Genomic DNA, 144,179 nt, shown 5'->3' on the forward strand with positions numbered 1-144,179 from the left:
TCAAATTATTTTAATGTGAAATATTTTAAGCTCTCATTGACACTAAACTTAAGTTTTTTTTTTTTTTTTTTATAAAACGAGTTAATAAAAATAAGTTTTACCATTTTTTTAATAATTAGATAAATAACAGTAAATTGTATATTTTTGTAAACTATGAGTGATGTCACAATTTTACTGTAAAAAATAAAAAAAAAAATCAGATGGACCCCTACATATATCCGTCCCTGAATAAGTCACCTACACAATAATCTATATTTTGATAAATATTACATCTCTTAGGAGATAAATCACATACCTCCACATTCGATAAATTCAAGTATTCTTAGAGAATAAGAGCATAGAATTTCAGACACTCAATGTGGGCTAGCCTACCACTATTCATTAGCAACTTAAGACATTCAACAAAGTCGAGCAATTTATAAACTTTTCGGTAGTAACTGCTTTTGTCAACATATCAGATAATTCTCACTAGCGTGAACCGTGTTATATATCACCAGATGCTGTCAATTTTTATTTTTATTTTGTGCAATCTCACATCTATATATTTCTCTAGCATGATACCTCTAATTCTTTGTCAAATAAATGATGCTTTAATTGTATTAAAGTAATTGAACTCCACTTTTGTTCAATATCCAATTTCTTTATTAGCCTATTAAGCTTTATGTTTTTTAGTAGTTTCAACTATTGTCATAATTTTTTAGTTGCGAATAGTGTCACAGTAAATTGAAGTGTTAATTTTCAACATATAGGTTCCCACAAAGAGTAACACAAACTCAGTTGTAGAAATTCGATCATCTATATCACCAACATAGTCTGAATCCACATATCTAATAACTACATAATTAACTCGTTGAACACAAAAAAACAATATCATAACTTGAAGTGTCCTTCAAATACATGAATATCCATTTGATTGATTCTCAATGTTGCTTACATGGTTTTGCCATTAATTTACTAATTTGACTCACAACTTAAACCAAAGCCGGTCGTGTACAAACTATCGCATACAATAAACAACCAACCGCACTTGCATATTGAACATTTGTAATGTCTTCAATATATTTGTTTGTTTTTGGACATTGTTTAGAAAAAAACTTTAAAATGATTTGCTAAAAGAGTGGACATTGACTTCGAATTGTTCATCTCAAACTTGTCTAGTACTTTGTCAACATAGTCCAGTTGAGATAATCACAATTTTTTTGTGCTTCTATCATTGTGAATTTTCATTACGAAATAAAACTTCTGATCAAACTTTCAAACTATCTATATCATGCATATGTTATGCAACAATCAACATATATTCCTCATAAAATAACAGAAAAATAAAAGACTCGTTATCAACGATTTTAACATAAACACAACAATCATACTCACATAGTCTATAGTCAAATTTTAATCATGTAGGAGTCAAACAACTTGTAACACTGTCTTGGAGATTGTTTTAATCCGTACAACAATTTAATTAAATTGCACACTAGATGTTTTATGTCTAGGTTGAATGAACCCTTCTAGTTATTTTATGTAAATTTGCTCCTCCAAATCACAATGTAAGAAGACAATTTTATCATTCATCTGTTCTACATGCAAAACACACTACTAACGTAAGCACTGCCTTGATTGAAGTATGTTTAACCACGGAGAAAATATTTCATCATAATATATCCACTTTTACTACGAAAACTTTTTTACAACAAGTCGAGCCTTAACTTTTCCCTATTTTTTTGATATTATTAAATTTTTTTAATACACCCATTTGTACCCAATTGCTTTCTGACCCCTCAAAAAGCTCAGCTAGCTCTCACGTCTGATTCTTCTGTAAAGACTCCATCTCCTCAACCATCATACTCATCCATTTATATTTTACCTAACTCATAATAGTTTTCTGAAAAATTATCGGATCATTAACATAAATAAGTAGTGCGAACGAAACCGGGTCTTCATAACCAAATATATTAGGACGCTTCACATTAGTGCGTCTTTGTTTATCAATAACTAGAATAACTAGATTGTAGTCTTGTAAACCAATTTATACGTCATTTTTTTTCACTATGTCCCATCAATTTAGAAACATTTTTATCTCATCTTTAAGGGTGATTCGTGCGATCCAAAATTAGTCGGCCCCAAGCCTTACCTTCCTCTCGAACCGAAATGGTAGGCTCGATCCATGCATTTTTTATAAAAATGTTTTTTTAGTCGATTTCTTTACTAAGTTTTGTGGTTTAACTTCTTCTCGAATCTCGAAAACAAGGTGAGGCAACAATTCACTTAAGAGCTGCCTCACCAAAATTGAGATGATGAACCGAAATAGAACTTATCAATAGTTAGACATACTCGTGGGTCTTTTTTTAAGAGTCGACACTTAGTTTGCTTTTAGAGAAACTATGAAAAAAAATTAAAAAATTCTTTTAGGTTCAGTGTTTGGTTATGTGTTAGAAATAATCAGTGGCACTATAGCGCACACGCCCGTCTAAATGGACAATCTTTACTACGAAATAATTGGACTTTTGAAATGTGAAGAATTATTACACTTTTGTTTTAATTTCAAACCTCTGAGTTATTCATTTAAGGATATAGCCTACGTCTAAAGGGGTTACACTAATTTAGTTCCTTAAGGATGTCTATGATATTTGTAGTTTTAGACAAGACTACTAATATAGAATATTTGGCAAAAGATTAATACCGAGAGGACTGAAAGGAAGCACAAATCTGAACATGTCCAAAATTGAAATTTTAAATTATGATAATTTTTATTAATTTTATAAGTTTAGCACAAAAATTAGAAGAAGAAGAATGAATTTGAGTTCTAATATGAAAATTAGATTCCAAGGATTTTGGAATTATTTTGAAAATCTGAAATGAATTTACCAAGGTCAAAGATCAATTTGTTTGAAAAATGCATGAGAATAAGCCTTGGAGGAGTTGGCTAGCATGTGATCATACCCTAGCCTTTACTTTTAAGAAAATCCCTTTCTTGCATTTTGGGCCTTCTTCTTTCTTTATTTCAATTTTTTTTCAAAAAAACAGGTACATGATCCATTAATCCTACTCAAATACATGGCTAAACAACTTTACAAACATAACCAAATCAAAACTCAATATCACAACATCACACACTAGCTAAAACTCAAATTGAAATTTCAAAATTTTCAGCCCAACATTCTAACAAATTCATTTTTTTTACTAGGCCCATCTTCTTAAATATAACATTAGTCAAGTCTTAGATTCAAACTAAATCAAGAACACATAGACGGAGCATAAATTGGAGACTAAAATTCAAACTGAAATAGGTAAAGTTTCTGAAAATAATCAATTCACGATTTAGGCGATTAGGATAATATGATATTATCAAGCTGTAATGAAGAAGAATACAACTGATTTATTTAGGATTTCCTTTTGCCATCAGTTTATAATTAAATTTATTCTATCAAAATTCTCTATAATTTTTAGGGCTACAAGCCTATAATAGAAGGTTGTAAAAGTTCTAAATTAAACTTCATTTCCTCGAATTCTGATTGTTCTAGATTAAAATTCATTCTCTCATATTCGATTTTAGATTAAAATTCATTATCTCACTTAACAAGTTTGTATAAACTTTTAGGATGTCCTGCATTTAATCTCAAATATCTTGCCTTCTCGGTTGATATATTCATCATTTTCGTCACACTATTTTGTTGTGGTATTATGTACTATAAAATGTATAGTCACAAAATTTCTTAAACTGCATATTTGGTACTTTATACCATTATCATATCTTAGATAATTTATTTTTTACATGTCTTCTCTATTTTCTATAACTTGAATTTGGCTATCACGTCAAAAATAAATTGAGACCTTTTTAGATTAATTGTTAATAAAAATCACATAGTACAAAGATCACCAATGACAATTTTCTTGTAGGACCTCAAACGTCGGAATATATAATAAAAAATTATTTATGTATTGATTACCATCTACAAATCTAAATTTATTCTGTTTTCTGAAATTTGCAAAAGTCTAACTTACACGACATCTTTCAATAAATTTATTTTAATTAAATCATTTAACGCTATCATCACTTGACTCAACAGAGTGAACTTCACCTACAATTGTACTCCTCGACAATGTGTATATATTCTATTTAATTTGTACTCCTTTAATCACAATCAATGCATCTTTACTAATTTTAATGGTTTCCAATCTTCATCTGTTTTTTAATAATAATCATTTTCATATAAGTATCCAATGAGATCAAATTTGTTAGATAAATTCAGACCGGTTCAAATAAACCTAACTTAAACAAACTTCCCACGCAGGAACAAGGAACCGGACCGGATGAACAAAAGAAAACCAACTGAAGAAACCGAACCGGTCAAGCTACCAAACCGATCAAGTGTATTCGGAACGTCACCGCACAAAGGAAGGATCGGCCAAAGCTTAAAACCAGATCCATCAAACAGCCGATTATCCACAAGACAAGAATAACCGGAAGAAGTCCGGTTACTTCACTACCAAAAGATATTCGGCCAAGTCAAGTGGCCGACTAGTACAAGAAGACACTTTGGGTATATGTTGAGAATGATACCAAAAGAACAGACTGAATACTTCCATATCCATGCAAGACTGAGGAAAGACTGTAGGCTGCAGAAAACAGTACTACCGGATCCTTCTACTTCGGGATAAGCCAGAAAGAAAATCTTCAAAGTACAGACAACTGTCCAAACAGACAGTGCCTACATTGAGTAAAAGACAAACCCAGCAGGTTTGCTTTACAGACCGGCAGGTCTGAAACAGGATACCAGGTCTGAGATTGACCGTCAGGTCTGAGGAGACGACCGGCAGGTCTGAGACACTGAATCACTGCACCTCTGATCAGCCAATCGGATTCAAGGCAGTGAAATATGACCGTTGGCATATTTCACCTATAAAAGGAGGCAGTTGCAGAAGAGTAAATGCGAGACATACATTGGGATAACAAGAGTTAAGAGCATTTACTACAAGTGATAATAGTGTGGTATTCTAAGAAAGCCTAAGTGTTGAAAGTTAAAGTGTGTTCTACAATTTCGGTGTAAATTGTAAAAGTGTTATCGAGCAGAGAATAAGTCTCGATCGGCTTGTATTTGTATTTCTTAGTGAATATCCTTCTCGCGGTTTCGAGAGGAAGGGGTGACGTAGGAGTTTTATCTCCGAACATCCATAAAATCTGTTGTGTTATTTACTTTCTGTTGGCTTCATTACATAACCGACTAACTTAACCATACCGCTCCAAACCGAATCTATACTAACCATACCAAACATCCAGATTGCCAAAACCGACCCACCATCTCCAAATCTTCATCATCCGAAACCGACCGTGCCTATCATACAAGTGTACCGCTTCAACCTGAAAGCAAACCTCTTCCGCGCTTGAAGCTAGTTCAAGGGTTTGTGACAGGTTGTGTAGTATTGAAACCCCGGTGTTAATCTCTAACCGGATTAACCACCACCCTACGAGCGAGAATCGCTAACCGGTCCAACCCCCGGTCCACCAGCGGCGACCTAGATCCTAACAATTGGTATCAGAGCAGTTAGTTTCAATACTCAAGCAAACATGTATCAGGATAGGCCTCCAATGCTAGAAGGTGATGACTTTGCCAACTGGAAGGCACGCATGCACCTGCATCTAGTCACCTTGGATGATGAAATGGAATCCGTTCTAACCGAAGGACCGATAGTCATTGATAAAGATAGAAAAGAATGGACGGCTGAAGATAGGAGAAGGAACAATCTGGACAACCATGCAAGAAACCGGATCTCCAACAGCGTAGACAGAAACACATACTGCAAGATCAGAGACTGCAAAACTGCGAAGGAGACATGGAACACGGTCATCCAGATCTTTGAAGGAAATGAAAGAACAAGGGAGAACAAAATAATGATGGCTACACAGAAGTTCGAAAGCATCAAAATGAAACCAGGAGAAACCATGAAGGAATACAGTGACCGGTTCACTGGTGTGTTAGATGAACTAGCAACTCTGGGCAAGAAGTATGAGAACAAAGAGGTAGTTATGAAGGCTTTGAGATCTCTTCCAAGTGCCTGGGATATAAAGACAATGGTAATGAGGGAATCAAAGAGCCTACGTAAGATGAAATTATACGATGTATTCGAAGATCTAAAGGCATACGAGTTCGAAATGAAATCTAGAACCGAAGAGGAAGTCTCAGCCTCAACATCAACCAGAGCACTAATCACATCTACAGAACCGACTGTACCTGCTCCTGTACCTACACCTGCCCCGATACCGGCTCCTGCACCTGCACCTATCAGAACAGCCGAACAGTTTACAGAGGACGCCATGGCAATGCTTGCACAGAAGTTTGGGAGGTTCATGAAAAGGAGCCAACCGACAAACAACTACTATGGTGACAAATCCAATGTAAGATGCTACAACTGTAACTGTATGGGACATTTTAAGTGGGAATGCAGGAAACCAAGGAGGGATACCCAGAAACCGGACTATCAGAATGACAGAAACAATTATCAACAAGCCGGTGAGGGAAGTGAGGTACCGAAAGCACTGATAGCCGACGATGGAGGAAGTTTGTGGGCTCGCAGTGACAGCGACGATGAACTCACGTGCCTCATGGCCAATGAGGAACAGGTATTTGACTCTCCCTATGATGAATTTACTAAAGATGAGTTATATGAAGCATTGAATGACATGGTAGAAGAATATAAGAACCTATTGACCATGTTACCCAAACACCTCAACATCAAGCCCGATCCCATAGTACCTATCCCAATAGAACCAGAGGTACCTATCATCACCGAATCGGAAGTCATACAACCTGATGATACCCACACTCTAGAAACCGAGTTAGATCTTAAAACCGAACAACCTAGTGAACCGACTAGAGACCTAACCGAGGAAGAGAATGCCCGATTCCAATATACGATGGCCGCCTATAAGAAATCTAGCGATATAGTAAAGGATATGAATAAACACTATAGGCATCCTCGTTGTAAGCGTGGTCTAGGATACACAGGGAATAGCTCCAAAGACCGAAAACCCATAGAGAAAGCAAGGCTTACAAAAGGAAATCTTCCCTTTATAAAATTTCTTAAGAGCACCTGGACAGCCGAAGAAGAGGAAACCGCATATTATAGGGAAGAGAAGCTAAAATACGATTATGTTGGCCCAACCGATTCATGGTTTGACCTTGAGAAAAGTAAAGCAGAAATCCTCAAATATAAGAAAGATTTTCCTGAGCCACGTAGGTCAAACTATAGATCACCGAATCAAAGACCATCTCCATTTAGGTCATCTGAAGGAAAACCGAAATACACCAGACTAGGTGTAAAAAGGACAGTTAAAACCCTAGCAAAGAAAACTGTCCGGTTCATCAAGGTTTGGATACCTAAGGGACTAATCGCATGTGGACCCAAGTAAATGTGGGTACCAAACAATTGTAAATATGTACATTTTGCAGGATCCAAAGAAACGGCTAGGAAATTCCGAATGGTTCTTGGACAGCGGTTGCTCCAGGCACATGACCGGAAACAGCAATTTGCTAATCGACATCAGATCAGTAACCAGTGCTCCAATTACCTTCGATGACAACTCAAAGGGTAAAACTGTGGGCAAGGGTAAGATTGTCCATGGTAACCTAACCATTGATAATGTACTTTTAGTTGAAAACCTACGTTTTAACCTACTTAGCATTAGTCAGATGTGTGATGCTGGATACACGGTAGAATTCCTTAAACATGCTTGCTTAGTTAAGGACTCTCAAGGTATTGTACTACTAACCGGAAATAGGATAGGTAACATTTATAAGGTAGACTGGAAAACAAGAATAGAACATCCTATATGCATGATAGCTAAGACTGACCAAACCTGGCTATGGCATAAGAGACTAAACCATCTAAACATGAAAACTTTAAACTACATTCGCGGTAAAAAGCTAGTTGAAGGTATTCCTGATATAGTATTTAACCAGGATAAGGTTTGTTCAGCATGCCAGATGGGTAAACAAACTAGGTCATCTTTTAAGAGTAAAGGAAATATTCAATCTAGCCGGTGTCTAGATCTTCTTCACATGGATTTATTTGGACCAATTCAGGTCATTAGCCTAGGAGGCATGCTCTACACCATGGTAGTTATTGATGATTATTCTAGATATACATGGGTGATATTTCTACCATCTAAACGTGAAACTGTATCAAACCTGATCACACTTCTTAAGCGGTTGCAAAATGAAAAATCAACTCGTATCAATAGCATTCGAAGTGATCGAGGTACCGAATTTACTAATAGTACATTAACTGCATATCTTGATGAATCCGGCATTCGACACGAGTTGTCTAGTGCTAGGACTCCTCAACAAAATGGCCTGGCCGAGAGAAGAAACCAGACTCTCAAGGAAGCCGCACGGTCTATGATAGCCGACTCCGGCATTGCTCAGAAATTCTGAGCTGAGGTTATCAACACTGCATGCCATACACAAAACCGGTCTTTAATAAACAGATTTCACAACAAAACACCGTATGAGGTTTATTTTAACAGAGTTCCTAAACTCAAGTACCTCAGGATTTTCGGTTGTAAATGTTACATTCACATAAATGGTAAAACCCAACTCACCGCTTTTGATGCAAAGACCGATACCGGCATCATGCTTGGATACTCGGCAGTAAGTAAAGCATATAGAGTATATAATAATAGAACTGCAACCATGGAGGAAACAATTCACGTTGTTTTCGATGAATCGGTTGAAAGCAACACTGCTTCATGCTTTGATCTACACAACATATTTGAAAATAATGATATTCATTCTGACAGTGAAGATGAGACTCCGGTCTTCAGGCGGTTTGTCCATGACCTAATGGGTAATATTGATACCCAGCCGGATCAAGCTGTCTCACAACAGGAAGCTGACACTTCGGTCCAATCCGAGGAAGTCGGTCGGTCTGACAATCTCGTTCAGCCTACCGACAAGTCTAGCCTTGATCAAACAAACGGCAACCTGGTAGACACTCCTGAACTGAATCTCAAAAGAAATAGTAAACATCCTCCTGAGCAAATTATAGGTGACCCTTCAGAACCTGTTCGAACTAGGAGTCAACTTCTGGAAGGATATTTTAACTCTGCTTTTATATCCCAGATTGAACCGAAAAGAATAGATGAAGCATTGTCAAATCCGGATTGGATCTTGGGAATGCAAGAAGAGCTAAACCAGTTCGAGAGTAGTAAAGTCTGGTACTTAGTTCCCAGACCGAAAGATCAATCGGTCATAGGAACAAGATGGGTATTCAGAAACAAACTCAATGAGGACGGTTTGGTCACGAGGAACAAAGCCAGATTAGTGGCTCAAGGTTACAAACAGGAAGAAGGCATTGACTTTGAAGAGTCATTTGCTCCTGTAGCCAGGATTGAAGCCATTAGGATTTTTCTTGCATTTGCTGCTTTCAAAAATTTCAAAGTTTTTCAAATGGATGTTAAAAGTGCATTTCTGAACGGTGATATACGTGAAGAAGTGTACGTTGAACAGCCACCCGGTTTCAAAAATGCTGCATTTCCAAACCATGTATACCGGCTGAACAAAGCTTTATATGGTCTAAAGCAAGCACCTAGGGCCTGGTATGATACGCTAACCGCATTTTTATTAGAGCATGATTTCACTATCGGTTCGGTGGATAAAACCTTGTTTAAGTTTGAAAAGAATGAACATATCCTACTTGTTCAAATTTATGTAGATGATATTATTTTCGGTTCCACCGATCCAAAGCTCTGTGACAAGTTCTCAAAAATGATGACTGACAAATTTGAAATGAGTATGATGGGAGAATTAAGTTTCTTCCTAGGTCTTCAGGTTAAACAACTCAAGGAAGGAACATTCATCAGTCAACCTAAATATACCAAGGAGCTTCTGAAGAAATTCGGTATGGACACATGCTCCTCGGCGGCCACCCCAATGAGTTCATCCATTAAACTGGACAGAGATGATGAAGGCCAATCAGTAGATCAGATTGCATACCGAGGCATGATCGGTTCCCTGCTGTATCTGACAGCAAGTAGACCGGACATCCTGTTTGCAGTTGGTGTGTGTGGGAGATTCCAAGCAAATCCAAAGCAATCCCACTACACAACCGCAAAGAGGATACTGAAGTATCTAAAAGGCACTCCCGATGTCGGTCTGTGGTATCCAAAAGACTCATCATTTAATCTGACAAGCTATTCAGACGCAGATTATGCAGGATGCAAGATCGACAGGAAAAACACCAGTGGAACATGTCAGTTCCTAGGTGACCGACTGGTGTCATGGCACAGCAAGAAACAGACATCGGTGGCTACATCAACTGCGGAGGCTGAATACTTGGCGGCCGGAAGTTGCTGTTCTCAACTCCTCTGGATCCAACAGCAGTTGAAGGACTTCGGTATTATAGCCGAAGAGTCACCGATCTTCTGTGACAACACAAGTGCCATTGCGATCACCTACAACCCGGTTCTCCACTCCAGAACCAAGCACATCGACATCAGACATCACTTCATCCGAGAGCATGTCACGTTGAAGCATATCCGGCTGGAATACGTACCGACCGATCAACAAGTGGCCGATATCTTCACGAAGCCGCTGCAGGAAGCTAAGTTTTCTCAATTTAGACTTACTCTCGGCTTAACCGACATTAGCCAAATCCTTCCAAAGGATAATTAAAGGGAAATCGGTTCAGACAGACAAACCGATAATTCTTCCTAAGAAGTTGAACTTTGAATCTTCGGGGTGTTTGCGGAAGAACCGCCCAGTCTATCAGAGAAAGTAAACCGACCGGCTACTTGGTGCATGCACCAAATAACCGCATCGGGATGAACAACTGATGTCTGACCGGCTCGGAAGCACGCTACCCCAGATTATTTGAATTTCAAACAGAAGAGGAATAGTTATCAGAGGTTAAAGGTATCTGTTCTGCATCATTGCCTTTTCAGAGTAAACCTGGTCGCGCCTAAAAAGACGTGAAGATCTTTTGATATCTTTCACAGTCCAGGCCTATGACCGACACCTAGACCTGCAAAACTGCCCATTTTATGCAAAGACTCTTATCCTGCGGTTAATACATATCATCTCATTTAATGCCCGGATAATAGATTAGCCCCAAAACCAGTATTTAAAGGAAGCACTCACTCACCAAAATACTCACAAAAACAAAACACTCTCTATCACTAAGGCAAAAATGTCTCTCTTCACAAACATTCTCCAAGTCGACTTCGAATCTTGCTCCGATACCGATCATTATGATGTGTATCGGATGATCAAACAACTGGAAGATACCGGCCTCCAGCATTTTCTGGATGCCAGGCAAACAATCTACCCTGAATTAGTGTTGGAATTCTACTACAATGCCAGGGTATACCGGGGAACACCCCACTTCGATGCCCACATCCAATCAAAGGTTGGGGGTATTCTCTTTGACTTCACCGAGCAGGACTTCGCTCGGTGCTTCGATCTGCCCAAACAAGGGCTAACAGACCTAAACCCTCCGGCCGATATTAAGGCCGAGGTCTCTCTCTCTCTTGCCCGGTCAGATGAGCCTGTTGATGACCATGGCTCTAAATCTCTTCTGAGGGCTGAGTATCAGCTTCTCAATGACATAATAGGAAGAGGCATCTTTGGAAAAGATGTCACCAACACATACTGCGCGGCAACGTTCAACATGATGGCGGCCATCATCACCAGAACGCCAGTCAACTGGTCTAGGGTACTGTTTGACGTCCTTATTTGGATAATCGGCACCCGGTCAGTGGCCTTTGTTCCCCAGATAAGTCGACTTTTTGAGGAACTTGGAGTTCCAACCTGTCCCGGCGAAGGTTTGAACCATGGTCAGGTGTTCACCAGAGAAGTCATCGACCCATTCTATAATCGGTCTGAAAGAGAGTGGAGGAGGAGAAACTTCAATCCCCCTCGTGATGCTAATTCCCGCGCTCGCTAAGTCACGCCTTCCTGCATCCGGTCGTTTTGCAGCATGTACCGGATGCATTCTTAACCAACTCCAATTTGATCATATCGGTTTCACCCACGTCTCCTTCGGCTTTATTTGTGCCTTTTCTTGACTTCATCATTTATGTATGTCATTTTCGGTATTGTCTCTACCATTTTCGGTATCTATCTAATCAATATCGGTTATGTGTTAAATGCATTTAATGAGATAATCCCATTTAATAAGATAACTCCCAACCACCCGCATATTTAATTTCCAACTAATCTGGTCACTTCCCAACTAACACTTACCTCGAGCCTTGCAATCTGACGCTTCCCCATGCATCATTAAAAGGGAAAGATTCTCTTCCTTAATAAAACAAAACAGACCATCAATGCACAGATTTTCCCTCCAAAACCGATCCTATATAAGGAGCCAATCTCCCTTCATTTTATCACATCCAAAAGTGCAAAACACTTGTATTCATCTTGAACATCTCTTGAATCTCTCTCTCAATATCATAATCATGTCGAGCCGATCTTTGGGAAATTTCCTAAGCGTCGATTTCAACTCATGTATGGCAGAATGGGACTATGACCATCCAAAGAAACACATGTTTGAAAGCCTTATTGTCACCGGTCTTCAAACCTTCCTCGAAGAATCCGGTCCTATTCTGATTGAAGATGTCAAGGAATTCTTCAGAAATGCCTGCAACTGGGGCGATCGTATTGTCACCACTGTAAGGAATCATACCTTCCGGCTTGATGAAGCCGAATTTGCCACCCTCTTCAATCTGCCCAAAGAAGGGTTCTCTGATTTCCCAACCATGGAGGGACTTGATGAATACTACTATGGGTTACGCTGTTCTGCCACCCTTGATCCGGTGGAAACCCATGGGTTAAAAACCCGCCTCGGTCGTAGTACTCAGCTACTTCTTGAGATTGTCACTCGATCCATTCTGTGCCAATCTCCAAATCAGCGGTATTCAAAGAATACCTACAACATCATGACCCACATCTACCACCAAACGCCCATCAATTGGTCAGCGGTCCTCTTTCAAAACTTGAGGAATATGGTGCTGACCAAGAAAGGTCTCGGCTTTGCACCTCACATCAGCAAGTTGATTCTCAAGTACCGGCCAGATTTTGGACCGGGCACGCCGGCATCCCCCTCAAACATTCTTGATGCAGATGCGGTGGTGGAAAAGTATTCCAGAATGGTGCTTACTGCTTAAATGTTTATCTTTCGTATCATTCTATCGGTTTTCTCTATGTACTCTTTCGTATCGGTCTCTTGAATAAAATATCGTTTCAGTTTCAATGACCGTGTCTCTCTACTCTTTGCGCATTTATCTAAGTAACCGAATATTAACTCGTTCTTATCCGGTTTCATAAAATCTGATCAAAACTGTTAATCGAAATGTCTGATTAGACTTAGAAACCGATTATTCATTCGGTCTCAAAGAAAAGAAAGCGTCATCCATGACATAGGCTAAGTGTTTTGGAGGGAAAATTCCCGCTCAAAATTGCCGCCCACAGTTTTCGGTTTCCCGCCCATAGTTTGGCGTACTTTTACCTTGGAGGGAAAATTCCCGCCCATTCATGATGGGACGGTTGGGCTTCCAAACCGTGACTATAAAAGGGGGCCTTCGATCATTTCTTTCATTCTCACGCGAATTCACTTTATCTCTCTAACTTTTCTAAACTCTTTGAAGCCGTTTTCCCTCATTCTCAAACTCTTCAACATGGGTCGTGATTCGGCGCTGTTCAAACTATACTCTCAAGTGGATTTCGAGGAAATCCGGCAGAATGGGACGACCGAAGCGAAGGACGTTATTGATAAGCTGATTAAGACCGGTCTGGGATATTTCCTAGGCGGTCCTCACGTAATTTATAAGGAAGCGGTCGAAGAATTCTTCAACACCGCAAGCGTCTCCTACGACAGGATCATCGCAACGGTTTGCGGTTCCCAAATCGAGATCACCGAAGCTTTGGTGGCCGAAAGCTTGCGTCTCCCAACAACTGGCCAGGATGCAAAGGCAGAAATAGACAATGACACCTTTGAGACAGCGTGCCGATTCTTATCGGCAACCACTGAGCCGATCACGACATCCGGAAGTAAAAATATGCTGAAGCCGGAATATATCCCGGCATGTGACGTTTTCGCCAGGGCGATACTGGCAAGGGGAGGAAACTTCAGCAACCTCACCAAAGACAAAATCAAGATGATAATCGGTCTGCTGGAAGGAAAAGAGGTTAACTGGGCAAGAGCAGTGTTCGGCAATCTCATGGACATGGTGAAACCGGATTCAACCCGGTCATGGGGATATGCCGTACCCCTCGGTAAGATCTTCATTCACTTGAACCTCAACGTCGGTCCCGGTGTTGAGCTAATAAAACGTTGCATCATTCGATCGAGGCAATTTCTTCCAAGAACGCAGTCGGCCTCCAGTTCCACAGGTGGCCGAAAGAAGAAAGCCGCAAAGAAAGATGCCCCGGCAAAAGCAAAGACCGGAGGAAAGAGGAAAGAAAAGATAACTTTCGAAGACCCACCGCAACAAACAGAGGATGAGGAGTGGGCCCCTGAGGAAACCGACCCGGAGAGGACCGAAGATGAAACGGTCCATGACGACGATCATTCGGCTCGGAGTCCGAACGATGCCGAACAAAGCGCTAATCCTGAAACCACCGAGGGTGAAGAAGGGGGCGATACAGGAGCCAATGATGAAGGCCACGACAGGGAAGAGGCCGACGAAGCCGAGGCCGAAAGACTAGCCCAGAATATCTTTCACGGCATCAACAAGCGAGACGAGGACGTCATAGACTTATATTTGGAGTGGCATGAGTACCGGTTCAATACAAAGTATAGAGATATCCTACCGAACTCCCCGCAACAGGATTGCATCGCCAGATTGGAGGAAGTAGAGGACATGATCTTCCGCCTCACAAAATCCAACACAATTCAGGAGGTACAATGCCGAACTTGCCTCCTGATACCGAGAAGCCACCTTCGGAAATTAAAAAGGCGCATCAGAAAGATTAAGGAAGAATATGCCGAAGGGGGATCGGTGTCTACCATAGCGCCGCGAGTATTATCAAAGCTTGAAAAGGGCAAACTGGAAATACGTCAAGAAATAGAGCGGCTGGAAGCAATATGCAACCAAAAGCAAGTACCGGTCTACACCGCTCCGGTAATCGAAGAATTTCCAGTTGACTGCCCAACACCTTCAAGAGAGGAAGTTGAGACACCAAGGGATATTGAGGCACCGATGCAAGAAGACGTTGAGGTACCGACTTCAAAAATTGTTGAGGTACAAATTTTAGAAGATGTCGAGGTACCAATCTCAGAAATTGCGGCAACGAACTTGGAGGATGCGGTCACATTAGAACCTCCTAATGAGAATGCTGCACTGATAGACTCCAGTGAGAGAGCCGATCCTGATCCCACCGAGCAATCAATTCCCTCTCCACCACCGGAAGCCACCGCATCGGCTCCTCCTAAAGAACAGATTGAAGACCGGCTCCAAAAGTTTGAAGCATCTGTTTCGGGGAGGATTGATGACCAACTTAAGAAGTTTGAAATGTCCATATCAGGGCAGATTGAAGACCGGCTTCAGCAGCTTGACGCATCCATTTCAGAGCGGATCGATGACCGCGTTCAAGTACACGAAGTATCCAAGTTTCAACCGCTCAAGGATAGTTGCAATAAAATATTTGATTCGGCCCTGCAGTTCGCCGATGTGACAAAAAAGCTTATGGATCAACATCAAGCACGCCTAGCAGAACTCAGCACCGGACTATGGGAAGAGGCCGGTGAACGCGAAAATTGTGTTCAGCGAACCGCAGCTCTGGAGGCTATGACCTCAGCCTTAAAGAAGGATTTCGAACGGGTCGACGCGACAATCGACCGGGTCTCGGTATTGGAAAAGAAAAACGAAGATCTCGTGGCCGAAGTAAAGGCACTTACTGCACAGATGGCCGAAATCCTAAAAGCTAAGGAAAACGCAGATGCCGCGGCTATAGAGGCTGATGCTCTAGTGGCTAAAAAGGTCCAGGATGCGCTGGACGTCGAAGCTAGCAAAGATAAAGGGGCGCCGCGTTCGTCTCAACTGACCGAAGCAGATTTGGAAGCCGAAAGAATAAGAAGAGCCGAGATCTTATATCCAGGGTATGCTGAAAAAGTGGCAAGTCAGGCTGCGGAGGATGCCGCACGGTTGGAAAGGGAGGCACGAAGGCTGGCGGGCTATGAAACGGAAAACGAGAAAAAGAAGAAGGCGGCCGCCTCCGCTTCAGCACCGACAAAAAGAAAGAGGCCGGCTCCTAAGAAAGTTCGGATAGTCGAGATGCTAAATGAAATATCTGACCCAGTTGCTACGGGTACTTCGCAGCAAGCCGACCTAGTTGAAGACGAAGTCGAAGAACAGCTGCGGTCCCGGTCTAAAAGACCACGACCCTCCCAACAGACCAGGCAACCGCAACCGCAACCGAAGAAAAAGAAAAGCGCCTACGAATTCACGGACTCGGAATAGGGACTATCCTTCCTTTTCTTATTTGCCTTAGTATTTATGCTTTGTCTTTTCCGGTTATCTATAAATATATATAAAGTTATTTTTGAATACCGGCCTTATTTTGCATTTCTACATGATTTTGATAATTTTAAATAAAATAATCAAAAAGGGAGAAATTGTTAGATAAAAGATAAAGACTCTTCCAAAACTCCTCCCTCAAAATTTTTCGAAAAATTCTCTAAGTCCTTTTCAAAAACCGGCCAAACAAAACAACCGGCCTACGGTTGCAAACTTACATGATTTTGATAATTTTAAATAAAATAATCAAAAAGGGAGAAATTGTTAGATAAATTCAGACCGGTTCAAATAAACCTAACTTAAACAAACTTCCCACGCAGGAACAAGGAACCGGACCGGATGAACAAAAGAAAACCAACTGAAGAAACCGAACCGGTCAAGCTACCGAACCGGTCAAGCTACCAAACCGATCAAGTGTATTCGGAACGTCACCGCACAAAGGAAGGATCGGCCAAAGCTTAAAACTAGATCCATCAAACAGCCGATTATCCACAAGACAAGAATAACCGGAAGAAGTCCGGTTACTTCACTACCAAAAGATATTCGGCCAAGTCAAGTGGCCGACTAGTACAAGAAGACACTTTGGGTATATGTTGAGAATGATACCAAAGGAACAGACTGAATACTTCCATATCCATGCAAGACTGAGGAAAGACTGTAGGCTGCAGAAAACAGTACTACCGGATCCTTCTACTTCGGGATAAGCCAGAAAGAAAATCTTCAAAGTACAGACAACTGTCCAAACAGACAGTGCCTACATTGAGTAAAAGACAAACCCAGCAGGTTTGCTTTACAGACCGGCAGGTCTGAAACAGGATACCAGGTCTGAGATTGACCGTCAGGTCTGAGACACTGAATCACTGCACCTCTGATCAGCCAATCGGATTCAAGGCAGTGAAATGCATATTTCACCTATAAAAGGAGGCAGTTGCAGAAGAGTAAATGCGGGACATACATTGGGATAACAAGAGTTAAGAGCATTTACTACAAGTGATAACAGTGTGGTATTCTAAGAAAGCCTAAGTGTTGAAAGTTAAAGTGTGTTCTACAATTTCGGTGTAAATTGTAAAAGTGTTATCGAGCAGAGAATAAGTCTCGATCGGCTTGTATTTGTATTCCTTAGTGAATATCCTTCTCGCGGTTTCGAGAGGAAGGGGTGACGTAGGAGTTTTATCTCCGAACATCCATAAAATCTGTTGTGTTATTTACTTTCTGTTGGCTTCATTACATAACCGACTAACTTAACCATACCGCTCCAAACCGAATCTATACTAACCATACCAAACATCCAGATTGCCAAAACCGACCCACCATCTCCAAATCTTCATCATCCGAAACCGACCGTGCCTATCATACAAGTGTACCGCTTCAACCTGAAAGCAAACCTCTTCCGCGCTTGAACCTAGTTCAAGGGTTTGTGACAAGTTGTGTAGTATTGAAACCCCGGTGTTAATCTCTAACCGGATTAACCACCACCCTACGAGCGAGAATCGCTAACCGGTCCAACCCCCGGTCCACCAGCGGCGACCTAGATCCTAACAAAATTTATTTTCACTTTTAAGTATATGCCTAATATTACAAAAGTTCTAACAATATCATCAAACATCTTAACTTTGACTCAGAATGTCAATAATAATACAACATTCATTGTCACTTAAATTAACAAAGTCAAGGGTCTTCTTTGTTAGACGTTATGTGATGAGAACATCCTGAATCATGAATCAATCCATTCTTGAATTGACTGTATGTATCGAAGTCACTCTCGAGAACTTTAGCCGATCGAATCTCGTTATATTTTGTGTTATTTTTTTGTTTTCTCTCTTTTTTTTAGTTTAAATGGTTACTCTAATCAATATTTGAAATCAGAGTTTCGTTGAGATTTAACCTAAACTAATTAAAGAGGAAGTAATTATGTATGCATTCGGGTTTTGATTTAAAAAATTGATTGACAGCAATAGTGGAGAAAAATGATAAAACTTGCTTGACTAGTCGAAACTTCTGGACAAACACATATTTTCAGCAGCGGTAACAAAAAAATAGACCTCTTTAATTTATAATTTATTTATCAATGAATGATTTAAACTTATTTCTCTCTAATGTCGTCACTTACTACTATTATCTTCTCTCTCCCACTTTTTTCAACAAACAAATAGTAAAGTTACAACTTTTATTCTTTTATCAATTTAAGAATGAAATCTGAAATTTTTTTTCTCTCCGTCTATCAATTTATTTTTAGTAAAAAAGAGAAAATCAAAAATATTAATTTTAGCTTTTCACCTCTTAACAAAAGAAGAGACATACTTCTTATTGCCACGGCTGAAAATTCGTTATCGTCCGAAATCTTCGACTAGATAAGCAAACTTCACCATTTTTCTCTATCACCATTTTTCTCTATTTCATTCAGGTTTTAAATCAAAACCTGAACGTAAAACACAATATCTTTCACTCGAATTAGTTTATGTTAAAATTTTAATGATGCTCAAATATCAATGGTTAGTTCTAATAACTACGCAAACTAATAAAATAGAGAAAATAAAAAGAAGAACACGAAATATAATGAGGTTCGATTAAAGTGTTTATGTCATTGGTAATGCCGTCAATTTTATTAATCTTACTCTTATTACGTATATGCTATATATATAAATTAAGAGGTCATAAATTAATACAAAGATTAAACTACTCTGGACTTACTCAATCTAACTTTAAATTGACTTTAAATTGGGTATATAAACAAAGTATATATATATATATAAATTAATAAATTTATTAACATTTTTTAATTCAAATTCTCACTCACCTAACATTTTAAAAATATTTCCAATTAAGTTATAATGATGTTTTTCTATTATCAATAATACAAGTATTTAATCAATTTAACATGATTTAAGATTCCTTGGTTGAGTACCTATTTAATGAACAATATTGTAAGTTCAAACTAGATGTTCAAGATTTGATAGACATTTTAATTTATTTATAAGTGAGTAACTTTTTCTAGTAAGTGAATAGAACAATTACAAAATAAGTCATACAATAATATTAATTGACATAAACTTAGTAAAAACAAAAGATTTACAATAACACATCAATATGAAACAAAATGGATTGCTTTGCAATGGGGATTGGATTTAGATAGAAGATAATCTAATGGTGGATAAAAACTCCATAATCCATTAAAAAAAGTTAAATTATTCAAAATAAAGCATAAAATGAGAACCAACAACAAAACTTAAGTTCAAATATCATCAAGTGTCTTCCCTAATAGATAAATATTTCAAATTCAACTTTGACAAAAAATAATTGAATAAAATTTGAAGTGATTTAATATTCAAACTTCTAAAGGGGTTATTTCCATTTAAATTTAACATCCTCTCATATTTTGTTGTGGGACAACAATTTTGTAAGTAAGTTGTAAACATATTTTTTAATGGATCCCTTCATGTTATTAATTCTATCTTTATCTTGAACCATTATGTACAAGTATTAATAATGTTTACCCAAAAAAAAATCACAATCTTGGTAATCAAGTTTTGATGCAAATTCAAACCTTAAGTTTAAATATCACTTCCTGAATCATAAAAATATTTTTTTTTATCTACGAGTTTGAAAAATCTGACTCTTTTTTTTTAAAAATTCGAAAACGTGAGAGGAACTAATTTCAAGTTTATAAAAAGTGGTTTGGTAGACAACTCCATAATTTACCATATCGTCGAATCTGTAAGAGATTGATAGTTTTTTAATGTAAATTATGTCATAGGCCTATTTTTAACTTTTTCAATATTAATTGACCTCAGGAAGTCGCCACCTAATTTTAAAAATTAAGAAATTAAGAGAGTGAGTTCTGCGTTTGGTTACATGTGGGAATAAACAAATGTAGAATTAATTTTATTCGTTTTTTAAATTCCTTACGCTTTTACGATTTAGAATTTTCCATTTTAACATTCAAAGGGTTTGCATTAGATAAAAGACAAAGAAGGAATAAACAAAGACAAAACTTAAAGAAAAACAAGAAAAACCTAAACAAATAATGCACAAATAAAGTTATTCTAAAAATCAAAACTAAGCAAATTATTGATCAAAATTTAATTGGCTTAAGTCTAGGTTGATTTTTAAGAACTTTATTGAAGTGAATTATATAAAGGCCCTAAAATTTTATTTTTTGGGTTTTATAAAAATTTGTAGTTCAAGAGAACTCATAAAAGAGAAAAAAAAATCATAAGTCTAAGTTATGACTAGGTTCAATTTTAGTTAAGGGTTTAATTTTAAAATTTATTCTAACATATGATCAAACAAGCCACAAACTCTTACCTAAGCAAATAAAAAAAAGTCAACCAAAAAACCATAAGTCTAAAAATAAAAAATAAATAAATAAAAATGGGCTATGGTTAAGCCTCCACGGTCAAAGACTTAGCCCTCGGTCAAGAATTGGACTTGACTCGGTCGGAGGCGGCCAACGTTAGTGTTCGGTCAGTAGCAGCAAGCATCAGTAGTCTTTGGTCGCCAGGTGCAACAATCGTCGGACTTCGGTCAACAACAACAATCATCGGTCGCCAAGTGCAGTAGGCGTCGGTTTTTGGTCAGTAGAAGCAAACAACAAGAGTCCCAAGTCACTAGATGCAGCAAGCGTCGATCTTTAGTCAGCAACAACAATCCTCGGTCGCCAACTATAGCAGACATTGATCTTCGGTTAGTAGCAATAAGCAACAACAGTCCTTGGTCGCCAGGTGCAACAAACATGGGTCTTCGGTCAGCAACAGCAAACAGCGGCAGTCCTCGGTCGACAGATGCAACAAGCATTAGTCTTCGGTCGACAACATCATCAACAACAGTTTTCGGTCGCCATATGCAATCAACATCGGTCCTTGGCCAGCAGTAGCTTACACTTTCGGTCCTAAACATGCAATATGTCCTTTTTTGGTGCAATTATAGTCCAAAGAGGCTAATAAAAGAAATAAATTAAATCCTAAGGGATGTCTAAAGGAGTCGGGTGTGACAAAAGGTTAACTCGGGGTTAAGTTTTCTCGGTCAGGTAAAGGGTCTTGGGTCTAGTTTGAAGGTCCTGAGCGTGAGGAAAACCAGCACAGGCGCATAGTCAAGCTAGTTTTCTCGGTCTTGTGTGCACAACAGTGTCCAGAAGCGCTGGAAGCGTCGGGAAGGCGTCGACCTCTATGTGTAGAGAAGCTCCTCAGTCGGCTGGCACCCGCGTACGCTCCAGGGTGCATATTTCTCGGTCGGAGGCTCTTCCAGTACATCCAAGGGCTAGTTTCTCCGGTCCTAAACGTCGTTGATCGACATAAACCCACTGGTTTTCTTTTGTTAGACTTACTCTCAGTTATTTAACTAATTGGTGATCCAAATGGATCCCAAACTAAATGAAAGTTTCTAATTATGTAATTAACACATTTATAAATAAGTATATAAAGTAAAATCATAAATCTAACATCATAAAATATATATATATATATAAAAGTTAAGCAAATCAAAACAGAATGTTCATTTTTTAGCTTTTAAGATTTATTTTTTGAAATGGCCAATTCAAGGCCGGTTTTGTTTTTCTTTTATATCCTAAGTTGGAATACTTTAATTTTACATTTTATTTATGTTTTTCTTTGTATTTTACTCAATTTTTTAATATTACATATGAAAGTGAAAAGAAATTAAAGCAAAACAGAAGGTAATTATAAAATCATGCCAACACTAATTCTATGTTATAGACAAATAAAAATAAAAATAAACAAAAGGGATCAAGAGAGCTTACAAAGGGGCTACTCCTTAGATCTTATAAGAGAGCTGTAAACTCTTAGCAAGAGACTTAAGACACAACCACACTAGTTGGTGCTCTTGCTTAGGTTTTGAAAGTGAGAAGTTTTGTGGAGAAATAGAAAGGATAGGGGCACTTGAGAGTGAAAAAAGAGTAGGATTTTATAAAGTGTTAAGGGATGATATTTATATGGAATTCATAAAGGAAACTCTAAGACTCAAGACCCATCTAACAAACTTGACGGTTAGAATGAAGTTCCATTTTAAAATATGTCAAAATATTTTAAATGAAGCATTCTCTACTTGACATGTCACTAAATGTTAAGTTTTATCTAATTTGATTAATTATCTAAAACAACTAATCTAATTTAATTAACAAAATAATGAAAATATACTTGGAATATTAAAAAAAAAACTTATAAAATATGTTAAATATATATTTTGTAATTTTATTTTATAAATACCCAAATTAATTAATTAAATAAAACCTTGAATATTTTAAGTGTAATAATTTTTCTTAATATTATAACACAAATTATTACCTTAACTTATTAAAGTCCAAAATCAAATTTTCTTGAAAATTTAATTATTTCAAAAATAATTGTTTATAAACTATAAAAAATGAGGGTAAAAAATGAGTGTCTACAAATCATACTTTTAATATTTTAGAAAACAAATTTTAAACTAATAATATTTTTATATTAAATTTATGATTATATATATATATATAATTTTTTTAATAAAATAAATTTGAATGATATGTCATTTCTGTTTAAGAGATTCTAATTGAAAATAGAACAATTGTCTCCCACAATTTTAATCTAAATTAGAGTAAATTATAATTTTAGACATCTATTTTCAAATCACACAATAATAATAATAATAATAAATTAATATCACTTATTTAAGTATTGAATTACTATTAAATTTTTAGAGAATTCAATTTTTTGATTCGCAAAATTGAATAGTTAAATTAATAATATTGATGTTTTATTTATTTGTAATAAATAGCCATAATCTAATATTTTTTATTTTAGTTTAGTTTAAGACTAGATTTAAAAAATTTTAAAAATTTTGTAGAATTCAATTTTAATATTATTTTAAAAAATTCATTTATTAAAATATTAAATATCTTACCTTATTTTTATAAAAAATTAATTTTAGTTACTAAAAGAAACATTATAGATTTATAACTTATCTTATTTTTATAAAATTTAATTTTAGTTACTAAAAAAAACATTATAGATTTATAATAATACAACCATTTATAACCCATCATCAATCAAGTTCTTAAATAAATAAAAAATATATAAAAAAAAAAAAAAATTGCATTTCTCATAAATTCGATAAGAATTATGGAATACGCTGATCTGCCGGCATTGATGTTAGTCGTAAGCTCCAGACATCTTCTTCTTCTTCTACGTAGACTTGACTTCTGAGAAATCTTACATCCATCCGATCTATTACATAAGAAGAAGAAGAAGATGGAGATTAAGAAGATTTCCTATTAGCTGCTTTTCTCATTATATTCTTTTCTAGGGTTCTAGCGTTGTCTATACGCCAAATTCATCACACAAGCAGCAGCTATGGCGAGGAGTAGATCCTCAACCACCATCTGGAGATACGTCAATCCGGCGTATTATCTCAAACGACCCAAGCGTTTGGCGTTGTTATTCATAGCCTTTGTCTGTGTCACATTGTTCATTTGGGATCGCCAAACGCTTGTTAAAGAGCACGAGGTATTCTTTCTTCATCTTCTCCTCTTTTTTCCATTAAATCTACTATATTCTCTTTGTTTTTCTGCAATTCTTGGTCTTCTTCGGGTTGTTTGGAAATCGAACCTGTTAGAGATGATAGATACCTAGTACATTGTTTGGGGATAAATTTGATATCAGAATCATTCATTGTTGTATCCGAAATATGAGGGAATTCTGGGGTGTTGATGTGCCACAATTTGTCTCTCTCTGGACGTAATCATGTAGGAGGTGCTATGGAGATTTCAAGATTGTTGATTTCACTTAAATACTCTTCTTTAACAATTTGTTAAGTTGGTGGATGCAAGTAACTCTAATTCAAAATATGTGAAGGCATTTTTTTGTCTAATTCAAAATATGTGAAGGAGCTACCTAATGTTCACATTATGCAATTTGGATGTTTTATTGCTGGCTTTCTTGTTTACAATTCTTTTCCTTTTGCAGGAAGAGATTGCTAAGTTGACTGGAGAAGTACTCAAGTTACAAATTATGGTAAAATGTATTCTGTTTTTTTTCTTGCCTCTTTTGCAAATGATAAATCTGTTAAGTTTTTGTGTATATTTAATGGGTTCTGGTATGCTTGAGCACCAGATCAGTGCTTATCAAGATGGTCTTAGGGATCTTGTGGTATTCTTCTGGAATTAGTAAAGCACTCAATTTTGGGGTGTCGTCAAAATTGAAGTTTTATTTGATTATAGCTCCATTTTCCCGTTATGGAGAAGGTTAAGTGGATATCAAGAAGAGAAATTATACATCTTTCAATTAAAGAGCTAGAGTTATAGCTGTTGAGCCACTAAATGGTTGGCATAAACATACTTTTAGAACTCCACAGTGGTCATTATTTGATTTCCAACTATTCTTAGTTTCAAATAATAAGATTTCGTTGAAGATGATTGGGTTGACTTAGTTTGGATTTAATTCTGTGCTATTTACTAGAAGAAAAAATGGCCTGATTCTCTGGTTCCTTTATTTTTCTTCTTCACCGTTTTTTGAGGTAAGTGCTAACTTTGGAACAATGATTTCTGTTCTCTACTTGGATAAGACGTTCTCTCATTTTTTGGGATACCGCACTGTTTGTTGGAAGTTGTAGATAGATAGCTTACTGTATTACAACTTGGACCTTTGTACAAAAATTAAGTAGCAGTCTTTACAATCTCTTGCTAACTGGTTATCAAACTTGAATGAGCATTATTAGCACAGTTGTGGGGACAATTTGATGCTTCGGTTTCTCAAATTTGGCTCACTGTTGCAGATGGATGATTTAAATAATGTAAGAAATTCTGATGCAAAGGAAGTTAATAGCGAAAACGGACATCCTAAGACAAAAGAGGTTCCAGAAGATCCAATATCTATTGAACGGAAAGAAAAAGTAAAAGATGCCATGCGTCATGCTTGGAGTTCGTACGAAAAATATGCATGGGCCCAAGATGAGCTTCAGGTTTGCATTGTGATTCTAGTTATATGTATTCATTTATTACTTTTTCTAGTGAGCACTTGTTGAGTTCTCCAAAACTGCATGTGTAAGCATAAAGTTATTTTTAGTGAATTAGCCACTCACTTGATCTTCATGAGGTTATCAATGCTTTTCATTTATGCTCACTTGACTATTTCTTATCAATCTTATCTTCATGAGTTTTCAAATTGATGTGAGATTAGTTGTTTGTGCTTAGTAAGAAAAGTTGTAGATTTGTTTTGACTATGATGTGTAAAACCACCAAGACTTGATTTATTGGAGTTGAGTAATAGCCATTGACTGAGGATATTTATTTGGAACACTTGCCTTCTTTGGTTTTGATATCCACATATACAATTGTGAATTTGAAAGAATTTTCCGTGAACTGTTTTGAGCGGTTTAAAATCTTCTGCTTGGTTTCAAATCAGTGAACAGTTGTATCGCCAACCAATGGTTGCAACTGAAAGTCAAACTTGACAACTTCTCTTTGTGCTGACTTTATTCTGTCTTGGATCTTCTTCCTAGACAGATTGCATTTAAATGTACAATTTGATAATATTTCTCAATCTAAGGTCCTCTTGGTAGCATTTCTTCTGTATATTTGCATTTATCTCTCACCCTATATGAGCTAAGATTTATTTTTTCACTGCAGCCTCAGACAAAGAACGGTGTTAACAGCTTTGGTGGTCTTGGAGCAACTCTAATAGACTCTCTTGATACATTATATATAATGGGCCTAGATGAGGAGTTCCAAAGAGCGAGAGAGTAAGTTTTGTTTCCTTTGAAAGAACTCACGAGCTTATGCCCTTTCCCCCTCAATTACTCATTCTCATTTTAATAAGAGAGCAATACCATCTACATTTTAGCGTTTATCCTCTAAAGGGAATCCCTACCAGTGTAGATAGGTATTTACTCTTTCTGAAGATCAAAATTGCTAGAGAAATTCTCAAATTTGAGTTTATTGTTAATCCTATATGCCATATCTTAAGAAGCTCAAGTAATTGGACAAACACAACATAAAGGTCATATTAAGAGAGATGTAGGGTGTTGTGAATCTGGGCAATTATGCACCATTTGTGGGAAACAATTTTATTACGGCAAGAGGAATCGTCATTGTTAGATTTTTCCCCTCTTAGGACTAGAGAAGTCGAGTTGGGGGGATTGCTACTTTGAGTTTCTGCAGATAAAATAGTCCTTAACCTAAATGGAGTCTAACCTTCCTATTTACCCAAATATGCCCTTACTTCCAGCTAAACCCATAAGATAAACTAGGAAGGAAAGACCTGATCTGTAAGGTGAGGTTGAGGGATGGTCATGGTACCAGGAATCGAGATGAAGATTAATGATTCCAAAGTCTCGATTGTGACGTGAGACTATGTTGATTAAGACAACAATAGGCTGTCACGATATGCACCTATAAGTGCAACAATGTGAGATCCATAGTCCATCATTGAATTTCGAGTATCCTGGTTTTCTGTGGCCAAATTGAACACAATCTTGATGAGAGCTCACACATCTTTTATGATTTGAAGGGCTATCTTAGTGGTTCAACCTTCATTGGGTCAACCAGTCAATGACTGGTGATAGTTTGTGGAAGTGAGTTCTAGGATGGCTCTTATATCATGCCATTGAGCATGTGTTTTAGAGAATATTCAAAATACTCCACAGTCATTCATTATTGGTATACACATAGCAATATGATATGTGACATGTATCCTATGGTAAATGACAATAAGTTAAATTAGTAGTTCCTAGTTAGTTATTACATAGCAGTTAGTTTACAGTTATAAAAATGGTACTTACTATACATTTGTAAAATTATGTTCATGTTTAATATTGGTTTAATGATTGGATTGACTTCTCTTCTAAGGAATTTATTCTTTTTAACAGAAAATGTATTGGAGTTAACATTTCATACTATTCAACTTTTTTTAATCAGTTGGATGCCTTTTTGTAGATATTTCCAAAAATAGGATATCAATTGCAAAAATTGAATATCTACTTTGACAAGAAGGATATCCACAAATCGATAAAGGATACATACAAATCAAAATGTGTTGCCTACCAAGATATCGTCATTCACAAATTCAATAAATGTGAACTCTACAAATTTTGTATTTTGACAATCCTCCAACTCATCTCCATCTATAAGTCTTAGATGCAACCGAAGATTTTGATCTTAGAAATGCTTATGATCAACCTAAACATGAAATGGTGTTTTCATTTATTCCTTCACTTATGTTGTGACAAGCTATTCATGGTTTGCGCAAACACCTGAGATTCTAAACTATTTTTGTTGGCACGTTAGTTCTCCATTGGCTATCGACATGTTCCAATTGGGAAAATGGAAACCTCTACAGGGTATCTTCGGTTTGGTATATGGCATAGGTAAATGACAAAAGATGTGTGGTAGTATAGCTCCACCCAATTCTTGAGGTCAAGGATTTCTCCAACGGGGTTTTAATATTATGTGATATGTAATTGATAGTAAAAGGCAGTTAATAATTAAGTAAATTAGTAGTAGTAATTAGTTAGTAATCACATTGCAGTTATTTACAGTTATAAATATGGTACTATAAATGTTAGTAGATATGTTGTTAAAAATATGTTAATGTTAAATATTGATTTGGCTTCTCTTCTAAGTCATTTCTTCTTCTTTCTAAGGTTTTTCTTCTCTTCTTCTTTCTATGGAATTATGTATCAAGTACAATAATTAAAAAAGAGAGGGAAGAATAGTCTTTAAATTATGTTATTGCTGTGGTTTCCTCTTATATTATTACACTCATTTGTATGCTTCTTTATTTCCTACTTGGTATTGATCCGACATGTTCATGGCAGGTGGGTTGCAAACACATTGGATTTCAACAAGAATTATGATGCTAGTGTTTTTGAGACGACCATAAGGTTTCTTCATAAGGTTTCATGTCTTGATTTTATTGCTTTGTTTTTGCCTGATGTGCCTGATAAGAATTTTGCTCCACAAGAATTGCTCTCTTTGTGATCAAGCATATCTGACTGTATTTCGAGAATTTATTAATCACATGTTTTTTTAAGCAGAGTGGTTGGTGGACTCTTAAGTGCATATGATCTCTCATCAGACAAAATGTTTCTGGACAAAGCTAAAGACATTGCAGATAGGTTATTGCCAGCATGGGATACTCCATCTGGCATACCTTATAATACAATCAACTTAGCAAATGGAAATCCACACAATCCTGGATGGACTGGGGTAAGTTGCATGCTGCAGATACTTTTTTTTTAAGAACGCTGGGTTTTGCTTCTCCTTTGGAGTGCGATTAATCCCCGCAAGTTAAACACCTAACTTGCCGCATGAGGGGCTCGAACCCAGGACCTCACGGAGGCTGGGGATATCCACCTCTTGTTGCCGCTAGGCTAGAAGAGGGGATGCAGATACTTTATCTTAGTCACACAAGAAAATCCATTTCATACTATTTTTAGTATCTCCCTGTATTTGCATTCTTGGAGGTTTCTTTTGAAAATAGCTCACCATACTTAGAAATATATAATATATATCAAAGTTCAGTCAAACTGTACTTATTCCTACTGTACTTATTCCTGCCTTTTCTGGTCTAAATTGGTTAGAAGCTATGTTGCACGGATACGGATATGAGTATCGTATCAAATACAATACAGATACGGCAATATGGAAAATTTTGAAAATATATGATACTATACGTTTAGGATACGCAAATTATTAAAAATTATAAAAATAAAATATATATAATATTTATATAAATTTAATATTGAAATAAATAAAGATAGGCAGCGGTTGTGATCTGCTGGAATCCTGGATCGTTAACTTTTGAATTCCTCTTTCTCTCACCTCTTCTTCTTAACCATTGTGATAATGTGATCTATCTTTGATTTGTCATTGTTAGCTTGTGCACTTCTAGGATGATATCTAAATTTTTATTACTTTTAATTGAGTTAGACCCTCTTTATCAGGGTGACAGTATCCTAGCAGATTCCGGCACAGAGCAGTTGGAATTTATTGCTCTTTCACAAAGAACGGGGGATCTAAAATATCAAAAGAAGGTAATACAATCTCTTCTAAATTCCTTCCAAATTGAGCTTCTTTTTTACGTCTCAAGATGAAATTTTAACATCATGTTAATCAGATTATATAACTTCTGTAATCTTGACAGTTCATATGGTGTGATCAGGTAGTGAAAAATCCCTTTTCACGGAATTCTAGGCAATGAGCAATAATGTGAAATAAAAGAGGGTGATGATTTGGCTAAAACTTCAAAGAATTTAATCAAAGTTCTCTGTCTATGGAATATAAATGTTCTTAAGAAAAATGAAGGTGTCTAATAGAGTACAACAGAAAAATACAAAGCATAAAGCCTAATGAACAATTATTATTTCTGCTCACATAGTCAACTTCAATAGCAAATATCATAAACTCGGTTGTTCAAATCAAGGTGTAGTGTTCCATTTCACTGGAACCCAAACAACCAAAGTAGCAAGTAGTAGCTTAGTGGTCATCAAGAATACCAGTGATTGTTGTTTGGTGTGATTAGGGTTCCTTGGAAGTAAGTGGTCAAAACCTCTATTTCAGACATGTTGGTTAAATTAATAGCATCACATTTTCACCAAAAAAACATCACATTTTGTTTACATCATTTAGTTGGTAAATTAATAGCATCACATTTGCACCAAAAAAGGCTGGTTGGAGCAAAAATGCCTGCCCTTCGAGATTCAATTTGCAAATTCAACCACTTATTTGTAATTAGAAAGACTCGTTAGCAAATTGCATGGATAAGCAAATAAAATAATATGTCCCATAGATGTCAATTACCATGGTTGTAACTGAATTATATCAATGTTTCAGGTGGAGAATGTTATTGAACAACTTAATAAAACCTTTCCAGCTGATGGGTTGCTTCCCATATATATTAATCCTTTGAGTGGTACATCATCTTATTCAACAATTACATTTGGAGCCATGGGGGACAGGTATTGGCTTTCCTGTATTTTGAATTTTATGCTGTTTGTTATCTTACATATGTATTGTTAGTCAGGGATTTTGCCTCACAAAGGAATTTTGATGTTTGCAGCTTTTATGAATACTTACTCAAGGCGTGGATACAAGGGAATCAAACTACTGCTGTGAGCCATTATAGGTAAGAATATATTTTTTTAATCTTTACTGACACAGCTAGTCTTTTGAATATTGAACAATATATCAATATAGTACTTGGGCATGTCTGCGCAATTCATAGTGTTGTGAAGTAGTAGAAAAGGGGGGGGGGGGGGGGGGGGGGGGTGTCAAATCTTAAATCCCAGAAAACCACACGACTAAAGTGGCATGCACCAATTAAGCACTATAATAGTTTTTCCATCTGATCATTCTCTAAGCTAGAAAAACTAACTACTAATTACAATTCATGTTCTTATCTATGAAACTAGTCTATCTTTACCTATTTGAAGTTATGTCCACAAGTGCTGACAATCCTTTTTTACATCCAGGAACAAATTAACCTATTCCAATTGTTTCTCATCATACAGCAGTCTTTTTTCTTGAAACATTGAATTTTACATTAAACTACAGCACAAACACGAAAGTACAAATGCATAGATAATCAAAGGAAAAATCAAAATGAGGAAGTAAAGAAAATGAAATAAAATAAGGTTAAACCTCACCTGAAGTATCTGCATCGAAAAACACAGAAGAACACAGAGCATGCACTCCTCTCCATTAAAAAAATGTCAGCAACAAACTGGATGACGTCTTCGGTCTTTCCCCGACTCTGATAGTGGACTGATGACATTATCACATCTATGTGTCCCCCATTGGGTACTTCTGTTAGGCCTCATCACACTGCAGCTATGATCAAGAAAAGGAGTCATGTTAGCCTAACATTTTGAAGTAAAATAATCTCGTGTTGCCATTTAAAGATTGAATTATGACCATTAGGAGGTGATTCATGAAAATAGTGTTTGATGTTTTATTCTTTTATTTTTCTTGATATAATATTCTGTTATTGCATATCTGTCAGTTCTGTTACTTTTCTCCATGATTTAGTCATCAAAATAACCTTGCAGATGAGTCTCCTTGAGTTTTAAATGTAACAATCTCTCTTTGTGGGGATACTAAAACAGGGAAATGTGGGAGAAATCAATGAAAGGTCTGTTAACTTTGGTTAGAAAAACTACGCCTTCATCTTTTACCTATATCTGTGAGAAGAATGGGGATTCACTCAAGGACAAGGTAACAATGATATACTCAGAGTTAATGATGGCTACTGAGCATAATTAGATTTATTTTTATGGAAATATGTTTTTTTACTTGAATTTCTTGAATATCTGTAGATGGATGAACTAGCTTGCTTTGCACCAGGAATGTTAGCATTAGGATCATTTGGTTATGGTCCGGAGGAATCTAAGAAGTTTCTCACTCTTGCTGAAGAGGTATTCGTGATTTTTCTTTTTTTTCTGTTCTTGAAATGTGTTCTCTATCATCAATTTTTCCTGTTTCAGAATCCTTTTTCCTTATAATCCCTTGAAATACATGATTTCATCTTCTGTAGTTAGAATTTGGTTGAAAATACTTGAACTGACCTCAAATTTTATTTTGGAAATACATGCAATTCATTTTAGTATAGAGTGAGCGCCTATTTGGAAACTAACATTTTGTCACAGTAACGAATGTCAAAGTTCAAATTGGAAGTGATTTTTTGTTTATATTTTGGTTCAATATAAGTCATTTAGCTTCTGATTTATTGCCCTTTCAATGCAGCTTGCCTGGACATGCTATAACTTCTACCAGTCAACTCCGACTAAATTGGCTGGAGAGAACTATTTCTTTCACGCAGGGCAGGTTTGTCATTTATTTGCATTTATGATTTATCTGATGTTTAAGATCCCAATATTTGACTTATTTGAAAATGGTAGGATATGAGTGTGGGTACATCATGGAATATCTTGAGGCCAGAAACTGTGGAGTCTCTCTTTTATCTCTGGCGTTTGACTGGAAATAAAACCTACCAAGAATGGGGCTGGAATATATTCCAAGCATTCGAGAAGAATTCGCGTATTGAATCAGGCTATGTCGGATTGAAAGATGTAATCTGTCCTGTCCCCTATCCTTTTTAAAAAAAAAAGATTAAAAGTCGGTTTTTATTTGATATTTACATTTATGCCACTCAGGTTAATACTGGGATTAAAGACAACATGATGCAGAGTTTTTTCCTTGCGGAAACACTGAAATATTTGTATCTCCTTTTCTCACCGTCTTCGGTGATTCCACTAGATGAGTGGGTTTTCAACACGGAGGCTCATCCTCTGAAAATTGTTACTCGTGGCGATCCATTGAAGAAAAAAATTGTAGACAGATTTTCTAGCAGGCGGACTAGAAAAGAGGGTCGATTTGGTAATTAACGTTAAGCAACCTTTGCCAGCCAAGTCATTGAGGTTGGTCACTTATGATTATTGATAATAATAATAATAAAAAGTGCCTGAGACAGATTATAATTTAATTTAGGTTAGCATTAAAACAATTTGCATGTATTTGTAACATATATAGTATGGATTAAGAAAAGGTCACTCCATAAATCATTTTTGAGGCCTTTATGTATTCAAAGGAGGGTCATTAATATCTTCTATATTTTTTGTTCAACTCTTCCCAGAATTCTTTTACATTGTCTTGACTTTATGGTGTGAAATTGGATCATTAATATCATTTTTGTTTAGCTTTAATTTCATGGTTCTTTCTTTTTACCTTATTGTCTTAGGTCTTGTTTGATCTAAGGTTATTAAAAATAAAGCTCTTTTTAGAAAAATAGAAAAGATTTTGGTTAATGATTTCGATGATGTTATTGTTAATTATGTAGTGAATTATTTGAAATTAATCTCAAATATCCCACATCAAACAAGGTCTTACTTTATGCATCAAATGTTTTTATATGATTTTATGTACTTTGTAGATTTATCTTTTGAAATGATTGTTAGTTAAAATAGAATTGGCTGCCTTCTTCCCACCACCCTGACTGAATTTTTAAGGAAACCATAAAGAGCTGAAAAACATAGGTTACTCAAGAGCTTTTTGATTTTATTTGATTTTATTTTGGATTAGAAAGAGTTTTTTTTCATACACTTCTTAGTTCGTATATTGGTATTTATGTTGGTGTTAGATTGTAATTTTATTTGGATAAAAGATGAAGGTAGTTTAATCAATTTACTATAGATTCTTATCTAAAATATATAAAAAAATGAGTTTGAATCTTACTAAAATCGGAATTAAGATTGATTATTTTGTTGAAATATAATTTATATTGATATTATTTGTATTAGTTATATGTTGATTTTTGAATCATATAAGTTATTTAATGGTTTTTATTCTAAATTGAAATTTGACTTTTTTTTAGATAAAAAATACTAATAAAAGTACCAAAAACAAAAGTGAATTTTAAAAAAATATAATAATAGGTAAATCCCAAAGAAGGGTGGTTTTGACCCAATATATTTGTCAACAAGTTCAAAATAATATTTTTAATAGTCTTTAAAGGGGAAGAACTAATTTTCATACTTTTTACCAAACACTTTTTAAAATTTGTTTATATGAATGATTTTTATTTTTATTTCATTAAAACTCTTTAAAATATAGTTAATATGAAATTTTTATGGTGAGTAGAATACAATAGCTTAGCACCTATGAATTCATAAATTTGAACTTTTATAACCATCTAAAACATATTTGGTTACTACTTTTATCTAATCTATATAAAATTAGAAAAATAGTGAGAGTGAAAATGACATTTCTTCCCCTTTTTATTTCTTGACCTCATCCAACTCAAATTTAACTTTATAATTTCTTTATCAAACTAATTTTCATTTGTCAAATCTACTGAAATATGACAAAATAAAACATAATACTACTTGAGATGACTTTTAACTAGGGTTGGGGAAAATTACCGATATTATAGATATATCGAAAATATTGTACCGCAATATATTAAAAATATCAATTTTTAAGATATATCGAAAAAAAGGTAAGGTATGATGGTATAAATACCGAAATTATTAGTACGGTAAAAGTATGAAATTTTTAAAATGTTGGTATATCGAGATATACCAAAATACTGAAATAGTATTTATAAATTTAAATATATAATATATATATATAATACTTATAAGGAAATAATTAAATAAATTTGATACTGATTTAATTATATAAATATAATTTTTTTGAATAATATCAAAATATAATTTTACTGAAATATTATTTAATATATTAAATCTTTACCTTTTTACCTTACCACCTTACCAATGAAATTGATTTTTTTTGAATTAATACATTTTTTAGGTATCAAAATTATAATATCAATACCGTACCGAAATTAAGGTATACCGAAATTAAGATAAGGTAAAGTATGAATTTTTTTATACGAAATTAAGGTATACCAAAATCAAGGTAAGATAAATGTATAGATTTTTTGTATACCAAAATTTTCAGTAAGATATAAGGTATGAATAAAACATTAAGGTATGCTGTACCGACCTACCCCTACTTTTAACCTGATTTATAATTTACAAATATAAATTTAGTTTATTTTTGTATAATCATTAAATTTTTATAAACTCTAAATATAAAATTGAAAGAAAAAAAAAATTCAGATTATATTATATTAAAATAAAAATGGTGAGATCTTATAACAAAACACAGACCTAAGTAGCTTGAGATATTTTGCAAAACAGGGAAGAAAGAAGTAACCATTCTTCTTCTTCTTCTCCTCTGTACAGTGGAAAACCTAGATTGACTGGACTGGATTGAACTGGATTCCTCCATCATCTTCAAGGTGATTTACTCCTTCATTCAACATGGCTCCATCTGAATCTAAAACCTCATCCATCACTTTTGACAAGGAATTCCTCAAATTCTTATCTCCATATGCCGCACTAATGTTTCTCTGATCATATATACACCACTAGAGCATGCAGACGAAGAGCATCTCGTTCGCCTCCTTGCTGATGTTATCCTCTCACCTTCTTCCTCGCCTTCGCCGACGCTTCACTCTATCTCCTCTCGCTTCCACATCTCTCTCCTCCTCTTTAGGTCAGGACAGGAAAAATGTCACTCATGACTGTTCCTCTCAATTCTATTCTTCTAACCACTTCACCGGAGGAGGAGGTCGTCGTGTGTTATTTCTTTCTCCATTGACACCGGGGAGTTTTGTCCCTATTAATTTCAACCGGACAATCTTCGTTCCTCTGGCTTCAGTTTCTTCTGATTCTAATCATCAATATTCTTTTCGGCGGAGTAAGTTCTTTTTCTTTATTTCTTTGTTTGCATTTTGAGTTTGAGGTAGCTGCTGTATTATCAGTTTTTTTTATTCATGACTTTCATCTGCAGGTTTATTCACCAGATCGAAGAAACTAAAGAAGCTAGAGCCCGAAGATCACAGGTACTTCTAGCGTGATGTTTATTATTGTTCCATTTCGTGTGGCATTGCAAGTAAACTACATAGTCTACTCAGTAGGATCACTTATATGCAAAGCTTGTGTTCTTCATATTGGAGAGATTGGCATCAAATACGTTACCATTAGATGTTTACAGGTTGAAACCTAATCTACAAAGCTTGTGTTCTTCATGTGCATCTTGCTTCTTGATCTTTTTCATTAACTTTGTTGGTGAAGGAGAGATTAGATATTCAGTTCAAATGAAACAACTTCTCAATCGTAGGATGCCTAGATAAATAATCAGTTTAAGAAACAAAAGTCCAGACCCTGGTTCTTTTATGGTTCATGCAATGGCTAATCATTGTATTTGTGTTATTTGATCCTGTATTGGTATAAGGATTAGTGAAGCAATATCTGGTCACCAGTTTGAGAACAAGGAGGGGGCAATCATAGTGATTTCATCTTGTGACTTAATCATAGATCTGTGGTTAAGGAACATAGTGTGAATGAGGACGGACAGTGACCTGGATGACCTTGTGGCAAAATAAGCATTGTTGTTTGGTAGAAAAATCTCACAATTTAATGTGAGGAATGAGGCATAAAGTTCTTGTGGAAGCCTATAAGAAGGTCCATCTACAATAATTTGCATTTATCTTATTTACTTACAGTTGCTCATTATGTTTTCCACAGATACATAATCAGCCGATTTCTTAAAAAATGGTATAGGATTTATGACCTGAAAGAGAATTGATGCCAAAGTTTTATTTAAAACTAAAAATAATTTCCCTATATGGAGGTTATTACAACATGTGTGCATCAAATTTGATCTTTCACAAACTTGATATGCTATGTATTTGCCTCATTTTACACCCATCCTAATTCCTAAGTAAGTTACTACCATAAAATTTGGTTTTTATTTGATGCGATTCTCTCCAATATGTCAATTTATACTTATTGTCATGCATAGTTGAGAATAGAAGTCCTAGATTGTAACCAATATTTAGATGAAAATAAAGTCCTAGAAATTTGTGATATTTATTCTGTATATAATGAATAAATTATGTACCCTTTGAATACTTGTGTGTCTCTTGAACCCACTATCATATAAATGAAGATAAAAGACTTGATTGTCAAGTGAGTGGTCAAGTGTTGAAGGAAAGAGGAAGTACTTGTGTGGAGAAGCTTGGTCTACAAGTTGTGTATTTCTTAGTCATATCTAATTACAAACTGTAATATCTTGTGATGATTAGGACAGGTCATAGTGACTTTATGTGACCCAGATCATCATCAAGAAGCAATAGGAAGAATATGAAGAAAGAGACATTGTATTGTTGTAAAACTGATTCGTATTATTGAAACACTTACTGTATACATTAATTTTAGTCCTATGCAAAAGATATTTCAAGGCAACCATAGCTGGTCAAACATTTTTAGGTCATTGTTAAGGAAAAATAGTCCTCAATCCTCTATTTCTGTTTCTGATTATTATTATTTGTTTATTTTAATATCTGCCCTTTTCAATTGCAATTGGATTGAAGCTGCTACAAAAGTTTCTTAGTTTTGTTATTTTGTTCAGAATTTCCTGGAAACATGTTATTTATCTTTGACATTATTAATTAGCCACTTTTTAATTTCTTCTTTATTCTATGAATCTAAACCAGTCAGCGAGCAGTAACAACAGCCTTATGCTGCAATTTCCTTGTTTTCTCTCTTAAGTTCGGGGTCTGGTTAACAACCTCAAGCCATGTAATGCTGGCTGAAGTTGTACATTCAGTTGCCGACTTTGCAAATCAGGTGTGACACTTTAGTTGATTTCTGACATTTACATATCTTATTTTTGTCATCTTCTTCTGACATATTCATTCTTCTTTGTATACTACGTCAAATGTGCTTGAATAAAGTATGGTTTCCTATGAACTCTCTAATTTCTGTTTGCTTGTAGGCACTTCTTGCTTATGGACTCATTAGTTCCAAACGTGCCCCAGATGCTATCCATCCGTAAGTCTACCACACAGTAATGTTTCTTAATTATGCTTTTCTTTTATTATCATTGTATTATCTGAAAAAAGCATTCAGTTCTTCAAATCTTATCTTCATGGATACCATTTATAGTTTTGATAAATAGCCAAAATTCAAGCATTATATTATTAACCGTAGTAAAAAATTAAACGATGAATTTGCTGGACTGATATCAGCTTATCACACTAGACTGATGCATTTTCTCTCTTAAATCTATATAATAGCTGAAACCTCTTCATTATATTATCACATTTTTTTATGTTTTCAGCTATGGCTATTCAAAGGAAAGATTTGTATGGTCCTTAACATCTGCTGTTGGTATCTTTTGTCTTGGTTCTGGTGCTACAATTGTGCATGGAGTACAAAACTTGTGGACCACATTGGTAGTAAACTTGAACTGAACTTCACCATCCTATATATCCACAACTATTTAAGAGGTTATTAATTTCTATATCCATTTTTCAGCCCCCAGAGAATATTAAATATGCAGCCTTGGTGCTTGGTGGTTCTTTTGTCATTGAAGGTATTGATTTAAGATGTTTGAAAGATCATGGCATTTCTGTTTCTTGAATTTCTTCTCTCCCTCGATATGTTCGCCTTTCACTAAGTGGTGTTCTATTTTGAATCTTTTAATGATTTTATAAAAAAAAAATAGGTGCTTCTCTTGTGGTAGCCATTGATGCTGTGAGGAAAGGTGCTGCTGCTGAAGGAATGACAGTGAGAGATTATGTCTGGCGTGGTCATGACCCTACTTCTGTAGCTGTCATGACAGAGGTAATAAATAGTTTATGAAAATATTCCGAGGTTGCGAATTCCGATGTTTAACCGATGATTTGCGTCGTTGTTCCGAATAAGAAAATCTGAAAATAACTAATATGTGTCTTGTTTGATTTGAATATTGTGATGGCAGGATGGTGCAGCAGTTACTGGACTTCTTATTGCAGGTGCATCACTGGTGGCTGTTAATATCACTGGAAATCCGATATATGATCCCATTGGTTCAATTGTGGTTGGAAATCTCCTTGGCATGGTGAGCGACATGCTTCTTTTTCTAATTTTATTTTTATTAGTTATTTATGTGGGGGTGTTTTGCAGGTGGCGATATTTCTTTTTCAGAGGAATAGGCATGCTTTAATTGGTAGAGCAATGGATGATCATGACATGAAAAAAGTTCTTAATTTTCTTAGAAATGACCCGGTAATAATTAGTTATACCTATTTCTAATTTTAAAATGCCCTACCGCCGAGTATGATAACCGAATATTGTTTGTTGTATAGGTTGTTGATGCTATTTATGATTGTAAAAGTGAGGTGATAGGGCCTGGGGTTTTCAGATTTAAAGCAGAAATAGGTAATATATAAGTTATTCAAAATTATTTCCAACTATTTACAAATAATTGATTGGAAAGTTGGTTGTATCAGATTTCAATGGCGATTTCAATGGCGAGGTGCTAGTGCAGAACTACCTTAACAGGCGTGAAGGGTGGGATAGTCAGGTTCGATATTTACAATTCGAAAAAATCTACAATTTGTTTTGTTTTATTATTATTAACATTATATAATTGTAATGGCAGTTTCGAGAAGCATCGAAGGAGAAGGATGATGCTTTGTTGCAGAACTACCTTAACAGGCGTGAAGAGTGGGCTAGTCAGGTTCGATATTTACAATTCGAAAAAATCTACAATTTGTTTTGTTTTATTATTATTAACATTATATAATTGTAATGGCAGTTTCGAGAAGCATCGAAGGAGAAGGATGATGCTTTGTTACTTAAGATAATGTCAAACTATGGTATGAGATGCGATGAAATGCGATGAGAAATGAATGAATAATAATATATAATGAATTATTATTATTATTGCAGCTGAAGAAGTTGCTAAAGAAGCTGCGAAAGAAGTTGCAAAAGAAGTTGCCACGGCCATAGGGAATGAAGTTGATAGACTTGAGAAAGAAATTCAGGAAATAGTCCCAGGTATTCGTCATGTAGATATTGAAACCCACAGTCCTATTACAACCCCATGAAAATCCATTTTATATTTTTTATTTGATCCGACTTGAATAATTATTATATTTTTTTCTTACCAAATACCATCTATTATTTATTGTCAAATTTCATCTCCAATTTTGCCTTTCAAATAGTGTATGTATATATGTGAAATGTGATTTTCAATCAACTATTTTTGTGTGAAATTGTAAACTAAATTGATTGTCCTGTGAAATTTTGATAACACTTTCTTGTTTATTTTTTACCTTATTTTTCATACCAAATAGACCAAACATGTGACAATGAGAATTGAGAATTAATTCTCTATGTGTGGAGGTACATTTAAAAGATTAATTTGTAATTTAAATCGATTCAAATTCGAAATACTAATTTGGATTAAATTCTAATTGGATTAGGATTATATAAATTATCTAAATATTTTTATTTTATTAGATTGTACTTTTGACTAAAATAAATTGTTTTTTTTTTTTACGCATGCATCAGTTGAAAAATTTGACGAAATGACCCTCATAATAGGTGTAAATGAGTCGGTGACTAGTGCATAATTTTAAATTCGTTGGTGATCATTTCATATTTTTTGACGAAATTGTTCATGTCGCGAGACCCAACCCAACCGGCAATTGTGACACACATTTTTTCAAAAAAAAATTAAAAAAAATTGCGTCTCGCGAATGTCGGCTGTGTCTCGCGATTGTGGACTTTTTATATGGCATTCGGTTGTGTCTCGTAATGGGGTAATTTTGTTAAAAAATATGAGGTAGTCACAAGCGCATTTAAAATTATGTGTTGGTCACCGGCCATTTTAGTCCATTTGTAGATCATCTCGTCAAATTCCCCTATCAGTTTGGCTTTTTTCGGTCAAAATTTTTGTTTAAACAATTAAAGAATTAAAATAAAAAATATTTCACAAATTATGGTTACTATTAGATAAATAAGAATTAAAATTATTGACATCATTTTAATTGTTATACATAAAAAAAATACCTATAATTTTTTTTAACTTAAAAGTAATTGAATTTCGTTTATTGGATAAATTAGTTTATAAAAAATAAGAAGTAAAATCATAAATCAGTATAAAATATAAACATATTAAGTAAAATATTAAAAAAAATATTAAATTGAATTATTCAAATTATATTATTTTTAATAAAAAATTAATTTTTTTTATGATTATTATAAATACTGGAAAAATCAATCATGGTGATAGTGAAATTTGTCATTGGTTACACCGAAAAAAGTTATGTTACATAATTATAAGAAATTCGTAAAAATCAATAGAAAAAACCTACAAAGAAGAAAAATACACATATTTGACATTACTAGGAAAAAAAAAACACTAAGTTAAATTTCAATTGGAAATACCTATAATTTTTTTTAACTTAAAAGTAATTGGAAATTTTTATAATCCGACCCAATAATCGACAAATTGGAAATTCAAATTTTGTATTCGGATTGGGTTGGTATATCGGTTGAACGGTTTGAATGCTTCATGGTTCCTAAATTACTAGACCAATAAAACCATATTTTGAAGTGATGTCACGGGCAAAAACTCGGTTACCGATCTAGATTGCAACAATACTAGCTAGTCAGCCTTTCTAAAGATGCAAGAGAGAGAAAGAGTTTGAAGAATATCTTGTTTATACAAGTGTGGTGCTTGGTTTATGACCAAAACTTATTTATATACAAGTGGATGGATCATTCGAGATTCTTCTTGATCTAGGATTTTCTAGACTCTTCTATTACCTAACTTAAACCCAAGAATTTCTAGAATCTTCTATAAAATTCTACTAATTATCTATGCTTGAGAACTCTTAGAGAATTCTAAAGATTTCTCATATCTACATACTTTAGAAACTTTTAGAGAATTTAGAGAGTTTCATCACCTTACATAAAACTATGAACTCTTAGAAAATTTAAAGAGTTTCATGACCTTACATAGAACTATGAACTCCTACAAAATTCTAGAGAGTTTCATAACCTACTTAAAATAAGGAACTCTTAGAAAATTTTAGAGAGTTTCACAAAATAGAAAATGCTACACAAACCTAAAAACTTTTAGAGAATCCACATTGTGGGCTTAACATCTTCAACCCATTTGAATGGCCGTGACAATGGGCTCTCTTTTATTTTGCTTATGTTGAGTAATATTAAAACCACATTAAGAGGTGACATACATAATGAATTTTATATGGTCTATATAGGGTAGTGTTACCACAACTTGAAATGGTTTACATTCTTCTAAAAGATGAAATCTTTGAATTTGTTGTTGTTTGTGTTTATTCATCAATTAGTTACAACACCAAATCAATCCTAAATCCATAATTTATTAAACTACTCATGACATTTGCTATGAAAGAAGAGTGTTGTTTTACTTTCAACAACGCACATGTATCAGTGTTGTTTAAGAAGAGTGCAGCCATAATCGGTCATGTAGACGCTCGACTCCAGCTCCAATCATCTCGTCAACTCTTTCGCCATCACGACTATAGAAATGAAAAGACGGGGTGTATCGAATATGTTGAGTTGTTTCTGGGCACTGGTCTATATCAGCATATACAAATGAAAGCTTTGAAAACTTTTTGCTTAGTTCACTAAATGAAGGTAGAATCTGGCTGCAAACTTGACACCTAAATATCACACACAAAAGATGAATCAACAGTTTAAGATCAACAAACAGTTTAGAATTGGGTTATTATTGTTCAAAGTAAAAGTAGAATCTTGAGCAATCTTAGTTAGTGCAAAGAATGTAAACATTCATACATACATACATACATACATACATACCAGGAAGCACCGTAATTGATTACAGCCTGCAAACAAACATGGGTTTCAAAATAAGGAAGATTTGAAGAAGACATAAAAGAAGTTTAAGATTGTAATTGAGATGGAAAAAAGATTGAATACTTACAGGGGTTTTAGAAGCCTTGATGTTGTGAAATATATCAGTGAGGTGCTTATCGTCAGTGGCAATGGTTAGGAGGCGATTCTCTGAAAGATTATTATTATTATTATTATTCAGACTCACACTAACCGGTCCTTTCGCTTCTTCTTCTTCTTCTTCTTTTAATCGATTAACTTTCATTTCTCTGAATGAAGATTGATTGCAGGATTCGAAAGATATGGCTGGCTGGCTGGCTGAGGAAGAAAGGCCTGGTTAGGGCTTTTGCCGCTACCTGCCCTGGATGATGGATTAGGGTGAATGAAGAAGAAGAAGGAAGAGATATGCCACGTGTTCCTAATCTTATCTTTTTAATTTAGACCCATCATTTAAATATAAGAAAATTAATAAAATTAATTTTAAAATATATATTCAATATATATAATAAAAAATAAAACACACTCATTCAACATCTTTTTTAATTCATTCAAATAATTTATTTTTTCACCCATTTGTTCGATCTTACACTTTCACTTTAGTTAAATAAAAAATTTCAAACATTATCAACTCTTTTTTACCCTCACTTTAGCACATCAATGCTCAATCAACCTCTCATTTTGTGACTTTAAACACTTCAACTAACTAACCATCTCATTCTACATTTATCCGCCATAATCGACATCTTATCTTGTTATCCTACTTTCACTTTGACTAATTAACCATCTCATTTCAAATTTATCCACCAATTCACAATCAATCATTCATCTCGGGACCTTATTTTTATTTCGTCAAACAACTTATCTTCTAACATATTTACAATATACAACCCGACTTTCTTATCCTCACTCCGGTTAACTATCCATCTCATTCCACATTTATTCACTCCAATAATCGACCTCTCATATGTGACTTTATACTTTCACTTCAGTCAAATCAACCATCTCTGACATTATTAATCTCTTTTACATTCACTGTGACCATCAATCCTCAACCGACCTCTTATCTCGTGACTCATCTCCTCACAAATTTTACAATATACAACCTGATTTTTTTATCCACACTTTGGCTAACTAAATATTTCATTCCACGGTTATCCATCATAATCGACCTTTCATATCGTGACATTACACTTTCATTTCAGTCAAATCAACTCATCTCCAACATTACTAATCTATTATACCCTCACTTTGGTCCATTAGTCCCCTAATCGACCTCTTATTGCGTGACCTTACTTACTTCGATTAACCAACAATCTCATTCCATATTTTTATCTACCAATTTCAATTGACCTCTCATCTCAAGACTTTACTTTCATTTCGGCCAAACAACTCACCTCCTCACATATTTTACAGTAAATAACATGACTTACTTATCATCACTTTGACTGACCAACCATCTCATTCCACATTTATCCACCTAATCGGATCTTTCATATAGTGACCTTACACTTTTACTTTAGTTCATTATCAATCTCTTTTACTCTCACTTTGGTTCATCAATCTCCAATCATCCTCTCATCGTGCGACATTCTCACTTCGACTAACCAACCATCTCATTCCACATTTTTATTCACCAATCTCAATCGACCTCTCATCTCGAGATTTTTATTTTCATTTTAGTCAAACAACCCATCTTCTCACATATTTTATAATAAACACCCCAATTTGCTTATATCCTCACTTTGATTGATCAACATTCTCATTCCACATTTATCCACCTAATCGGACCTTTCATATCATGACCTTACAATTTCACTTTAGTGCATTACCAATCTCTCTTACTCTTACTCTCTCTCTGGCCCACCAATCTCCAATCGACCTCTCATCGTGTGGCATTCTTACTTCGACTAACCAACCATCTCCTTTTACATTTTTATCCACCAATCTCAACCGACCTCTCATCTCAAGATTTTACTTTCATTTCAGTCAAACAACACATCTCCTCACATATTTTATAATAAACAACCTGTATTTTTACTATGAGGATCAGGATATGTCCCGATCCCCAATTCTAAAATTTGTAATGTAACCAAGATATTGGGTTTTCATCTATCAATAACACAATTGTTCTTTCTTTCTTGTATTCTTGTTTTGATTTCTTGATTAGAGTTCAACAATGGCTCTCAAGTAATTGAATGATAGCTTATAGATGTCTTGAAGATTAGACTGTTGGATTTTGGTTACGAGATGGGATGATTCATCATTGATTGATCAGCCAGCTAGAGACAGTAATTAAGGTGTAGAATCGAAATATGTACGTAGCTAATTTGATCAATAGAGAAAAAAACAAGAAGAAGAATGTTGCTCGCAATTCAAAAGAAAGTTTTTGAATGATGGTTTTCCGGCGTAATATCAAAGAGCGAGAGATTATATCATAGTGGCAAACACAACAATACTGCTAACCTAAAATGGGGTGAAGGTTAAATAAAATGTACCTGATGCTTTGTTTAGTTAATTGAACATCGGAGTTGCCTTTCTTGACGTATCCATGCGGAGCTTGCCTCTGTATCGCATCCGCCGCCTGTTACCGCGATCTGATGGAAAATGAGGTTTACGGCGAGAATGACGATTACGACAACCAATCTGAGCTTGAAGGCCACAATCGAGCAGTTCAATTTTGACGATGTTACCTCCTTCGATACAAAGTTAAATGAGATGAGAAACTGTTAGCTCTTAGTTAAGAAATTGGGGAGGAAACTGTGACCGTCTGTTTGATGATGATAAGATGAGAGAGATGCAATCGGAAAAAACGAGAAACCCCGGGAGAAGATTGAATTTTACTGAAGAAATTCATATTTAAGTTTTTATACCTAAATAGAATTTTACAACTTTAAAAACAAATTTGACACTTTTATCCAAATTTATACCTAAAATTGACATTCATTCCATAACAAAATAGAGTAGGTATAATTCTTAAAATGACAAAATTTTAGAAGAGTTCTAAATTTAACAAAATTTACCAACAAAAATCTCATATTTTTCATTTATCTGCTAATAAAAAAAGTATAAAAATAGAGATATTGGTCAGGGGAAATTGGACGAAATGACCCTAAAGAAGTATATATTTACATCTGTTGTGACCTGATAATTTTTATTGCTCTGGTAACCACTTTATTTTTTTTGGACGAAAATACCCTTTTCGCGTAACGCGAAGGGAATTTTTTTTATATAAATACTTAAATTTTTTCATTTCGTCATTTTCTTTCTCTCTCTCTTCCCTCTCGTCTCTCTCTTCTCTTGACGGCACGGTGGCACGGCGGCGGAGGAACCCTAAACCTAAACGAACACATTATACAGATCGACGACGAAAACTCGTTCTAATATCAGGTGATTGGATCGATTTATATTATTATTTCCATTGTGTTCATCTTTAAACCCTAAATCATGAGATTTTTTTATTGTTTATCTTGGTTGTTCATCTTGTCGATGATATGTTTGCAGTTGATGATACTCTGATTCGGTTCCGTTTCAGGGAAGATTCATTTGATTTTCGCGACTTCACGTTTCGCGAAGGCTTTCACGTTTCACGAAGAGCTTCACGTTTCGCGAAGGCCTAGACGGTCAATGAGCCCTAATTTGTAAGTCAATAACTTCTTCAGGTCGATCTCTCTCTCTCCCTCCCTCGATCCGAATTAAGAATCATGTGAATGCTTATTGAATCTTCTTCTTCTAATGATTCATCTTTGATCTCTCCTAGGTTATTTTCGGATTAATTTGTCTTATCATAATGTCTTCTTGCTTGCAGCTTCAATCCCGTGCATTGCTAGTTAGGGCTAGCATTTCTGTACTAGGATCTAGTTGATTATTGAAGAATTCTATCCGTATTCGATCTTGATCATAACATAATCTCCTTTATCATGTGTTTTGTTGGTCTCTCTTTGGCAAAAGCAGAAGAAACAAGGTCAATTAGGGCTTGCAAAAGGAAGAAGATGGTGAAAATATCTACCTTCTTTGGAATGTCAGTGGGTGCCTTCTTCTTCTGGCAATCCATGCCTTAGTTGGAAAATAAATATTTTGAGACTTAGATTTACGAGTTTGTGACGAGCGTTATTTTTCAACAATTTTAGGCTGTCATTTGACATTATATGAAAAATGTAGATAATGCTATATTTTGACATTATATGAAATTCAATCTTGAAATCCGACAGATTCGATCAGGATCTCATTTCCATTTCAGAAGATCTTCACACTTTTTAATATATGTATTTTATTTTCTTTCACAATGGTTTATTTGCCGTATTTAAACGACTATTCATTTCATCGATCATCTAAATAATATATATAAATCAAAATCTATAGGAACCCACCACAACGCTTTATTTGAAACTGATATTTGTTACATTCATCTTTAACAGAAATCACAATTCAATAAGAAAATTGTCTAAAATTTCAACAATGATTTTGTAAGTTATTGGAACATACTATATCTGTAAGAGTATACATCTTTTTCCTGAAGACTGTACTCCTAAAAGAATGAAACTAATATACAAAAGAAGTTGTTTCCTTCCTCTCATGCTGGCTCTTCTGGCAACATCACATGCCTTGAGAGGTGCAAGCTCACCGGCTTGGGATGCAAAGAAGGATTCGTAACCGGGTGAATCAAATGCAAAACCTGTATGTTTAAATCCCTCTCGAGGAAGCCGTGCCATTGCAAATCTCCTCGAATCCTCTGGATTAAGCTAGGTAGTACCAACCTCCACCAACCCTATACTGCTACTAATATATGTTTTATTTGCATGCATTTCCTGAACCATCTGGTGATCATAAGGGAAGGCCAAACTTAAAACACAGCCAAGGCCACTACAACTCTCCATTTGAAGAAGTATTTCTTATTCCTTCCTTGTACAATTGAGGGTACTGCTTTGAAAGAGATGCACTCACGTCCTATTATAAAACACAAACAATTTACTTTTCCGGTTCACGATTATACAAAATAAATAGAATCAGCCAGAGGCGAAGATATACCTTGTCAAAAAGTCCAAGAACTAAAACTGGTACTGAAGTGAAGATAACATTATACAAAGACTAGAACGTGAAGGTCATCGCAAAACGTGAAAGCCTTCGCGAAACGTGAAGTCACGGAAATCAAATGAAGCAATATGAACTAATATGAACCAATATGAAGCAATATGAACAAATATGAACCAATATGAACCAATATGAAGCAATATAAACAATAAGAACAGATTAAATTGATTTAGGGTTAGAGTTTGATTAAGAACAACATAAATCGTTTGAAATGAAGAATAGACAATAAGAACATAAATTGATTTAGGGTTTTTAGAGGGAGATACTTGAAACATGAACATAAATCGATTTGGGTTAGGGTTTGAAATGAAGATATGGAAATAAGAACATAAATCTGTATTATAAACATCGATTCAGGGATAAGGTTTTCTTATCTTTGTAGATTCAGGGCATAGCCGTAGTCCCCTTAGTCGCCGTCGCCGAAGTTTTCGCCGCCACCAACGAACAAGAACAGAGAGAGAAGAGAGAGAAACGAAATGAAGGAAATGAAAAAATTTGAGTATATATATTCACACTATTTCACTTCACAAAATGCAAAATCCCTTCACGTTACGCGAAAAAGGTAATTTCGTCTAAAAAAATAAAGTGGTCATCAAATCAATTTTAATTATCTGGTGACCACGGAGGCAAATGGCCCTTTTTTCAGGGTCATTTCGTCCAATTTCCCTTGGTTAGAGTCAATGTAAAGTAAAAAAAAAATAGTGGTAGAGTACATATTGTTATTATTAAAAAGGAAAATATAAACTATAAAATATATTATCATTGAAGATATTTTTTAAACAATTACAACTTTAATTGTAGAAGAGTTTGGTAGAGTACCTTTATCCCTAAAGGTAGAGTTTTTATAAGAATATAACAATATGCTAAGATCGAATTTAAATTTATTAAAAAATTTGAATTAAAATGAATTCTCGATCACCCTAATTATATTTCAAAACTACAACTTATAGTATTGATAAACATATTTTTAATTCTCTAACATTTCACAAATCTTTGTTTGTTGAGCTTGAAACAAAGTCCCAAAAGCCCACTATATTATGTACAAAATACAAATAAACAATTTGATTCCTAAGATTTTGTACTTAATTTGTATAAAGATAGCAATAAATACATTACAAAGTGTTAGTCTAGTGTTTGATTATATAAATGTATTGGTTAAGAAAAAAAAAACTACCTTAAGCTTGAGAACTTTAGAAGAAATGACTTCAAATTACATTTTCAACCAACTGCCTCCTGCAATACTACTATCTTTGCCCTCAAGCTCAACTGTTTCTTCTCGTCTCCACTCGGCTCGATCAAATTGGACGCCAATTTTCCCCAGCTCTCGCTCAGAAAACGAGCCGAATGGCGCGACGCAGCTTCTTCGTGCCTTCTAAGCCACGCCTCACCCATTAGATCGCCTAGCTTCGTGCCACGACAATTCTCAAGAAGATGATCGTGCACTTTCATCGCGAAAAGATCTGACATGCTCCTTTCTTCGTAACACCCCGCCCATACTTCCATATTCTCCTCTAGAACACTTACCACCTTACGAATCTCGTCGTAGAAGATCCTCCCGTCGAAATTAGTTTGCCGGTTCCATCCATAATTTATCTCGAGAATTTGAATCATGGTCACTCGATAACTGTCTTCCAGTAGTTCGTTACAGTAATCTGTTACAAATGTTAACAACTTCGGAATGCTGCCATCAGGAGGAGGAGGAGATTTCCTCTGTAACTCCACTTGTATTGAAAGCTCCCAGAAGATTTTACAAGCAGCATCCACCACGTTCTTGACTAAATCCCTAGTTTGGTTTCGAATTTCAATGCAACGTTTCCCTACGAACAATAGGTTGAAGTTTGATCTTAAATTGTACAGAGTAGCGAAAACTTCGAGTAATTTCAGTAACTTGATCGCGTCCTTCTTTCCCTTCGTTAATCCGTAGGCGAATTTGAGAAATGATTGTATTCTTCCTGAACTGAGAAAGATAACCGCAATGCAGTCCATAAAAAATTCATCATCGCCTTCTTTCTGGAATACATTAATGCAGACTCTGTACTCGACCTCGAATATATGATTGATTGCGAATTCCAAATCCTTGTTCCATCGATCAACTTTGTCTTCCACTGTATGAACACTGTCGAATTCAGATAACAAAGTTTCTAGATAATCCAGATTCAGAGCGTCCATTGCTGATTTCATCTTTGAACTTCGAACCTTGACGTAAATAGATTTACAATCTTCTAAGAGATCGTTTGCAGACATCCTCTCGATCATGAAATGCAGCTTCTCGATCACAAATTCCTGAATCGGAAATTCGTTCATCCGTAACAGAATTTCGAACTCTTCTTCCAATCTGTTTAGCGATCTGAATAGAACACCTCCATCGAGACGAGACAGTTTTTCAATTTCCTGCAAATGAATAAGTATTCTCAAACTTTTCTTTACATCTCCAATATACCGATAACTTCCATCATCATCGTCATCATCATCGTCTGTTTTTCTATTCTCCAGGAAATGAAGGATATCTTCAAGTCCATGAAGAACTAGTTTCGAATTACTAGTCAGAAATCTCAGAGCATCTTCTAACTGTTTGATAAGAGAGACGAAATCAAATAGGTTTTGATGTGGATTACGATCGTCGAGTGTTCGTTCTAGATCGCACACCATTTCATAGACTCTTACCACGGAAGATGCAGGTCCGATGGCGAATTCGAGCTGCTGCTTGATCGGAAGAAGAGAGAATGATCGAGCGACGGTTGTGATTCCGGCTTCAATTGACGGCAATCTTTGTTGAATCGCTTTCAGTTTTGAATCTGTTTGATGAATTGCAGAATTCAACATTATAGAACTTTCATGGCTGCTACGGAGAAGAGTTATGGCTTTGATAAGATTTTCCATCTCCGTTTGTTTGATTAGTGATGAATATTGAGAGGCAGTTAGATCACCGACCAGATGAAACTATATATATATGCACGTCGCCCAATCAAACGGTTAATTTCGTGAGAAACTCATCAAATAAGTCCTTAAATTATTTCTAAATCTTATTATACTCCCTCAAACTTTATAGTTAAATAAAATAAAGTTATCAAGGATTAAGAAGGAATTTTTTAGGCCAAAACTTTTGACACACTTCTATTTTTGATTGAGATACAATTTTTTATTTTTAATAAGAAATTATAAATAGAATTTTAATTTGCAAATAATAAAATATAACAGAGGTAAATAATAAATATTTGTAAAAATTAAAATTTTAATGTAAACTCAACAATCATTCAGTTTTTCAATGTGACTCTTCCATAACGATCAATGGCGAATGAGAGCAGGTCGACCAAACCAATTAATCGGTGATATCGAAAGAATTTCTACCCAAAATTATAAGCGCTAGTGAAATTTTTCTTTACCTGAGAACTAGTTAATAAGAAACGTCGAAAAAATTATGTAAAGTGATAACTGTAAAAGGGTCTCTAGATGAAAGAGAAATTCGGAAATTCATTTATTAAAAAAATTTTAGATCCGATAACATTATCTTTTTTACTGAAAAAAAATAGATTGAACAAGAACTCAAAAACGATCATCAACACAATTAGAAACTTATATCTTATGTACCATTCTAAACATCTATCATTTATTTGAATATAATTTATTTGAATATATATATATATATATATATATATATATATATATATATTTGTTTAAATATTTCATTAAATATTAATTTATATAAGATAATATTTTAAATATACCTTAATTATACATATATTCACATTAGTAAAAAAATGGTTCAAAGTACATAGTTTAGTATGAATTTTTGAATTAACTGACATTTTATATATTATGTTGGGTTTTTATTAAAAATAACTATGATTTATGGGGTTATTGTTAATGATTTTGTTTGTTTATGGGGCATAATTGTATGGGGTAAATAATTTAGGGATTAAATACAACCTTTTTGTCTTTTATAATTTAAAAAAAGAACAAGGACAAACAGAAAGTTAAAGGATGGCCAACAGATTTAAACTAACTTCACTGCTACTACACGAATGAAGAAAGAAACAAGTCTTGTTTGAAATTCTATTATATTTCAATGGATTATGTAAAATTTAATTTAAGTTTTGATAAGAAAAAAAAAATGGAAACATTTATATATATATATATATATATAGTATATAGATAAAATGAGAATTAATAGTTGTTTTTTTTATGATAAGTTATTAGAAATATTGTTTTATATATAATATTTAATCTTTCAAAATAAATGAAATAAAAGTAATTTAGTTTATGATTATAATATTTTGATTTTGGATAAAATTCAAATAAACTAACATCAACCAAGTTTTATGTTGTTGTTTTAATTATAAATATATTATAAAAAATGATAGTCATTTAAGTATAATCAAACTAAAAATAGAATTATAAGAAATTAAAATATATAAACCAAAATATTAATTTATGTTGGTTTTGTGATGGAACTTAATTTGCTTAGTTCATTTGACAAAAATTATAATCAACATGAAAATCATATGAAGATAAAAATAAAATAAGTACAAATAATTATATATATATATATAGAAGAAGAAGAATCAAAACTCAAAATATGTTGTTTTTGTTGACCTTATGAATTTATGATAATATTATTTTTTCTTTAAAAGGAATTGAAAATATTTCCACTAGTTGGAGCTTGTTTGATGTTGAATTATTTGAGATTTTTATTTAATTTTTTTTAAAAAAAATCTTAAACCAAACATGCCTTACCACCAAATATAGTTTGGTTTCTGAAACCAAATCCTATGTAATCTTATCCACATAAATAAGAAACTTGGTTTCTTTAGATCTTGAAGAAATAATTAATGTCTCTCATCATTTTTATTAATATTTTAATTATATTATTTAAATTCCTTTTAATTTATGATAAAACAGTGAATTCAGAAACATGATGGTATATATATATATATATGACATTATTTTATATAAATTGTGATACTTAAAAAAAAAAATAATAATAATAATTATCATTATTATTATTATACATTTTTATACAAATAAAGCACAAATTTATTTATTTATTTAAATACGAAATTGAGTGACACCCATCATTACGATGATTTAGTTAGAATGGAACGATGTCTTAAACGAAATTATTTTCACACAAATTTTTTTATTGTATTATTCGATTTATAATCATATGAACAAAACAAAATCTTAAAAGATATATGACCAATATATGTAATGAAGTGTTTGACTTAAAGTTTAATGGTCTTTACAATTTGTATTTGTTTATGTAATCTTCATCCATCAAGTTATTGACCTAAGTTTTTTTTTCTCCATTCCTTTTTCTTATATATATATATTTTATGTAATCAACTACTTCATCAAACAAGGCTTGATTATAGGAAGAAAAAAAGGTTATTTGTGCATAAGCCGGCATTTGGACATTTTTGACCCCCTCAATTTGTTAATTTATTTATTTATTGACGTGACATCTTAAATTAAACATAGTTGATGATTTATTTATTTTTGCTAACATGAATTTAATAACCATATATTGGTAATTTTCTTTGTTAAAGTTAACCAAATAAAATTAAGTGTTAAAGTTTGCCAAATTAATAGGAAATAATTTGAGCTTGAATTCTATGTAAAATTAAAGTGGGATTGTGTTATTTATATTTTTAGAATAAAATATAATTTTTAAAAAATATATATATTTATACATTATATCAGTCATTTATATATATATATATGAGGAATATAGGTTTGTCAGTTTTGTATATTATTTTTATTAATATATTTCAAATCCAATCAATTTTTTTATTACTAAACAATTAAATAATTTCCATTAAACAATAGTTAGATCAAATATATACATTTATCTCCCATATTTTAATTGAACAAAGCAAATAAATAAAACCATAACTTAAGTGTCAAATATTTTATTAATTCTCACTAAAAAAATGTTAAATAATTTATTATAGTATAGTTAAATTCTTAATAAGTCTAAAAAATTAGACACTCATATAACTTTAGAATTAATCTATTCTATTCATGTTAAGAGCATCTTTATCCGTGACTCATTTTTGTTCATAGTCATGATCATAAAAAGACTTTATAACCAAGATTTTAGTCATTTGTACTTATCCATAACCAACAAAATCTTGATCATTAATTAAAAAATATTATTTTTATTTTTAAATTAAAAAAATAATAAATAATTTTTAAATATAATAAAAATATTTAATTTCTAATTTTTAAATATAATAATATTTATTTTTTAAACAAAGGAGGATAATTAGTAAAAATAGAGAAAATGTTGATTTTTTTTGTGCTCCGAAATATTGCAAGAGTGATCTCTATTTATATATCTCGAAAAATTATGAATTTTGATATATATATATATATTAAATTATAAATAATATTAAAATCAAGACCCAATGACATAATTTTGGTTTTGGTCATGAGATGACCAAACATTTAGTCATGATAAATTGACAAGATCAACCATAACCAGCATCATGATCCATTTTTGGGTCATAGATAAGGATGGTCTAAGTCTTTTACCATAATTGATTCGATTGTGAGGCGAAAAATTTATTAGCAAGAGGTACACATCATGATTATATAACATTATTACTTAAATAGTTTATTTCGATTAAAATCTCGAGTGAACTCTTCAAATCTTTACAATTTCTTTATAAGTTAAAGATTGTGATTTTAAGTAAACTCTTAAATATATAAACTTTTATGATTTTACCACTATATAAATAATTTCGATTTTAAGATTTGTTTCACATTAAAATTAAATAAATTTATATTTATAAATTTTAAAAAAATATTATTTATTCAATTTAATATAATTGTTTTACTGCGTTATTTACTTATTATTATTTTTAATTAATTTTATATTTAAATATATATATTTTTTAAATTCGTTAGATATAAAACATTTAATTATATATATATAAATAATAATAATATATAACTAATATTTTTTTCAAATTAAACTTTTACGATTTTAAATAAACTCTAGATTTAACGAATTTACAATTAATCAACGAATTTTACGTAAACTCTCAATTTGACTGTCTTGATCCATACTAACAGATACGATCTAGGAATCCGAGTTGGGTTGAGCTTGAAATTTTTTTTTGGAGTGAGTTAAAAAAAATAACGAGAAAATTATGAATAAAACGAGAGTGAATAAAGGTAAATTTGATTTTTTAAAATTAGATAAAAATAAATAATGTATTAAATTAAAATTTTAAGAAATTATAAAATAATGTCACAATTATTTATTTATATATATATAATATTTTTTGGGTGGACTTTAGTCCATACGAGCCCTTAAACGCGAAATTTGACGTGTCAATAAAATGGAAATGAGTCAAAGAATTCAACGATGTCTCGTTCCGATCAACCACCTATCAATCCAGGAAAAACCACCCCAAATAAGACACTGTGATTAAATACTAATAGGCCCATTCAATGAAAATAATTGTTAATTTCATGAAAAATGTCCTCCACAAAAAATAGTATCTATAAATTAGTCAATTAGAAAAAAAAAATTCGAAGTTGGAAAAAAAAAATTCGAAGTGGGGATAAATTAATGGAAAAAAGCTCAATTAGACGTATGTACTTCTACAACTAGCTCACTTAAACGTATGTACTAATAAAAGGTCATTTAAACCTATGTACTATCAAAAATTGGCTCATTTAGCCTCTTTTAATAACCATGGTTAACTTTTATTTTTAAATTTATATATTTATTAATTAAATATTAATATATTTTCTCTCTCTTTCTTTTTCATTAATTAAACTAAGTAATTTATTTTATTCTTAATTTTTTATTATTTTAATATTAATTTCTCTTTTATATTTCATCTTTTGTTTTATTAGTTTTTATTTCTTATATTTCTTAAATTCTTATTTTTTTAAAACAATTTAACAACTTATTTATGAATTTTATGTTTTCTGTAATTTTTTTTGTGTAGGGTTTTTTCTTATTTAATTTAATATAATAAAAATAAAAAAGAGTTTTTTTCTTATTTAGTTTAATATAAATAAAAATGAAATTAATAATTTTTTATTTAATTTTTATTCACGACTTATATTAGTAGTAAAGGAATTATTTTGTCTAATATTTGATTATTACTCTTTAGGTGTTTGATGAATGAGTTTTTATTATTATTCAATTCTTAATTATTAATTAATTTATTTTTGTGTTTAAGAATTTTTATTGTTGAAAGAATTTTCATTGTTATATTCAATTATTGGGATTAAACAATTTTAAAATAATTAATAATTAATGTGAATATAAAAAAATATATAAAAAAGAAAAAGAAATATAGAGTTTAAATAATTAATGATGAATGTTTATATATATAAAAAAATAAAATTAAAATAATCAATCATAAATACTCATATAAAAATAATAAAAAAATTAGAAATAAAAATAAAAATAGAAGATTCATTTATTAGTAATAAATAAAATAATAAATGAAAAGAGAAGAGAGAGAAAATATATTAATATTTAATTAATAAATATTTAAATTTAAAAATAAAAGTTAACCATGGTTACTAAAAGAGGCTAAATGAGCCAATTTTTTATAGTACGTATGTTTAAATGAACTTTTATTAGTACATACGTCTAAGTGAGCTAGTTGTACAAGTACATACGTCTAATTAAGATTTTTTCCTAAATTAATTGTATAAGTTTATTTATCAATGTGTTGAATTAGTGTAATTCACATCAGTGAGATTTTAATTCAAAAGTTGGACTCTCTATTTAGAAATAAACAAAATATATTGAAAACTCATTCAATTAGATTAATCTATAGCTCTTTTAACTACCTTGGACCAGTTTATAGACACAAGTTATTTTAATTTTTGACATGTTTATTGTTGTTTTAGCTTAAAAGAAATTTCAAAATAAATTAATTTGCTTAAAATGAAATAATATATTTTTGTCAAATTTAGCTACGCTAGTGCTGAGATTCATGATCATGATGTTTAACAATGGTGGTGGTGACACATTTCCATAAATGATGAAAACATTTTTTAATGTTTTTTTACGATGAGTCATGTGTACAATTATATATATATATATATTAAAATATTGTAATAATTAAAAATAACATTTAATAATTAAAAAAATAACATTTTTCACAAATAAAAGAATATGCGAATGGACAACTAAATTCTCAAAATGAAACCAAACCCTCTAAAATAAAACTTGGCATCTTCACTCCAATCCAAGAGCATACATGTGCATATAATTGGGAGGGATAATATAATTAATAAAATAAAATATTATATTTATTAAATATCTTTAAAAAGTACTGTATGTTGGAGGAATATTTTTTATAAAATATTATTCTTATCATTATTTTTTTTTTTAAATGGAGACCATTTTAAACAGTATTTCAAGACTCATTCTCAATTATAATCTACACGAGTTCATAATTATTTTTAAATATTAAATTTTATTAATATTAACAAGATATATATATCAAAACCTTTCACAAAACAGGTGAACTATCAATGAACATTGGTGCTTAATTTATAATTGTTCATTTATAAATTCAACTTTTTTTTTAATATTTATTAGTCATTTTTACTTAAAATATTTTTATTTTAGGATTTACAATATAATACTAAGATAATTTCTCTTTAATTCAAAATGATTAATGAATTAATAATAATTTGATTTATTAACATTTTAACTGTTTATAAAACTTGTTGCGGAAACAAAATTGATTCAAATATTTTATAAAGAAAAAAAATCTCATCTAGCCGTATGTACTTCTACAACTAGCTCAATTAGACATATGAACTAATAAAAGTTCATTTAGACGTATGTACTTTTAAAAATTGGTCCATCTAGCTCTGTTAGTAAACTCTGTTAATTTTTTTTTAAAAATTTTAATATTTATTATTTAAATATTTATTTTTCTCTCTCTTTCTTCTTTATTAATTATATTTTTCTTATGTCTTTTCATCTTCTTTATTTTACATCTTTTCAAATTCTTTTTTTCATCTTCGTTCTTTTCCCCTTTTTCATCTTCCTTTTCTCCATCTTCTTTCTTTTCACTCTTTTCATCTTCTTTCTCAATCAGTTTTTTTCGATTCAAAGAAGTTTTGCTCAACCAAAGAAGTTTGTTCAACCAAAAAAGCTCGTTCAATCCTATATTTACGACTTCAAAAGTTAGTTATCATTCTCCCACTTTAGTGTTTATGTTCAAACTCTACCATTTTCTTTGTGTGCTTACTAAAACTTTAATCCTAAAACTTCACTCATGTTTATGGCTAGTTTGTGTTTATGTTAGAATATTAATAATTGTTTTGTTGATAATTATGACAGAAAATTAAGGTTAAAAATGATAGAACATGATGAATCGTCTTTACAATTAGGATGTGAAGCAGAAGTGCCTCAATTGGAATTGTCTATAATGGATTGGGATAAGGCTAGCGAAGGGTTTGAGACATGGGTTTTGACAAAGTCTAACGGCGATGGTGGTGTCAGTGATAGTGATATGCCGTTAATTTTGTTAATTTTTGGTGTTAGTGAGAGTGATAGTGCCACAAGCTGAACAATTTTTTTTTTTTTTTGTTAATTTTGTTCTACTATAATGTTTTGAGAAGGGTTTGTTTAATTGTAAAATGTCTTCTAATTTTGTAAAAAAAATTTAACAATTTGTTTGTGATTTTTGTTTTCTTAATATAAACAAAAATGAAATTAATAGTCTTTATGTTTAATCTTTGATTTATGATTTATAATTTTTAATAGAATTAAATATTATAGTAAATAATAAACTATTTTATACATAATATTATGTTAAATAAAAAAAAGTAAAATAGTAGAAAAAAATAAAAATAAAAAACTCAAATAACAAAAAAAAAAATAGTAAAAAAAGATAAATTGATTAATTAATAAAAAAAGAAATAGTAAAAGGAGATAAATAAATTAATTAATTTATAAAGAAGAAAGAGAGAGAAAAATAAATATTTAAAAAATAAATATTAAAAATTTAAAAAAAAATTAACAGAGTTTACTAACAAGAGTTTACTAACAGATGAACCAATTTTTAAAAGTACATACGCCTAAATGAACTTTTATTAGTTCATACGTTTAATTGAGCTAGTTGTACAAGTACATACGGCTAGACGAGCTTTTTTTTTTATAAAATATGATTCATATTATATTGTGATGTTTGATTTTATTTAGTATATATTTATCATGTCTTTATTGATGATTATTCAAATTATTGTGTGATTAATCTTTATTAAATCTGAATAAATTTAATTTTAAATCATAAGTCATATTATTTAAAAATTATCATGATTTCAATCATTATAACAAATAGCAAAAATAATAAAGAAAAAAAAAACAAACATGACAAATAAAAATATTTTTTAGGATCATATATCATATCTAATTTTTATATATTATGATTCCTATAATAAAATGTGAGAAGAAAATTTATTTCTTTTTCAAAAAAAAAAATATAGAGAGAGAGATATATATATCATAATTATTTGCTTACACTTTTAAAAATAAAATCAAACATTGTCATTGACATGTTTAACAAATAATTACAATAACTTTTATGTCATTCACTGTTTAGTTAATAGCAAAAATAATAAAGAAAAAAAAAACAAACATGACAAATAAAAATATTTTTTAGGATCATATATCATATCTAATTTTTATATATTATGATTCCTATAATGAAATGTGAGAAGAAAATTTATTTCTTTTTCAAAAAAAAAAATAGAGAGAGAGATATATATCATAATTATTTGCTTACACTTTTAAAAATAAAATCAAACATTGTCATTGACATGTTTAACAAATAATTACAATAACTTTTATGTCATTCACTGTTTAGTTAAAAATTTAAAATAGTATAATATTTACATTTTTAAACATTATAATAAAATAGTATTATACTTAAGGCTGGATCGGTAAGTATAATATTAACATTTTTAAACATTATAATAAACAAGTATAATATTAACATTTTTAAACATTATAGTAAACAAGTATACATTGTCGTACCTTAATTTTTTTTATCCTTGTATGTATCTTACCGAAAGTTTTTGTATATAAAAATTTATACATTTATCTTACCTTCATTTTTATATATTTTAATTTCGGTACAGTATCAATATTATAACTTTCATACCTAAAAAACCATATTAACTTAAAAAAAATACATAGTGTTAATATAAACATTACACATAATTAAAAATTAAAGATATTTATCATAAAAGAAATTTTTTTCATATCATTTAATATTTTTAAAAATAAATAAATGTTACAAATTAAATTTAGTTACAAAAATTGAAGTTAACAATAATAAAAATAAGTATAGTCATCAAGTTAGACTAAGGTAAAGACGAGATAAGGAGATTCAGAACGGTCTTAAATCGCATTTGTATCTATAATTTTTTTTTAAATTAATTACCATTTATATTAGATAATAATAATAAATATTAGTTAATTTAGATTTAATTAATAAAAAAAATCACTTATTTTAATTTGTTCATTTTTAATCAACAATTCAAGTTTGTCATCTTTAGGATCTTTCTATAAATTAATTTTTTCTCATTTTAGCCAATTATTTGCGCACCCCAATGACTCAATCATTTTAAGACTCAAATTACTCTTAAAATGATCCACTATCATTTTACTCAAGCTGAAACAGACTCATTAACAACCGTTGATGATGTTTTTCACCTCTTCAAGAGATTCAAAGTTTGATTGAATATTTTTTCAATATTATCGGAAAAGTAGATATATGTCATATATTGAATAATATTAAAATATAATTATATTTTGATTTGATTTTAAAAATATTTATTTTATAATTAAATTAATATTAAATCTATTTTTTTATAAATATTATATATATATATATATTAATTTATAAATATTATTTTGGTAAATCTCATATACCAAAATTTTGAAAATCTCATACCTTTAGTTTGGGTGTCGGTACCATACCTTACATTTTTTAGGTATATCTTAAAAATCTAATATTTTTGATATATTGCGATACAATATTTTCAATATACCTATAATATCGATAATTTTTTTCAACCGAACGGCATGGTTTGCATTTAAAGTTAAAATATTATATTTAAATAAAATAAAAATAGGATATACAAAATTGAGTCATTTAAAATTTTTAAAAATAAAAGTTAGAATATTCAACCAATTGAGGTAATACTAGATAAAAATATATATACAAAATATGAAATTTTATATTTAATGTTTATTAATATCAAAGAAAAAGTATTTACAAGATGAAGAAAAACAATTCCTTACATTAAAAATCTAAAACTTTAATAGTTTAGTATAATAAAACAATTACTTTAGAAAATAACTTCACAATAAAATGGGGAAATTTGTAGGTGTGATAATGGAAACAAGATGGTAGATAAGGTAATGTCATTTTTAAAGATGACAAATTTTTGTCCTAGTATTTAAAAAGGATGTAGTTGAATAATAATTTTATTTTTTTGAAAAAAAACATTTTAAGAAAAACTAGATGATTGATAATCAATGTAGTTGAATTATATATTAATTAATTATTTACACTGTATTTATTGTTGTATTTATATGCTAATATTGATAGTTTTGTATTAAATAAAGGGCCTTATAATTTTAAAATATACAATAATTATTAACGTCTTGATATGATTTATTGAGACCCCAATATTATTATATATCATGAATCACTCCTTAAAAAATTATCAATCACTTATTTTATTAAATTAATGTAAACATCTAACAAATCTCCCCACAATACTAAAACAAACAAGAAATAAGGGTTAATTGAAATATGAACAACAATTTTTTTTATTTTTTAATTTAGTGAAATGATTTTTATTTTAACAAACTCTTGACAATTGATTTTTTTATCTCAAAATTTTGTGCTCGAATAGTATCGTTATGCGCCGAACATTCATTGATTGTAGTTGTCTAATTCATATTATTCATAATACTATTATTGTGACATTTATCGTTCTAAACAGTGGTGTCATCGGTTAGTGATTTAATTCGTTTTTTTTTGAAAACCTATGAAGCAACTATTTTGTATGATTTATTTATTTATTATTATTATTTTATTTTATAATGTCAATATTTAATGGGTGTGTATAAACTCTTAAAAATAATATGAATCACAAGGGAAATTTGATGAAATGACCATAAAGATCAGCTTATTTGTTTTTTTTGGTAAATGCGCTAGTGATACTTTTTTTTTTTTTATGAAAATGCTCCCGTTGCGAGACGCAACCGGATGCCATGTGAATTCTTCTTTTTTTTGAAAAAAAAAATTAGTCTCGCGATTGTCGGTTGCATCTCATGATTGAGGACTTCTCGCGATTGAGGACGTCTCACGACAGGGGCAAAATTGTTCAAAAAGAAAAAGGTGTCATCAACGCCTTTTATTTTAAGCGCCGATCAAAAAGTCAAATAAGTGAATCATTATGATCATCTCGTCAAATTTCCCAATCACAAATAAATTAAGGAAAGTTTTTTTTTAAATCTAATAAATAAAGAGGAGTGATATGCGAGATTTAATCGGGAAAAGGAATGTGTTATTGATAGAAAAAATGAAAAAGTATAAGGAGAGAATAAAGATAAATTTTTTACTATTTTTTCAATCAATTATATCATTCCTTCATCCATTATCTCTTCTAAATTTTTTTCTTTAATCGTCATCTAAATTAAATAAAGTAGAAAATTTTTTATTTAAAATATTAAAAAAATTAATTCCAAATCTCACTAAGTTAGAAATTGATTTTATAAAGATCATATTAACTTATTAACTTAACGATAAACTTAAATTTATTATTAAGAAATAAATTTAAATTTTTTGATTTGAACTATTTTAATAAATTATTTATAAACTAATTTTGTCCAAGGTAAAAATATATTTATTTATTTTGATAGTAATCTCATTTTTTTAATTAATAATATTTTTTAAAGTTAAATCATCAATCTACCATTTCCACTAACTTAAACTAAATTATTTTAATTGTATGAAAAAGTGTAATATAGAAGGATTTGAATATAATAAATGTCAATTTCATTAATTCTTAATTGTTATATTGACTAACTAGATTAATTATATATAATAGAAAGGTTTTTGTAATATTAGCTAATCGAATCAATGGCTGATTCCATGGAATAGATCCAGGGTCTCTCTCTCTCTCTCCGTCATCTACGCTACTGTCGGTGGGAGTAGAAAGTAGACCTCTCTCTCTCTCTCTCCTTCCTTCCGTGAAAGAAAGAAGAAGAAGACAACGATCACAGACACACTCTCTCTAAAGTGATCCAAGTAAGGTCTAATTTGTACCAATTTCTTACTGTAGATTTGGTCAATTCTATTCTAATCTTTCTCAATTACTGCTTATAATCTATTCGTTTTCCTACCAAAAAAGCTTAATCACTTCATATTTTCCTTTCCGTCGGCGCTCTTCTCACCATTTTCACCTAAAAGCAGCCATCAGAACAGACAGTAAGTATACTTATAGTACTTTCATCTTCTCTCTTTCTCTTTCTCTTTCTATCTGCATATACGCATTCTCTCTCTTTCTCTCTCTTGTAACCGTTCGTCTTTTGCATTTCTAGATGGCTGTGGATCCGAGACAGGTACTGGCGGGGATTTTAACGGTGACAATGTTCGTTATGCTCGGGAATATGATTAAGAGAGATCATTTTGATTCATATGAAGTAATGTTTCTAACTTTGATCTTCATCGCTTGATTTTGTTTTGTTGATTTTGATTCTCCGATTCTCTGATTAAATATAGATCTCAATTTGTTCGCAATAACGGTTTCGGATCTTGTGAAATTAATTGTTTATGCTGGTTGAATTTTGTGAGATGGAGATGCTAGAGATTTAGATCCAGTTTTTCTTTCTAAATTGAATACAGAACCTGTGCTAAGGCTTCGTTAAGATTCGATTAGCTTGTTAATTGTGAATTGAAGGAGAAATCTAAATTTCCTGTGTTTTCTCTATGGTAGTCTGGCCATGCAGATGCAAAGGCTATTGAGCATAATGTTATTAGTCGAGTTACCAGTGGACCTTGGTTGGAAGATGGTTCAGAGCTTAAGCCTTGCTGGAAGAAGCCTGTTGTAGGTAGATCAGCTTGATCCTTCTTTAATCTTGTTTGATTCTTATCCTTACAAATGAATGGTTGATTATATACCTTTCTTTTCACCGCAGATGATCCACAAGAATCAGAAGGTTTTATCACCTTCTCGCTAACGAATGGCCCAGAATATCATGTCTCACAGGTAACTACTTGTTATATTTATGCAAGATTGATGGTTTACTTTCCTTGTTCTTGTTCTTGATTTTGATGAATTTATGAATGTGTAATAGCTTTCTGAATACATTAGCCTTAGTTTTTATTGTTTAATTTACTAGTATAGTTCAAGTTGCAAAATTCAATGGTGTCCTCACAAAGGTGTCTCTATCTTCTTTATGCTAAACTCCAACAACATGACTTCTTCTTATATTTTACTCACATGAATTTATTAAATTGATTTTTGTATGTATTATTTACAGAAGCTCAATGGTTATTATGTTTAAACAACTGGCATTTGTCCTTATATGTTTCCCTTTTGATGGGAATTTTCATTTACTCATATATTTCCAAAAAATCAAAAATTTACAAGTTATGACAATGATCTTTATCAAGCTAATCTTCTCATTTGCTAATTCACATGTTCAGATTGCTGATGCAGTTGTTGTGGCAAAATATCTGCAAGCCACTCTTGTCCTGCCAGATATTAGAGGATCCAACCCAGGTGATAAAAGGTTAGTATATATATTCAGGGAAGATTTTGATTATCTTTATTGCTGAACACTTCATTAAAACAAGTTTCTTGATAGCAAGGCCATTATGTATGATGATTTATTTCTCCATATTCGCATTTAAAAACTTGTGATTTTCGTATTCATCATATCCATTATATGTTTCTACCCCTATTGACTTTCTTACCTTAATAACTCAATTTTCTTTCAATGTCCTACTTCAAACAAGATCATTTTGAAATAACCCAAGATCGAACCAAGGCATAAGATTTAAAAGTATTTTTCCAATTCCATTCACCCACATTTTTAAAATCCAATGTATGTGATGTTACAGGAATTTCGGAGACATTTACGATTCTGAGAAGTTCATAACTAGCCTTGAAGGAGTTGTGAAAGTAGCTAAAAAACTGCCTAATAAAGTCTCAACCAAAAACCTGGCTGTTGTAAGGGTACCAAACCGAGTAACAGAAACCTACATAGCTGAAAATGTGGAACCAATTTTCAAGTCAAAAGGAAACATAAGGCTAGCCACAACTTTTACTTCTGTCAACATGAAAAAGAATGAAGAGAAGAGCGATTCCGATTCAGTAACATGCTTAGCCATGTTTGGAACTCTTGAATTACAGTCAGAGATTCAAGAAGTGGTTGATTCAATGGTTGAACGTCTAAGAACTTTCAGTCGCAAAACAGACGGTCGATTTGTTGCTGTAGATTTGAGAGTTGACATGCTTGAGAAAAAAGGTTGTCAGGCAAGCAGCGGTTCAAAAACAAAAAGCTGTTATAATCCTTCAGAAATCGCATTATTCTTGAGGAAGATCGGTTTCAATAAAGATACCACGATTTATTTAACTCAGTCCAGATGGGATAGTAGCCTAGATTCTTTGAAGGATTTGTTTCCCAAAACATATACCAAAGTAAGTTTTTTTCTTCTCTTTTTCTTCTATTTACTTTTTTTTTATATACTCATTTGATATGTAATTTGCAGGAGGGAGTGATGCCAATTGATATGAAAGAAAAGTACTTATCATACGAAATATCAGAATACGAGAAGGTGATCGATTTCTACATAAGTTCTCAGAGCGATGTTTTTGTTCCAGCCATATCGGGTTTGTTCTATGCAAATGTGGCCGGGAAGAGAATTGGTAATGGTAAGCATCAAATACTGGTCCCAGCTAATGTTGCTGGTTCTTCGGTAGCAGATTTCGTATCGCCTTACGTATCAAAGAAGAATCATTTGGCGTATTCTTGTTTCTGCTGAAAATGTTTTGATTCTCGGGTATTGTTTGATCTATGATATGATTTTAAATTGTTTGAGGTTCTAGAGAATTTGCTTAGTGATGATGGTGTTATACTAGTTGTAATAATATTTTTATGACAATGTATTTGAACTTTGGCTTCAGAAAAGTAGTCAAAAGCTTCATAGGCTGAATCTTCTTCTTATATATATATATGATGTGGTTTTTTTGTGAGATTTATATTAGATATCAACATATTTGAAAAGAGAAGAAAAATGGGTGGTTTATTGTATTGGAGTTGAGTTTATATCATTTGGATTTTGTGTAAATGTATAATTCTTCAATGTTTTGCTTTTCTTGCCTTGTAATTTTCAATAAAATTGTTGAACAGTGAGGAGTAAATAGGTAAACTCAACCAAAATTAAATTTAATTAACCTATTATTCAATCGTTTGGATAACTCATTTTAATTTTTAACACATTTATTATGTTTTGGCTCGTTTAAGATATTTTTAGTCCGTTTAACACAATTTTTACCGTTTAACAGTTATTTGATTTGTTTTTTCCGTTTAATACGTTTTTGACTTGATAAACAATTTTTTAACCCGTTTAACCAATATTTGTCTCGATATGTTGAACAATTATTTAATTTGTTTTGATCCGTTTAATATATCGTTGATCCGTTTAATACGTGTTTGGCCCGTTGAACACATTTTTGACACATCTATCACGTTTTGGTTCGTTTAACACGTTTATAAAATGTTTTAATACATTTTTTATTCGTTTCATAAATTAGTTAATAAATTAAATGATAAAATAATAGGTGTTTCATAAATTAGTTAATAAATTAAATGATAAAATAATAGGTGAAATGAATAAACAAGGTCATAATTATGGTAAATTCTATTTATTTATATTTATTTATAAAAGCAAATAAATATTAAAGAGACTTGTTAATAGTTGTGCGATTTAACAATTGTGATTTGTTTTTTTATTATAATTCACTGTGTACAATAAATTATTTATTAATAAGTTTTAAAAAATTATTTTTTTATCATCACTTGAATGTAGGTTTCACCGATTGTTTTCATTTGCTAAATAACGAGGAGGTCAACTAACAATTCAGTGAGTAAGAAAAAAATGAATTCTCTAGACTAATTAAATATAAAACAATTAAATTTATTTAATTTGAGTAATTTAGACAATTTAATCCATATTCAACCCAAGCCAAATTAATTTACCCAAATTAATATTTTGGATTTGAGATTTGGGTTAACTCAAAATATGTTCACCCCTTTATCTATTTAAAAGAAGTAAAATGGTTTAATTAATTTAAAATTTAAATAAGTTATAAATTATTTCAATTTTATATAGATAATGTGAATTTTAATTTAAGAAATAATGAAGTTATATTTATATTTTATAGTTAATTATATATACAACTAATATATAACTAATATATTTTTTTAATAAATTCATAATTTTTTTATTTTACAAAATTATAAATGTTAAACGATTATATCTTTTTAAACTTTTTCAGCCTATCAAATTGTTTGAGGGGTTTTCAAACAAAGTTTTATATAAATTCAAAGGAGATAGTTGAATTTACTCATAACAACAAAATATTAATCCAATAAACTAATATATTAAACTTAAGCTTCTGTTTTTTGGGTTATTTTTGCTAGAACTAAACTTAATATACTAACATCTGGTAACATAACTGATTTATATTTTATTTAAATTTTTGTTTTGTAAAATAATGAATTAATTATGAAAGCTTAATTAATATGAAAATTCTATTTTACAAAGTTAACATGACACCTAACTAGAGCGGTAAATGAGTCAAATTGTTCGTGAACCGCTCGGTTAAAACTCGACTTGAGTTTGACTGTGATCAAGTTTGAGTTGAACTCGAGCCGACTCGTTTAATATTCGAGTCGAACTCGAGTTTAATAATACTTGTTCGATGACTTTTCGAGCTTTTTCGAGCCTGATATAAATAATATATTTATTTATTTTAATAGTATAACATAAAATTTAAAATAAATTTTTTTCTTCACAAATATTTTAAAATTTAATTTTAGTTCAAGTTTTTCGAGTCGAGCCTATAAGTAAACAATCGAACTCGGTTCGAACTCAAATTTATAAACTCGTTTGAGCTCGAGTTCGAGTCAAACTAATAAATACTTAATTGAGTCGACCCCGAACTCAAGTTGACTTAAGCTCGACTTAACTCATTTACAGCCCTACGAACATCCTAACCTCAATTTCAACTTAATATGTTTTAAATATTTCTTGTCAACTAATATGAGTTGTGGTCTGAAAATATATTCAAATCAATGTAAGAAAATTTAATTTTATGATTAAACTAGATGGACTTAATTTTCTAGATTAAGTGTTTGAATATTTAATATGTAAAAACACTTATGAATTAATGTAAGGGTCTGTTAAGAAACACTCTATTTATTTGAACTGCCTTAGTAGTAGGTTATCTATTTTTAATTATATTTCAACATTTCAATTCATCAATTCAAATATCTTTTTTTTATAAAAGTATTTGAATTTTTAAATAAAATACAAATTATGACAATTCAACAAATTACAAACCTAAATATACTACTCTTTTATCAAACATTTTTTTTATAAATAATATCTCAAATAACTCAAAATCAAACAAGCTCTATCTTTAGTTTACCTTTATTTACTTGGAATTTAAATCCTCTTACAATTAAATTGAATATAAATAAAATTTTACTATTTAAAAAAAGTCACTATAATTGCAATCTCTATGAGTAATAAATTTAATTGTATCTCAAGCAAATATATGATTTTCAATTCTAAATCAATATAACATGTTCTTATAATTTTTTTTTTGTTAGGTATTATGTCTAAACCAAAATATTATAAAACTAAACTTTTAAAATGATTTGTTCTTACTTGGTTTAAGATTTGTAATTGAAAATGATTCAAAGTCTTTATTTTATTATTTTTAGTTTAACCTGTCACTATGATTATTAAGATTTAGTAGATGTCTAGTTTTTCATTTTTTCTAAAATTATAAAGAAAAAAATTAATTTTTTAAGTGTATTTTATATTTAATATTTATATGAGTATTATTTTATTTATAAATATATTAATTTTTATTACGCTTTAGGTTAGCCCAAAATATAAACAAAGTAAAGCCCATTAAAAGTAAATATATTAATAACGGGCCAATAAAGCCCAATAATTTCAGGGGTTGATTCTGTATGCAAAACCCTCCTATAAATAATCCCATATGAAGCATTTCTAAGAGAAACTCGTCACTGCCGCCCTAAAGAGCTACTCGCCGCCTGAACTATGTAAGTTGATCTTCATTTCATCTGTTTCTCTTCATAGAAATCATTCGATTTCATACGCTCGGATCATTGAATCCACATCGCATGATGTAATTTCTTCATCATACATCTTGTTATTTGTATTCTCGCTACAAATCGCTTGTTATTTGTAGATTTGTATTCTAAATCTGTAGACATATCCTTCATTCATGTAACGATAGCGTTATCGTTAGGTTTTGTAGCGTATTTAGCTTCGGATTTCATTATATTAGGGTTTGAAATGTGTTCGTTTTATAAATCTGAGAATGTATATTTATGCCTTCTGATTCTGAGATTTACTGTGTTATTTTGGTAGTGAAATGGCTGAAGTCCAAGCTAAGGGCGTACAGGCTGTACCTGAATCTGTTTTAAAGAAACAGAAGAGAGCTGATGAATGGGCTCTTCAGAAGAGCACTGAGTTTCTCGCTAAGAAGAAGAAGAATTCTGAGAACCGAAAGTTGATTTTCAACAGGGCCAAGGCTTATGCAAAGGAGTATGATGACCAGGTAAAAGATCTAATCTTTGATTATATATGATTTGATTTAGAATAGTGTTATATCAATGTATATTGTTTCTGTTGGTGTAGCAAAAGGAGTTGGTTCAATTGAAACGTGAAGCTAGGTTGAAGGGTGGATTCTATGTCAACCCTGAAGCTAAGCTTCTTTTCATCATCCGTATCCGTGGGTATGTATCGAAATTAATCAAATCAATTCATTTTTGTGTACTTTGTTAGATTTTGATCATGATTTTCATGGGTTTTCTTTGTTTTTATCAGTATCAACGCAATTGACCCAAAGTCGAAGAAGATCTTGCAGCTTCTTCGTCTTAGACAGATCTTTAATGGTGTATTTCTCAAAGTGAGCAAGGCTACCTTGAACATGCTCCACAGGGTTGAGCCATATGTGACTTATGGGTATGTCTTTGTATAGTGTTTGTTTGTTGATTATTAAACAAATCTTGAAATGTTATGATTGTTAATTTCATTGATTCTCATTTTTATTTTCAGATACCCTAATCTGAAGAGTGTTAGGGAGCTCATTTACAAAAGGGGTTTTGGAAAGCTGAACCAGAGGCGAATTGCTCTTTCTGACAACTCTGTCATTGAACAGGTCAATTTGAGATTTGTTCGTTATTTTCATCAATCAATCTCATTAGATAGATACTAATAAGATGTATGTCTTTTGTTGAACAGGGTTTGGGGAAACATGATATTATCTGCATGGAGGATCTTGTTCATGAGATATTGACTGTCGGCCCTAGCTTCAAGCAGGCTAACAACTTCCTATGGCCATTCCAGCTAAAGGCACCATTGGGCGGCATGAAGAAGAAGAGAAACCACTATGTTGAAGGTGGTGATGCTGGAAATCGTGAAGATTTCATCAATCAACTCATCAGGAGGATGAATTAGGGTTGTTTTTGATTTAGAAGATGAATTACTACTACCAGTTTATTCTGTGTTTCTTTTTGTTTTGGACAAGTTTGATTTTCTTGCTTTTAGCGGCGAATTTGATGATGAAACATGGGTTTTCTTTTTGTAAGATTTTGATTATCAATATGTTGGATTTTCATTCTTATCATTATTATTTCGGTTTTCAAATTCAATTATCTGCAGATTATTTTGCTATAACCTTGGATTTTCTCAAAATATATATTTTTACTTCATTTATGCCACATTTAGGCTTAACTTTTTTACAAATCAATTTTTTAAAATTATTTTTTTATCAAATTAATTCTCTTTATTAATTGCAATTTATAGACCTCTTTTTTAACTTCACACCCCAATATCATTATTGTGGTTAATTATAATTTTTGAATCTTATAATTTGGGATCACGCAATACATTTTTAACGAACTTTCATGTTCGTTAAAACTCTATTTTGTACAATTTTTGACAATGCGAGAGTTCCAAATTGTAATTATCCCCTAATAAGAAACCTCAATTTGTGAGGTTTGAAAGAAGAAACCTCAAATTGTGAGGTTTGAAAGAAGAGATCCCAAATTATAATTGACACCTAATAAGGAGTCTTAAATTGTGAAGTTCAAAAAATGAGGTCTCATTGCAATTAGTCCCAGAGCCTAATTTGTTATTTTAACTAATTATCTTTATTTATTTTTTTACATTTTAACTTTTATAGAAGGTAATATTATTTGAAATGTAAAAATAATAAAATAAATAAAAAGTAACTTATAGTACGTTACTCATATGCAGATAGAGCCTATTGTTAGAGCATTAGTTATGAAATCAATCCTCTTTCTCTCTCTATCTTTCTCTTTCAAGCGCGCAAGAACAAAGAATCTGAGTACGGGAGCAATCAAATGTTGATGAAGCTAGTCTACAATGTCGTATAACAATCGTCTTCTGATCATTGATCGTGAATATAGATGACGCTGAGGAAGCGGATTAAATACAGGTATTACGTTCATATATGCGTTTATGCATGTGTAACTTCCTACATTGTCGATGTCAGATCAGTTCGAACCGAGAAAAATATGAACGGATGAATTTGAGTCCGCAAAATGACACACTTCTCGGTCTTTTACATCAATAATCTTCGGAGATGTTATCGGTTTCTGACTCTTTACGTGTACTGATACAATTTTCATCATGTTCATGTTTTCATTTCAAATTCTGATTCCGAAATTCGTCGATTTCACCGACCTTTGTTGATCATTGCATTTTGTTTTTTTCGTTGTGTTTAGGAGATCTTCGCTCTGAGATTTTTTTCATGTGATGTGAAGATTACGCACTAACTATTTTGTTTCGTACACGGAATGTGAATTCAATATTGAGGTTCATGATATAGATAAGTTTCTGTGTTGGATTTTAGGGAGAGAATTGCGCTGTTATATGAAGTTCGTTTTCATTGCCTTTTTTTATCTTCATAGCGGACGTTCGAAAATTGGATTATCAGTTACGAGTTACACGACAGTTTGCTGAAAGCAATTTCTTGTTCCTTACTTTTGGTATGCTACAGATCTCCGAGTTTCTGTTCTATATCAGTTCGGGAAATTTGTAAGCGAGATGATTATTTCTTGGATTGCAGCTATGACGCGGAGATCAAAGCGCCTTGGCAGTGGATGTTGATATATCAGATGGATTCTTTTGTAACTTCATCATCTAGTACACATGCATGCAGGAATATGTTCCTCTCTTACGGCGAGATGTATATGATAATTCTTTAGCTTCTCATTGTACTACTAGAGAACAGGTCTTATATATTATCTCAATGAATATTCCAGAATGACTTAGGGCTGAAGATTTATATAATAAGATGGATGTGAAAGATAAGTCTGCACCTGATCTGCTAGGTTTGTTTAGATCTTGGATTCCTAAACGAACCGAACCAGTAAATGTGTCCAGGGACTTCTGGATGCCTGATGATAGCTGTAGGGTATGCTATGATTGTGACTCTCAATTCACTCTGTTTAACCGTAAGCATCATTGTCGACTATGTGGGCGAGTATTTTGTGCTAATTGTACGCGGAACTACATCCCTACCCTGTCTACTGAGCTAAGGTTTGTGAGAGAAGAGTGGGAAAAGATTAAGGTTTGTAACTTCTGTTTCAAACAATGGGTGGAGGGTTTAGTAACAATTGACACTGGGATTCAGGATTCAATGATTGATCACCTTGGGTCGTCACCATCAGCATCAAGTTCTGTAAGCAACAGATCGAATGGAACTACTGAAAGCTGCATTACCTTTTCATCATTCCCTCAATCAATGGTATCTAATCAACAAATTCATCGTTCTGTTCTCAGCCCACACCAATCAGTGCCATTGGAGATTGGAGTAGATGAACAAGAAATGGCAGTATCCCAGAATGACACAGAATATGCCGCTGACATAATGAATCCATCTCCCACTCAATTAAGATTCTATATGAACAGGTATATTTTCCTATTCCTGTATCCTTTGGTTGGCTGTTTATTGTGTTCGAATCTTAAATGGTGATTTTCTAATCTTAGTACCCTTTTCATAATAAATGCCCTGGAATTTGCAAATTCCTTTGGTGCTTACTAGACCATTATATTTTTTTTTTCCTGCAAAATCTTAATTTTTACCATTAACTAGTGCTAGTTCACAGTTATCTTTCAGCTGGAATTTCAAGATGTGTTTTATGTAGATCACTCATGGTTAAACCTTAAATCCTTTCCCTACTCAACGTGTTTTCACTGATTTTAACTGAGACTTGTATCATTGGTAATGGTAATTCATGGTTTAGGTTTTCACAATATTAATGGAACAAGAATACTTCATGTTTGATATTACACCTATGAGTATTTTGATAAGTACAGCAGTTAAAAGAAATTAGTTTACTGTATAAGAACTACATTATCTTGCATCTTATTTGATACCAGGGGGGAGAATGATGATGCATTTGGAGTTCATCCTTTAGAGTCAAAAGGAGGGCATTTTTGTCAGGTTAATGACTATTATGAACAAGTTGATTTTGATGAGATCGATCATGATTATAGATCTCCAAAGTTGCCTGTTGATACAGAAGCAATTGATGCTAACAGTGTGAGCAGTTCTTCATGTCACCATAGTTCTGATTCAGGAGGTTCTGATGGAGTGCAACAACCTGTGAAAAAGGAAGTTGAACATGACATTGGTGATGAATGTGAATTAACTTCTTCTCTGTATGCTGCAGAAGATGTGGATTTAGAACCTGTTGATTTTGATAATAATGGACTTCTCTGGCTCCCTCCTGAACCTGAGGATGAAGACGATGATAGGGAAACTGTTTTGTTTGATGATGATGATGATGGTCCTGCTGTTGGAGAATGGGGATATTTACGTACTATGAGTAGTTGCGGGAGTGGTGGGAGTGGGAGTGGTGGGGAGCATAGAGATAAGGACAGCTCAAATGAAGAACCGAAAATGACAGTAAAAAATGTGGTTGATGGGCATTTCAGGGCTTTGGTAGCGCAGTTATTGCAGGTTGAGAACCTACCATTAGGAGAAGATGGCGATAACGATGGTTGGTTAGAGATAATCACTTCTTTATCATGGGGGGCTGCTACAATACTAAAGCCAGATATTAGCAAAGGTGGGGGAATGGACCCAGGTGGTTATGTAAAAGTTAAGTGCATAGCTTCCGGGCTTCCATCAGAGAGGTAAATATGAATATAATTTGCATAATCAGTCCAATTATTTCCACATCTTTAAACTGTACCTGTATCATGCTGACATGTAGTTATAGATTTTATATAGTATTTATACAAGACACTGAATTGGCTAATTATATCTCATAGTTACAAAACATAATTGTGTTTATTAACACTAAAATTTGAAAGATCATCTTATTGTTGTAAGATGAAAAACTAATTTACTTTATTTATGTGTTTAGTTTAGAGATGACATATCTTCATATTAATAATTTACTAGTAAAATAGTTTTAAGATTTGGTCCAGATTTTATTAATATGCAAGCATAGTTTTTATTTTGTTATTACTTTTATTTCAGCAATATTTATGTGAGTGAATAATGGGAAAGGAGAAAGAACGACACACCATGGGTACCTTTGATACCCTAACAGAGACCAACATCAATTATTAATCTCTTATCTTGAAGTCAAACTAAAGATATATAACCATTTATCAGTTAAATTTATATTTTGCATGTACTTTTTTTAGGATGTTCCAGTGTACTATGCATATTACTTTTTGCAGTTTTATAGCCTTGTTTACCCATTCTGGATTTTGTCCTTATAATGTTTTTTTGTTTGTTTTCACTCCACTGCTCTTAGTATGGTTGTTAAGGGAGTTGTTTGTAAGAAAAATGTGGCTAATCGGCGAATGAGGTCAAGAATAGAAAAACCTCGCTTGCTGATCCTTGGAGGGGCTCTGGAGTATCAGAGGGTTACAAATGTTTTGTCAAGTTTTGACACTTTGCTGCAGCAGGTTGTTAATATTCCTTCTATTCTTCTTATTTACTTATATGAGGGGATTTTATTGTAGGGATAATTTCAAGTAATATCCTTAACATTCTTATCCATATTGAATGCTGATCTAGGAAATGGACCATCTGAAGATGGCTGTTGCGAAGATAGAAGCTCACCAACCTGATATCCTTTTGGTAGAGAAATCAGTTTCTAGATATGCACAAGATTATCTTTTGGCCAAAGGTATATCACTTGTGCTCAACATCAAACGGCCCATTTTGGAGCGTATTGCCAGGTGCACAGATTGTCAGATTATCCCAACTGTTGATCACATTTCATCTCAAAAGTTGGGATACTGCGATATCTTCCATGTAGAGAGACTTCTAGAAGAGCATGGCACTAGCAGGCCAAGTAGAAAAAAGTTGAAGACATTGATGTATTTCGAGGGTTGCTCAAAACCATTGGCATATACAGTTAAGTATTGGAAACTAATGCATAAACAGTACTAATATGTTAACAATTCACTATACTGAGTACTAATGTCCTTCCAAATTAAGCAAACATTCTCTTACATCAGGAACCACCATTTGAAACACTACATTTATTTGAAGATATTTTTTTTTAAAAATTGTTGAAAGGGGTTTGCAGTGGAGAAGAACATGAGCCTTTCCACTTTCATCATTGAGTTTGTCCTATACTGCAACTATTTAAATTTCAAGCTCTTATTTTTTTGCAGATATTACTTAAAGGTTCCAATTTAGATGAATTAAAGAAACTGAAGCATGTGGTTCAGTATGGAGTGTTTGCAGCCTATCACTTATCTGTAGAAACATCTTTTCTTGCTGATGAAGGGGCAACTCTGCCTGAGCTCACTCTTAACTCACCAATAACAGTGGCACTACCCAATAAACCACTAGGCATTGAGAGGTCCATCTCAACAGTCCCTGGTTTTTTCGATGCTTGTGAAGAAAATGCTCAAGCATCTGAACCTTGTACAATACCACAAAGGTGTAACAGTGTCCCCGCTTTAAAATTAGTTTCTTCCATACCCCCTGATTTTCTGGACACATTGGATTCAGCAATTTTGTCTGATTCACCAGAGGCTTCCTCCCTTGAGAACATGCAATTCATTTCAAGCTCCTTCAATTTTGCAACAACTTTTCCTGCTGGTGACTTGTCAGGACAAGAAGACACAGACTCCCCCCACTTTGAATCCTTATATTGTCCTCCATCTCATGAGAAAACTACATCAGATTCAAATGAGCATTCAGAAGATACATTTTCTGCTGGCATTATTCCTAATGAATATATCCCTCCAGGTGCAACAGTAGAAGTTTCTGATAATGAAAATCATCTTAGCATAGATGTGACGTGTGTACAACCGGATACAAACAAACCAAACTCCTCAAATGAAGCATTTCCTCCATCACCTTCCGACCATCAGAGCATTTTGGTTTCCTTATCATCTCGATGTGTTTGGAAAGGCAGTGTATGTGAAAGATCGCATCTCTTTCGAATCAAGTACTATGGAGATTCTGACAAGCCTTTGGGTCGATTTCTACGGGATCAATTGTTTGATCAAGTAATTTCTAACCACTTTACTTTAGCTAAATATATGATTTTAGGTTGTTTTTAAAATTGTCAAGTATTTGGCAGGGCTTTCAGTGCGCGTCATGTGAGATGCCATCGGAAGCCCATGTTCATTGTTATACCCATCGACAAGGTACCCTTACAATCTCTGTCAAGAGGTTGCCTGAATTTCTCTTACCAGGTGAAAGAGATGGGAAAATCTGGATGTGGCATCGTTGCATGAGATGCCCACGTATTAATAGTATCCCACCTGCAACAAGGAGAATTGTTATGTCAGATGCTGCTTGGGGTTTGTCTTTTGGGAAGTTTTTGGAGCTTAGTTTTTCAAATCATGCAGCAGCAAGCAGAGTGGCTAGTTGTGGACACTCACTGCATAGAGACTGTCTTCGCTTCTACGGGTATCCTTTCTCATTCAGTAACTTAAACCCAATTATTGTTTGTCATCTAGTCATCTCATAAGCATGCATTATGGACATAATCAATAGTTAAGTGTAGAAGATGCTTTTTTTTTTATTAAGATGAGAACCCACCAGTAAATATCTGAATCTATGTCTAAGTATTGTTTTCTTGTGTGATCTCATCTGAATCCATAAGATATATTTCAATTCAGTTTGAATCTCTGTAGCTTGTTTCTTTAAAACTTATATACTCGTCATTTATGATCAATTTATTTTCTGATTGAAGATACTCTGGGCAAATTGATTATGTACCCAAAACATCTTTCAATCAGAAAATAAATCGAGGATGATTAGGGATGACGGCTTCATTCCTTAAATATCTGCAGTTGAGGTAGAAATATGAAAGAGTCAACTGCAGATATCTCTATAATCAACTTCCATTATCTGCAGTTGTTTATCTCATACAGGATTAAGATTTTACATGTTATGATTTGGGTTACACTTATACATGCTAAGGTTATACATAAGTTTACATGAGGGTTGACATGCATAAAATTTCAGTGGGATTATCCCTGTAGTTATATATTTTTGTAAACTCTCTAGGTCCCTTAAATGCACTGCTATATTATATAAAAACTCTTTGAATTTATATGGGTAGTAAATACAAATATGGCTGTAATTTTATAATCTTATTGTGTGACAGGCATGCCAATAGGTTGTATTTAGTGTAATAACCATACACATATGCATTCATATCTCCTACCCTCTGTATATATCTTGAAGTTTGATATTTTGTTGCAGATTTGGTAAGATGGTAGCCTGCTTTCGTTATGCCACTATTGATGTTCATTCAGTCTATCTTCCACCCTCTAAACTTGACTTCAGTTATGAAGAGCAAGAGTGGATTCAAAAGGAAATGAATGAGGTATGACAATTGAAGTTCTTTGTTCCTTGCTTTGCAAGTTCAGACTACTATGTCAATCCAGTACACTCATATCCTGCAACTAAAATAGGTCTTTGGCCGAGCAGAGCTGTTATTTGGGGAAGTATTCGATGCTCTCAAAAAGATGGGAGAAAGAAGATCTGGCTCAGAAGGTCAACTATCTGAGCTTGAAATAATGGTACAAAAAGAAAAGGTAGAATTTGAGGTGAGGGAATCCTACATAAGTTAACTAGCATTCTTTTCTTTCCTTTTCTGCATCCTGTTGGTTATAAAATCTGAATGAAGTTAGTTGATGCTAAATTACAAGAATATTAAGGGCATTCTTAACTGGTCGCAATTTTTCTTGTTTTTTTTTTTAAATAAGTTGAAAAGAAAATACAAATTGTTATCGCAAAAGATGATACAACCACATACATGATACATATAAACCCTAACTGCTCATAGTTCTTTCTTTCTTTTTTAAGAAAAGGATGAACCTTTTATTAAGTAAATGCTCATAACTCTTAATGTTGCTTGTTCCATTTTGACTTAAAAACTTATTTTATGTTTCTAAGTATACTTAGAGCTTGATTGATTATTTTTTTGGATTATTTGGTTAAATGACTATAATACTATTTGTACTTAACCCATTAGACTAATCCAAGTGGAATTCCATTAAGAACACTTTAAGTTGAAATAGGGTCCTGAGTCCTGTGGAGATTGTGCTAGCTTGCCTTCATAAAATAAACTCTGTTTTTAAAAAAAGAAAAAATGATTTGTATTTAATAATTTGAATGGTGATTATTCATCGAAACAAGCCCCAATGTCATTTGAATGTAGACAGTTGTTGGTTCAAATTCTTGTGAGTTTATTTTTGTTTGATATTTGGTTTTGATGACTTCAACAAGCAATGTACTTGACTCATTTCCTCAGGTCTAACGAAATGCTGATTTGATGGGCTTTTCTTGCATGTATGTTCAGGAATCCTTCCAGAAACTTTTGAATAAGGAACCGGTCGTTGATATTCTAGAGATTAATAGATTAAGAAGACAATTACTCTTTCAGTGTTACATGTGGGATCACCGCCTGATTTATGCAGCTAACATAGATAGCAACAATCTTCCAGGTGGACAGTGTATATTTGATAACCAGAACCTGGAGAAACCTGCAAATGTTAACGAATCTGAATTGAAACCCACCCTTAAAGTATGCGACTATACTGTGCCTGTGGATGTGAAGACCAGTGAGAATAATAACAACGGTAATGATGTAAGAGTTCCTATGAAATATGGTAAAGACGACCTCTTTGTTGAATTTGACGGTTCAGAACCCAGATTATCCATCCCAAGAACCCTATCAGATGGGACAGCAACGGTTAATTTGTCAGACACCCTTGAAGCTGCTTGGACAGGTGAAAACCATCCAAAAGCTAATGTTTGTGCTTCCCCGAAGACAATTGCTAGTATCTATTCTTGCGAGAAGCTGCCGCCGGTTGAGAAAGATAATTTGGAAGTCCACACAACACAGAAGGATGATATTGTGCCTATTATAATATCATCATCATCCAATACTACTACTAATACTAATACTACTCCGACCCCGACAAAAGGATCTGAAAGACTGGAAGATTCTATAAGCTGGTTAGGAATGTCGTTTATAAGTTTTTACCGTTCGCTAAACAAGAATTTCTTGGGAAACGTTCGTAAACTCGACACTCTGGTCGAGTACAACCCAGTTTACATTTCGTCGTTTCGTGAGTTAGAGCTTCAAGGGGGTGCTCGTCTGCTTCTTCCAGCTGGAGTTAACGATACTGTTCTTCCCGTTTACGATGCCGAACCGACGAGTATCATATCGTACGCTCTGGTCTCCCCGGATTACATTAATCAACTCTCGAACGAAAACGAAAAACAGAGAGACAGCAATAACTCGGAACAGTCGTTGCAATCTTCTTCAGATCATGTATATTTTCAAAGGGCGTATTCGTTTGATATTGGAAACTTGGAAATTGGTACTGAAGAGAGTGGGAACTTACCGTTTGGGAAAGATTTGCATGCAAGGGTTTCTTTTGGAGACGACGGTCCACTTGGGAAGGTTTTGTATACGGTGACTTGCTATTATGCAAAGTGTTTTGAGGCGTTGAGGAGATTGTGTTGTCCGTCGGAGATGGATTATATTAGGTCTCTTAGCCGTTGCAAGAAATGGGGAGCTCAAGGTGGGAAGAGTAATGTGTTTTTCGCCAAGACTTTGGATGATCGTTTCATTATTAAACAGGTTACCAAGACTGAACTTGAATCTTTCATAAAATTTGCTCATGAGTATTTCAAGTATATAAGTGAATCGATTGTTACTCGAGGTCCCACGTGTTTAGCCAAGATTCTTGGAATTTATCAGGTAACAAAACTTTGAGTTTTTTATTTTTATTTATCAAGAACTAATTTGGTTTGTTTGATCGTATATGAAAAAGGTGGTAACAAAGCATGGAAAAGGAGGGAAGGAAACAAAGATGGACGTTCTAGTGATGGAGAATCTTCTATTCGGAAGAGAATTAACCCGTCTCTATGATCTAAAAGGATCATCTCGATCGCGTTACAATTCAGACACTAGTAAAAACAAGATCTTACTTGACCAAAACTTGATAGAGGCAATGCCAACCGATCCAATCTTCATGGGAAACAAGGCAAAACGTTCCTTAGAAAGGGCTGTATGGAATGACACATCTTTTCTCGCGGTACTACAATTTCTTTTTTCTCTTTATAAAATGTAGTAGTTAATTCATTCTTGATAATTTATTCTGCATACAGTCTGTGGATGTAATGGATTATTCATTGCTGGTTGGAGTTGACGAAGAGAAACACGAACTAGTAGTGGGTATAATAGATTTCATGAGACAGTATACTTGGGATAAACATCTAGAAACATGGGTGAAGGCTTCTGGGATTCTGGGCGGACCGAAGAACGCTTCTCCTACTGTTATATCGCCTAAGCAATACAAGAAGAGGTTTAGAAAAGCCATGACTACTTATTTTCCCATGGTACCTGATCAATGGTCTCCACCTTCTATTATTACAAGTAATTCCCAGACAGACTTCTCTGAAGAAAACTGCGCGAAAAAAGACACATTCCTCTCTGAAGATAACAACAATGTCCTTCAACAACAACAACAAGACGGGACTTCTCCTGATTAGCACGACACGGCGTACTCATGTCTGGTATGTTTTTTTTTTTTTTATAGTTGATTCATGTTGTTAATTATCAAGTAGTTAGTTTATAAGATGCTGCCCAGGAAGGCATATATATTATTTTTGAGTACATACACAAGTGTAGGTAGGTAGGTAGGTAACTAGTAGGAATGAGATCCATCATATAATAATAGATATTAATTATCCCAATAAGTGAAAGCATGATGATTAGGAAAGGCAGTTTGAGTTTGGTCTCCTCCCATTCCATTAATAACAAGTTGGTTCCAGGTCTTGTGAATAAGGAGAAGATCAATGATCTCTGCTGCATCTCTGAAACATATACAACCATTATCTAATGAAGCCAATTTTATTTCTTGCACTAGTTACTAGTAGTTATTATATAAAAATACCTTTGATGATAATTATTTGGGGAACGAGGACCCTCGTCGTAGCCTTCACAAGTGATTTCTCCTGTTAATTCATCTCTGAAACAGATAATACCTTTGGGTTGATCCTCGAAAATCTGTTAGGAAGAAGAAGAAAAAGAATGCCCAATTGAAAGTAAAGAGTAGAAAGTTGATAATAATATATAATGAAATGAGTGACCTTATTCTTCCTGGTTCTGCTGCATATAGAGGAAGATCTGATCTCAATAGAGAATGCCTTCTTGTTCTTGTTATTGTTGTTATTGTTCTTGTTCTTGTTCTTGTTCTTAGTTGAATGATGATGATGATGATGATGATACATGGACATTTGAGTAGTGTAATTATTATTAACAAGGTTTTTGACAGAAAAACATGGTGGAGTGGAGAAGAAGGGTTGTAGTAGTACTGTTATTGCTGTAGCCATTAATAATATATGAAGAAGATGATGATGATGATGATAATGGGTTGTACTAGAGCTAGCTAGTTAGTTTGTCAAGGGATGATCATCTAGGAGGAGGAGAAGGAATCATAATGGGTTTATGATATTCGGTTGGATGTTTATTTAAGGTTTTGCAATCTGGTGGGTAGTAAAAGCTACTACTATAGTTTGGGGGGGAAATAATAATAAAAGGACAAGAACAAGAATATAAATCATTCAACTTTGAAAAAGGTGTCACACAATTATCAACTTATATATATTTTTTATTTCTAAATACTATGCAAGTGTACAATCAATCCCCCCTTTATATAATGTTATAATTTGTCTTAATATATATATATATACCCCCACTTAATAGAATCATAGTCACCTTTGGTAGGGAATTTGTTTGGTTTTTTATATTTGATTCTTGGTGAAGGATTATGACATTCAGATCTGAATTTATCGGATAACCAAAACATATTTGATATAAATGGTTTGCTAGGATTGATATCTATTCAAATGATCAGTTAAAGGTAGACTCCAACAGATAAAAGTGATCAATTTTATAAAAAGAATATCATATAACAAACCTTTTGTGCACACATCTTTTTTCTCTTTTCCAGATAGATGAAAACTCAATCTAAAATTAACTGCAAAGTTATATTCTTAATATAATATAATTTGACATGTAAGGCAAAATAAATTTGAGTAAGGATAGAGAACTAAAATTTGGTAACATGAATGGGTCAGAAATGGTGTGTTATTACGTGATGGACTTGGAAAATGAAATTCTCTTTTCTATTAGATTTCAAGTCGTATTAAATGTTGTCACATCATTCTCTTATAGTTACTTAAAAAATTTATTCATAAAACTTATCCAAACGAATTTATACGAATTAATTAAGGTAGACTCGGACAGCAGAAATTCACACTTTGGACACTATTTTTGTAACTTAAACTACACTCATAAGTTAGGTCATAAAAACATATTTAATAAAGTTGAATGACATTATTATTATTATTATTATTATTATTATTATTATTATTATTATTATTATCAGAAGAGATAGCTAGTTGGATGAAATTGTAAATTCCATATAATAATTAAAATGTCCTTTGAATGTGGTATATTTGATTTCCTCGGTAAAATGTTAAAAATATTCATTGGGTTATGACTGAGTAAAAATAAAATTGAATTTTCATTTCAATTATTTGGTGATCTGTTTAGAATTCAGATAAATTTAACAGACAGTTCAAAACTAAGAGTGGGCGTGCCAATAAAATAAAGTGTCTAGTTTATTATAATTGCAAAAGCTTCATCAATAAAATGACCTTTTTTATATATAAAAATTAAAAGTAATGTTTTAAGTAATTATTTGAAGAATGAGTAATACAGTTTGAATTGGTAAGAAGATATATAGTTACTATTTTATAAAGGTTTTATTATTCGTTTTGATATGAATTATAAAATGTTGAGTTATTTTAGTTGATTATAAATGAATTGATAAATATAAATGTGATAAGAGTATTTAATTAATTTTTATTCTATCATTGGTTAAAGTTATTAATTTGTAACTAGCATTTTTTCCGTGCATTTGCACGAGTATTAATATAAAAATCATGGAAAAAAATTACGGATAATATTTTTTTATTTTATTTTTAACTGTTTTAAGTTTATGGGTGGGTCAACCCACAATCCGACCCAAGTATCAATTTACTCAACACCTATATAGATTAGTTAGTTAAAAAGTTGAACTTATATTATTATTAAAACGTCCCGCGTTTATCAAATTTGGTGTTGAATTTAAAATATAAAGTCTCTGTAGCCTAGTTGGTTAAAGAGTTGTACTTGTTTTGTTAGGTTGCAAGTTCGAAACATACCTCTAGCATTTTTAATTTTATTTTTAACCGTTTTAAATTTAAAAACGGGTCAACCCACAATCCGACTCAAGTATCCAAATTAACCACAGCTCTCGACCCGCCAATCCGGACACTTTAAAAATTAAGCATCATTATATATATATAGATAAGGAGAATTATTGAGAGGTTGGTTAAAGTTATTCATTTGTTTTTAAGGTTATTTAATATTTTGTATTAAATAAATACTATATATAATGATAGATTTCAGTTTTGAGACGCCACGGTTCAATTCAGTTGATGTGTTTGGAATCGCCTTCATTATTATTTGTTTGTTATGTCATATCATTTACAGTTGACATTTATCATTTTTTTTTTTATTTCAAATTATGTTTGTTAATATAAATCAATCTTTTTCAATTAGAATATATATATATATATATATAATACTTAATTTTTAAAGTGTCCGGATTGTCGGGTCGAGAATTGTGGTTAATTTGGATACTTGGGTCAGATTGTGGGTTGACCCGTTTTTAAATTTAAAACGGTTAAAAATAAAATTAAAAATGCTAAAGGTATGTTTCGAACTTGCAACCTAACAAAACAAATACAACTCTTTAACCAACTAGGCTATAGAGACTTTATATTTTAAATTCAACACCAAATTTGATAAACGCAGGACGTTTTAATATTAATATAAGTTCAACTTTTTAACTAACTAATATATAATGATGTTGAGTAAATGGATACTTGGATCGGATTGTGGGTTGACCCGCCCACAAACTTAAAACGGTTAAAAATAAAATTAAAAATGTTATCCGTAATTTTTTTCACGGTTTTTTATATTATTACTCGTGCAAATGCACGGGCTAAATGCTAGTTTATTTAATGACAAGTCAGAATCTCTCATTAAATCACAATTTTAAAGTTATTATAATTTACTAGTTGGAATTATTTCAATCATCCAAATTTAAAAAATAATTTTTTAATTCTTATTTATTTTCAAATTATTCAATTTATTAATTAAAATACTATATATTATTATATATATTAATAAAATTTAAATATTTTTACCCACACTTCCATTCTTTTTCAAATAACTCAAGTTTTTTTTAAAAATCTCTTATTTGAACGAGGCCCAACTGTTAGAGAGCCAAACAAACTCTAACCGAGAAATGAAAGTAGGTTTCCACTTGGCGTTTATTATTATTTAGAAAAACATTAAAAATTAAAAATTATTATTATTTAGAAGTGGAGCCCAGTTAGCTTATCTTGAAGCTGTTGGGTGCTATTGAATCTGACTCATATCAGATGGTCGGTTGATGTCAAGTCTTGTTTGTTTTCAATAATTGATTATTATTAGTTTTGTGGGGTTCTAGTAACCATCCATTACATCTTTTTTATTATTATTATTAGGAAACGACACACACAAATAATTAATTAATAAATTATTTATTTTAATATATATGTTATCTTGGCCACATGATCATGTTATACACGTAACTTTCTTTCTATTAGGATCTATAACGAGATAAGATTATGATCAATCATATCTAAAGGATTTCTTTAAGAAAATTGATGTCTTTTTTTTTATTGTTGCTAAAAAGTTATATGAGCTTAATTATTTAAACTACAAATTAAAGGGTTATTCAATACTTTTGTTTTTATAATAAAGGGAATTTGTCTATTAATTTTTTAATCTTTATTATTTTTTTTGGTATGAAAATTTGACTCAAGATCTCATGGTTACATTATGAGTTTCTATTGTTGAATTAAAAAATTAATTCTTTATTCTCCCCTTTTTCTTTTTAAAACATCTATTTCGATTGAAAAGGCGGAATTTAATTTTTTTGACACAAACAACCGAGAAAACTCGAAAAAGAAATTCTAATGAACTCTGATAAAGTCTTCTAAAAGTTCAGTAATATATATGACAAAAATGAAAAAACCCCAAACTCAACCAAAACCAAGAGAAATTGAGATTTCTAATGAGCCCAACAATATTAACTTATTGGAAGTTTCTATTTTACTCACATAATCTATTAGTAAATTATTGCATAATCACTTAACTAATAGAATGGAATTTTTTTGTGTGTGTGAATGGAATTTGTTTTTTTTGGGTAACCTTCACAATCATGATCCTTTTAATTATAAGATTTTTTTTTAGTGAGAATTGAATATCTCGAAACTTTTTATCTAGTTAAATATATGTTCTATATATACCAATCCAAGTTTACTAACATTATTTAATGTACCCGATATTATTCAAACGGTATTGAGAGTGTTATAGAAAATCCCACATTTTAAAGACATGCATGAAAATGTGAAAAGTTGGATCATAAACAAAATTTACATATGCGACAATAATCTCATTTAACTTGGTATACTAGGTTCGATTCTAACTAATCATGATGTTTTGTTTTAAACATTTTAAATAAATCATGTAAGAAAATAAATATACTTAGTGCCAAATTCTATCTTATTCATATTATTACTTGATAGTTGGAATCTGCCTAACTCTCCTTTTGAGCTTTTTCCGGTTCGATGGAATTGATATAATATAAAGCTGAATCCGGATAAAGAAATATATATATATATATATATATATATATATTAATTAGACTCATCGAATATAGTGGCCAAAATAAATGATTATAATACACCTAGAATATCATTTCAACATGCGGGGATAGCTCAGTTGGGAGAGCGTCAGACTGAAGATCTGAAGGTCAGGTGTTCGATCCACCTTCACCGCATATTTATTTTTATTTTTTTTACTATCGGACAAACCTACGACCTTAAAATTCTCTAAGAGTAAATTGACAATAGAACTCTCTAAAATTTTCGAACAGTTCTTACTGTCTTTGGTATATTCGTAAATGGTAATTTTGTAAAATTCGCTACTTTTTTACAAATAAACTCAATTTAGAGTATACAAAATTATTTTGTTATAAAATTACAAAATAATCACAACTCACTCAACTTTGAACCTCAAATAGTCTAAATAATAAAATATAAATCACTTTAATTAAAAACTTACCCTTAAATTGCATTTATAATGACTCTAAAATATCACATACATTTAGATATAATTTGTCTTCAAGCTCATATAATTGTCTCAAACTTTTGACCTAAATCTTATTAAATCAAATGTATTTTACTACTCCCCCATTAAAGACCATAATATATCTAACCAAATGTGTTTCCAAATGAACAACAATAATATATCTCTCCTTTAAAAGGATTATTAAATTAAAGATAAATTAGTTAAAATCCTGAATTATAAAACAAACAATATCCAACAACCATAATAAATAGATACATACCAAAGATCTCACTAGTAGTGATGATATTTTTTATGTCAGTTTGAGAAGAAAAAAAAGAGCTTCTTCATAGCTATAGCTTACCTTCTTCCTTCATTTATTAATTCATATACTTCCCACCACCCTAGATCGGTTCTGTTCAATCCAATCAAAGATCAATCACGAAACTCGTCCATAAACTTTTTGTGGAAATCGCTAACACGCGTTACTATGGCTGGAATCTTATCCTCTTGTGGAAGAATCGTTGATCTAAAATGCCATGTTCCAGGAACCTTCCAACCATCAACAACAACAACAACAACAAATCAACATCAATCGATTTACCCTTTAAAAGAAACCTAATAATAATAATAATATGAAATATTTGCTGACCTGTCCAAAGCCAGAACCGGGAACAACGACGATCCCAGTTGCATTAAGAAGCCTGCGACAATAAAAAGCATCTGGAGCAGTGTTTGCTGCTTCTGCAGCCTCTATTGCTTTCTGAGGAAGATCAATACGTGGAAACAGATACATGGCTCCTTCTGTCTTGTTGCAACTTACTCCCTCTAAACTGTTAAATGCATCTTCTAATGTCTTGGCACGCCTTGCCAACGATTGAAGAATCCCATCTCTCTCAGAACTGTACGATTCGTAAGACTCGTCTCCTACCTTGGGTGGACTCATGACCAGGCTTGCAAGTATTTGACCAGATATATTTGAACAGAGATTAACAGAAGCCAGTTTATAAAGCTGTTCTCTTATCTCGGTACTGAACCCAGTAACCTCCATGTAACCACCTCTTTTCCCACATTCCCCATAGTATCCTGAGTTCATCAAATTATTATTTATTACTATTATTGTTATTATTATTCAAAGATTCGTATTCATTATTTAAACATACCTTTCGAGACCGACTGAAACGATATTAGAGAGACATCTTTTTCTCCATATCCCATGGATCGAGCAATTTTCTTAAAAGAATGAAACTTTTTCTCCGGAACATAAACATTTTCTTGATATACCTGTATTCAATTCATGTATCATGTAATAGAGTCAGCCCCATATTAGACAATCTATTAAGATTTAGAGCTTGTTTCATCTTGGGTTATTTCTTAAATCTTGTTTATTGAAAAAGTGGATTATTTGGGTTAAATTATTAAAATATATATTTAAAATTTAAATTTTATAAAGAATAAATTAAGGGTATTATTTTATAAAGAAATAATCCAAGGTCAAAAAGGCTCCATAAAAAGTTTTGTATCTTAAAATCAAACATTAGAAATCCAATGAATTATATACTCACTTCGTCCGCTAGGAGCACAAGGCCTTCATTCTTGCAAAACTCCACAATCTCACGCTGATTTTCCTCAGCAAGAACCTGAATATACATTCATTACAAATCCTCAGAACGACATAATTAGGATAAATAAATTTAAAAAATCCTAGAGTTGAAGAAATAATCCCAATTCTTACCTGGCCTGTTGGATTGCCTGGATTGATTACAACCAAGGACCTTACTGTAACACCCTTAGCCTTGGCATCTTCGAGTTGTTTCTTGAGTTCAGATACCTCCATACCCCATCCTGCTGCTTCATCAAGGTAGTATGGAACCTGAAGTATCAGATTAGAGCCCAAACAAAACATAAGTCAATACTCTCAAATATCTTCCTAAGTCAAGAATAACACCTTAAATATTCACACGAACGGACTTCATAGCCTTAGGGTGTGTATGGTAAAACTCAAAAATTAAGTGTCGAATGTTGACCACTGAATTTTAAGTGTCTAATGAGTTACAGTATCTGAAAAATAAATGTTTAATAAACGAAACAAAAATATCCAATTTTAAGTAACTAATATGAGGAAAGTACTTCAAAAATATTTGACATAAGTTGATTAACTTTCAGGGTTAAAGTTGTCTTTTGGATGCTCTTACTAAATTATTAGAGTTTAAGTCATTAAAGCTTAACCAATTAAGCCAGATTTATAGCTTAATTTAAGTTGAATCTAAATAGTTAAGTGATTTTAAGTAAAAATTAACATTTGAACTTAATTCTTCAAATTAAGTGATAAAGATGTGTTATCAGACACATCATTAGTTTTTTATCACAAGATTAATGGGAAGAGCATATTCAACCAATTGACTAAAAAATCCCCAGAATATTATCCAAAATAACGCAGAAACATACAAGTGTGCCACCGTGAAGAGCAATGGAAGCAGAGTACAGGGGATACTGAGGAATAGGGCACAGGATTCCATCAGACTCGGAGCGTATCAGTAACTGCATCATCATATGGACCTGCCACAAGAGAGAAACCAACATCATGTACTGGAGCTAAATAAGAACATCATATATTATCAAGATGTATATATTGGTCTATGAAGTTGCGTGATTATGGCTTATAGCAAACAAAAGAAATGGATTTACCGCAGGGCTAGCACCATCTGTTAAGAAAATATCATTAGGATCAGCAGGAAACCCATCTCGTTCCTCAATACCAGATGCTATTGTATCGCGTAATCCCTTGATGCCCTGACAAAGAGACAAAATGTGAGACACATAGCTATCAAATTACTTCTATTATACCCTAAGGAAAAATGATTTTTACTTGACTATGACTATATGCACCAGTTGCTCTTCCAGGAATTTGATCCAAAATCTTCCAGGCACGTTCTATCGCATCTGCACTGAGAGATGTAAAAAAGGGTATGAGGAAGTGATTAGAGTTTTTATTTATCTATTTATACAAGCAAGACTCTTAAGGCGGAGAAAGATCTGCAACAATCTGAAGACAGAAAATGAAACAGTTTACTCTTTCTTTTGCTGTTCTTTGTAACTCAATTCTTTTTGTTGTTTTTTGCAAGAAAATACCATACTGAAGAACTGACTATATAATCTTCAACAGAAGCCACTTCAAGGGAAACATTCATGCCTAAAGTTTTTGGGGCTAATTGACTATGAGCTTCAGCGGAAGAAATGTCATTAAATAGGGGTAAAATTGCCCGTATGAAATTGCAAGATTATTTACCTACTCTGAAAGTGGCATGTACTGTTTTATCCCCCTTCTGTGAATAAATCCAAATAAGGGTATCTAATATTTGTTCCAACCTTATGTCATACCACGTTGACTTAAAATCTAAAGTAACGTCACTTTCAGAGAACAATAACTTTCAATGGAAATTTCATTGATCCACAATTTATTCACTCACAAATTTCATTTATTTATCTTTTCGTGTAAACTGCAGTAATCTTGAGGTTTAATTGACACCAAATTGTAGGTTCCAGACACTTCCTAGCATGTTAGCATAATCAGATATGCAACATCAGAAACACGAAACCTCTTATAAATTAGCTACTCGTGATATTACAAGACATCTCTGTTATGTATAGACTAGCTCAAAAGGTCTGGCCAATCATGGTTCAACAGCCTTTATTGATTGATTAAAAGACAAAACTGAACTGACTTCACTGCCAGCTTGACTTGTAAGTTCTTAATAATGGAACATGCCATGAACTTATAGCTACTAACAGTTAATTATATTTATACAACGCTGATGAAACAAAAAGGCTTGTTACATAGCTACTTAGTACCACATTGCAAAACATTTTTTTATTTCTGTAACATGTCTGGATCCAGATACAACAACGATGGAAACTAAACTTATTTATGATTATGTATCTGAATCTGGATCTGGATCCCACAAAAATAGATTCATTAAGTGTTTCCAAATGGAGTCATGTTATATAACTACTTAGTACCTGAACAAACCCTGCGTTTCACTTTTGTCCAAAATGGCAGGATGGTCACACAGTGAAAGAACCTGTTGACAGGAAAACAAACTATTAAGGCTTGATTGTTCTCCATGTTAGTGTACATGTTTTGATGATTATTGAACAAGACACAAACCTCCCGAAAAAAGTTAATTGGATGCTGACCAAGGGACTGGGGGTTTCCAATGTTGCAGTACAATATCTGTTATCAGTAGTAGAAAATGAGTGGTGAAGTATATAATTAAATGGGTTTCCAAAACAGTTAACAGTAATCGGTAAAGGGAAATTATCAGCATTGTTATACCTGAATAGCCATTTAATAAAGATAAGCAACGCAAAACTCTTAAGCAATGAGTATAGATGACAATATACATTTACAAATTAAGACAGCAATGAAACAAGGATTCTTAGAGGCAAAAACACCAGTACCTCATCAAAAGGATGTGAGCCTGGATTTAACTTCAGGTCCTCTTGTAATCGCTGAAATAGGAAAATATGATGAGAAAAATTCAAAATAAATGCTAATTTATAAAGGCACGGTTTCAGTCCCAGCAAAAATATTTGTATTCATGGTTCAATTTTATCTTTGTTTCAACTCTAGTAACTAATGGTATGCATCATCATTATCACCCAAGAGAAATATCAATTAAATTCTCCATAAATCAATTTAAATAATGAGCATTTCCTTCACACTTGGGTTGATAGTCTATCTCTTATTTCCTTCTATGTCTTTGTTTAGTTCCAAATCACATATGAGGAATTAAATTAATTATTTCCATCCATCTTCAATGAAGCTGGGGACCATACAAGAGGTTTCTTCTCCATATTTGTTAAACCAACAAAAACACTTGCAAATTGATTTCACTTAGCCTAGTAATAACAAGTGCTCTACCTGAGCTAACGTGACAATCTCTCCACGGACAGCATATTCACATTTCAAAACCTGAAAAAAATAAAAATATATCAATGATCAGACAATCAACATCAACTAACAAGTATCAGTATTGATGCAGTAATTGAACTAAACAGCTTAGGATCATTATATATTATCCTCGATAAAAGAAGGCCAAGTAGATCGATCTAAAGTATAAGTGAGATCGGTAAATATGCTCTTGATCCTCTTATTCAGAATGAGATGAGGAATCAGAAAATGTAGAAATTAAACTAACCTAATGTAACAGTTACATCAATTTAACTTTGATACGATTAGACATACACATATTAGATTCGATGAATTTACGACAATGATCAAAGAAATTTACAGAAAAAGAAATAGCAACTACATTAATTGAGCATCGGCATGCAAAGAAGAGGCTAAAACTGAAGCTGAAGCATGTAATCAATCAAATTCATTGATTCAATCAATCAATCATACCTTAGGATTGATTGTCTGAATAGTAACATGCGAAGGAGAAGGTTCGGCCATTGAATCAGGAGAAGAAGCTGATGTTAGATGTCGAATCGAAGATTGATAGAATGGTGAAGGAGAGATGAAACTTGATGTCTTCTTGTTGAAGAAGATATTACAGTGCTGTTTGGACTTTTCGGCAACGAATCTCCGCATTGTCGCCTCGTGGCACTAATAAGGCGATCCAGAAAGAAAGATGGAAAATAAAGAGAGAGGAAATCTTCAAGCGGACGGCTTACGCAATTACAATTCCAAAACCGCCGTTTATGACCTTCTTCATATATATTATTTACTCAACTTTCTCTTTTAAAACTAAAACCTTTATTTTATTTTATTTTTTTTCAAAATAAAATCCAGATTTTATGTATATATTTTGTAAGGAAATTATACTTTTTATTATTATATATGTAAAGATATTGAGTTCAATTGAGATTTATGAAATTTTTTTAAACCTTATCTTATCCTGTAAGACTAAAACTTTTATTTTATTTTATTTTTTTCCAAAATAAAATCCAGATATATATATTTTTGAGGAATTTATACTTTTTATTATTACATATGCATCAATACTGAATTCAGATTTATGATATTTTTTTTTAAAATTTAGAGAATTAATAGTCAAAATTTTTTAATTTCAGAGTTAAAATATTTAAAATAGTTAAGATAAATATTATTTTTTTTTATAACTTTAACAATAAGAAACCCCAAATTAAAAAAAAAAAAAAATCTTATATCTCAAATAACCTCCAATAAAATAAAGACCATCAATTCTTTACTATTCGACTAAACATATATATATATATATATGCATTCAATTATTTAAATTTCAGTATATTTAAAAATTAATTTTATTATTAATTAAAATATTAATATAAAATAATTTAAAATAAACTTTTTATATCAAAATATTAGGTTGAGATATCAATAATTTTTTATATAATAACTCTAATTATTATTATTATTTTAAAAAGTAAGAAACTAGTCTATCATGACACCATATGTTTTACACGGTGAATATAAATTATTCAATTATTAGGAGACTGAATATAAAAAAATAACTTTAATTAATATATTTTTGAAAGTAAATATAAATTATTGAATTATTTTAATAAATTCTATATTCAACTATAATATTAATTTTAATATATCAAAATCATATATTAAGCAAATACTGCACAGAAGGTTTAAAGGCTCATTTAGAGCTTTTTTTAATTTTAATGAACAAATATTTATAAATTTATTTGAATAATATTTTAAAATATATCTTAATTATACATATATTTGTTTTGTTCAAACTAAGCTATATCTACAAATATTTATAAATTTTCGATAAAAAAATATATAAACTATAATATTAATATATATTTAAAATAAAATACAAAAAAAATCAAACAACATTTAAAGGGTCAATTAATCAATATTTTGTTATATTCAAAGTAAAGATTCTTATTTATTTGTTTATTTATTAAGAGTAAGAAGTCAATTTCATTCCTTCCACCCTAATCCAATGCTCCGCATCCACCTAACACTAAAAAAAGTAGAAAATTATTTTAATTCATATGTATAGTATTACCAATTTATAACACATGTATTTATTTATAAAAACTTAATTTTTTTAATCTCTTACTTAAAATTATCATAATTTATTAGACATAAATATATTAAATTATTTTAAATAAATATAATTTATAATGTTTAAAATAAATAAATATCACAAGAAGATTGTTGCATAAAGATAAAGAAAATGTGGCTGTATGTCAAATTGAGATTCTTTACAATTTATTGAATGAAAAAAAAAATCAATAAAATGATTCAAAGTTAGACGAAATAAATGTGACTTTTTATTTTGAATAATGGTTCAATTATTATAATATTAAATACTAATTTGAAGCAGCATATGAAGGTGTCATTCAACATGTTTTAATGCGTGGTAATGAGAAAACGATGGGTCAATATGACCACCCAATATTTATTTATTTTAATATCCTTTTCAATTGTAGATTCAATGATTTGTTTTAATTTTTTTTTATTAATTATCTCATTTTAATATTGATTTATATAAGATAATATATTTATAAATATTTTTTTATTGTATATTAACAAATTTAATGGTTTAGTTTGAAGTATGTAGATAAACTCTTATTTATATATATAATGATGCTTAATTTTTAAAGTGTCTGGATTGCCGGGTCGAGAGATGTGGTTAATTTGGATATATGTAAGAGTAATGGATACTTGGGTCGGATTGTGGGTTGACCCGTCCATAAACTTAAAACGGTTAAAAATAAAATTAAAAATGTTATAAGTATGGTTTGAACTTGCAACCTAACAAAATAAGTACAATTTTTTAACCAACTAGGCTAATAACACTTTATATTTTAAGTTTAACCCAAATTTTGATAAACGCGCGACATTTTAACAATATAAGTTCAATTTTTTAACTAACTAATCTATATATATATAATGATGCTTAATTTTTAAAGTGTCCGGATTGCCGGGTCGAGAGATGTGGTTAATTTGGATATATGTGAGAGTAAATGGATATTTGGGTCGGATTGTGGGTTGACCCGCCCATAAACTTAAAACGGTTAAAAATAAAATTAAAAATGCTATAGGTATGATTCGAACTTGCAACCTAACAAAAGAAGTACAATCTTTTAACCAATTAGGCTAATAACAATTTATATTTTAAATTCAACCCAAAATTTGATAAACGCGTGACATTTTAACAATATAAGTTCAAATTTTTAACTAACTAATCTATATATATATAATGATGCTTAATTTTTAAAGTGTCCGGATTGTCGGGTCGAGAGTTGTGGTTAATTTGGATATATGTGAGAGTAAATGGATACTTGGGTCGGATTGTGGGTTGACCCGCCCATAAACTTAAAACGGTTAAAAATAAAATTAAAAATGCTATAGGTATGATTCGAACTTACAACCTAACAAAACAAGTACAACCTTTTAACCAACTAGGCTAATAACAATTTATATTTTAAATTCAACCCAAAATTTGATAAACGCGTGACATTTTAACAATATAAGTTCAAATTTTTAACTAACTAATCTATATATATATATATAATGATGCTTAATTTTTAAAGTGTCCGGATTGCCGGGTCGAGAGCTGTGGTTAATTTGGATATATGTGAGAGTAAATGGATACTTGGGTCGGATTGTGGGTTGACCCGCCCATAAACTTAAAACGGTTAAAAATAAAATTAAAAATGCCATAGGTATGGTTCGAACTTGCAACCTAACAAAATAAGTACAACCTTTTAACAAACTAGGCTAATAACACTTTATATTTTAAATTCAATCCAAAATTTGATAAACGCGTGACATTTTAACAATATAAGTTCAACTTTTTAACTAACTAATCTATATATATATAATGATGCTTAATTTTTAAAGTGTCCGAATTGCCGGGTCGAGAGCTGTGGTTAATTTGGATATATGTGAGAGTAAATGGATACTTGGGTCAGATTGTGGGTTGACCGGCCCATGAATTTAAAACGGTTTAAAATAAAATTAAAAATGTTATAGGTATGTTTCGAACTTGCAACCTAACAAAATAAATATAACATTTTAACCAACTAAGCTAATAACACTTTATATTTTAAATTCAACCCAAAATTTGATAAACGCGTGACATTTTAACAATATAAATTCAACTTTTTAACTAACTAATCTATATATATATAATGATGCTTAATTTTTAAAGTGTCCGGATTGCCGGGTTGAGAGCTCTGGTTAATTTGGATATATGTGAGAGTAAATGGATACTTGGGTCGGATTGTGGGTTGACCCGCCCATAAACTTAAAATGGTTAAAAATAAAATTAAAAATGTTATAGGTATGGTTCGAACTTGCAACATAACAAAACAAGTACAACTTTTTAACCAAATAGGCTCATAACACTTTATATTTTAAATTCAATCCAAAATTTGATAAACGCGTGACATTTTAACAATATAAGTTCAACTTTTAACTAACTAATCTATATATATATAATGATGCTTAATTTTTAAAGTGTCCGGATTGTCGGGTCGAGAACTATGGTTAATTTGGATATATGTGAGAGTAAATGGATACTTGGGTCGGATTGTGGGTTGACCCGCCCATAAAAATTTTACTGTAATATTTTTTCACGGGTTTTTATATTATTACTCGTGCAAATGTTGCACGGGATACATGCTAGTTTATTACAATAATCATATCCATTTACACTTAAACAAAAAAATAGTAAATTTAGTATTTTAATATTAAAGAATAATAAAAGAGAATTTTTTTTTTATAAAAAATAATAATTATAATATTTTTAAATTAATTTAATTTCAATATTTATACATTTTAGTTTATCTCAATTTGATCATCTAAATCTTGATAAAAAAATCTATTATATTTGATCCCATTTTGTTTCTGTCATTTTATACATAATTTGGTTAAGTTGAGAGATATTAATGGTTTTAATATGGATCATAGTATTATGTTATTTTGTAGAAGAAAACTACATGAGAAAGATTAAAAACAAAACCGATTAATAAAGGTTGCGATGGGAATACAAAATATGACAATAACTAATACGAAAATGTTTCTTTTAAGATTTTCTTTCTATTTTTGTCCTCCCTCTTCTTTCTTTTTTAGCTTACTCTTCTCCATGACACATTATTATCTCTTAATGAATAGAGTGATACACATGCTGGTCACATTTGAAATTATATGATTCTCCAAAGATCTTATTTCTTGTGTTGGTGTGCTCGTAATAAAGGGATCTTTACTATCGAAAAATGAAAGATACACGAGAAAAAAATCTTTACTAATGAAAGATACATGATAAAAGGAATCTCGATAGACAATTATTGTTGAACATCTTTTAGGAATGGATAATCGCCTCCCCAACCATGATTCTACATATCTCTATCACTACTTGTATTTTCGTGTTGCTTTGGAATGTCATTGGTGTGGTGGTTAGAAGTGAGAGGTTGGACCGAGTTATGCAAATATGTCGGTATAAGGAAAAGATGGTTCAACATCATTGTGGTTTTCCGGTGGATGAAGACCTCAATAAACAAATGTTGACATATTTGGCTCATTTGTGTTGGAAGATAGTTTGCCTTATTATAATTATATATATATATATATATATATTTTATTTTTCTTGTACTTTTTATAGAAAGTGTAATTTCAATAAATATTTTTGTCATTTGATTTGGATGTTGTTGTCGTTTTTCTTTTTATGCTATTTAATGTTTATTTGTACTTTGTTTATTTTCATCATGTCGTGTTTAAATCTTATTTTTTTTTTATATTGCAGATCTTACTTAGATTTTGAGTTAATATAAAACTTATCAAAATTTATGTGTTGATTTAGGTGAGTATATATAACAAATAATTCATATTGTAGCAATCAACTAAAAACTTGACTGTGAAAGACCAATAACACATATTTTTAGGATTTTTAGGCTAATCAAGGAACATTGATAAAATAAAATAAAAGTCCTTCCATTTTATTTAAAAGGAAACATTATTATTAATTATCAAATAGAAGAGATTTAATAAAATTAATTTTTATTAATTGAAATAATGAACTACATATCTAAATATAAAATAGTATAACAAATTTATAAAATAAAATTACAAAAAATATTAATAATCACACAATTTCTTAAGGTGCCTTTAAAACAAACTAATTTAAGCTTTCTAAGTATTAGTGACGAATGAAAACAAATAAAAAAGAATTTATACTAAATAGTATGAATAATATAAATTATTTTTGCATTAGAATTGTTAATCAACATTATAGATTTGCTTGTCTAAGAATAACTGACATAGTTAAAAAAAAAATTAGAGTTAAAAGATGAGTTTGAAAAAAACTATGACTAATGAACTTGATGAAATGAATGAAAAATTATAGATGAAACAAGTTAGACAGAGAAATATTGAATTAAATAAATAAATAAAAAATTAGAAAAAAAAGAGTATAATATATATATATATAAAAAAAATTCTATAAATAATAAATAATAATAAATATTTTTACTTTCTTAATTATTTCCTGTTTCATTAATTATATATATATATATATATATATATATATATATATATATATATATATATATATATATATATATATATATATATATATATATATATATTCTCATTAATCATATAATATATATACTTTTTAGGAATAGTTTATATATATATATAATATTAAAAATATATTTACCTTATATATATTATATTATTTTGTATTATTAATTTAATATAAATATATTTTAATTTTTATCATACATTTTTCTCTCACTAATATATATATATATATAATATTTTATTTTATGAATATAAATAATTTTTTAGTTAATAATAAACTAATTGATAATTATATTAAATACAAAATATATATACATATACAAAATAATAAAATTATTTCAACCGTCTCAAGTAGTTTAACGGTTAAAATGTTCACATTTTATTTTTAAAAATAAAAAGTTCGAATCTTAAAACATGAAAATTTAAAATTTCAAAAATGCATTATTTACTATAATATATGTCGCAAATTTTAAACAAAAGATACGAGACATCTGAAAGTGTGAGGTCGAAATTTAGTGTTTGGTTTGACAGAGTAAAAATCGTATAAAATCGTAAAATCGAAATTATTTATAAACTCGTAAAATCATAAAATCTTATTATTATAAATTTAAAATCATAAGAGTTTACCTATTTAAGAGTTTACTTAAAATTAGACTCGTTAACCTTCTGTGAAATCGTAAAATCGTAAGATTTTAAGAGTCAACTCGAGATTTTAACAGCCTTGGTCGACTAAGATTGGTAGGTGATTTGTCGAGAGATAAAGAGTCATATGAAAAAAGTGTGAGTCACAAAATTAAGGTCAGTGAGTGGTTTGTCGAGAGGATAAAAAGATATGAAAAATGTGAATCACAAGATAATGGTCAGTTATGGGTTATTTGTTGGGTTTTGACGATGAATAAGATATGTGTGATCAATTGAGATTGTTTGTTTATTTGTTGAAATGAAAGTAAAAGAGATGTCAACTAAGATTGGTGAGTGGTTTGTCGAAGGATAAAGAGACATATGATGTGAATCACAAGATAATGGTTAGTTGAGGGTTAGTGGTTGAGTTTTAACGATGAATAAATTGTGTGATCAATTGAGATTTGTCATTGATTTGTTGAAGTGAGAGTAAAAGAGAGATCAACTAAGATTGGTGAGTGGTTTGTCGAAAGATAAAGAGACATATGAAAAAGTGCAAGTCACAAGATTATGGTCAATTGGAGAGTTAATCGTCGAGTTTAACAAGAGATAAGATGTGACAATTGAGGTTGACTACTATTAGTGAGTGATTTGTCAATGAGATAAACTAGATATATGAAAAAATGTGAGTTACAAAATGAGAATCATTTGAAGGGTTAATTGAGTGTCGAGATAATAAAATATATATTAACATTAAATTTAAGATTAAACTTAATTTTATAAACTAAAATTAATTTTAAATTTATTAGATTTGAATAATATTAATTTTTTCTAAAATATTTATAAATAAATAATATCTTATATATATTTTTATTTGTACAATTTTTTTTTACAGAGATTATGATATAATACTGGTAAAGAGCTAGATAAAAAGAAAATTTCCAAATATTTATATATAATAGAATACATGTAAAAAGCTAACTCAGGTTAAGATGATAAAATAATAAAAAGTAAGAGGGTCTAATTGATATTTGTATGTTTGGATATTTCTTCTTTTCAGGTTTGTTTTTTGATTTCATTGTTAAGTCTGGCACTTGGAACCCACACGGTCGGCACCCTGCTCAAGCATTGGCTGAAAAGAAAAATTCCCATCTTTTTTTCCGCGGTCTCAACGCGAACGAGATTGCCTTTCTTTCATTGAAGACGATCTCAAATTCAGGATCCACAAACAAAACCAGAAAGAATCCAGCCTTGATTATGGATCGCTGATTCAAGGTGACATCTCTTTCCCTCTCACACTATCTATCTGCAATTAATATAATCCAAATTGATTTCATTTGATTTGATTTGATTTGATTTGATTTGAGGTCTTAATGTTATCCCTAGATTTATTTTCCCTGACGAATTGGGTTCTATTTGCTTGCATCAAACTTCTTTTTTGGCCTGATTCTCAAAACATTTTATAGAAATCTCCTGTTGACCCGAGTAAATTATTGAATAATCATGGATAAATGAAAGAGCTTTGTTGAATCCCGTGTTGATTTATGTAAGTTGATACTGATACTGCGCAAACGTTATATGCCCCAAAAGTTAGTAGTAGTGATTTGCAGACAAAAGTATTATCTATATCACCTCTTAGATAAAACCTAAAAACATTTTGCCCTAATTTTGCTCAAACCCTCATAAAAATCTCATCAGTTCTACATCTGCTTTTGATGTCTAGTAATGATACATATTAGGAATAGGGGTATGAGGGTACATAGTGATAAACCCTAGCTTTCTAATCTGATAGCAATAATATGTCACAAAAGTTGTGATTCTCATGTACTTACAAAATGAATTGTTCTACCTTCCTATTTACTTCTAGGTTTTGTTGTTTGTTCTTTTGCATTTCTACCTAGTTATGTGATGATTATGTGTTTATTTGTATTCTTGAAACAGTTGTAGTTTAGTCAAACAATGAAGCTAACGTTCAACTAGAAAAATTTATCAGCAATTCCATACAAGAGGTTGTTTCAAGATGGCAGAGAAAGCTTGTGTAAAACGGCTTCAGAAGGAATACAGATCCCTTTGTAAAGTATGTCTTCATTTTCTATTTGATATTTATGCGTATTAACACTTTTTTTAGTAACCATGAAATCTAGGATTGTCCCAGTAATCTGATTTGGAGAAGGCAAATGTTTGAAAAGGTTTCCAAAAAATTTATCATCATCTAGAATAGTATAATATAATGAACACTGAGGGAAAAATTATTATTATTAATTTATTTATGTGTAGGAATCCTGGATTTAAGTGTGTGTAAAGGATTTGTAGTAATCAGAAACAACACTGGATTTCTTCTGAAAAGTGATTGCTAGATGTCTTCACAATAAAATGAACTACAAATAATGAACAAAATCATATCATACTATTAATTATAGAATCCAAACTAATCAACTGTCCTTGCAAAAAATATGCAAAATGAAACATATGTGCAATAGCTCAACTGTCCTTACCTAGGTTTGATTCCCACTAAGAACACTCTGATTTAAAGGGGGTCATGACTGTGACAGTCGTGTTAGCCACCCCCAAAGTCACAAAAAAAAGGAAAAAAGAAGAAACATATATGCGTTTATATTGAAAAAAGAAAACTTGATTCCTTCTTTTCAATAGGTATATTACAGATAGAAAACAACCTTCTTCTAAAATTGGTTTTTCATTTCATAGAGTAATGAAAAATCAGTATGTTACTTACGTTGCCTGGTTGATATGGTATCCTTTGTGACTTGCAGGAACCTGTTTCACATGTCACAGCTCGTCCTTCACCTACTGATATTCTTGAGTGGCGTAAGTGTAATTCATGTTACAGTATTATAATTGAATCATAAAATGATCCTTACTATGCTTCATATCTCTCCATCTCTATTATATTGGTTCATATGCAATTATAATTGCTCGATTCAACCTTGCTTTATGTTTTAGAGAGAAAAAATCCCCATCCATTATCATTGCTTCTAATATCATTTAAGTGATATTGGACCTTTGTGTTATATGATTTTATTATTTTTAATAAAAGAGATCAATAATGTCTATCTAAGGCAGTTGCAAGGGTGTTTATAAATTGTTAAGTCAACAAGATTACTTAGTTGTAGGATTCTTCACAACACTTAGTATCTCTATGGTTCATCTTTAAGGTTATATGCTATAATGTCAATGCTTTTCCCTTCCCCTTTCTTTTACTTTTCTCTTTGTTTGTATCAAAAGAAGTCACCTTTGCCACAATTAGTTCACGATAACTTTATTAATACAAACTTTAACATGTCAAATAAATAAAAAATAAATATTACTATCGGATGCTCTACTGCTTGTGCTGCATTGAATTTAAGAATAATTCTATTGGAAGATTACAAAGAGTCTACATTTGCTCCTTTAATCCATGTGTCTGGTGTTTTGAAGTGAGTCTGTTATGGGGATGCTATATTTTCTTTTCCTTTATATCTTCAACATTATCTGTCCATAAATGTTGCAGATTATGTGCTAGAGGGAAGTGAGGGAACCCCCTTTTCAGGTTAGTTTTAAACTTTTAATGAGTTTACTATTTTGAGATATTGTACGATATCATAATTTTATCATGAATAAATGTTTAAATAACTTAATCATTATGTAAAGGTGGATATTATTATGGAAAAATCAAGTTTCCTCCGGATTATCCTTATAAACCTCCTGGAATAACGTAAGATAGTTTGACTACTCATTTCCCCTTTTTAAGAGTATACTAATGGTTAAGCAGCTGTTCTGATTTACATGGTAAAAACTCAATGTATGCAGTATGATCACTCCAAATGGAAGATTTATGACGCAAAAAAAGATATGCCTGTCTATGAGCGATTGTAAGTATCCTAAAGCCAAACATCAGTTTTTTAAGGAATTCTTTTGATTTTGTACGGTTCATTATTTTTCTATGATTTCCAGTTCATCCTGAAAGCTGGAATCCAATGTGGTCTGTTTCGAGGTGAGGAAATTTTCATCTAGAGTTTGGAGACCTAGTTTGGGGTCTGTATAACTTCAAGTTAAGCCTGACCCTCTTGCTTGTGTTCTTTAATTGCAGCATACTCACGGGGCTTCTGTCCTTCATGGTGAGCTTCATTATATAACTTAGCATTTGTTACATTTGTTTTCTTTCAGTTCTGTTCCTTATCGTTTTGAAAAGTGTGCCTGGTATGTGTAATCCTTACTGAAAACACTATGTAAAGATGGACCCTAAAGAAGAAAACTTGTGCATGGCACCGTTTTGTATGGAACAAATAGAACCTTGGTTTTACCCACCACGATTAACTTAGATTGCAAGAGGCTTGGATTAATGCCTTGTTTAATATGGGGTTATTTGAATAATCAACTGTTTATTTCCAATATGTGTATTATTTAATAGATTGGAGAGTAGGTTATTTTGAAATAATCTAAAATAATCCTCATCAAACAAATGCCTAAGTAACTTATCACACTAAGTTCTCAGGTTTGATTCTCATTCAAAGCACATGCATTAAGTGTGAAAACATTTCTCCAGTGAAAACCCTTACCAAGCAATTTATTTAATCTTCAATTTTTAATGATGGATCTTTCTCTCATAGCCTGCTTTGACTGACTGCTTGCAGATGGACACCAGTCCCACCACTGGGAGTGTGACGACTACTGATATTGAGAAGCAACGGCTTGCAAAGTCTTCACTTGCTTTCAATTGTAAAAAGTAAGAACTTGTTTGATGTTAGTTCATTTTCTTTTCTTTTGAAGTAATCTTAAGTGAGGGTATTTTTATTAATTTAGTGAATGATTTGTGTCAATCTATCTTCAGCCCAACATTCAGGAAGATATTCCCAGAATACATGGAGAAGCATGAGAAGCTATCAAATCAATCTACTAATAATGATGATGAATTATCACCACGGCTTCCCAATAAAGAAAATAGCCAAAATCCAAGCTTGTTGGAGAAACGTGCACGAAATCAAGAGGAGAAGCAGGGGAGGAACGAAGAAGAAGATGAAGAAGGTGTGAACAACAACAAGAACCCTAGAAGACGACAACAAGAAGAACGAAGGAAAAAACAGTCTGTACCTACATGGGTGTTGGTTTTGCTATTTTCTGTGTTTGGGATTGTGATGGCACTTCCTTTGCTTCAACTATGATGATAATCAACTACTTTGGCTAATAGGGAATATGGAATAGTCCAGTCAGTCAAATGTTCTGTTTAAGTTTATATTATTAATTATTCCATTCCCGGTTTGAGGTTCTTTTTTTCTTTATGACAAACAGATGTTCGTAGACAAACAACTCTAATTCCTTAAATATCTCAGCTTGTGTTGGTTTGTTTGTTTATAAATTATTATAAGCATTTTTCTGTTTTCTCAATTCTCTACTTTTATTTAACTCACATTTTCATATTGGTCAAATCTCTATTACATAAATTTGAAATATATCTATTACTTTAATATTTTGTTTATCACTTTTTATTTCCTATAAATATATTTTTTATGATATTTAAAATTTTTGTATTAGTCTAATTATATATATATATATATATTCAAATAATAAACACAAATATTTTTTTGTTATACAATAATCTTACAATTAAATAATATAAACCAATATAAAAAACTAATAAAAGTTTTAAATTTTTATTATTAATATATATTTAATAAGTTTTAAATAACATATTATACAAATAAATTAAATATATTTTAATACTTATTAAATAAAAAACGAATAAATTTTTATTATTAATGTATATTAATTTTTACATTTCTATTAGTTTTATTTATTATTATATATTATTATTAAATATATTTTTTTATAAGTTTTATATAATATATTTTATAAATAAATTAAATATTTTCAATATATATTTAATAAAAAAACTAATAAGTTTATTATTAATATATATATTAATTTTAATAATTTTTATGTTTATAATTATAATTTTTTAATAATAAAATTATTTAAAATTATTATTTTTAATGTATATAAAACTAAAGGACAAATTACTCCGATTCTCTTTTTGACACTCAAATTAATTTTTGAAACAAGTAGCCCTTCAACTTTTATAAATATATCAACTTTTTTTAACAATTTAAGCTTAAATTTTTTTTTATATATTATCTTTAATCTTATATCTTATATTTATGTATATAATTATTAAATCGTTTATATATAATATTATATATATATATATTATTATTATTTTATATTTATATAATTATTAAATATTTTATATAATATATAGATAATATATATATTATTTATTTTTATCTATATCTATATAAAATAAAGTTTAAAATAATTAATATTAATATATTAACCTTATTTATTTACAATAAATTTATTAATAATTTTGTAATAATACTAAATTTTAATAAAAAATGATATAATTTGTAAATATTTTATTTATTTAATTTTAAATATTTTGAATTAATAATTTTATACAAAATATAAATATTTTACCATATATATCTTATTAATTTTAATTTATATATTTTTAAATATACTTGAAAATATTTTTTAATTGAATTATATAATATATTGTTTATTTAATTTGTTTTTAAAAAAATAATTAATAAAATTATTCTAAATTACTGAATTTTAAAATTGTAAATTTAATTATTATTTTTATAATAATTTAAATTTAATTAAAAAATAATAATAAAATTTAAAATTAATTAATAAAGATGTAATTATATATTAATTTAAATAAATATAAAATAATTTTGAAACTACTATGTTTATTATATATAAACCTAAAATATATGTTAAGTAAAATAATTATTAGTGTAATCTTAAATATATTAAATATTTTTTTCAATTTATAATATTTTTATAAAATATAAATTTTTTATAATTATATTTATTATTTTAAAAAATTAAAATTATTTATAAAAATATATATATATATATATATATATATATATATAATTTTAAACAATATTCATATTATTAATGACTAATTTTGGTTGATTCAAAAAAATTAGAGAATCGAATAAACTGTTTACTAAGTATTTTTTTATTAAATAATATAATATATTTTTTATAAATAAATTTTAATAACATAATTCTAAATTACTAAATTTTAAAATTTTTATTATTATTTTTAAATAAATAGAAATATTAAAAAAAACTAAAAGCATAACTATATTTTTTATCTTTTATAAAATATTATTTGTTATTAATTGTAAATTTTCAAATTATTTTACTTCACAAAATAAATTATTTAAAATAAATATATACAAATTTAATAAAAAAATATATTATATATCTATATATTTAAATATTTTTTATATTTCATATATATTTCATATATATATATATTATTTATTCATTATTATTTAATTTAGATATATATTAATAAAAATAATTATAATTTTTTTAATTTATTTATATTAATATATTAACCTCATTTATTTATAATAAATTTATTGATAAATTGTTTTATAATAAAATTATAATAATGATAAATTTTAATTAAAATTGATTTAATTTGTAAATATTTTTATTTATTTTACCAATTTTAATTTTTTTTCATTTAAATATTTTCAATTAATAATTGTTGTACAAAATATAAATATTTTGAATATTTTTTCAATAATATATAATTTATTTCAATAATTTCAATTTAATACAAATAATAATAATAATATTTATAATTAATTAATAAAAATATGTAATTATTAGATTTATAATAAACTTATTTAAAATTTGAATTGAGTACATTTTATTTTAATAAATATATTTCATAATTTTGTATTTTTTTAAATAGGGGTAAATATTAAATAAAATTATTAAATATATATTAATAAAATACTCATTTAAAATATTAAAAAATTTCAATTTTAATATATATAAAAATATTATAAATTTATTATATTTATATTTTCTTTTAATATTATAAACAAGTAATTGTATTTGTAGGATTCTAGCTTATAAAATATTTTTATAAAACTTATTTATTATTAAAAAAAAGAAGAAACATATATGCGTTTATATTGAAAAAAGAAAACTTGATTCCTTCTTGATTCCTTCTTTTCAATAGGTATATTACAGATACAAAAAAAAAAAACCTCTTCTAAAATTACTTGACAAGGTTATTTGAAAATCTGGGTTTTTTTAAACTTGTAAAGTTTTTTTTGTTTGTCTCAATTCCAATCCATTAGTCCGCCCCCCACCTGAAACATAAACATGTAAAGTTTCTTTGTTTTTCTCAATCTCAATCCCAAACATGTAAATTTTAATTAAAATTGATGTAATTTGTTTTACCAATTTTAATTTTTTTTCATTTTAAATATATTTAATTAATAATTGTTTTACAAAATATAAATATTTTAAATATTTTTTAAATTTGAGCATATATCTATTTGCTTGTTAAAAAATATTTTTATAAAAGTTATTTATTATTAAAATATATTAATTTTATTTATTATTATTATAAAATATCATTTTTATAAGTTTTATATAATATATCACACAAATAAATTAAATATTAAATTTGTTAAATAATTTTCTAAATAAATTTTTAAAAAATATATTTCATAAATATAATATAATTTTTATATAAAATTTAATAACATAATTCTAATTTTTTTTTAAAATAAATATAAATATAAAAAAATATTAAATTTTATTTATTAACTTAACTATATTTTTATCTTTTATAAAATATTATTTGTTATTAATTTTAAAATTTCAAATTATTCTACTTAACAAAATAAATTATTTAATATAAATAAATAAAATTTTAACAAAACAAATTATATATATATATATATATATATATATTTGAATTTTTTTTTTATATTTCATATATGTATATATATATTATTTATTAATAAAAGTTATACATTTAATTATAATTTATTAATATTAATATATTTACCTCATTTTTTTATAATAAATTTATTGATAATTTTGTAATTTATAAATATTTTATTTATTTACCAATTTTAATTTAAATAATTTCAAAACAAAATAAATTATTTAATATAAATAAATAAAATTTTAACAAAACAAATTATATATATATATATATTTGAAATTTTTTTATATTTCATATATGTATATATATTATTTATTAATAAAAGTTATACATTTAATTATAATTTATTAATATTAATATATTTACCTAATTTTTTATAATAAATTTATTGATAATTTTGTAATTTATAAATATTTTATTTATTTACCAATTTTAATTTAAATAATTTCAATTAATAATTGTTATATAAAATATATATATATTTGTTTATCTTTGTTTCAACTCTACTGACTAATGGTATGCATCATCATTATCACCCAAGAGAAATATCAATTAAATTCTCCATAAATCAATTTAAATAATTAGCATTTCCTTCACACTTGGATTGATAGTCTATCTCTTATTTCCTTCTATGTCTTTGCTTTGTTTCAAATCACATATGAGGAATTAAATTAATTATTTCCATCCATCTTCAATTAATTTATTTCATTTATTAATTAAACTATATATTTCATTTATTTATTTTGTTTTTTATATAAAATTTTAATAAATTATTGAATTTTAAAATTATAAAGGTTATTATTATTATTTTTTATAATTTCAATTTAATAATAATAATAATAACATTTACAATTAATTAATAAATATGTAATTATATATTAATTTAAATAAATATAACAGATAGTACTCAATTTATTTTTCCATTTAATTATTTATTTTAATATTTCAATTAATTTGATTTATTATTATATATTATTATTAAATATCATTTTTTATAAGTTTTAAATAATATATTATACAAATAAATAAAATATTTTTTTAATATTTATTTAATAAAAAACTATTAATTCTTTTTTTTATTATTATATATTAATTTAAATATTTATATTAATTTTATTTATTATTATATATTATAATTAAATATTATTTTTTATAAGTTTTATATAGTATTTTATACAAATAAATTAAATATATTTAATAAAAACTATTAATATAATTTTATTATTATTAATATATATTGATTTTTATAATTCTATTAATTTTATTTTATTTATTATTAATAATATATATTGATTTTAATATTTCTATTTAATTTATTTCATTTAATTTAATTATTTAATCATTTTTAAATCATATATATATAAATTAATTATAATATATTTTATATATATTAAAAATAGATTTTTCAATTAACTTAAATTTTAAATACTGAATTTTAATATTATTATAATATTTATTTATACTTTTTAATTATAATTTTATTTATTAAAATTATATTTTTAAAATTAAAATAATATTAAATTTTAAAAAATATTAATTTAATTTATTTCAGTATTTTATAATAATAATATTAATAAAAATATATACTTATATATTAATTTAAATAAATATATTTCAAAAATTATATTGTAACTAAATAATATTATAAAATATATATTGAGGAATTGTCTACTTATTCAAACGATTTAATTGAGTTAGTTTCAAATTAATTTTTTATTTTAATTTCGTGTAATAACCTTTAATAATATTTTGTAAAATAAATAGAGGTTTGAAATTTAAAAATAAAAAATAATAAAAAATAAGTATTTACAATAATCATATTTAAAATAAATATTTTATTTAAATATCTTATAACTTTGTTGAAATCCTTCAAATTATAATGATTTTTACAAATATATTAATTAGGAAGTCTTTAAATTGTAATGTTCTATATTAGTCAAAATCAAATATAATTAGTTCTAATGAATTTGTGATAAAAGAAGAATTCTAACCAAAATAATATTATTTATTTTCTTTCTAAACACAATTTATATGTTACAAAAATGATTGTGTAATATTATTTATGTTCTTTCTAAACACAATTTATATATTACAAAAATGATTGTGTAATCACTAAATGTCTATACTCTAATTTATAATATTAAAATATTTATTTTAAATTACTTTTTATAAATAAAGTCAAGATAATTAACATCATGATCAAAACCAATTAAAACAATTAATTTGGATAATTAAAGCCTAATTAATTAAGGAAAATTATCAAAATAATAAAAATAAAATTATTTCAAATAAATGTTGTATCTATTTATGTAAAAATAATTTTAGAAAAAATAAAGGACAAAAATAAATAATTTAAAGTGAATTTTGTATCCAATTCATCTAAGAGAATTATTTATTTAAAATCCTAAAAATATAAAAAAAAATAATAAATTGATAAAATATTTGCTATATTTATTTTAATATTTTTGTATTTAAAAATGATCAAATTTAAAGCCAAAAGGATGAAAGAAAAATTAATTTCAAACAAACCCTTAAGGTTTTAAAATAAAAATAAATTTGTAATCATATGTGACCGAAATCCAAGGAATTCAATGTAGTGGGAATTACGATCACCAAGCAGATAAACATGAAGAACACAAATCGATCTTGGCTTTTTGGAACTCAACCATTTGTTGATGATTTTGACCTGTTCAAAAGCCAAAATGATCACGATGAGATCGTGATCATTTCCTCTACGAGTATAGGCCTTGTCACGGCCTATTCCGGCAAATGCTTGTCAAGAAAAGTCAAAAGTCATTAATGGATTTTGACTGATTCAGGCCACTAGGCTTCGTGAACCGACTTAAGATTAGTATAAATACCCATCTCAAATGATTCAGAAGCTAACCAACCAACATAGCTCTCTTAAATCGAAGAAATTCGAAATCTGCAATTAAAGATGAAGCTTTCGATTTTTTTGAAATTTCTGTTTAAGGCTTGGAAGCTTAGAATTGTGCATCCAGAAAGCTTCCATAGGATTAAGGAGTGTTCTCCAATCCTCGGTAAGGTTCCAATCATCCTTAAATCCATATTCACAGTTTGAATTTGAAATTTTTATATTTCAAATTAGAGAAGCTTGTGTGTTTGTTGTTTATGTGATTTTATGATTGAAAATTTATCTCTACATGATATATGAACTATCTAGATATGATAAATCGATCAATCAATCTGAATAACAAAAACTCAAAGTTGATTTTCAAAATAATAATAAAAACGGGTTTGTTGTTCTTGAGTTAATTCGATCGAATCACAACACATAAAGTTTCATAACCTGATTGTAATGATATTGGGCAACTATTTGGATAATGTTTGATCCATCCCGATCATGTTTGATCAAAATCAAAATTTTCTAAAAATAAAATAAAATTTTGATTTTTGATTTGGTCAAAACGAACCGACGGTGTACTTGTTTTTGTATCAATAAAGTATATGTGATATAAGGAAGCTATTGGATAGCTTCTTTCACTTTAAAACAACTTTAAAATAAAAAAACCAAAATTTTGATCACAAACTATTTTGAATAAATTGATCATCATCCAAGTTGATCCATATCTCGGGATGATGATCAACATGTTCCTAGGAGTTTTGTTAAGCTACCCAAGCTCTTAGATCAAAGAATCAAAGCTAAAAAATGAATTTTAAAAATTGAGTCATTGTGTTTTTGAGGACTGAGTCTTGTGAGCTGAGGACCAAGAATTCCGATGGACCGAGATAAAGGACCGATAAAAATAAACCAGGACCGAGACCTAGGACCAGTGTTCTTGAGATGTGATCGATGTTCTTGAGCTAAGACCGAGAAATCCGACCGAGAATTCCCACCTAGGACCGATAGAAATAAGACCTGGGACCGAGACTCCCGAAACTAAGGACCGAGGAACTAAGCCCAGAGTTAACGGACCGAGAGGCTTATACACCTCGACCAAGAAACTTAGCCCCAGGCTAATACAAAACCGATAGGTTCTTATACCTAGACCAGTAAGATTGGTTAAGGACCAAGAGTTCTTAGCACCTCGACCGAGAGCCTCCAGTACTTAGACCGAGAGCTCTCAAGCCCAGACCGAGGGTGTTTGAACCCTGATCGATAAAATCGGACCCAAGCCTTAGGACTTTGGTCCTAAGGCCTATTTGGTTCCACTTTTCAAAATCCATTTTTTTTTATAATTCTGAGACTTCAAATCATTTTCTAAAAATCCCAAAAATTAAGAAAATGCATTTTAAATATTTTGGGGTATTTCCACAAAAATATTTCAACAATGGCTTGTTTGGTGTTTATTTATAAACCATAATGCCTTTAAAAATGACTGACAATTCTTCATGTATTTCCACCCTGGCTATCAAACGCAATAGGTACCCGTATTTAAATATTTATATTTAAATATTTTAAATAACGCTAAACCTAGAAGCATGACTCGGACCGGGAGAATGAACGGTTAAAAACTAAAACGTTATACAATCGTTTTTTAAAAGCTAACTTTATAAGTAGAGACCGTCTTCGGACGGGTACAAAGGATGAAGCGCGAAAGCCCTTTCTCGATTATTACCAAACTTCGAACAAAAAAACGAAACTTTGGTGTAAAATACGTTTGTACACGTACATCTTTTTATTGATTTTTCTAAAATCAATTGGTGACTCTGTCTTTAAATAAATATTTTTTTCTTAAATTAATTATGTTTAATTAATTTAAATCGGATAAAAAAATATGTTTGACACGTAAACTAATATTGAAACTATCGAATCTCGAACCACCCCAGGTCCCTGTATTATCACATGTCCACCAAACATGTGCTAAACTACGGGACTTGATTAGGGTTACACATTGTAAAATAACTTTTCTTTAATAAGAAAACTTGTTCCATATAAAATGGATATAATTAGTAAGCAAACTTACTAATATGTTAAATTCAAAAACATTGTTTAGGAGGGATAGTGAATATTAATATATTTAATTAGTTTAAAATTAATTTATAAATAATTACCATTTCAAATAATCCAAATAACTCTAATAATAATAATAAAATTCCATCAAAAGTTGTTACTTTTTGTTGAAAGATAATTTAAATTTGAAATAACTTAGGGTTTAAACCTTGCTCCTATACAGATAACAATTTTCAGATCAGATTTGGTCCCTGCTTCCTTGTTCTTCTTCAACACTACCACCGGAGCTACTCGGATTCAACCTTCGATCCTTATCCCTACTCAATAGCCTCTTCAAAGATCTCAGTCGCGTCGTCAATGGAGATTTCAACCCTTCATCGTCATTCCCCTGTCTCGCCGACGCCGACGGAATATCAATCACAACCATTGTCGCCGCCGCCGGAGACGAAGACGACGATGAAGACGACGACGACGGAGGTTGGGAATGAGAATAACTTATATCCTCCACAACAGATAACCCAAAAGTAATGATTCGAGTTTCATCCCCACAAAACAATACATTCGTTGGAAAATTCGGACCATCATCTGGAATGATATCACCAATTTGTAACCCCAAAATACTCTCTAAAGAGATCGATTCATTAACAATATTTGTTGATGAAGAAACAGCGCTACGGCAAAGAGGGCAAGTTGAATGTGATTGAAACCACATATCAATACATTCTAAATGAAACCCATGATTACATTTAGGTAACAATCTGAGTTTCTCACCGTCAGCTAAATCTGATAAACAAACCGCACATTCTAATCCTTCCTTGAAATCCTTCGATTCGTAATCTACAACAGGAAGCGATTTGAGAACAGATTGATCTAATGAACGTTGCTGTCTAGGGAAAACGACCGCCGATTCATTATGTCCGGGGGAAAAGTCCAGACGCCGTCTCCTTCGTGTGACGGTTCTGTTTCCGCTATGTTGTTGTTGTTCTTCTTCTTCTGGGCGGTACCAGAACCATTTGGCGTAGAGTTGGAGGAATAAGACGAAACCGGCGACGAAGAAGAGGAGGATTACACCGGCCATTAGCATCTTTCCGGTGAGACCAATTATGGATGAATTTTGAGATGGGTCTCCCATTTGGGTTAGAGAAAAGGGAAGATGTAGAAATTGGGAGAATGGGTTTTGGGGATTTAAAGATGGGGGGAGAATTCAAAGTGAGAGTGACAGTGAAGGTTGCATCTTGAACGGCGGTTGGTTGACGGAGAAGAGAATAAGAGATGGAGTTGCGTATGGTGTTCTTCAAATGGTTAAAAATGGGAAGAAGATGAGTGAGGAAGCTTTCTAGTCTCTCTTTTTTGACTAGTGTTTTGATGCCTTCTACTTGAGGAATTATGCATTAGAAAACAAAATTAGGCATTTTTATTTTATAAATTTTATTTGAAAATAAGGGGGTTTACCCAACAAAATTAGGCATTATTTTAATCCATAAAGCTTAATTAATGTTAGAACATATGGGGTCCATTTAATATATTAGTTTAAAAAAATAAATCAATTTAAGATATAATTGTAAGATATTAAGATTTTAGAAAATAATAAATAGTTTGATTATTAAACTAGTTAAATAATTTATAAAAATTTATTTTATAAGTTTATTTATTCAAATAAATAAATTTTAATCGACTAATTATTTTAAACAAACTTTCAATTTCAAATATAGTGTACTTAACCTTGCTACTAGGGTTGTGTTAATTCACGTCGAGTTTATGTATAGTTGTTAGCAAGTTGAGTTATACTAACATAAATCTGACATGTAGAGTAATTTCACTAATTTAGGTGAAATGTCTAACATGAAAATGAATTATTTATTTTGAATTTATCTGAACATGACCAAATTGACTTGACCTAACTCGAACTTAATAGGAATATGATATCTCAAATGACATCAATGAATTTAAATTACAAATTTGTTTACAGAAATCATATCAAAACAAATTAGTGATAATTATATAAACAGGTTATCAATTTACTTCGAATCATTTGAGATCAATGATATTTTGACATTTTTATTAATGAGGTAAACGGGTAAATCTGATTTCGACTCGAACCCAAAAATATATGATCATAACCAATTTTTTTCGTGTTTAGTTCAGATCGTATTTTCGTGTCGAATCAGACTACTTGCTAATGAGTTATTTAGATAAAAATATGAGTTTTTTTAATTATGTTCAAATTAACCTAAAATATGCTTTATTTAAAACTAGTCAGATAGAAGTTATATGCTATTAATAATATATAACCTATTTTGAAAATACATCAATCCGGAGATGAAATTGAATTTGGACAAAATAATGTATATAATTTGTTTTTAATCACTTTTTTTCTTGTAAAGTATTTTTTTTTTCAATAGTGTTTTGGATTAAAAAACTTCTTAAACATAATTTAACTATACATATATTTTTACATTTATAAACATTTTCTCCTTCAAATATATTTACAGGCTTTCAACTCTAACAAATAAATAAAAGAGAAACTATTTTAATAATTTAATTTAGGAGAGTATATATAAATGGATGGTGATATATTTAGAAGACTTATTAATAGCATAACTTTGATCATCAATCAAAATGTTTTATATGAATTTTTCTTCTTTTTTTCAAACATCTTCTTTTATACTTCAAAATTATTTTTATTAAATAACTCATTTTTCAATCAATTATATAAGTGAAAAAAATTACAGCTAATTAACTCAAAACCAAATAAGGTTGACACTTTTAGTAGCTTTAGAATAGTTTGGTGGGTACTTTTTTTAATTTTATTGAAATTGACACTTTTCTTTAAGAAAAATTCAAAAATATCTTAGAATGTTTTATTAAGATTAAACTTTGTGAGAAATGTTATTTCACAAAGATGATTGGATTATATATAATTCAATTGTTAATATTTTAACTAGTTTAATTCTGTAAGTCATTAACGTTAGTAAAAATTGGATTCGAGATGTCAATTATAAGTTAAGTGACTTTGATTGATTTTATTGGCGGTTAATGTGAATTTACATAGATAAAATTATGCATAATTGTCGTGTTGTTATCAATTATTCTTACATTTTACCCTATGATCTTAAGTCGCGATCAAACTAAATACTAATATTGTTTTAGGACCAATGTGTTGTTTCTCTCAAAATTGTGAAACTTGTCTCCATGTTCTTATTCACATTAAAAAACGACACTCCATTAGTATTGGGACCGACTTCATCACATTTCATAAACACCTCAATTTAATGAACTAACATTTTTCTTTTCTTTTTTTTTATTTATTTACAGAATTAGTAAATCTATTAAGAGAAGGGAAGGGAAGTATAAAATAAATAGGGTATAAGTTTATTCCTATGATTTGGTTAGACTCATTTAAATACTTTTAGTCAGTGACCAATGACCATATCAATATTTAATATTATGAAAATTGTTTTAAACAAACTTAATATACGCCTTAAAATTAGGACTCATCTATATCTACTTGATGTGAGGTGTCACACTCTTAGACATTATTTAAACTTTATTAGTCAAAATCGATAATTAGTGTCCCCATAAATCATTCAGCATGTTTAACCACTTTTGAACAAATTAGGAATCTAATTTTTGGACACTTTCTTATTTTATTTCTTTAATTAATAATTCATGTGGAGAGTGTTTTTGATAAAATAAATGTCTCATGTTTGTCTATCACTAAAACCATATTAAAATAACATTTTTAAAAAATGATTGATGTATATATTATAAAAAAATGAAAGTTTTTAAATATAATGAAACTAAAATAATTTTTTTTTCATGAAAACTAAAATTTTAACTAACACAAAGACTTCAAAAAGGCCATAATCAAGTCAACCGACTTTATAAATTTTCCAGAAATATTATTAGAAAACCTAATAATAATAATAAATAATAAATAATAATAGTGTAGATGATCAATATTGGTATCTCTAAAAGTACATTGATTATTTTCAAACCAGATAATTCATCAAAAATAAATAAATAAGATAATGAATTGAACGTCTCAAAGTCATCATTATCATCGTTTTAATCCAAACTTCACACCAACTAGTGAGAAATTTGGGCTTCAGAGCATCTCCAACCGATATCCAAACTAGTGAGAAATTTGGGATTTACTCAATAAATCTCAAGCATATTCAAAAAGAGTTTTCAAATATTTGTCACCCCATAAACATGAAAAAAAATGTGAGACTTTGATTCAAACTTCACAAGACACAATCAAGATTAATCCTAATAAATCTTTTTTGTATGCATTTTTCATCTTTCAAAATCTCATCATAAATAGCATTTCAAAAAAAAGAATTGAATAAACCTTTATTTAAATAATAATAATTTATTTACTCTAGTCTTTTTCATGCATAATTGACTTCATGAAATGTCAAGTACTCTTGGATCTTGTTTTCCATCAATTATTCAGGGTCTTGTAATTTGATTTGAGTTTATTTTAAAATAACCATGTTTGATACATGTAATAATCATCTAGTTATTTAATTTTAAAAAAATAACATGTACATAAATATTTGTTTGATATAGTGTTTAATATATATGATAAATTAGAATTAAAAAAAAAATAAAACTATTTTAGTATTTTAATTGATAAATTAAATAATATAATATTAAACTTAATAGTAATATTGAATAGTAAGAGTGGCCTTAAAAGACCAAAATGTCACGAGTTCGATTTCATCTAGAAACGCTTTCAGTTGAAGCAGAGATATGAATGACATGACTGTGGGGTGTTATGTTAGTTCTATTTATTTTATAAAAAAAAAATATTTATGTATATTAAAATTTAAAAAAATTGTTTAAACATAACGATAAAGAATGATATGAAAATAATAAATAAAAAGTAAAAAATAAGACAAATAATACTTGAGCTCATAAATTTAAAACAAAAATGATTATATCTATAACCGACTCTATTATCTTTCTTGAACAAATCTTAAAAATAATCAAAAATATTAATCCACATCCAATAAGGCTCAAGGATATTTCTAGTGGTTTTTGTGATGAGATTTATAAACATTAGTATTTTAATAATATTCAATAAAATATTTAAGGTATAAGAATAGGTGTTTAAGTAATCAAAATCACGGATAATAATAATAATAATAATAATAATAATAATAATAATAATAATAATAATAATAATAATAATAATAATAATAATAATAATAATAATAATATAAATGATGAAGATCATTATTATTATAATCAGTGGAGTTATTTTCATCATTATATCAATAAAATATTAATAATTACTATCATTACTAAATAAATATATAATATTATCATTAATACTTCTGAATGTTATTTCAAATATTTTTTTTGATGGGAATAAAGAAAATTAAAAAATATAATGCCTTATATTTAAAATAATAAAAAATTAGTTTAAGGGTTTTATTTGTGAGTTAATTTACTTTTTTTTTCTTTTTTTTTTAAGTAAAAAAATAGCATAACACCATCATCAGTAAGAGCTAAGATAGTTTGTGTTATATTAATAAATCAAACATAACCTTTTTATATGTATGTATTTGATTATGTAAGTGCCCTTTCTTTATCATAATTAAATATAATCACATGATATTGTCCCAAAAGAAAAAGAAAATGATGATTTAAATTGCAACGCGTGGTCTAAGAGTAGGGCTAGCTTTTTTATAGTAAAAATTTGGTTAAAACTAAAAAAGTGTTTGAAAAAGAAAAAATAATTTGTTTTTTTCTTTTAATCCATTCAAATTTAGTTTGTTAAATCTCCTCTTTAAAAAGAAAAGGAGAGACCTGTGTTTTTTTATAAACTGTGAGGAGCACCATTAGCGAGAGTTGTATATTCATATATAGAAGAGACCTTTTGATTACTTGTTTGATAGGCCTCACTTATTTTGAAAAGATATATCCTTTTATATAAAAATGAATTATTTGTATAGATATTATTAATATTTTAAAATCTAATAAAAAAATTTATATAAATATTTTATTTATATTACTTCAAATTAACAACATCAAACAAGCCCCTACAAGAGTAGGGATGAGAATGAGACGAATGCATTTAGGTAGCGTTTGGTACATGATACAAATTATATATGTATAAGTTGTATAAATGTATAAATTGTAACTAGATATAAATTATATATGGTAGTATAAGGTGTATAAGTTATTAGTGTTTAGTATGAATTATAAAAAAAATGGTATAACTTATGTGATTTATAATTTTGTGTTTGGTATATAATATAAGAATATAGTATAAATTATATAAATATGAATTTAAAATAATTATTTTTATATATATTTACTTATATTAAAAATAATATTGAACTGTTGTTATTTAATAATTACTATAATTTTAATTAAATTATAATATAAACTGTAAATTAATTTTATTTAATTTGAATAATATTAATAATTATAGTAAAATGAACTTAAAATTAAATTAATATATAAAATAAAGAATATTATTTATAATAAGTAAATATATAAAATAATAATTAATAAAATTATCGTTATAAAAATAAATATATATATTTCAATTAAAATATTGATCTATTTAAACAAAATATATATTAAAAATAATTACGTATAATAGTAATATTAAAATTAAATAAAATATATTTAATATATTATATAATAATAAGTATACTCTAAAGAGTATAATGATAAATTAAAAATTAAGTAATATAAAAAATGGGTTGTATCCTATGTTACTAATTACAATTTTATATCAAATATGAGTTATAAATTATATATAGGTATAAGTTTATATCAATTTCTAACAAATAATATATAAAAACACTATTGATATAAATTATACTATACAAATACTATACAAATACGAATAGGGTTATACTTTTTATATCCCATACCAAATATGGCCTTATAGTATATGATCGTTCTCTGAATAATTTTTAATACAGTTTCACCGTTTGGTTAGAGAGAATCCTCGTAAAGTACTAATTATATCATATTTAATATATATATATATAATAAATTTATATAAAAAAAAGTTTTTTATATAATATATATTAAAATTTATTAAAAATTTATCAAATTATAAAGAAATGAACATTTTTTTATAGATTGAAAAAAATAAATAATATATTAATGCTGGAGAAAATCGAGATCAAATCGAGACGAAGACATAAATACATGAATTTCTCCTCGTTCCGGTCAAATAACGATCGAACTAAAAAAATATCACCTCAAAAATCGAGATAGAATGAAACGAAGACATAAATACATTAATTTCACCTCATTCCAATGAAATAACTATAAAATTGAGAAAAACTAAAACTATATTGTAATTGTCAATATAATATAATATAATATAATATAATATAATATAATATAATATAATATATATATATAATTCTTCAATCAACTCTTAATAATTACAAGTTTTATAATAGCTGTTGCCATTAAGTTTATTTTAAATTTTATTGAAAAAAAATTAAACATAAGTCAACATCAAAATTCAATTAATAGAATAGAAGTACAAGATATTTTCAGCTAATTTAATTTTAAAAAATTTATATGCGATTCAAATCATCTAATTTTCACTCCAAACCATTAATCAATTAATCATTAAATTTATTAATTAAAATATTATATTATTTATTTATTGATAAACTTTATTTTAATTTTTATCATAAATCACTTATCAAGAGTATCTTTAATCATAAAATCTATTTTTCTTCAAATAATCCATATTAAACAATTATATATATATATATTTTTATTATATTTTTTGTCAATATTTGTTTAAATTAAAACTATAAATTTACAGCTTTTCCTGCTTAGGTTTGTATCATGATTTGTAGGTTAGGAGGAAACATAGATCGGTTCAAATGTCACTACTCAATTGCGTCCATTTATTATTACTACACCTGCCCAATGTCAAGGGCCCCAAAACCTAACATAAAAAAGCAAAATATGTGGGACAATGAATGGAATTGGATGTATTATTATTGGTCTGAATTAGATAATATCAAAACGTCTCATTCTCAGTAGCGCGACATAACTTAAAACAGGCACATTAGTTGTGTTTGTTGCAAACTTCGTTGTTTATAATCATATCGCAATACACAAATAATATCATAGAAACACATCTAGTTGTGTTTATTTACAAACTTCGTTGTTAAAGTCATTAAACGTTTTTAATCAAACCGTTGTATAAAGATAATATCATTTAAAACAAACACATTAGTTGTGTTTGTTTGCAAACTTTATCGATAAAACCCTTAAACGCTTATAATAAAATAGCGATACAAAGATAATATCGTTAAAAATAAAACGATGAGTTATGTTTGTTTTCAAACTTCATAAATAAAGTTTTTGAACGATTATATATCATGAATATCGTTTTTAACCTAACAGTATTGGGTATTTTTTTTTTCTTTTCTAGACATTATTTATAGATTTTGATGAACAAAAAAAAAATTAAACATAAAAAAAATATATAAAATACAACCACTAGATGAAAGTTTGAGATACTCAAGAGCATCAATGATACAACAGACAAAATGGTGAATTGGAACTAGAAAACTTTTAATATAAGAATAAGAATTGAGTTATTTTTCCTTTAAAAATTCAATTTATTTATTTATACTTTATAGTTTAGTAGACAGCAAATTTAATGAAACTAGTGTTTTTGTCTTATAATGAAACAAAATCTTATTCATTTTTTCTTTCTTTTTTCTTATTAAGATGTAATTCATACCCATATTCTTAATAACAATTCTTTTAAAAAGTGTAGGAAACAAATTCTTCATTCGGATTGATGTAATTTATCTAAATAAATTAATATATTATCATTATTTATCTTATCAAATCATTAAAATATTAACTTAATATATTAATTATTTTTACTTTTTTATAGTGTTTTAAAATATTTAATATCTAAAATAAAAAGAATTTTGACAAGATATCAAAAGTTTTCGATCTCATAAAATCTCTATCATTTAATTTATTAATCAAAATATTAAGACTACGATTAAGTTATAATTTTTTTTTAAGATTGTTTAACTATGATACTATTGATCAATTTAAGCTGGAAGCAAACTAACCCACAAATTGGCCTACATATTCTATACAATTAATGCACTTAACTTCCATTCTATCAATAATTCACATTTTGTGATCCTACCTTTCCACATATTCCACTTCATATTATCCTTACCAAAATAATTAAAAAGTGAATATCAAGATTTTTTATTTTTCAAGATCTCTCTAGAACGAAGTGGTAGATAAATAATATTCAAATAAGATCACAACTATTTTCTTTATTTAAAAGGGACCCATTGTATTTTAATATGAATATATGATCATAAATGTATATATAAGAATTAGAAGAAGAAAAAACAGAAATAAGAACATATTTTCAATAAAAAAAAAGTAGTGTGAATGAGAAATAATCCAAAATGTGGCCAAAAACATCTGCATTGCTTCAATTGTTGATTCAGCTTCCATTTTCAATCCCATACAAGGAAAGAAACTTGATGATACAAAAATCATTTAAAAATTCTGCACAAATTTCAGTTTATTTCTTCCTTAATAGTCATCATAGCTTTCCGAATTATCAGTCTGTCGATCGTTACCAACAGTTCTCTTGCTCATGTTAGCTCGTTGCACCAGTAACACAAGCGATTGCACCACCTCCGACATGGGTGGCCTGAACTCTGGCTCCGACTGAAAATTGTATAAAAATATGTTAAGAAAAGTATTTGAAGAGTGTAAGGTTATAAAAGATTTCTTTGTTGAGTCAAATGTTAGAATTCACCTGAACACAAAGTGCAATAACATCAGCAAAACGCGAAAGAGATTTGACGGGATATAAACCCTTTAGAGCTGGATCAACCATTTTCGTGAGAGCATCAATATCGTGGAGTTGAGGAGTTGCCCATCGAACCAAAGATTGCTCAGCTCTCGACCTTGAGCTGGTTCAGTTATGGTCATAAAATTATGGCAAATTGTAAGTTTTTTCTTTTCTTTTTAAAAGACCATTATACATTAAATAACATTAAATCGGAACTATTACCTATCAAACGGTTTTCTACCAGTAAGGAGTTCCAACATGACTATGCCAAAGCTGTAAACATCGCTCTTTATGGTGTATTGGGCCGACATTGCGACCTCAGGTGCACTATATCCAGAACCCGCATTATGATTCAATGCCTACAAGTTTGTGCGTAAAAATAAAAACCAAGATAGATGCAAATTACATTATTTTCTATACCCATCAAGGTAACTAAAGTGAAACGACCAAATGTCTCAAGTAAAAGATACTGGGGTTATTTACTCACCAAATCAGCGTCTGGAATGAGACTCGATAGGCCAGCATCGGACATACGAGGATTGAGATCGACATCTAACAATATGTTTGCAGACTTTACATTTTTGTGAACAATAGATGGCGAGCAAACTTCATGTAGATACCTGAAAAGTATATAAGAGAAAAATATTAGAAGTGTGCAACCGTTGTTAAGGCATTCTTTAAACTAAGAGGAAACAGTTGTCTTACTCTAATGCTCGTGCGGTTCCGAGAGCGATCTTGACTCGGGTATTCCAGATCAAAGGTTTGCTGTATTCATCAGATAAATGTAGGAAATCATGCAAAGAACCTGTTTTGTGGAATTCGTAAGCCAGCAAGTGCAAACCGTGCTCACAACAATAACCGACAAATTCTGTTATGTTAGGATGATGAAGTCTTGATAAATTTGAAACTATTTCAAGAAAATCTTCAGATGAATCACTGGAAAGAGCAGAACTATTTATTTTCTTCACAGCAAGAACCTGCATGGATGGAGCCAAAAATGTAATCAAATTTCTTTTAATAAAATTGAAAATAATATAAAAAAAAATACAAGTACCTTTCCGTCGTTAAATTCAGCACGATAGACCCTTCCAATGGACCCATCACCGATGAGATTATCCACACTAAAGCTTTCAGTCGCGAGCTGCAAGTCTGCTATAGAATACGAAGTAGCATTGATTAATGTTCTATCGGTTTTCTTCTTGAGAATTGGTTTCCTCAAGCGATCTTCTTCTCCGTCAAATGATTTGTGACGATCATTAGGTGGTGGTTTGAGGTTTATCGAAGCCAAAGGTTCGTATTGTTTTTTGGTCTCCACTGAAGATACTGTTGGAATAGACTTCAATTCTGTCACAACCAAAAAGAAATCAAAACATGGTTACTTCATGCATTTATAAAATTTGGAAGGAAATAGACTGAGATTGTTTTAATGAAATGATATTTCTTTTTTCGAAAACTACCTTGCACATCATTTGAAACATGAGGAGCTAGCGGCTGATTATCGAACTTTTCGATATCGGTTGACGATCTCCGGGTCCTTTTCCTCATAATAAAGAATGCAATAACTGACCCAACAACTAAAAGGGATATCACTATACCAGCAACAGCACCACCACTTATGCCGGATTTTTTCTTGCTTCCACCGTCACTGCTGGTGGTGCTAACATTGGGTCGGTTATTCTCATTACTACTGTTAGGATTTCCAGTGGGAGTAGGAGGTGTGCCTGGAGGAGGTGGAGGTGCAGGTCCGGAGTTCAACAAGTTGCCACCTTGCCTGTTACAATTCAAATTCTTAAGTTTATAAAAGATTAAGTTTTTTCGAATATTTTCTTATCAAGAGTGCCTACTGGATATTGATGGATGCTAACGGTGCTGGAATCCAGCCGACGAAACGATTATTTTCAATATTCCTAATAAAATCAAGGAAATTGTGTCAGGGGCTAAGTTAAGGAGATCTGAAATATATTTGACTTTAAAAGAACTAACAAATTTTGAAGGGGAAGATTGGCCAAAACATCAATAGTTCCAGTGAATTGGTTATTCTGAAGGTACCTGTTTATAATCATAAGTGAATAATCAAATAAACAATAATGAACATAAACTATAATGTAATTTGAAGATTTTAAACTTACATATTTGTCATACTGGTAAGGGAACTCATACTCTGAGAAAGATTTCCAGTTAAAGAATTAAATGAGAGATCCCTGAAAAAGCATTAAATGAATAGGGTTTAAACTTTTATCTTCTCATTAACCTTTAGTCTCTAAATTCAAAATCTATATACATTACAATGTATAATCAATTTAGGGTTCGTTTTAGTGGGTATTTTAGTAATGTGTGGCTATTTAGACGATGAAAATCTATATATACAATGAGAACTCTTGGTCAATCATTTCTGTATCATATTCTCTATTTGCTTATATAGCAAAGAAAATGAGGTATCTTACAATGTGGAAAGTTTTGAAAGTTGTCCAAATATGTCATTTGATTGTCCCTGTAATTGATTGTGGCCAAGATTTCTGTACTCCAATGACAAAGGAGAAGAACACGATTAAATATATAAAAAAAAATAAAGAAAATGTTGTGAATTGACAAAAAAAAAAAGTATTGAAAATGAAGAGTGGACTTGAGTTACAGGTATACAAGGGAAGTCATCAGAGAAATTGAATAAGGAATACTCCCAGTGAAGCCATTTCCCCCAAGATTTCTGAAAATTCCAACGAAATTGTTATCCAAACAGCAGAGCAAAAAAAGAAAAAAAATAGAAACTTACAACTGCTGCACATTTGGCGGCAACTGATAAGGTATATCATTGCCAAGATTATTGTTACTTAAATCACTGCACAAATTTAACAACAAAATTTAATTGAATAAAACATTAATGATTGAAGAGATTCAATAGAATAAGTAACTAAGATATAAGACAATCTTACAAAATGGTTACAAAAGTTAAACTTGAAAGCTGGTAGCCAATTGAACCACTTAGTCCCAGACCAGCTATTTTTCTGTCAAATACAAATATCTGTCATTTTCAAAGTATATTTTTTCACATGAAGGCGGAAAAAAATGAGAAATTTACATTTCTGTCACTCTCGAGCCAGAACAGGTAATACCCAGCCAAGAATCTCCACACGGATCGCCGCCACTCGAGTTCCAATTGGTCAATTGTGATGGAGAATTTAAGCTGGAATACATTACTCCTAAAGCAGAAGCTGCATAGAGGGGAAAAAAGACAACAATTATAGTAAAATTTGACAAAACATTTTAAAAAAATTATTAACAAGTATAATAACATGTCATCTAGTATTCGAGTCTTCATACTCGTCCTAGTTAAAATGGTCTCAAGTTCGATTCCATTCAAACTACAGAGTCTCTGGTTTAAAAAAATAAAGTGAATAACAAGTTGTCTAGACTTATATTTACAAAAATATATTATTTTTAGAATGATTTACAATATAAAATAAAGTTATGATAAATGTCATAAATCATATGATACCCATTAATTGCAAGAAAAAAAAAGTTCTGATCAGGACATTATTCATGTGACACATTTTGAGCTTTTCATTATAGAAGTATGTATGGTTCAATGTTTTAGAAGAAATAAGTCACAACATATTCATACAGCTTTTAACCACCCAAAACAAAAAATTAGTAAACTAAATCCACTTTTTTTGTTTTATAAAAGGAAAATCCTATTTTCCTGTAAAAAGTAAAAAAAATGTATATTTCCATTTCAGTATGGTAATCTAAGAGAATTCCGCTCCAAGGATAAATTAGTTTCCTAAATTCAAAACATAAACTTTATTGTAAACCATTTTTTCAAAAAAATAAATATTTTCAAGACCACCTATTTTTAAAAAAAAATGTATGTAATATCTTTTAAATATAGGGAAGCCTTATTTGATATGGGATTGTTTGAGATTATTTCTACACAACTAATTATTTAATCTACAATCAAAAACAAAATCTAGCTTTTTTTAGATTTTTTTTAATAAAAAATTAAACATGATATCATCAAATCACTAATTCATCAATCAAAATACTAAAATGCTAAACATTTTAATATTTCGAACCATTAAAAACTCAAATAACCTACATTTTCAACAAACAAACAAAAAATTAAAAAAAAAACAAAACAAAACTCAACATCAAACAAGCTCCAAATCTATCATACCAATTATCAGTAAAACTAAGCTACTTATTTTAAAATATGAAATAAATATATTGAAAATAATCAGTTTGGTTAATCAAATAACCTAAATCAAACAAGGCCTCGAGTATTCTATTATAAAGTTAGATGAGTATGAGTTAATTCTCACAACAACCAAAGTAGACTAAATTTATATTTTCTTATAAAATAAAAATAAAATTGATGCTGGTGATTGAAGAAAAGAATAGTATAATCCAAACAGGCCCTATCTGAGATGAATCCATTTTCCGGTAAGAGTAACACCGTCACCGGAGGTTGTTCTACCTTCGCCGGCGGTGAGACATTTTTAGGCGTTGATTCAGAACAGAATGAACAGATATAGCGAAAATAATCGGAGATGCATATATATAGAAGAACAAAAAGAGAATCGGAAATTAGAAAAAGGCGATCAGAAATGAGGTTTCCTTATGTAGTATTCTAGGTTAATAGATTGAGAGAAGAAGAAAGACTTACAGTCGGATGAATCTGTGACGGAATCGATGGATGTCGGTCCAGAAAGGAGGAGAATGACGACGAAGAGGAGAGGCTGCAGTGCCATGGCCTCCTTCTCCAGCTTCATTTCCAGAGAGATAGAGAGAGAGAGAGCGGCCGGAGAAGACGGTGATGATTCTTCTTTCTCTCTCTCTCTTCTTCTTCTGTAATGAAGATTGAAGGAAGAAATTGGGGTTTTGAGAGAATCGAAGAAAATGCAGAGTGTCCTTTTCTGTACAGGAGAGGAAGTTTATACTTTTGTGCCCATCCCTATTTTCTCCGTTTAAGTGAAATGTTTGCTTGCAAGCACGATCATTTCAAATAATCCTTTTATTTTATTTATTATTTATTATTTATTATTTTAATTGAAAGGTTTTTTTTTAATTCACTTTTTAAAATTTAATTCACATTTACTATCATTTTATTTAAATTAAAATTAAAATTAAAATAATAAAAGTGAGTTTTATATGAAGAATATAGTTTAAAAAAATAAAAAATAAAAAGAGTATAAATTAAATTATTTTTTAAAAAGAAAGTGAAAATATTAACTTTTAATTAAACTATTTATTTTTTTTAACCTTTTTTCACTTTGCAAGATACCCTAATTAAAAACTTAAATTATTATTTATTTAATGAAATTTACAAAAAAAAAAAATAATAAATAATAATGATAAGATAGTAATTTTCAAATAACTTGATCTTATTATTTATGATTACTTTTTATTATTCTAATATATAATTAATATTATTTAAAATACAAAATAAATTATTTAACAATTATCTCTACTTTAAACTTTATGCCTAATATTTTGTATTCTATAACTTATATAATTATTTTATTATGACTCCTTGTTTTTATTATATATTTATTTTATAATAAAATTTATATTGTTTAGTATATATAAAATAAAAAGTATATAAATACTAATATTAATTAATATATTTAAATAAAATAAATTAAAAATGTAAGTAATCTAAAATTTGAAGTTAATGAATGTTAAGTTATTTAAAATGCAATATATTTGAATTCATTTAACAAAATTTTCTTGGCTTATATTCTTTTCTGAGCCTAATTGTATATCAGATCTAGGATCATATACCAGTATAAAGTATTAACAAGATTTGTCTGAATGGTTCATCGACGCAAGTTCTCGATTATCTGGTTATAGTGTTTGGAGAGACATCTTTATTATGTGAAAGTTTTTTTTTGGGTAATATAGATTTTCGGTAGGCGACGACTCATTAATCAATTTATGAAATAATGTTTATTATAGTGTCATTCCCAACCCTTGCCTAGTTATTCTTAACCCTAGTCTCGGTCGCAGCTTGTAGAAATGCTTCGGTCAAGGAAATATTCAATCAACGTTCGAATGGTTTCGCGATAATTAAATATATGAAAAAATTTAATAATAGATAGTTAAATAAAAATATGTTTGCTCTTATTTGGCGCAAAATTGTGATACATTCTTCGCATGATATTTTACGTTGATAATATATGAATTCATTTTAAGGTTTGTCATTGTTATATATTATTTGTGGATATTGGTCCATATGACTTCCAATGTGTTTACTGCACAATGCTATTATTATAACGATATGAGATATCTCTTCTTATTAAATGGTGGAGAGTGTCGATGATTTCATTGATTTTTTTAGAATCTCTGAATTTGTTAACGTTAAATTTTATGTTATGTTTATTTGTTGGTGATTATTTTTTATTTATGTTTTAATGTTGTTATCAAATTGTTAATTTGGTTGTATTTTGAATAATTTGTTTGATAACAATAAGAACATATTTATATAACGCATGATTTTTTTTAAATATATATAAAATCTTAAATAGTTCACAGTAATTTAATTCTATAATCATAATTATTACTTTAACAATTATATATTTTAAATCGTTGATAGACTAGTTTAATAATAGATCATTTAAAAATAATTATTCTTAGTTGAGTGTTTACTTGTGTTGTTTAATATAAATAAAAAAAAATTTAGATTTAATATAAATAATTATGTATAGACATTAAATATAATTTTTGTTTCAAATATAATTTGTGTGAGGTAATTTTTTTTTTTATCAAATATCATAATATTGGTGAAGAATAAAAAACTTACATAATACAAATCATAAATTTAAAATATATCTAATTTTCTATATAGTTATATATATATATATAATACAAAATTTCTGAAATTAATTAGTTTGGTAAGAAAAAACAGTTTAAATTATTTTACTAAAATAATTATAATATTTTTAATATTTAATTTCTAAACATAAGTAACTGATTTTATTTGTTTAATTTATATAACTAGTTATTCAAATTAATTACATAAACTATATTATTAATTAAAATATTTTAGATTTATTAAATTATATATGTTATATATTTAATCTTTCACTGGAATAATTTATATTAAATAAAATTAATCGATTATCCAAAAACTCATCAGCTTAAGTAGTGTGTTAGGATTGATTTACTTAAAATATTTTTAAAATAAATAATATTTTGTATTAATTAAATTATTTAAAAAATCAACAAAATATTTTTTAAATCCTTTTTTTTTAAAGAATATTACAAAATTAACCGTGACACTGTAAATATTTTGGAATATTATTGTAATGTTAATTCCCATAATCTTGAGAGAGAAAAAGAGAGTCACGAGATTCTTGAAATGATACTTTGTCGGAACACGCACGCCGCTATCATCTTTTTATATTCAACCTAGGATAAAAATAAATATTTAACTTTAATCACCGTTTCAAATAATTATAGTTATTTTTTTTAAATAATAAAATATATTTCAGGTGGGGAACAGGTGAGCATATGTTTAATAACAGATAGTAATTTTTTACAATTTTTTTAGTTGATTATATATATTTATAAAATTTATATTTAAAAGTAATTTTGTAGATTTATTAAGAGTATTTTCTATACAAATTTAATAAACTTTATCATAAATACATGTTTGGTTTAATGTAAACAAACAACGATTTTTCTATGTCGACCAGTGAATTTAATTATTTTTTTTAAGAATAAATTAGAAAATACAAACTTAAATGTCAACTTTTGTAGGTAAACCACCATTTTCTCCCTCTGTATATATTAAATACTGAAATATGAGGTTGTTTATATCGGTTGGAGAAATTTGATTATAATGGTTTATTTGAAAGTGATAAATAATATTTATTTATTTATTTATATATTTGTAGGATTTTTTAGAAAAATATTCATTTATACTTGAACTATCCATCAATTTTCTTTTTTCTTTTATAAAGAGGATAATTTTGCTAAGAATCGATTATTATGCAAAATATTAGTTAATTAAAGAAAACAATTGTTTGGCCAAAAAAAATAAAATATTTTATTTAGTTTTAAATAAAATATATATAAATTAATTGATTTAAATAAATAGGTAAGAAAATGATTGATTTTTTACAACTTATTTAAATAGTCATTACCAAACAAATCTTAAATTTTTTTATGGCAATGCAAAGTTATTTAAAAAAATAATAATTTAAGAAATTAACACAATTATATATATATATATATATATATATATATATATATATATATATATATATATATATTAAGTATGTTATTTACTTACACTAAAAATGTAATGTTCATTTAATAAGAAGTTTACTCTAGCAATGACAGAAATAGTTTTTACCAAATTAACTAATTAGAGTTAAAAAAAATGAATTAACAAGTTTAACATGGATTGAAGTGATACTTTATTTATACTAATTTGTTTTGATACTAGTTTCTATGAGCTATAATTATGGATAATTAAAAATGAATGGTTTGAGTGTTTTCATTATTAAGTGACTAAGTTTTCATTCATAATCACTTCAACGAATTGGAATTGACTACATTTTTAGTAGTAATTAATTTATACATCAATTTATAATTATAGATAAGTTTGATTTTTATTTGGTTTGAATGATCATCATTTCATCATGTTTTTTTAAATTTGTTCATTTTTTTAACAAGACTATATGCATATTGTCCTTCACTATTTTTCACACATATAAATGATAAATGTCTCTTATGACATTTCTTTATTAATAAAACCTATTTATATAAAATAATAATTAAAAAATTATTAAATAACAGTGTTAACATTATAATATTTATCCTTTTTAAGAAAAGGAAAAAGTTAAATCCATATATAAAATATATATATATGTTAAGCAAACCCATTTATATTTATAGCATACAATTTCTAGCGAGAGACGTGGAATGATTAAATTATTTTATTTGAGGAGCGACCGAAAAGAGCATTGGAGAGAACGATGAAAGAAATGACGTGACATCATATTATTGGTTTAAAAGGTAATTAGTGAGAAAAAAAATATAAATTTTTCATTCCTTCATGTTCTAAATTTTTTCCACTATCATATTTTCATTTTATTTATCTTTAAATAGACAGTAATCCAAAAAAATATATGACTTTATTGAAAGAAGAGACAAAAGATAAAAACAACAATCAATAACTTCACAAGAAAAAGAAGGTAAAGATATATATAAATTTACAAAACCTAAACAATATATATAGAAAAAAAAAAATAATTTAAAAAATATATAACAACAACAAAAATGCCAAATTTCAGATAAGACAATTACAAAACAAATTATTCAATTATAAGATAGTACTTATGTCTTAGGTTGATGGACATGAGTATAAAATTTATGTTCTTAAACAAAGTTTAAACTTATTTATCTACACCAGTAAATAAGATAATTAATCAATTAGATGATTAATTTTAATGTTAATATAATATATATCTATAATATTTCTTTAAAAATAATTTGGTATATATATATAGACCCAACACTATCAAATTTATGTGTGTCATTTGATAGTAGGATAATCCAAATTATTTAAGGATTGTGAATTAAGAACAATTTATTATAAATAATCTCTAGTTTGCCTATCAAAACAACCAAAACTCTTAAAATGATGCTTTCATAAATAATTCAATATATAAAATACCATACTCAAGATATATAGAATTCATTTGGAAGTAACGTCGAAAAAAATCTTACTGTTAATTCTACTCCATTTAAATAAAACTGCATTCGCGAAAATGCTAAAACTCCACCACTAATCCCACAAGAAAGGAAGAATTACTTCTTTGAATGATGTTACATAACAAATTATATTTTAAGAACCTAAATCCTTAAATCTATAAAATCACTTTTTTTTTAATGTGTCATGAAAAATTATAGTTTGAACTATAAAAGTTACTTTAATCTAATAATATTTTATTTGATTAAATCATTACTATAAATTTTACAATATAATGAGAAATAGAACTATAGACATTAAAATGAAATGAAAATATAAATTAATTGCTTGATTAAATAAGTCCATTTAGAAATACTTTATAAAGTTATATTTAGATGAGAAAATGTTGATAAAATTTATTAAAAATATTTTTATCTTGTTAAATATCTCATTAGAATATTAATCTATTTAATATTTAGAGCATAACTTAAGTAAATTTATATTCATAAATTTGTTATTATTTTTTGTGTAGAAATATAATTCCAGATTCAACTCAATGAAATAAAATTTTGATGTCTTGGTAAAGTGCATTCAAACATCATTTTCATCATAAAAAATAAAATCTCATTGAAGGGCACATACAATTCCCATACTAACTTTTCAATAGAAAGTAAAACATGGAATTTTTTTTTATATATATATATATATATATATATATATATATATATATATATATATAATTGTTTATACCCTATTATCTTTGAACAAAAGTTACTTATTTTACTTCAAATTGAAGTATTGTTCATTTATTATTTAAATTATAACTCAAATACAGTTTTGTTTGAAAACACGTCAAATTGAAATTAAGTTGAGCATAAACAAATTTAATTGATGGAATTGGATTAAGCCCTAATCAAACAGAGAATAAGTATTCAATATAATATATACATTCTAAAAAAAAAGTATTCAATAACATTGAAGATTTCTACTTATGACTTCTTTGTTTGTTTTAATTATAACTTTACTTCTTTTTTTTCACTAATTGTTATTAGTTACTTTTTTATTTGTAAAAAAAATAAATTATTTTATATATATATTTTTTAGAAGTTTAGGAATACCTAGAATCAGACTACATTATCACTAATTTTTTATTTAAAGCGTTTTAGTTAAAATTCGAAATCAAGATATGTAAAATTCTGGGAAGATAATATTTTTTTTATAATACATGAAATTATAATTGTTACTAATTTTATAAAATAGATTAAATACTTTTATTCATTCAACAAATTTGATAATCATGAATTATTATTTTTCAAATTGGAATTCTCAATTCCATGCTAATTAGCTTATTAATTAGTTGTGAATTAGGAATTTCGTTTTGGTAGGTATTTTTAATTTTCTTTATAATTCAATAATAAATTAATAGTTAAGTTTAAACAACTTTTTATTTTATAGATGAGTTTTTTTCTTAATAATAATTATAATATTTCATATACATTTAATTAAGTTTTAAATATCTCTATACATAATTTTGTTTGAAATTACTCCATATATATTTATTTTAATTTTATTCCTCCTTATATATATATTTTTTGAATTTACACTATAAATATCTATTATTATTTAAAATGTTATAAAACCGTTAATTTGGGTTAAAAATATGCACAATTCTTCTTATACGTGATATATATATAAATTTTTTCTAAGTCTTAATGCGGACAAAATTTATACATTCGTCTTGATATGAATTCTTTAACTTCATTCTCAACCGACAACTCATCTATTTTGTTCTATTTTCAGACACCGATGTTATAAACTAAGACGAAGTTTATCATTCACACGTCTCCTCCATATTTAAATATTTTGTGTTTGTGTTGTGCTATCAAAATCATTTTTAACCAATAAATAATATTGATGTTGAAAGATAGAAATGTGTCTGAAAGTCATATATTTAATGTAAATAATATGATAGAGATTATGAAATATAAAATGTAATATCGTAATACTAATTTGTAATATGTTTGACCATACAAACACCAAAAAGATGATTATTCCCTTAGCAATATTTAATGTAATTTGATTTAAAAACGAAATTAATTTATTGGTAACAAAATAGCTCTAATCCAAAGATGAGAAACACAACATAGTTGAAATTTTAGGTAATCGATGATTTTAAATTAGTTATTAAGATGATTCAAATTTTGACCATAAAATAAAAATTGTTTAGAATTAAGTTTTTCATTTTGTAAATACAAATGAATGTAAAAAAATATTTCAAACAAAAATAAATATATAAAAAACAATTTTAAACAAAATTGAAACATCCCTAATCCTAATTTCCTAGACTATGATAGAAAGGGGAAATCTTACCATACATAAACGAAAAATAGTAACATATGCGGAAACGTTTTATCAATAATAAACAAATGGTGCTACAAATTCGGTCTTTTACAACAAAATACAGTCCTTTAATACAAAAATACGGTCTTTCAGACTAAGTCTTTACAATTACTCAGTCTTTTGCAAGATACGGTCATTCAGTTTCGATTCTTCCTTCCACACACATCCACTGCACCTTGCCCCACTCTATTAAAAACTATTGTTGATATTTAAAACCTATTAAATATATGGAAAAATTACCTAATTATTAATTTTTTTTTGTCCAAACTAAACAAATATAATTTTGGTTTTGTTTATTTTTTTTTCAGCTTCAACACAATTGGCTTGAATTATGCATCTTTGGTATTCAATCAATTATCTTCAAATAAAAATTATTTAACAAACTTTTGTTTTGAAACAAATGAAATTAAAAATATATATATTACATTAGTTGGTTAATATTAACTAATTTAATAATATTTGTGGTTCCTTCCAGTGTTTCAAAACAAAACTTTGTTAAATAATTTTTATTAAAAAAATAATATCTTATTGAAATCAATTTTTATATTAATTTAAGTGAAATGGTCACAATTATGTTAAAATTTAAAGAAGAAATATCTAGTTCAGGTTTTAATGTTTTATATTTTAGAGAAATGGTCCCTTTTTTTTTCTTTGTAAGGTTGCCACGATCATCTATCAAAGAAGGATATTATAGTTAATTGAACTACTCAAATTAAATAAAATATAATCAATTTTGTAATATTTTAGGTAGACCCTCCTCTCTTATACCAAAATAGTATAACACATCAAATTTGTAATTAATGTTCAATTAAACCACTTTCATATAAAATAGATGTATCATGAATCTGATCCATATCACGAAACAACATTTAGATATTTCGATTTTTTTCTCAAATATAATTAGACAAACGCTTAGACCTAAAACAAAAATTACATCGTTATTGCATAAGTATGGATTTGGATTGGTCAAGCACAAGATATATTGTTTTCAAATTATTATGCAATTGTTTGTGTTATTTATAACTATAACTTTATTAATAAAATAAATTTGAATATATATAGTGAGTACCAAACAAGGATATGATGATATTTATTAATATTGGAGGCCTTAGAAGACATAGAAAAGTTAGGTAGAAAAGAGATGTATATGATGATGATGGTATTATTATTATTATTTTTGTTTCTTCAAAGGGAATGGATTCTTCAATTTCTTGCCTTTTAAAATTTGTCAAATTTCATCAATTTCAATCTCTTTTTTCTGTCTATTACCTGTTCTTACCTACCCCTATTAATTAATTGATTTAATGGACAATTTTACCCTTTAAAAATAAACTGATGATATGTTGTAAAAGGACAAAAGGTAAATATTATTATACTGCTATGATAATAGCATCTTAGGGTTTGTTTGGATTAAGGTTTTAAAAAAATCTAAATGAAAAAAAATAATGAGTTGATGATTATTTTTTGGTAAAAAGACTAAAAAGTATTGATATATACAAATAAAATAAAAAATAATAATTTAAAATATATGATATTTTAGTATTTTGGTTAATGAAATGAGTGATCTAATTATTGAGAAGTGATTGACTGAAAAGTTGATTTTGTTTGAGTTATTTTAAAAATTCAAATAGAACAAGGTTTTAGGTTAATGAAATTTAATATAAATATTATAATTTTGTTTTGAATTAAAGATTATGACCTTAAAAAATGGTGATTTACATGTTTATATTTTGGTGTTACTTCCTTAGTTACAATTGTTTCAATTTGTTTTTATATATCCTACTATAATGTTTTTATTGATTTAAAATTTAGTAGATACTTAAAAAAATGATTAATAAATAATCAAACTCAATTTGTCAACCAAACAAAGTCGGCAGTTGATTAAATCCATAGAAAATGGTGAAAGTAGAGGCTAACCACATCCTAACTAATTGTTCTATTTAATTAAATGAAGTAGCTAATTGTTCTATTTAATTAAATGGAGTAATTATTATAATTTTAGTTTCATATTAATATAAAACATAACAACAGAAGAGAAAAATATATTTTACACAACTCCACCAAGGAGGAATTGAACCTGATAACTTTGTTATTTTAAACTTAATGGGTAATCAAAATAATTTCAAATAAAAAATTACAAAAAATTGTGGAATAATATAATTGTTGCATAGAAAATACAATTTCAATGTAGGATGTATTAACCATACGGAGATTAACCAAATCATCCTATTACAAGTTATAATAATAAAAGTGAAACGATGCCAATAAAACTCGAAACAACTCAATAAACAATCATCACAAAATAATTGGATTTATTAATAAGATACAATTTTTACAAAGTTTGGTACAAAGGGTTATGGAGCACAATTCAAAGCAACAACAAAATCGATAACATTAAATCTTTCTAGGGCGACAAAATACTATACACCCTAACACTTTGGTGCATTTATTTTGTAGGAGAATCTACACAATGTAAACAAAACTAGAAGAGGAAACAAGACGGATTCGAAAACAACATGATCTTCGCCCTATAAACACGAGCTTTTATACCCGGAATTTAATGAATTATAGAATGTGCAGAACAGAAAACGAGCTTGAAGTTCTAAAACCTCAATAGAAAATTGTTGTAAATGGACTTGCCTCTTTTAGTCTCATCAGACTGTATGAGCAGATTGAAGAGCATCTAAATTCTTAAGCCTCACAACTGACTCTACATGTCCTCTCAAAGTGTGAATCTCTCTTAGCCTGCAAATAGTTTACATGATCAAACATATTGTTTAGCCATTTCATTTGTAAACAACTTTTTTTAATGTATCTGGATTTGAATTCAATTTCAGATGGGATAACATCACATTTAGAAACTGAACTAAGTGAGACACATATTCAAACATAGATTAGCTTGAGTGACAAAAGATATAAATTACCGGGCAATTTCAGCACGACGCCTGGCTTGCTCAGCAATGAGAGAAGATTTTCGAATCTCTAAGTCTCCGGACATCAAACCTTGAATAGTTCTCTGAGAAAGTACCCACTTGGCTTCACGGTCTTCTTTTCCATAATCTTTCTTTGAAGTAAAAGCAGTCTGATAGGAAAACAAGAGAATTGGGAAAACTGTTTAGGCCAACAGCCAATAAACACACCATGAAACAAGTGTGAATTTTAGTACTACAGACCTTTCTGTCAAACAACAAGTTCCATGCTTCTCCACTCAATGCATATCGAACTGAGAATTTTATGATATCCAAAGGAATGTAGAATACCAAGCTGTATAACCATATCACACCTCCCCATCCCCATCCTATGCCGCTAATTGATGCAAACTCAATGTTTGCATATACAGCTATCAGTGTAGCAACCTGCCATTGAACCAAGTTTAACATTTTCATCACAAAAATATCCTATTTGGCATTCACAAACATGTGATTTAAGGCCAAATTGTCGTTGAATTTATCAAGCATAGTAATTTAAACGAAATATGGCTAAGCTTTGGAAATGTAAATCTTACTAGCTGAGCCACGACAAACGCGCACATGAGAAGAAACCCGGGCCTCTCCAAGAAAGACCAGCTTTGGCTGCGGGTGACAAAGATTAGAGCTTGACTAATGATGCTGACTTGAAGGTATACAGCAGAAGAAATTTCCTCAGTATTTCCAGCTAGTGATCTCACATTGAAGTGAGTCTGTCATTATTTAAGAAGAGACTCATAATCAGATTTTTCATGATAACACAATCAAGAAACTATATTAAAAGAAAGAAATAACTAAAGTACCTCGAAGAATTCAGTGCTGTTGGCAACCCAATAAAACAGAACGGTAACCAAAGCAAGATATGTTCCAATCACGACACCAGTTGCAAATATCTCGTTTAGCTTCCAACTGTCCGGTTTTGGAGATGGTTTCACTCTATCTTGTGAAATAGTCATGATGGTTCCTGTTTTTGCAAAAAAAATCTAATTGTTTGGATCAGGCTTGATTGAGAAAAAAAATTGAGCATGATGGATAATTACCATCATTCAGTATTGCAATTATAAGAACCATGAAAGGAGGGAAGTCATATTCCCATATCAATGCAAGGAGCATAAAGCCAAGCTGCAGAGAAAAAATGAAAAAGATAAGTTTTCAAGAAGAAAAGATAAAACTAATAAAACTGCGGTTCGAGATATCAGGCTTACCACAATACGAATAGTTATAGATACAGCATATATCTGCATGATTAGAAGCAAACCCAAAATCAGTCAGGGTGAAGCATTCAAGAATAATCAACTAGAGAAGAAGAGTGGTACTGAACTGTATAGTTTTTCATCCTTTGAAAAATAGCACGGCTAGTCAAAACAGCACTGACAATAACACTTAGGCCTGGCTCGGTTAATACGATATCTGCAGCTCCCCTTGCAGCGTCTGTAGCATCTGCAACTGCTATTCCAATATCAGCTTTCTTCAGAGCAGGTGCATCGTTTACACCGTCCCCTGTCATTCCCACTATGTGTTTATTCTCTTGAAGAATCTTCACAATCTCGTACTTGTGTTCTATTTGCACAACAAGATAGATATAATTAGAAACCATTCAAACCCCATGTGTTTTTCAAATAAGCTTAATATTGAATCACTTATAATTGATTGAAAAATGGATTTGAAAAGAAGAATAAGATAGTTTAGGCATGATTTTAGATCTGTTCATTTTATTTTATATTTAGACCAGGATTTTTTTCCTTTACAACACGCATAGTCAGTTCAAGACTGTTACTACTTGACCTACCCTGAATGGGTTATATATGTTTTCTTATTGATATCAAATTTAATTACCTGGGAATACACCAGCAAATCCATCTGCTTTCTCTATGAGCTCATCCACTTGAATAACTTCATTCTCATCTGTGTGACGACCCAACAATGAGGAAGATGGGTACATATTTGTTCCCATGCCAAGTCTTCGGCCTGTCTCCTTTGCAATTGCCAACTGATCACCTATTTAGCGCGTAAAAAAACTTAATTTACTCTCTTCCATTTGTCTTCTAATTTAACAAATGTTGTTTCAATTGCAGGCACCATAAGAAACAATTTTAGATACAATTTCACAAGAAATGAAAAAAGATGAATCATTGCCTGTGATCATTTTGACATTAACACCAAGGTTAAGTGATTTATGGATAGTCTCAGCACTATCATGTCTTGGAGGATCAAATAAGGATAACAACCCACAAAATCTCCAAGGACCTCCAGGGCTGTCCTTTGATTTCTCTGGAACTTCCTGAAAAGAATGACAGCAGATACTGTGCTAATTAGCTTGTTAATTAAAAAAAGATGAAAAATCATACATATTTCTGAATTTACTACCTGAATAGCAACGGCAAGAGACCGCAATCCTCTCTCAGCATACTTTTCAATAATGGCATGAACTTTTTCAGCAATCTCTTCTTTTTCAATGGAGAGATTCAAAATCTGAAAATTGAGAAAAGGGAAAACAGTAATGTACATTCTTGCACAGTGTGCATGGTGTGATTTAGGAAAGAGAGAAATATAAAGAATACCTGTTCAGGAGCACCTTTGCTGGCACGATACCATTTTCCATCCGAATCTATGTATGTAATTGCTGTCCGCTTATCAACCGGATTAAAAGGAAGGAAATGCACTTCTTGGATGTTTGCACGAGCCTATAACCAAAATTCCATTAATGCTGAGAAAAGAGAGACACAAATCTGAAAAGTATGGCTTAATCCTTTCTAACCTCTTTTGGATCAGCAAGCATGTTAACAATGGCTTCATCTATGGCATCTTGATTCTCCACTCTTGCTGCTCTGGCAGCAAGCAGGATAACTTGGTCTTTGTCCATGTCTTTGTGGAAAACCTGCAACAATAAGTAGGCATTTAAGTTAGATCTGTATTTAAATTTTTTTCCTTGAAGGGAAAATTAATTCCACACCTCAATAAGGTTTTTGTCAACTGTAAGACGATTCAAGGTAAGAGTTCCTGTCTTATCACTGCAGAGGACATCCATTCCAGCCATTTCTTCAATTGCTGTCATTCTCTTTGTAATAGCACCCTTAAGAGAAATAACAAAAAAGAAATGAATTACAACAAAAGGAAAAGTTTAGGAAGAGGAAGTAGTAAACAAAATAGAAGAATCATGTACCTGTTGAGAAAGTCGATGGGAACCAATTGCAAGTGTGACAGATAAAACAGTTGGCATGGCTATTGGTATGCCTCCAATCAAGAGAACAAGAAGGTTGTTTATTCCACTTCTGTATGATCGACGTTGTATCGGGAACATGACAATTATTTCCAGAATAATACCGACAGCAATAGAGCAAATACAGAAGTTACCAATTGCAGTAAGAACCTGGAATAAATAAGAAAACATGTCCTCTTTGTGTTAGTTACATAAACTAACTTTCTTCCAAAATTTTAGAACCGAGGCTGAATTTCCATCACCTGCTGGAAATGACCAACAACTTCAGTTGAATCGACTAGATGTGCAGCTTTTCCAAAGAAGGAATGAACTCCAGTTGCTATGACAACAGCCTCAATCTCTCCGTGCTTACACGTAGAGCCAGCAAAGACTTCATCCCCAGTCTTTTTCGTGACAGGCAAGGATTCACCCGTTAAAGCTGACTGCAGAAATTAACAGAGATGTTAGAATAAACTAGATAGTGTTTTCTGGTTAAAAAAAACACTAATTGTAGGTTATCTTTATAAACCTGGTCAATTTTCAGAGGATCTCCTTCGAGAAGGCGGGCATCTGCAGGAATGATATCTCCAAGCTTGATACTGATTATATCACCCGGTACCAGAATTGCTGCATCTTGCTCTTGCCAGCGTCCATCTCGAAGAACCTGTTGATCAAGATTAATCGATTTGATCAACATAATCCACTATTTGGCAATAAACAGAAGTTTATTAATCTACCTTGGTTTTTGGAGCTAGATGTGCCATAAGAGCTGCAGCTGCATTACCAGCATTATTTTCTTCTATAAAACTAATTGTTGAATTGATTATCAGCAGACAAATAATCCCTACAAAGTCTTGCCAATCAGGACCTTGCCCCTGTGATCCAGATAAATTAAGAATTTACAAAAAAAAACAATTAAAAAATCAGAACCATATCAAGAATAAATTAAGTTAACTCACTCCTCCATTAGCCAGGACAATTGCCATCAATGCAGCTGCTTCCATAACCCATGATAAGGGATTCCACATGAAACTTAGAAACTTCAAGAATTTGTTCTCCTACATACAGAATGCATCTTGCTTGTTAGCTTCAAACGAGAATCCAAAGAAAGTATAAAACTAGAGCCACAAAGCTTACAGGCTTTTCTTCTAGTCTGTTAGGGCCAAAGATCTTCAATCGAGCTTCCGCTTCTTCAGATGAAAGCCCTGCTGGTGATGTCCTCAGCTGTTCAAATACTTCATCCAATGGTAACCGCTCCTGTAGAACCAAATCAACCGACATTGTTAATTATCACATTTATATTATCACTTTTGTTTGTCCTGAACTTGTCAATCATTTTACCAGGTCAATTCCATCACGGTTAAAACTCTCAGGATCCAACAATGGCTTCTCCAGCTCCCCAGCCATCCTTTTAGTCCCGCAACCTATAAAGTTATATTGTTCATTACTCGAAATGTTAACTACATTAAACAATGCGAGTTCAAAACTAAGTGTAAAGAACAAGACATGAAACCTGGAAACGTGAGTTAGCTCGAGTGTGAAGAAAAGAGATCGGAAAGGATGAATGGAGAGAGTTAGAGGAGTAAAATCCTGGCGTTCATGGAGATGAGGACGAGTAATTTGAGGTTTATCGAGTGGAAATGAATGAATATATAAGAAATGAAGAGTGTAAGAGTGAGGGTTTACATGGCGGCGATAAAGATGACGATGATGATGATGAATAGGTAGCTGGCAACGACCTAATTGACGAATCAAACGACTTAAACTCTCCATCTTCTTCTTCTTCTTCATGTTCTTCAGAGACTGGTAGGTTTGTTCTGTAAAACTGGAGAGTTCAGAACTTGATTTTCAAAATCAAACCTAACGGTCAAGGTGAGGAGAAGCCGCCACGTGGCCTAGCTACAAACCGTTACAAATGAATTTTTGTCCTAATCAGCTACTTCTCTTCTAAATTCTAAGGGCTTGCTTGCTTGCTTTATATAATAAATATTAAGATCATTTCAAAATACATAATACTGTTTTATGATTAAAAAATTTTTATTTGTATTTTAATTAATTATATATGTATATATAATTTGATAAACAATGATGGATTTATGGATATGGAATTTAATTTCAAATAATCCAATATCAAACAAACCCTAAAAACCAATCGCACCACCATGCCAGACTCACCTCTCCACATTTATCACGTGCTTATTTGAGAAAATAATAATTTAAGGGGATGCTTGATTTAGCATTATTTTCTTTTAATATTAAAATGAATTATTTAAGTAAGTTAAATTATTGATATTTTATTTTATGATTTGATAAAAACAAAGATTTGTGATGGGATTGATTAAAAGACCAAATTAATGGTTCCCACCATTAAGTCTTTAAGTTGGATTTAGTTCAAATGTTTAAAATTTTAATTTGATATTATATTTTAAAATTACCTATATAAAATATTGTTATGAAACGAGACAATATTATTATTTATATAAATTTATGTAAAAATAAAAACATTGAATTAGCTGATTTTATGATGTGATTATTCTTTGCTCTGATCAACTTGCTTTGTTACTTTATTTGATTTGATTTTTTTTTTTTTGAGTAATTAGTGTAAACTATTTTAGTCTAATAAAATTATTATTTTCATAGGCATTGTTCTCCTTCGATTATTTAAAAAATCCAAACCAAATTACTTTTCTAATCAATCACTTCTTAACAATCACATCACTCATTTCATTAACTAAAATACTCTCTAATTTAAATTATTATTTTATATTTTATTTATATATATCAATACCCTTTAAATCTTTTTACCAAAAATAATCATTACCTCCTCAAAATCATTACCCATCAATCAATTTTTCTCTCTCTTGGTTTTTTAAAAAACCCCTAACCGAACAAAGCCATAGAATTTTTGGTTAAATTTTTACCCATTAAAAAGTTGAAAAGACAATCCATTTTTAAACTATAATTTTATATTAGTTTTCAAAAAAAATGAACCATTTGCCATTCTTGAACTAGACCCATTTTTGTTTAAACACCTATTCAGAGAAATATGTGTTTTTAAGGAAAAATAAAAGAAAAAAAAGCTTTAGTTCATTCAATCATCCAACAATATCTTTAAAATATATTCATTGCAAAAGTATTTAAATATAAAAAACAATAAGAAAATATTTAAGGCAAATTTCCAAATTATTTATTAATATACTACTTCAACATCTCATATAAAGTAGAGCCTTGGTCTTGAGTGACAGGTCTAAGATTGAAATAAAAATATGAATAAATTTCC

General features: G+C 30.0%; 14 protein-coding genes and 1 non-coding gene across 21 annotated transcripts; 8 read left to right on the forward strand and 7 right to left on the reverse strand.

Moving 5' to 3' along the window:
- The first annotated feature begins 12,454 nt into the window (after positions 1–12,454).
- On the forward strand, positions 12,455–21,386 carry LOC124929973 (enolase-phosphatase E1-like). Its single transcript, XM_047470349.1, has 5 exons — positions 12,455–12,653; positions 14,493–14,848; positions 15,095–15,589; positions 15,902–16,153; positions 21,015–21,386. The coding sequence occupies exons 1-5, from the start codon at positions 12,455–12,457 to the stop codon at positions 21,384–21,386; spliced, it is 1,674 nt and encodes a 557-aa protein (XP_047326305.1).
- A 2,246-nt stretch (positions 21,387–23,632) lies between these two features.
- LOC124931038 (mannosyl-oligosaccharide 1,2-alpha-mannosidase MNS1) lies at positions 23,633–33,124 on the forward strand. The gene is made up of 14 exons (XM_047471427.1): positions 23,633–24,009; positions 24,469–24,516; positions 25,277–25,462; positions 26,130–26,242; positions 28,316–28,381; positions 28,535–28,706; positions 29,444–29,533; positions 30,333–30,457; positions 30,559–30,624; positions 31,604–31,712; positions 31,814–31,912; positions 32,241–32,321; positions 32,396–32,566; positions 32,651–33,124. The coding sequence occupies exons 1-14, from the start codon at positions 23,857–23,859 to the stop codon at positions 32,879–32,881; spliced, it is 1,710 nt and encodes a 569-aa protein (XP_047327383.1). The 5' UTR covers positions 23,633–23,856; the 3' UTR covers positions 32,882–33,124.
- Positions 33,125–35,164: 2,040 nt separating this feature from the next.
- Positions 35,165–40,088, forward strand: LOC124932400 (metal tolerance protein C4). 3 transcript variants are annotated; one of them, XM_047473020.1, is made up of 15 exons: positions 35,165–35,298; positions 35,432–35,759; positions 35,853–35,904; positions 37,561–37,693; positions 37,842–37,897; positions 38,187–38,301; positions 38,384–38,441; positions 38,574–38,692; positions 38,829–38,948; positions 39,014–39,115; positions 39,196–39,268; positions 39,340–39,413; positions 39,492–39,569; positions 39,648–39,708; positions 39,782–40,088. In XM_047473020.1, the coding sequence occupies exons 2-15, from the start codon at positions 35,435–35,437 to the stop codon at positions 39,937–39,939; spliced, it is 1,524 nt and encodes a 507-aa protein (XP_047328976.1). In that variant the 5' UTR covers positions 35,165–35,298; positions 35,432–35,434; the 3' UTR covers positions 39,940–40,088. The 3 variants fall into 3 exon arrangements, with proteins under 3 accessions (XP_047328976.1, XP_047328975.1, XP_047328977.1); XM_047473019.1 differs by having other exon boundaries at positions 35,169–35,759; XM_047473021.1 differs by lacking the exon at positions 39,492–39,569 and having other exon boundaries at positions 35,169–35,759.
- Positions 40,089–42,125: 2,037 nt separating this feature from the next.
- LOC124932124 (thioredoxin-like 3-3) lies at positions 42,126–43,109 on the reverse strand. Its single transcript, XM_047472729.1, has 3 exons — positions 42,831–43,109; positions 42,707–42,732; positions 42,126–42,549 (listed from the first exon to the last, which is right to left on the reverse strand). The coding sequence occupies exons 1-3, from the start codon at positions 43,002–43,004 to the stop codon at positions 42,324–42,326; spliced, it is 426 nt and encodes a 141-aa protein (XP_047328685.1). The 5' UTR covers positions 43,005–43,109; the 3' UTR covers positions 42,126–42,323.
- Positions 43,110–49,045: 5,936 nt separating this feature from the next.
- LOC124929974 (exocyst complex component EXO70I-like) lies at positions 49,046–50,707 on the reverse strand. The gene has a single exon (XM_047470350.1). It carries the CDS (start codon positions 50,705–50,707, stop codon positions 49,046–49,048), a length of 1,662 nt encoding a protein of 553 aa, XP_047326306.1.
- Positions 50,708–62,984: 12,277 nt separating this feature from the next.
- LOC124930988 (protein MANNAN SYNTHESIS-RELATED 1-like) lies at positions 62,985–66,103 on the forward strand. Of its 4 annotated transcripts, none has more exons than XM_047471368.1 (8): positions 62,985–63,150; positions 63,254–63,330; positions 63,444–63,545; positions 63,839–63,953; positions 64,041–64,111; positions 64,552–64,637; positions 64,969–65,548; positions 65,620–66,103. In XM_047471368.1, exons 3-8 carry the CDS (start codon positions 63,444–63,446, stop codon positions 65,890–65,892), a joined length of 1,227 nt encoding a protein of 408 aa, XP_047327324.1. In that variant the 5' UTR covers positions 62,985–63,150; positions 63,254–63,330; the 3' UTR covers positions 65,893–66,103. The 4 variants fall into 4 exon arrangements, with proteins under 4 accessions (XP_047327324.1, XP_047327323.1, XP_047327325.1 ...); XM_047471367.1 differs by having other exon boundaries at positions 63,313–63,330; XM_047471369.1 differs by having other exon boundaries at positions 63,316–63,333.
- A 3,030-nt stretch (positions 66,104–69,133) lies between these two features.
- On the forward strand, positions 69,134–70,826 carry LOC124932149 (60S ribosomal protein L7-4-like). Its single transcript, XM_047472758.1, has 6 exons — positions 69,134–69,209; positions 69,541–69,730; positions 69,811–69,908; positions 70,000–70,137; positions 70,231–70,333; positions 70,417–70,826. Exons 2-6 carry the CDS (start codon positions 69,545–69,547, stop codon positions 70,630–70,632), a joined length of 741 nt encoding a protein of 246 aa, XP_047328714.1. The 5' UTR covers positions 69,134–69,209; positions 69,541–69,544; the 3' UTR covers positions 70,633–70,826.
- Positions 70,827–71,495: 669 nt separating this feature from the next.
- Positions 71,496–81,208, forward strand: LOC124930746 (1-phosphatidylinositol-3-phosphate 5-kinase FAB1B-like). The gene is made up of 12 exons (XM_047471096.1): positions 71,496–71,635; positions 72,200–73,113; positions 73,585–74,343; positions 74,976–75,129; positions 75,242–75,583; positions 75,847–76,692; positions 76,767–77,098; positions 77,900–78,023; positions 78,112–78,246; positions 79,002–80,411; positions 80,485–80,748; positions 80,822–81,208. Exons 2-12 carry the CDS (start codon positions 72,497–72,499, stop codon positions 81,203–81,205), a joined length of 5,367 nt encoding a protein of 1,788 aa, XP_047327052.1. The 5' UTR covers positions 71,496–71,635; positions 72,200–72,496; the 3' UTR covers positions 81,206–81,208.
- On the reverse strand, positions 80,871–82,279 carry LOC124930745. Its single transcript, XM_047471095.1, has 3 exons — positions 81,806–82,279; positions 81,610–81,722; positions 80,871–81,529 (listed from the first exon to the last, which is right to left on the reverse strand). The coding sequence occupies exons 1-3, from the start codon at positions 82,046–82,048 to the stop codon at positions 81,397–81,399; spliced, it is 489 nt and encodes a 162-aa protein (XP_047327051.1). The 5' UTR covers positions 82,049–82,279; the 3' UTR covers positions 80,871–81,396.
- A 4,306-nt stretch (positions 82,280–86,585) lies between these two features.
- Positions 86,586–86,658, forward strand: TRNAF-GAA. The gene has a single exon. It is a non-coding gene; the product is annotated as a tRNA-Phe (tRNA).
- A 468-nt stretch (positions 86,659–87,126) lies between these two features.
- LOC124930805 (alanine aminotransferase 2-like) lies at positions 87,127–92,625 on the reverse strand. Its single transcript, XM_047471164.1, has 13 exons — positions 92,353–92,625; positions 91,870–91,920; positions 91,407–91,457; positions 91,114–91,179; positions 90,966–91,027; positions 89,815–89,893; positions 89,634–89,738; positions 89,394–89,504; positions 88,681–88,818; positions 88,511–88,585; positions 88,109–88,229; positions 87,598–88,031; positions 87,127–87,497 (listed from the first exon to the last, which is right to left on the reverse strand). The coding sequence occupies exons 1-13, from the start codon at positions 92,539–92,541 to the stop codon at positions 87,381–87,383; spliced, it is 1,599 nt and encodes a 532-aa protein (XP_047327120.1). The 5' UTR covers positions 92,542–92,625; the 3' UTR covers positions 87,127–87,380.
- Positions 92,626–100,189: 7,564 nt separating this feature from the next.
- Positions 100,190–104,487, forward strand: LOC124932287 (ubiquitin-conjugating enzyme E2 34-like). Of its 2 annotated transcripts, none has more exons than XM_047472902.1 (10): positions 100,190–100,380; positions 101,099–101,182; positions 101,877–101,931; positions 102,614–102,652; positions 102,754–102,817; positions 102,913–102,974; positions 103,057–103,096; positions 103,193–103,220; positions 103,737–103,828; positions 103,934–104,487. In XM_047472902.1, exons 2-10 carry the CDS (start codon positions 101,126–101,128, stop codon positions 104,262–104,264), a joined length of 768 nt encoding a protein of 255 aa, XP_047328858.1. In that variant the 5' UTR covers positions 100,190–100,380; positions 101,099–101,125; the 3' UTR covers positions 104,265–104,487. The 2 variants fall into 2 exon arrangements, with proteins under 2 accessions (XP_047328858.1, XP_047328857.1); XM_047472901.1 differs by having other exon boundaries at positions 100,191–100,380; positions 101,047–101,182.
- Positions 104,488–112,887: 8,400 nt separating this feature from the next.
- LOC124931911 (RING-H2 finger protein ATL60-like) lies at positions 112,888–114,139 on the reverse strand. Its single transcript, XM_047472493.1, has one exon. It carries the CDS (start codon positions 113,923–113,925, stop codon positions 113,032–113,034), a length of 894 nt encoding a protein of 297 aa, XP_047328449.1. The 5' UTR covers positions 113,926–114,139; the 3' UTR covers positions 112,888–113,031.
- An 8,044-nt stretch (positions 114,140–122,183) lies between these two features.
- LOC124932101 (protein STRUBBELIG-RECEPTOR FAMILY 7-like) lies at positions 122,184–127,591 on the reverse strand. The gene is made up of 16 exons (XM_047472706.1): positions 127,301–127,591; positions 125,717–125,849; positions 125,571–125,642; positions 125,411–125,476; positions 125,273–125,344; positions 125,085–125,156; positions 124,770–124,841; positions 124,624–124,689; positions 124,485–124,547; positions 124,098–124,411; positions 123,695–123,984; positions 123,346–123,617; positions 123,128–123,260; positions 122,863–122,999; positions 122,605–122,761; positions 122,184–122,513 (listed from the first exon to the last, which is right to left on the reverse strand). The coding sequence occupies exons 1-16, from the start codon at positions 127,404–127,406 to the stop codon at positions 122,376–122,378; spliced, it is 2,163 nt and encodes a 720-aa protein (XP_047328662.1). The 5' UTR covers positions 127,407–127,591; the 3' UTR covers positions 122,184–122,375.
- A 9,438-nt stretch (positions 127,592–137,029) lies between these two features.
- Positions 137,030–142,577, reverse strand: LOC124933077 (ATPase 10, plasma membrane-type-like). The gene is made up of 22 exons (XM_047473805.1): positions 142,413–142,577; positions 142,241–142,323; positions 142,037–142,156; positions 141,859–141,957; positions 141,637–141,774; positions 141,429–141,563; positions 141,163–141,342; positions 140,864–141,070; positions 140,654–140,773; positions 140,459–140,578; positions 140,262–140,384; positions 140,068–140,172; positions 139,837–139,981; positions 139,537–139,698; positions 139,022–139,260; positions 138,906–138,938; positions 138,741–138,822; positions 138,504–138,664; positions 138,240–138,413; positions 137,908–138,090; positions 137,659–137,816; positions 137,030–137,479 (listed from the first exon to the last, which is right to left on the reverse strand). The coding sequence occupies exons 2-22, from the start codon at positions 142,304–142,306 to the stop codon at positions 137,389–137,391; spliced, it is 2,841 nt and encodes a 946-aa protein (XP_047329761.1). The 5' UTR covers positions 142,307–142,323; positions 142,413–142,577; the 3' UTR covers positions 137,030–137,388.
- Between the last annotated feature and the right edge of the window lie 1,602 nt (positions 142,578–144,179).

This window comes from Impatiens glandulifera, chromosome 3 (assembly GCF_907164915.1).
Source record: "Impatiens glandulifera chromosome 3, dImpGla2.1, whole genome shotgun sequence".
NCBI lineage: Eukaryota > Viridiplantae > Streptophyta > Magnoliopsida > Ericales > Balsaminaceae > Impatiens > Impatiens glandulifera.

Excerpts from the sequence above, each read along its gene's own strand:
- LOC124929973 (XM_047470349.1), top strand. The coding sequence starts at position 12,455 with ATGTCGAGCCGATCTTTGGGAAATTTCCTAAGCGTCGATTTCAACTCA. Across the intron at positions 14,849-15,094 it reads GCATCGCCAGATTGGAGGAA|CAAGTACCGGTCTACACCGC; the intron begins GTAGAGGACATG and ends TGCAACCAAAAG. Across the intron at positions 15,590-15,901 it reads GGATCGATGACCGCGTTCAA|ATGGCCGAAATCCTAAAAGC; the intron begins GTACACGAAGTA and ends CTTACTGCACAG.
- LOC124931038 (XM_047471427.1), top strand. The coding sequence starts at position 23,857 with ATGGCGAGGAGTAGATCCTCAACCACCATCTGGAGATACGTCAATCCG. Across the intron at positions 28,382-28,534 it reads GTTTTTGAGACGACCATAAG|AGTGGTTGGTGGACTCTTAA; the intron begins GTTTCTTCATAA and ends TTTTTTAAGCAG. Across the intron at positions 32,567-32,650 it reads GCTATGTCGGATTGAAAGAT|GTTAATACTGGGATTAAAGA; the intron begins GTAATCTGTCCT and ends TATGCCACTCAG.
- LOC124932400 (XM_047473020.1), top strand. The coding sequence starts at position 35,435 with ATGCAGACGAAGAGCATCTCGTTCGCCTCCTTGCTGATGTTATCCTCT. Across the intron at positions 39,116-39,195 it reads ATTTTCTTAGAAATGACCCG|GTTGTTGATGCTATTTATGA; the intron begins GTAATAATTAGT and ends TTTGTTGTATAG. Across the intron at positions 39,709-39,781 it reads TAAGATAATGTCAAACTATG|CTGAAGAAGTTGCTAAAGAA; the intron begins GTATGAGATGCG and ends TTATTATTGCAG.
- LOC124932124 (XM_047472729.1), bottom strand. The coding sequence starts at position 43,004 with ATGAAAGTTAATCGATTAAAAGAAGAAGAAGAAGAAGAAGCGAAAGGA. Across the intron at positions 42,733-42,830 it reads TCAAGGCTTCTAAAACCCCT|GCTGTAATCAATTACGGTGC; the intron begins GTAAGTATTCAA and ends GTTTGTTTGCAG. Across the intron at positions 42,550-42,706 it reads ATCAATTACGGTGCTTCCTG|GTGTCAAGTTTGCAGCCAGA; the intron begins GTATGTATGTAT and ends TGTGATATTTAG.
- LOC124929974 (XM_047470350.1), bottom strand. The coding sequence starts at position 50,707 with ATGGAAAATCTTATCAAAGCCATAACTCTTCTCCGTAGCAGCCATGAA.
- LOC124930988 (XM_047471368.1), top strand. The coding sequence starts at position 63,444 with ATGGCTGTGGATCCGAGACAGGTACTGGCGGGGATTTTAACGGTGACA. Across the intron at positions 63,954-64,040 it reads CTGGAAGAAGCCTGTTGTAG|ATGATCCACAAGAATCAGAA; the intron begins GTAGATCAGCTT and ends TTTTCACCGCAG. Across the intron at positions 64,638-64,968 it reads TCCAACCCAGGTGATAAAAG|GAATTTCGGAGACATTTACG; the intron begins GTTAGTATATAT and ends GTGATGTTACAG.
- LOC124932149 (XM_047472758.1), top strand. The coding sequence starts at position 69,545 with ATGGCTGAAGTCCAAGCTAAGGGCGTACAGGCTGTACCTGAATCTGTT. Across the intron at positions 69,731-69,810 it reads CAAAGGAGTATGATGACCAG|CAAAAGGAGTTGGTTCAATT; the intron begins GTAAAAGATCTA and ends CTGTTGGTGTAG. Across the intron at positions 70,138-70,230 it reads GAGCCATATGTGACTTATGG|ATACCCTAATCTGAAGAGTG; the intron begins GTATGTCTTTGT and ends TTTTATTTTCAG.
- LOC124930746 (XM_047471096.1), top strand. The coding sequence starts at position 72,497 with ATGGATGTGAAAGATAAGTCTGCACCTGATCTGCTAGGTTTGTTTAGA. Across the intron at positions 73,114-73,584 it reads TTAAGATTCTATATGAACAG|GGGGGAGAATGATGATGCAT; the intron begins GTATATTTTCCT and ends ATTTGATACCAG. Across the intron at positions 75,130-75,241 it reads TTGACACTTTGCTGCAGCAG|GAAATGGACCATCTGAAGAT; the intron begins GTTGTTAATATT and ends ATGCTGATCTAG.
- LOC124930745 (XM_047471095.1), bottom strand. The coding sequence starts at position 82,048 with ATGGCTACAGCAATAACAGTACTACTACAACCCTTCTTCTCCACTCCA. Across the intron at positions 81,723-81,805 it reads GCAGAACCAGGAAGAATAAG|ATTTTCGAGGATCAACCCAA; the intron begins GTCACTCATTTC and ends TCTTCCTAACAG. Across the intron at positions 81,530-81,609 it reads CCAAATAATTATCATCAAAG|AGATGCAGCAGAGATCATTG; the intron begins GTATTTTTATAT and ends TATATGTTTCAG.
- LOC124930805 (XM_047471164.1), bottom strand. The coding sequence starts at position 92,541 with ATGCGGAGATTCGTTGCCGAAAAGTCCAAACAGCACTGTAATATCTTC. Across the intron at positions 91,028-91,113 it reads CAATTAACTTTTTTCGGGAG|GTTCTTTCACTGTGTGACCA; the intron begins GTTTGTGTCTTG and ends TCCTGTCAACAG. Across the intron at positions 88,586-88,680 it reads CAGGCAATCCAACAGGCCAG|GTTCTTGCTGAGGAAAATCA; the intron begins GTAAGAATTGGG and ends ATGTATATTCAG.
- LOC124932287 (XM_047472902.1), top strand. The coding sequence starts at position 101,126 with ATGGCAGAGAAAGCTTGTGTAAAACGGCTTCAGAAGGAATACAGATCC. Across the intron at positions 103,221-103,736 it reads CGGGGCTTCTGTCCTTCATG|ATGGACACCAGTCCCACCAC; the intron begins GTGAGCTTCATT and ends GACTGCTTGCAG. Across the intron at positions 103,829-103,933 it reads CTTGCTTTCAATTGTAAAAA|CCCAACATTCAGGAAGATAT; the intron begins GTAAGAACTTGT and ends ATCTATCTTCAG.
- LOC124931911 (XM_047472493.1), bottom strand. The coding sequence starts at position 113,925 with ATGGGAGACCCATCTCAAAATTCATCCATAATTGGTCTCACCGGAAAG.
- LOC124932101 (XM_047472706.1), bottom strand. The coding sequence starts at position 127,406 with ATGAAGCTGGAGAAGGAGGCCATGGCACTGCAGCCTCTCCTCTTCGTC. Across the intron at positions 125,157-125,272 it reads ATGACTTCCCTTGTATACCT|AAATCTTGGCCACAATCAAT; the intron begins GTAACTCAAGTC and ends ATTGGAGTACAG. Across the intron at positions 123,000-123,127 it reads TCATTCCAGACGCTGATTTG|GCATTGAATCATAATGCGGG; the intron begins GTGAGTAAATAA and ends ACAAACTTGTAG.
- LOC124933077 (XM_047473805.1), bottom strand. The coding sequence starts at position 142,306 with ATGGCTGGGGAGCTGGAGAAGCCATTGTTGGATCCTGAGAGTTTTAAC. Across the intron at positions 142,157-142,240 it reads ACCGTGATGGAATTGACCTG|GAGCGGTTACCATTGGATGA; the intron begins GTAAAATGATTG and ends TTGGTTCTACAG. Across the intron at positions 138,091-138,239 it reads CGTTTGTCGTGGCTCAGCTA|GTTGCTACACTGATAGCTGT; the intron begins GTAAGATTTACA and ends GTTCAATGGCAG.